This window comes from Podarcis muralis, chromosome 4, assembly GCF_964188315.1.
Source record: "Podarcis muralis chromosome 4, rPodMur119.hap1.1, whole genome shotgun sequence".
Classification (NCBI taxonomy): Eukaryota; Metazoa; Chordata; class Lepidosauria; order Squamata; family Lacertidae; genus Podarcis; species Podarcis muralis.
In genome coordinates, this window is record NC_135658.1 from 56,426,355 (window position 1) to 56,535,569 (window position 109,215).

Here is a 109,215-nt window from a genome sequence, read left to right on the forward strand (position 1 = left end):
AAGGGTTTGCAAAACCCAGATAGCTCAGCTGATTAGAGTAACACATCCTTAATCCACAAGGAGACTGTGACAATTGGCGCATTGCTGACGCCAGGCCAAAGAGCAGGATCAGTGTAGATGAACCAAAGTGATTACACAAGCACTGACAGCACCAAACTCCCTTGCACTAGATGGAGCCTCTTGCTAGAGGTACTTTTAGAAACGCACTGCATTTCTTGTTTAGAGCTGCAAGCGCTGGAGAAGCAGCTGCTGGGAGAAGGGGTGAAAACCCTGATCTTGCTGGCAGGCCAGATCCTACCTCTTGTGGGCCAAATTTGACAGGTGGGCAGGGCTGTCCACCTGTCAATCACCCAACATCACAATGGCACCAAGTGACAATCATTGGGACTTCAAAGTACCAAGCAGGGCTTTGAAGAGTCACTAATGAGCCTATCAGCTGTTGGGTGGTGGCCTGTTTTCTGTAGGGATTGGCTGAGCAATGGTTCAGAGTTATCCACTTCTAAGCTTTACAGTAAAGTTGTTTAAATTCTTGATGCAAGACCTATCTGGGCAGTCTGCAACATCGCCTCTTTTACAAAAAGTAAGAACAACCAATTATGTGCCTGTCTTCACAGCTTTTGTGGACATAAATCATGTTGTTTTCAGCAAGAGCAACTTTCGCTCCATGTCCTCAACCCAGCTTTAGTCACACATAAGGAGGAGTGGCACGTGACTGGCAGCAATGAGGGTGTGTATAGGTACAGGTTCCTCCAACAATTATTTATTTGCTGGATTTTTATACTGCTTTTCCTCCAAGGAACTCAAGGTGGCACAGATGATTCTCTCTTTTTGCATTTTATCCCCACACAACCACCCTGTGAGGTAGCTTAGACGGAGAAATAGCGACAGACCCAAGAGCACCTAGCTAGCTTTACCAATGAGTGGGAATTCGAACCCCATTCCCAGTTCATTTCCAGGGATACTCTACCAACTGCACAGCACATACGTACAAGGGGATTTAATGGTGTTGTGCATCCAAATCTCATCCAGAGGTGTGTACATGTGGATGCATTATCAATGTGTTTCTGCATTTGCATTCAATCTGTGCATGCATGGAAGGTTACATTGTATGCAGATGTCCCTTGCTAAACTGGGGCAAATGTGTTTAAGAACCTACCATCAGTCAAAAAGGGACATCTCTAGAAAGCAAGTGTTGAGGGCAGCTCTATTATGCAGATAGCTTGTGGCAGCACCTACCTTGCGGTTAGCATTGTTCCCCATTGCAGAGAAGAAAACATCAGTTCCTCCCTTAAGGAACACAACAGGGCGATATGGAAAGGTGGAAGGAAAGGGCAACAACTTTTTGCAAGACATCAGCGCTCATCAGCTGTGCGGCATGCCCTGACTTGCCTCACAAAACAAGCCGAGTAACTTTGCTGTACGATGCTCAAATACATCAAAGAGCACAGCACACTCATGAAGAGTCAGGAAACCAATTTTGTGATAAAAAGCTTAGATATACTTTAAGCCTACCACCACCTGCTGTTTCTAGATGTGTGCCTGCATCACACAGATTGGGTTGTATGAAAGGGTTACTGCTGAAGAGACAGCCTAGGAAGCCATTGTTCCCTGGCACATGCACAGGCACAAGCCAAGACTTGCCCTGTGTGCTGGACTGGGAGCGGAGATGGCTGGTCGGGCACTCCCTATGCCAAGGCTTGCCTCAAACACCCAGCACGTGGCATGAACACAGAGCTGCACCCAGCACTGCCTGCAGCTGGTCTTTAGGGACTGGCAGGTGATCTTGTGCCATGGATCCAGTTAGGTGATAAGTACATTATCCAGGCGTTGGGTGTGAATGAATATTAGAAGGTTAGGATGCTCAGTTATTATGATAGGAGTTCACGTGTCTTGAGACTGACAAGGAATAAGGTGTGCATTCCATGCACTTGGGACACCAGTACCTCCAGCAGACCATGCATGGTGCTGTTCATACCCCACTGATCATCTGTCTTCCCCCAACAGACAACATTAGAGATAGGGTGGTGGTAGATACAGGATCATCTGGAAAGACTGATAGCTCTGCAGTCCAAAGGAACTTAGAGACTCTTCAGAGGTTTCCCAGAAGCAGCTTTCAGAATTACCGTATACGCAAAATTGCTCCACTGAGGTCAATGACTGTTGGTCAGAATTTTTCTTCAACCCAAAGCCAATGATTTCTTCAACCCAAAGCCTCTGGCACTTGGGTCAGATTTTACAGAAATCTGAATGGTTACTAATGCATACACGTGTTCATGTGGACAGAGCATTCGTCCAAGTCTGCCAGCATTGCACCACCGTAGGACAATAGGGAAGCAGTCTCAGTGGCGACAGCTTAAGCTGAGGAGTTTCCTTCTCCTTGTGATGCTCCAAAGCATGCTGAGCTGGAATGCCTTCCAGTAATGCTGGGATATATTTTAATATGATATGATCATTTAGATTGGCTTTTGGTAGACACAAATATATTTATGTATGCTACCACAGCCGCGAGGATGCTTTTAGTCCAGAAATGGAAGCAGCAGGAACTTCCAACACTGGAAGAATGGCAAACTAAAATGATGGAATATGCAGAACTGGCAAAGCTGACGGGGAAGATCCGAAACCAGCACAACAAGCTGTTTGAAAAGGACTGGAGTAAATTTATACAATATATGAGAGAACATTGTAAACATTTGAAAACGTTTGCAGGTTTGAGTTAAAATATTTTGTCATGTTAATTCTTGGAACTACTTTACAAACATTAAGGTAAATTTTATAAGTAAAGAAAGAAGGTAAATAGGTTGATATAGAAATGCTAAGTTGTAAGTGAAAATTTATGAAAGCCAGGGAGTGGGAGGGGGGAAGTCAAGACTCAGGTTGGACAAAGCTTTAAGCAGTCACATTGCTTAAAAAATATGGGTCTAGTAGACCCAAATTGAGTTGCACAACTCAAATTGATTTTTTTGTTTGGAGTATATTTTGAGAATCCCAAAGTTTGAGAGCACAGATATTGTGAAAGTAGAGTGTTGTAGTAAGTTGGCTGTTCGGCTGTAGCTAATGCAACACCCACCCCCAGCCCTTTTATCAGAAGTCAAGACCCTAGAGGACTAACAATGAGTTCAAAAATATACTTAAGTGGATACCAAAAACACAAATTCATGGACAAACTGTGCTGGTCTGTCATGGAACAACCCCATTGAAGAAGATGACAGTAGTTACCCAGAACTCGTTGCTGGTTGTGAGGGGGGCCCTATCACAGTTCAAGCTTCAGGGCCCCCAATGTCTCTGGCTCTGGTGATGGGTCCTGCTCTTTTGGCTCCTGTGCCCTGACCTCCATTCCCTTGTCATCCTCCTGCACCCTGTGAGTACTTCATTCCCCACCCCCTGCTTGGCCTAGTATATCCTAGCCTTGGCTACACCCCTTGCCGGGACCCTCTTCCTCCTCTCTGTTGTCCTGCCAGTTCATGACACCAAAAATGTAGGCCCACCATTGACTGTACCCATGTCTAGGTGCTATACTTTAAGAAATATTGTTGTATTATTTATTTAGCATCACATTTAGATCCCACCTTTCCTCAATGAAGCTCAAGGTGGCTCTCCCCAGGTGGGTTAGGCTGAGAGGCAATGACTGTTCCAAACTCATCTAATGAGTTTCATGACTGAGTGGGGATTTTAATCCCAGGTCCTAGCTCAGCACTCTGCCCACTCTACCACACACTGGGCAAATCTGCGCTATATATTTAATCCCAGGGTAGTTTAATAATCAATCCCTTTTCCTACAAAACTCAGGGAATTGTATTTCTGTGAGGGGAAAAGGGAATCTCCTAACAGCTCTCAGCATCCTCAACAAACTACAGTAGCCAGGATTCTTTGGGGAAAGCTGTGATGGTTAAAGTGGTCTCATAGTGCTTTAAATACATAGTATGGATGTGGCCTTAGAAAAATTAGACCAGGTGCAGAGAAAGGCAGCAAAAATGGTCTGAGGTATGGAAGACCCATATTCTGAGGAAATAAATTGGTATTTTTAGTCAGGAGAAAACCAGAGGCACAGTAGCACTCTTCAAATACCCTGGAAGGCTTTCACAAAGTAGAAGGCAGAAGACTTGTTCTTTGCTATCTCTGAGGCAGGACTGGATCTAATGGGCTTCAGTAAAGATGGTAAAATCATAGAATTGTAGAGTTGGAAGGGACCACGAGGGTCATCTAGTCCAATTCTTTTGCCCAATGTGGAGCTCAAACCCACAACCCTAAGATTACCAGTCTCATATTCTACCATCTGAGTTATCCACAGGGCTTAGAGTTTAGACATTTCTTAATGGTGAGAGCAGTTTGACAATGGAACCAGTTACACAGGGGCAAGGGGCCAACTTGTATAAAATATGGGGGGGGCAGGTAAGCCCCTCCCCACATAATTGATCACAAGATGAAGTTCACTCACACCATTTGAATGGCAATGCCCATTAACCTTGGGAATGCCCAGACCCATCAAATATTTTATTGGGAGGGCTGAGGGACCTCAGTCTCTAGGAGTTGGCTAGGGATCCATAGGCAAATAGTAGGCTCTCCCTCACAGAGGTCTTCAGGCAGACTGTTGAGGATATTTTAGCTCTAGATTTCCTGCATCAAGCAGAGGATTGGACTACATAGCCTACAAGACCCCTTAAAACCCTGTGATTCTGTAAAACAAATACAGTGGTACCTCGGGTTACATACGCTTCAGGTTACGTATGCTTCAGATTACAGACTCCACTAACCCAGAAATAGTGCTTCAGGTTAAGAACTCTGCTTCAGGATGAGAACAGAAATCGTGCTCCGGCAGCACGGCGGCAGCAGGAGGGCACATTAGCTAAAGTGGTGCTTCAGGTTAAGAACAGTTTCAGGTTAAGAACAGACCTCCGGAACGAATTAAGTACTTAACCCGAGTTACCACTGTATATGGTTTGACTCCAGCATTGAAGATACATACACAAAACCATTTCCGCACATGGATTCCCTTGCTAGTTGTGTGCCCCCACAGTGTGCATGAGAACGTGCATTTGAACATAAAGCAGCCCGTGCAGCTGTGTTTGCATTACCCAACAAGCATGGTCATCCAAATTTCAACAGAGATGGAGATGTACATCTACAACGACACTCCTGGGCTGAGAAAGCTGTGATGCACATGACTATATCTGGAACAGAGCCATGGTTCCATTCTCTGAACCTTTGGGATAGTGTTGGCTATGCATCCTAAAGAAATGTTAAACCAACACACATCCCTGGCATGAATTGTGTCACCAGGTTATAGCAGGTGGCCTGGGATCATTGTAGCTAAGTGATTATCCTACTTGTGCACATGCAGCCCATTGTTGCACCTACGGATCTGTGGATTGGTGCATGTGTGGTTACACAAAAGTAGATAATAACCAATTAATCAGAGGGCATTCCTGAGAATATATTAATTAAAAATGCAAGATTTCCATACAGGAACCTGTAGTTAGCCACAAGAGTCTAGAGACATCAACAATTACTCACCCACCCTGGATAAACAAGTTAAGGGAAAGCCCAAACAAGATATTCAAGAAATAAGAAAACAGATCAATATTCAAAATCCTACACATCTTTACTCACAAATAAGTCGCAGCCGGTTCACATTACTTACTCTCAAAGCAAATGAGCATAGGTGGGCAAGGCTAACTATTACAAATGACTCCTACAAGGAACATTTGAAAAACTGTGTGTATGAATTAAATAGTTCTATTTATTGATTTATTTATTATTTTACATCTTAAAAAGTTATGGCATCTGTGTTATATATCAAAGCTGGAGAAAGAAAGTCGGTAGATAACTAGTAAAAGACAAGGGTTCTTCCTCGGAGAATGCTATGAGATAATTTGAAAGAGGCTCACGTGGAAGCGAGCAATGGCACACACACGCCAACAGGCAGTTCTGCTGAACAAAGAGGGTGAAGCAAGGATGCTTTCGCAACCAGCTCAAGGAAAGGGTTCCAGGCCAGTAGTGTGTCTGCCCAAGAGATAATGCTTACCCATGCTTAGACTGAAGGTCACAAAACAGTCACAGCAAGGATAAATGGTAGCTAAGCAAATAACTGGCTTATTCCCAATCATGGTGGAGTTTTTTTTTTTTTTGTTAAGAATTAAAATATTTGCACCCCATAAAATATATCCAAGGAGGCTGACGACAACAACAACAACAACAACAACACAAAAATACAACAGCCAAAAGAACTGTAAGAAAAAATAAAAGTCCAACAAAGTCCAACTGCTTTTAACCTATAAAGCCCTTTACAGTTCAGGATCCCAGTATCTTTCAGAGTTCCGCCCTACCTGGGTACTTTGAACTTCCATCGTAGGCCCTTCTCCTGTTGCAACCTCTAAGTGAGGTTCAGAGGTTGGCAAGAAGGGAGAGGGCCTTTTCTGTTGTGGCTCCCTGTCTGTGAAATGTTCCCCCAAGTGAGGGTCTCCTCATGGACATCTTTCCGCTGAGAGACTAAAACTTATCTCCCCCCCCCCCAGTTGTTCTTTTGGTGGGTTTATTTAGGAGTTATTGAAGTGGTTTTAGTAGAATACACTATTTTGCTTTCATGTTGTGCCTTTTTGACTCTTGTAATACACTTAGATGCTTCTCTGAAGTAAGGAAAATAATAAAAGAATGATGCTAATCATACCATCTTACATTATACCCTAAAATGACATTACCAAAAGAGATGACACCCATCGTACCATCTGTGCTATTCCATGCACACTTGCCTAGAATTAAGTTCCACTGAAGACCATGGGGCTTACTTCTAAGTAAACATGCCTAGGACTGTGTTATTAGAACAAATGGAGCTAGAGCGGCTGCCTCTGCTTTCACACAAGGCCCACATTCTGGTATCCTCACCTGAGCAAGGGCAAATCTCTTGCATTGGAAGGCAAATGCATCTCTAGGCACAGATAGAATTCTGAGTGGGTGCCTGATTGGTTTGCAGATGGGCTAGCATGTGATTCTCATGTTTTGTTCTCCATCGTGGGCATAGCTTGTGGAGTCACTCCAACATTGCACGCTGTTCTTTTTCTCCTCCACAAAAGGATGGGTGGCGAGTGACTTGTTCTGGCTTTTCAAGGAGGCAAGCCTCCTTATCTTTCCCACTCCTTTACTGAGAAAACCATCTCATTAAAGGGTCGGCAGATGACTGAACAGCACACAGGTTGTCTGATTAAGCCTGACATCTCTTCTTAGCTAGGGGAGGAAAGAAAGCTAATGGCAGGTGACAGTGGAGACACAGGCAGCAGCAGCGGCATAAACAACCTCCCAATGTCAACTTGAAATGCCACAGGAACGGAAGAAAATCTAAAATGCTGACCCTACTCTTTTGAAAAGGGAGGCTTGTTGCCTCTTACTCAGAATCATGTCAGGACAGGCTGAGTGGATTACCGGCATTAGCTTGCCACCCAAAGTCAAAGAGTTTGCAAGAAGAGAGATGCAAAGTGAGTCACTGCGCTTCATTCATGAAAGGAAGAATGGCTTTGTGGTGAACGCTCAGGATCCATATGGCTCTGAACTTGCCTTGGCTACAGCAGCTTGTTGCCTGTGATCTGTCTTGGGCATGTTGCATCCAGTACAGCCACAGCTTTATTCTGTTGTGGCTCAGAAGCCTGAAAAAGAATGTCTGTGCCTTTACGATGTTGTTGCTTTTAAATCACTTTCTCATTCTCAAGACAGATGGGTCAAAAAAGTATTCTTTTGTTGGGTTCTGCCAGATACAATGCTGAAGTTTGTTGCTTGTTTGTACACACACACACACACACACACACCCCATTTGCACATAAGTTTGAAACACAGCTCCACTGGGAAACTTAACAAATAATTAAAATGAATATGCCCCTGAACCTCAAGGTAAGTTTTGGGCTACCCACCATGACTGGTGAACCAACCACTTTTAAGTTCTGCAATAATTTTTGCCAATCAAAATAGTTGTGTTGCAAATACACGATGGCCTCAGGTGTCAATAACAAAATATGAAGTCTGTATGCTTTAGGCCATTCCAAATCGTACATCAAAACCTTCAGAAGAGTGTCCTCTAGGAGATGGCTTTGAATTGCATCTGGCTCAAAGCTTCCTTGGGGTGCGGGACAATGTCAAAGATGGCGTCCCCATGCCAATATGTAGCAATGAATAAGGATTTGGCAACCAGCAAGCAACGTCAGTATTATCAGCCAAATTCCTTTGGGAAGCTTGCAAGTGCAATAGAGAAAGCAATCCCCTTTGTGTTAATCAAGGCTAAATCTCCACAACCTTAGCTTGCCACCTCCCTGCTTTGCTGCAGAGGTTCTGTTTGACTTTCAGTAAGAGACAAAAGAGTAGGATCCATTATTCTGAATGCTCATTGCAATGCAGGTGCACAGCTGGATGCAGGTACTTCACCTGTAAGCTGGAAGCAGAAGTGGGCAGACTGTTGTGAGGAGGACAGAAAACTAGGAAGAAGGAGCATGGAATGGAGTGACTGGATTCCTGGACAGAAGCACTACATACTGCAATGTTTTGTTGTGGGTCCTACCTGAAATATTAAAAAACTCCAGCAGCCTAAGAAGAGATATTCAGAGTAACATAACAGGTTTCTGCCACCTTGCAAAGCTTCACTCATTTATAAATATATGGACAAGACTGCTTGCCTGCTTGTTTTCCAGAGGATAAGGGCAGAGAATGTTATATTGTAGTCTCAGGGATCAAGTGTGCTCCAGCAGTGCTGCTGGCTACGCCACAAGGTAAACAATATACATGGAGAACACTAGCATATTCCACCATTGTTTGCTTCAACTACAAAATTGCCCTTTCTTTCCTCTGGCAACATTAACAATAGCTTACGGCCAGCTTTGGCTGTGTACACATTACCGGCTTAAAAACACAGCTAGGTCATTCTGTTTCACAATTCAGATGGAAGTTGGTTCAGAGGCAAACACATCAAAATGCAGCATTTCATAAGAAAAGACAGGATGGATATGGACTGTGGCAAACACCAGTTGAACACACTGCTCCACAAACTAGCAGTGGGAGCACACTGGATGCAGAGTAAATGAGAGTGTGTACACAGGCTTTGCCACATCTTTTTAAAAACAAAAAACTAGGGAGTGCTACATTTCTTGACTTTGGGGCCCTTTTTATTTACCACAAAGAAGTAGATACATAGACCTGCCCAAAGTGAGTTTTCTAGACTCTTCTCTTGTGTCCTGATGGATATACAGTGGTACCTCGGTCTAAGAACAGTCCTGTTAATGAATGAATCGGGCAACACACTCCACAAAATCAGAAGTAGGTGTTCCAGCTAGCGAACTTTGCCCCGGAAGACGAACAGTGGAAGGGCACTGGCAGCGGGATTCCTCATTAGGGAAAGTGCGCTTCAGTTTAAGAATGCTTTTGGTGTAAGAACGGACTTCCAGAATGAATTAAGTTCGTAAATGGAGGTACCACTGTATACACCATGCTGGGAAGAAAAGCATAGTATACATTTCTAAACTGAACAAAAAGAATTATAATGCAGTGTTAAGACCGTGACTGTGTAATATAAAGCACAAGACTTCCCTAAAAAAATTATGGGAACTGTAGTTTGCTAAGGGTTCTGGAATGATTGCTCTGAGGGGTAATTTAAATTTCCCAGGCTTCTTTGGGGGAAGTAATCTGCTTTAAATATATGGTGTATACACAACCCATAATAAAAGGATGCCTGCATGAATTGGAGGCTTTGGCTCATGGCTGGGATTTTGCTGAACTTTATGAGCTATTTCTGTTAAAATCTACAATTTAATACAATGAATAGTATCCCTTATTTTTTCAAACGTACAGCCAGTTACGTCATGTGTTTATTGACTAGGTTTCACACAACCAGTGGTTTGGTGTTGTTTTGGGATTGAAATGGTGCGTGCATGGGACTTTAAAAGAGGGATTTATTTAAGGCAAAGGACACAGCATACTAGAAAAGCAGTGTCTCATGTGATCCAGCAACACTTAAGAGCAAGTGGACAGCATTAAAGGGATAAGTAGGAGCTGGCAGAACCGTGCCTCTAATTGACATGAACACCACCCCAGTCCAGCAATGAAATGTCAACGTGTCCCTGCCTTCTAAACAATGCTTCGACGTTTGTCTTCCAAGGTGTGGCTCCTTTGGTGAGGCCTTCTGGGAAGAACACCAAATTAACTCCCTGCCACTGAAGAAGGCTCCTGGGTTGGCGCACTTTGGGTGCTCCTGCATTGTGCCTCTTGCACACTATAATTTGGGTATGACTCGAGTGCAGTACAGCCCAGTGCAAATATGTACAGGAGTTGGTTTGTAGAGTTTCTGCTGCCCATCTGCCTGTTTTTAAAACTGCTGCCCGACTGTAAGCAGGGCATCTGTTCAGGCAGTGTGTTCCCCACAGCCAAAAAAAGAAGAAGAAAAGAAAACTTAAAAAGCAATGCCCAGCCTGCATTACTTCAGCTGACCTTTTGCTTAGGCCAGTGGTTTTGCAAGGTCCTCATAGAACAAAGAAATGGCAGTCTTTGTTACATGGACAAAACCGCATCTACTGAAAAGTGCATTTAAAGCATGCAGTTTCCCCCATGGAATCTTGGGAATTGTAGTTTGTTAAGTGTTGGGGAAAGCCATTACTCTTAAAGTGGTATAAATATGCTTTAAATGCATGATGTGGATGTGGAAGAGTGTGGGTGGAAGTGTTAAAGATAGTAGTAGTAGTAATGATAATTTTATCATTTGTACCTCACCCATCTGACTAGGTTGTAGATAGGAAGTGTAGATACAGGACTTGGGCACAGGCTTCACTGTTAAAGGAATGGAGCTTGGAGAAGTGATCTGGAGGAGGGAGGAGGAGGAGGAGGAGGAGGAGGGCAGCTTGATAAAAAGAGTAGACAGAGCCCTACCTCAGACAGCAGCACCCTCCCGAGCCTCAACTCATAAGTTTGCAACATGCGTGCTGCGTGGATTGCTCTTCACCCTCTAAGCTAGTCCATTGGCCTCACAGAGAAAAATATCTCATCACCTTTGCTGAAGTAAGATTCAGTTGTCTCTCCAGTCAACTTCTGAGCATGGAATGTTGGGTGCCATCTTGTCCTTTTCCTCAGGTAGCAAAACGTATTGGGTCAGCCTACAGAAAGCAGTAGGACGCGAGTGGCGCTGTGGTCTAAACCACAGAGCCTAGGGCTTGCCGATTGGAAGGTTTGAATCCCAGTGATGGGGTGAGCTCCCTTTGTTCGGTCCCAGCTCCTGCCCACCTAGCAGTTCGAAAGCATGTCAAGTGCAAGTAGATAAATAGGTACCGCTCTGGCGGGAAGGTAAACGGCATTTCCGTGCGCTGCTCTGGTTCGCCAGAAGCGGCTTAGTTATGCTGACCACATGACCCGGAAGCTGTCTGTGGACAAATGCCGGCTCCCTCGGCCTATAGAGCAAGATGAGCGCGCAACTCCAGAGTTGTCTGCGATAGGACCTAATGGTCAGGGGTACCTTTACCTTTACTGAAAGCAGAGGAGCTTTTCCTAAACATAGGGAACAGCATGACAGAGAGCACAAGTATGGGTGGAGAGCTAATGGGCAATAAACAGGAGAGGAGAGCTTTTAGAGTCAGGACACATTCTTACACAAACATCCTTACACAAACCAGTGTTATGTAAGGGTCAGAATGTTTGTCATCAATGTGTGAAACCCCATTTCAAAGCCATTCTTGGGCACAGAGCAGTCAATTTATAGCCTGCTTATTCTTAAAACATCTCAGAGAAGATTTTAGTATGGAGTTAAAGGGTATGTTCACATTAGCACTTAACTCTGCATCCTGTGCTCTCCCACTGCTTGTTTAGAAGCTGCATTCATACGACGTTAGCCACACTCCATATCAATCCTGTAGTTTCTGGACAAATATTTCTGTTTGATGTGTTTTTTTCTCAAACCAGCTTCAATCTGACTTGAAAACTGGATGTGGAGTAACAGTAATGTGCACATTTGAGGAGGCTGTTGCCCATACACAGATGACAGCTTTATTAATAGGAGTCCTGGTGTGTGTGTGTGTGGTTTTGCAGTGGGAGAAACCAAAAAAGCCATGAGTCTTGGGTGAAAGCATACCCACCCCCCAGAGCTCGCTCTGCTATTAGGCAAACTGAGGCAGCAGCCTCAGGCACCAGAAGCTCCCATGGTAGCATCTCCCCAGACGACCCTCAGTGCTTCACTGCCTCCACCACTGGCACAGAAGCAGTGCTTGTATCGGGGCTGATTTAGGCCGAAACCATGTCCAGAATCATGCAAGATCTCTTGTGATTTCAGTGAAATCTCACTGGAAATCCCAGAAGCAGCAGGGTGGGCGGAAAAGTAGCAGTGGCAGTTATGGTAGTGGCAGCAGGACAGGGAAAGGTGGCGCTTCCTGTTTCACATGACTTGAAGCACTGCTTGGAGAGGGAGAATGATCTCGCTGTATTTGCAGATGCAAATGTGAACACCCCCAAAACCTCCAGAAACTAAACAAAGTGTCAAGCACTCTATAACATACAGTGGTACCTCGGGTTACATACGCTTCAGGTTACATACGCTTTAGGTTACAGACTCCGCTAACCCAGAAATAGTGCTTTAGGTTAAGAACTTTGCTTCAGGATGAGAACAGAAATCGTGCTCCGGTGGCGCGGCAGCAGCAGGAGGCCCCATTAGCTAAAGTGGTGCTTCAGGTTAAGAACAGTTTCAGGTTAAGAACAGACCTCCGGAATGAATTAAGTACTTAACCTGAGGTACCACTGTATTCTGGAGTGGGGAGCACATGGCCTTCTATGCAACCTTCTGGGGGCCATATGCCAGCAGAGGGCAGGGCCAGAGACAGAAAGGGGCAAAGCAGGTGAACTTTGTACAGTAGGCTAGTTTCTATATACACCCATGTACCTCTGTCTCCTCCATCGAGGCAAGCAGGAGTCATTATCAGAGCTCAAGGACACATTCCAGCCAGACAAAAACACTCAAGGGTGAGCAATGCTGTGAGAGGTGTGCCCTGCTGAGAAATGGTGTGGCCAGGGAGAGTCCCAGTAGCCAACTAGAGAGGACTGAAGAGCTGCGGTTGGTCTTTGGGCCTAGGGATCCCCACTGCATTACCTATGCAAACAATATACAAAGCTAGCAAATTGAACAAAACAAAATGAATACTCAGACTATAAAATATTTAAAAAATAACAGTCTGAAAATGGGTAGATAACCCAAGTTGTACAAGGCCTTGTATGTCAGCAACTAGACCATGTATGTGGCTCGGTAGCTAATAGGCAGCTGGTACATGCTCCTCTCTCTGCGCTTCATGTAAAAAACTATATGAATGTGGCAATCTAGATGCTAGGCACTTTGGATGGGATGGGATCTGCTCAGACTCGAGGGGTGTCAAAGTACCATATCCGTCAAGCCTTTATAGCTGAAGCGTAAGGGAGGGGAACATGGCACTAATCGGAACCAAGTGGAAATATACTTCTCCATAACAAAAGACTTTCCCAACTGCTTAGGGAAGTTGATGGCCAGGTTATATCATCCAGGAAACTTCTTTTTACTTTTAGATTTTAATTTTCCTGCGATTGCGTGCAATGACTTTGCAGATAAGATTGAAATGATGTTGTTTTTTTAAAAAACTGTAGTACAAGGAGATTTCTGGAAGCAGTTTCCTTTGAATGTGTGTCTCAGTCAGATAAGTCCACTAATTTGTCACATTTGACACTTTTAGTGTATGTGTTAAACCAAGGTTTCCCAAACTTTTGAGTTCATTGACCCTTTGACAATCTTATAAAGTTGTCATTGGCCATTCTTAGGAATGTACATGAAATAAAGTCAATAAAAAATGCTGCTTTGCAGAATCATCTTATTAAATCCAGATCTTCCTCATTGGCAAGGTACTCTTCCCCTTTATTTATCAGGCTCAGCGTTCCCAATTATTTTGTGTGTGCTGCACCTTGTTTCCTTCTTTTCCATGCCTAGGCTCTTTCAATCCCCTGGGTCTATATTCACCTGCTACACAGTCCCATCCACCCTAGCGGCGTCAGTATCAACTACTTTGGAAAACTCCGCACTAAACTTTGTGAGTATTACACTGTCCTCCAAAAAAAAAGCCTCCCTAGAAGTTGCCAGGACAACAAATGGTGTACAATCCAATACTTCTGCTTCTGCAATGGAAGCACAGAATAGCAGTGCCCCATTTTTCCTCTGCCTTCCCCAATTCTGCCCAGCAACATGCCAGTTATTTCAAGCTTTAGCTTCACTTAGTCAGAGGCAACAAATTATGCCACATAGTTGAATTGCTGCCATGAAACAGCAAGTCTGGAACTGTTCTGTGTTCCATTATCTGCCCAAGCAGCTTTCTATGTTATTATAGGCTTATTATTATATTAGTGGTGTGTGTCTTTCCCTCAGTTCTGCATAGTTACATTAAAGCTTAAGTCCACAAAGCTAGGACAGTTGATAAACGAATGAGGACACTTCATATACCCAGAGCAATGTAGTAGTTACTACTGGTTGCTTTGTTCTCTGAAAAATGGGGCTACACAGATCACTGCCCTCCATGTATGCGGAGATCCTAATTCAAAACACAAACAGGATTGTAGTATCTGCTTCATAAGATCTCTTTTCTTTGTTTTCTGGGTCAGCCTGAAGTTAACTAATTGGAAATCTAAAACAATGGGCTGTGCGTATTATTTATTTATTACATTGAAAGTCCCACCTTTTTCACACTTGTGGTTTTGGATATAATGGAGATGTAAAAGATTTGGATTATTGTAAAAGATGCAGGAGGAAATGGTTAACAAAAGGACCCACAAAGGGGAGGAGGGAAGTTCAGGAGATTCTTTGGAATCCTGTTTTGATGTTGGTTGTCGGATAATTGATTGTAAAACTTCAAACTGAAAAACTAAATAATTTTTTTGAAAAGAAAAAGAATGTCCCACCTTTTCCCCCCAAAGTGCTCAAGGCTACATACATAGTTCCTGCTTGTGAGAATGTAAAAAGAACTCTGCTGGATGCCTATGTAGTCTGGAGTACAGTGGTACCTCGGGTTACAGATGCTTCAGGTTACAGACTCCGCTAATCCAGAAATAGTACCTCGGGTTAAGAACTTTGCTTCAGGATGAGAACAGAAATCGTGTGACGGCAGCGGGAGGCCCCATTAGCTAACGTGGTACCTCAGGTTAAGAACAGTTTCAGGTTAAGAACGGACCTCCAGAACAAATTAAGTTCTTAACCCGAGGTACCACTGTACTACTTTCCCACAGAGAAGTACAAGCAGGGCATGAGCACAATAGCACCTTCCCAACTCTGATAACCAGAAACTGATACTCATAGGCATAAAACCATTGTGATTAGAAGCAGTGTTTTGTTTCTCGGAGGGTACTCGAGGGTATGTGGTGCTGGCACGTCCTTTTTCTTGTTAAAAAGTGTGGCAATTACTGTAACAACTTCATGATGAGTACCAGCATCTATTTCTCTGGGGGGGGGGGGGAGCACTGATTAGACGCCATTAGATTTGTCCTCCATGAATTTATCTGATCCGCTTTTAAAGCTGTCCAAGTTTTATGTTGTTAGGGCATTTTATTTCAGAATTTTTAACTGCTTTACGTTCAGCTGAGCAGTGATGGCAGCCATCATTATATCTTCCATTAGTGACTATTAACTAAACTCTTAGCAGTAATTTAACTATGAGCTCTTTTCTAAACGCCGCTTTTTATTCTCATGCAACCCACTGGACAGCAGTCCAATAATGGAAGTTAGATCCTTTCAGTACCCAAAATCCCCTCCAAAATTTGTTGGAAATATCAAACTGAAGATTGGTTATAATCAATAGGCAAGAGTGTATAGGGTTTTTGTAAGATTCTAGTGAAATAGAGAGGCAGTATTTTTGTGCCTTAAAACTGACTTAGGGCCAAACTTCTTGTACTATTTTATACTTAAGTGCAAGAGTGGGACTATAGAACTGGGGAGATGTTAACCTCCCCACTCCCATTTCTCCCATTAAAAGTAATCTCCCAAAACTATTTTTGCCCCATGCTTATCTGTAGGTTTTCTTCATGGAGCAAACTGCATGAAAATTGCAAGAAGGTTAACCCCTATCCATGCTGCAATCCTGATCCAATTTCCCTCTCATCTTCTGTAACTTTGCTTCCTCCAAATAAAAACATGGGAGATCCTAAGCTTGCATCATTTCTAGTATATTGCAACAAAAGCAATTAATCCTGTAGCACCTTAAATGCTAGCACATTTATTGAGGCATAGGCTTGAACTCTAGTCCATAGAAATTTATTCCATACTATATTTGTTCAGTTTATAGGACTCTTTGTTGGTTCTCCAACTCCTTTAATAAGCTCAGGCTTGGCATACTAGCTATACGTCTGTCCTAGAGAACAGTTTTTTTAAAAAATTAAGAGCTTGCCAGTTCTTGTTTTTTAAAGAAAGCTTCATTTTTTAGGCTAAAAACATTTTTGGAATGTAAAATCCAGGGATCCGATTAACTTTTTATTTGGGTTTACCAATATGCAACATTCTAGCTTAGCAGGTTGATATTTTAAGAGGCCAGTTTGGACCAAGAAACATGTTCTGGTGGTGAACCATGAACAAGAAACATATCCACAAGTTTTCCCAATTCCTGTTTGAAACTAGGATCCAACTGGGTGTGGCTTCGGTATGGACTCTCGTATAGCTCAGGTTAAGACTAAACTGATGCATATTATAAAAATGCATTGTCCTAAGTTCAGGAAGGCTCCTTCCCCTCTATAATATTATGGGTCTTAATGGATGACTCTTTCCACATTAAGTATGGAGGGCAGGCACAGCCAAATTTAAATTGTCTGGCTTTTGAGATGAATAAAACTGAGTGCTCCTGCACCCCTTTTGGGATATCTTTTATTCAGGGATGGGGGAACCAGCAGCCCCATCCTCAATGTTGTTAGGCTACAGCTCCCATCATCCCTGAACACTGGCTGATAAGAGCTGGGAGTCCAACGTCATCTCAAGGGCCACCCCGGGATAATGGAGCCAAGGAGGAACGTGATGGGGCAGGGGCAGCAAGCACAAGCCTGCCTGCCTTCTCACGTGATGGTAATCATGTGAGTGCCTAGGACATATGAACATTCTGAGAAACCCAGTGTAGACTCAGATCTGTAGCAGGAAGGGTTAACTGCCTGGCCAAGCACAAATTAAGGGGAAAGGGGTCCCAAGCTGATCACCAGCTCCCAGGAAAAGGTGCGTTCCCACGACCCTGCACCTTCTGCAAGAGGACACTTGCCTTAAGGTAACAAGTGGGTCCTTGGTATATTATTAGCCTTCACAACACTCTTCTCAACTGACAGCTTTATTAAAATGCCGTGCTAATGGACGGATCTTAAGCTTTGTCCCTACAGGCCCCACAATGCATGAACAGACCTGCCATTTGAACATGCTCAGGATTCTCTGTGGCAACAGGAAAGAATGCTGTTTTATTGCTAACAACCCTGCAGGCAAGTCTCAGCCCTTTCATTCATAATTCCTCAGTTACACAATCCTGACTTCTTCGTAGGACAGGCTTACCGGAAAAACAAGATACACGCAGGCTTGTTTTAAAAACCAGGATACCCTTATTGTGCTGTCTGTGGTTTCCCCCCACAACAAGAGAGAGCAAAGAGACAACCTGTGCTGAATGGGGGCTGCTTGCTAGGGACCTGGGTGTTTCCAAGACTATCTTCTCCCATCCAGGGAAGGCCAGACGGAAAGCTGTTCTCTTTAAACTGGCCCATCACTTCCGTGAACACCCAACTCCCTAACAAAATTCAGCATTTTCTTCCAAGGTACTTTATGAAGCATATATCCATTCATCCTCCCCTAATTCTCAGTCCTGTATACCTGAAGGAGCGTCTCCACCCCCATCGTTCAGCCCGGACACTGAGATCCAGCTCCAAGGGCCTTCTGGTGGTTCCCTCGCTGAGAGAAGTGAGGTTACAGGGAACCAGACAGAGGGCCTTCTCAGCAGTGGCGCCCGCCCTGTGGAACGCCCTCCCTTCAGATGTGAAGGACATAAGCAGCTATCTTCTTTTTAAAAGACATCTGAAGGCAGCCCTGTTTAGGGAAGTTTTTAATATTTAATGCTGTATTGTTTTTAACACTTGATTGGAAGCCGCCCAGAGTGGCTGGGGAAACTCAGCCAGATGGACGGGGTATGAATAAGAAATTAATTATTATTATTATTATTATTATTATTATTATTATTATTATTATTATTATTATTATTATTATTCCTTGGCACACAGCATGCTTGGAACAATCACAAGTGCTTTTGCTATGGGCAACACTTTTATATTTATCTTTGGTGTACTATTAATCGGTCTAAACCAGAAGTGGGCAGGCATCAAAGCTTGTACAATTGTATTTTTGTTTACTAGACAGCCCAAGGTCCATCATCTAGAGGCAGGAGCAAAACGGGGGCATGGGGAACAAGGCATCTCCAAGTGCATGCATAGCCCAGGAACTCATTTTCAGAACCAGAATTTTCATGTGAAAACCAATTCCTGGTTTTATCCTAGGCCTTCTTCATATCAGTAGCCTGATAAATGTGGAGAGGAGCTTTTCATTGTTTTTGCTAAAGGACTGGGAGTGCAAAAACCTGGCCATTCCTACTCCAAATGGCCCAAATGACCTAACTGTAGACCCTGATCAACCTTCTGCCTGCACCCGCTCTTATTCTTTTGTATTATATCTGCATTTGATATCATCTTTCAATCTGAGCACACGCCAGTCCCACCATCCAACTGATAAGGAGGAACGCTCCACAAGATGGTTCCACACTGGATCTTCCTCTCCCAGTTAGTCATTGGACTTTTAATATCAACGTTTGCCAGTTTATTTCACATGAAGACACGCTGGCACAAATTTAACTAGCAACACCCTCATAGAACCTGTTTAGGCAGCTGGTGACATCGCACCAACCAGATGGACAAGGCAGAGCACTGAGGAATTTCACCTGTCTTAGGAATTAAAGAAGAGACACAAACTAGGTCTGGGTGCCAGTAGTTCTTCTGCGGAGCTTTTCACATTGTTCTGATATATTCCCTAAGGCAGTCGGCAGCAGCACTCAAGGGAGAGCTGGGAAATTAGAAAATGCTTGCTGATGTTACGCGATTATTGTATGGAAATGCTTAGCTATGTGGAGCATGTTCCTGATGTTGTGAAAGACTGCCTAGATATAGATATATATATTAATAGGAAATTAAATACTCCACTATTACCAGTGTGGCACCACTGCTTAAACTCTAATTTACATTTTAAATGAACAGAAAGCTACAGCAGGGAAAAGATAAAGGCAACCTGTAATTTTATTTTTGGAATTACCAAATCCCTTTTCATTTGAGAGAGTGTTTGAATGTCAAAATTCACAATTAGCAGGCTCAGTGTAGTCAGCTGCCGTCTTCAGCCCGGGTTCTTGATTAGTCAGTAAGAAATGCAAACAAATTTATTGCCTGCCAACTGCCTTATTGACGGGAAATAAAATATGTTTTAGCAAAAGTGGCATTTATAGTATTTCTAAGCCGCTATTAAAGAAAACCTAAAGCAAGCAATGAACTGTTTTTAAAAACAAAGCTGAGAGATTGTGGTCCATTGAGGACCAAGGTTCATTGAAAAGCCCTGGCCCACAGCTGTGCTTCCTGCTAAAATGCAGACTGGTTGCAATACAGGTAGTGGTAGTGTGTGTGTGTGTGTGTGTGTGTGTGTGTGTGTGTGTCACACAGAGAGAGGGAGAGGATAAACAAGATCAAGATTGTGAAATGCATTTGCCCTTTGAACACAGTACATCCACAATTCAGTTTATCTCAAACACCATTTTACAGGCAAACCACAGCTTTTTTTAAATGGATGAACCAGACTTTATTTGAACACTTGAAAAAATTATGAACATTACAAAAGGCGTATTAAAACATACCCATGTCTGAAGAGGCGCAACTTTCTGCAGTAGAAAAAGAGGCACAACGAACTGAAATACTATATATACACAGTATATCTTTAAATTAGGCTACCGAACACAGCAAAATTCAGAAGGCAAGGCAGTACTGTACACGTGGTTCATAATCTACACCATTTAAAAACTACAACCATTCAAAATCATTTAAAGAAATTTAAACACACCTTGTGTGTGCCTATACAGTGGGCCTGCCACCTACGCAAGGGTTTGGTTCCAGGGGTCCACATGCAAAGGCAGCATCATGTAAAGTCAGGAACCCCATGAATGTCCTGCCCCCCCCCCCCGCTCTGTGGGGCACAGGGCTGCTAACTGGGTTCTTGGAAGGTTTCAGGAGGGCCCTGGGAACTCTTTCCATGGCAGGAAAACCCACTGGGTGCACAGGTGGGGGTGGAAATAAATAACTGGAGAGTGGGGAATAGCACACTTCCCCCATTTTTCATTTATTTATTTGCCCTCTCCCTTTCCAGCCTGTGTTAAGTTTGCAATCGCTAAGTTGTGGGCCCACTGTGTGTGTGTGTGTGCGCGTGTGTGTATTCTATTGGTGTATTGGTGTATTCTACATCACCAATTTCTATGCAATACTGCCTTCAGTTAACTTTTGGGTGCTAACAGTTCTAATTGCAAAGACTTGCTGCCTAGGGTAAAAGGAAAGCTCAACAATTTGAGAACACAGAAATGTGTGGCTTTGAAATAGGCACTTCTTACATTCTTTTTCAACAAACTCTTGCGCACTGTGAAACAGATTTTGATTGCTAGAGTACTTTTTGTACGCAACAGGGTGGGGGGGTGGGGAAATCAATTTCAAAAACATTCTAGCATGATGTTTGAAGACACTTTCCCCATCATTTGTCTGAATGTAAAAAAAAGAGAAAGATTGAAATATTAAGATACTGACTCTGTCCCGAACGCACCAAGTGTCCGCTTAAAGCAATGCAATGCAAATTGCTCCTCATACCGTCTTCAGGGCAGATCAACTCCCCGCACTGCTGAAGCCCCAGGGAAAGAACAGAGTGTCTTTACATATGGCTTGCTCAACAGCACATCACAGGAAAGTGTCAGGCTCCGTGCTCAGGATTTCACGGCTCCTGCTCCCACGCTCCCTCGGTTCATTAGAACGCATTGCTACATCAACAATGCTGCTTCTGCCAGGATAGAACTCAGACTCACCTGCAAATTTAAGCAGACTCATACACATGACACAGGAGCAGTCAGAGGAAAAACCCTGATCGTCAGGCTCCCAGAGTCTCCATGGAAAGTCAAAAGACATAAACAAGCAGTCTGTTCACTTAGCTCTCACCGAGTAGCATAGTAACAGCACTGTATCCATTTTGTTTAGTCGTCTGCAGAGGGGTCTGAAATGTGAGGGCGCCATGCTTTAACAGAACCTCAAGGGTGCGTGGATGTCCGCCTTTCGCTGCCAGATGTAGAGCCGTGAAGCCTTCCTCATCGGGGTCGTTTACATTCCCTGGGCTGACAAGCTCCTCTACTACTTCCCAATGTCCATTTTCAGCAGCAAAGTGCAGCGCCGTCCTCTTGGAAGGCCCCTTGGCCAGGACATTGGCACCTTCTTCAACCAGCAACTTGGTGGTTGATAAGTGGCCCCTGCAGGCTGCCAGGTGGAGTGCAGTGCAGCCTTCGGCCGTCGTCGCTTCTACGTCTGCGCCCCGGTTGAGGAGCATCCTCGAAGTGCCCGTGTGGCCGGTTTCAGCAGCAACATGGAGAGCGGTGTGGAGTGAGGCATTTCTGATGTTGACATCTGACTTCAGGTCCACAAGTGTACGAGCTACTCTGTAATGCCCTCTCTGGGCTGCCAGGTGCAAAGGGGTTCTCCCATCCACTGTCTGTGCATTCACATTCACCCCGGACTGCTTGGCAAGAAGCTTCACGATGGACAGGTGACCTTGCCAGGCTGCATAATGCAAAGGCACCCAGCCTTCCTTCCCTTTGATATCTGCATTAACCCCTCTTCTCAGGAAGATGCGCACAATGTTCTCTTGGCCATACTGGCAGGCGACATGGATGGGAGCTCTTCCTTCAAAGTCTACTTCGTTCAGCGAGGCGTTCTTCTCCAGAAGAAGCCTGGTGCTCAGCTCATCCCCGTTCAGCGCAGCAAAGTGAAGTGCTGTCCACTGGTCCTCGTCCTTAGCGTTCACGTTGATTTTCCTCGCCAGGAGCAGCTCCACAATGCTTTTATTCTTCTTCTCTATGGCCATGTGGAGGGGTGTGGAGCCTCTCTTGTTGGTCAGGTTGGGGTTGGCATTGTAAAGGAGGAGCCACTTGACACACTCTTCTTGGCCCGACTCAACAGCCAAATGCAGGAGGCTATAGTTCCCATCCAAAACCAGGTCAACGTCCTGCGGCTGGAGGATCTTCATCAGTTTGCCGGTGTCTCCAGATGCAATCGCCTCGGCCAGCTTTCTTTTCTGGATGTCCGTGGAACCAAGATCTGGAGAAGCAAAGAGCAACATTAGACTTCCATGACAACCATACATTAAAGGCACAAGAGAAATAAATAAATAAATAAATAAATAAGCTCCACTCTTCATGCTACCAATGAAGTCAAAGCGTAGGAAGCACCTCCTCTTCCCCCGCTCCCATCTTTCTGCACACTGGGCAGGTGCCAACATGTCCATCTTCCACCTGGATTGTACTACTCATGCTGTGGGTAGGAGGGTTATCAGCTTTTGGGGCACATTACTCATGCAGCTTGCTAGGATCCCATGTACTTGGTGTCGGCTACACATGCACACAAGCAGCTAGGACTATTATGCTTCTGGCAATTTAGTGAAGTTTCTCCAATCCTCCTATGCAGATAAGGCTCCTAATCCTCAGAACAATGAAGGCCAGCTCATGGTCAAGCATTCTTCTCTGTGTTGTGCCTCAACTATCTGACTGCAACGCTGCCTGACTTTCTAAAAAAACTAAAAAAACAACTGACTGCAATATGATTTGATGTGCCACTAATATAAACTCAGCTATCCAGGCAATATTCCTATAGCTGAAAATATTCCTGCCACAATTATGAAAATTATAACCAATGTTCAATGGTAGAAGATCATATGCTCAATTGCTGGCATCTCCAATTAAAGGAGGACCAGGTAATAGGAATGGCCCTACTAAAGACCCTGGAGAGCCAGTGCCAGAGTAGATAATACTGGGCTAGATGGACCACTAACCTGACAGCTGCCTGTGTTCCCTATGCAGATTCATTAGCTCAGGTTGCACAATGCATTCTTCATCCTATCACCTCCCTAGGAACACTCAGGACACATTTCATGGAAAGAAGCCTTTGACCCTCAAATGCCTATGTTTTAAGGCAGAACTGGAGAAACTCTGACCCTCCAGATGTTGCTGGACTATAACTCCCATCATCCCTAAGCAATGGCCATGTTGGCTGGTACTGAAGGAGTCCAACAACACCTGAAGGGCTAAAGGTACCCCAACCCAGTTTTAAGGTCTTGGCAGAATTGTGGTGTGCAATTGGTTTGCTATCAAACAAACAAGATAAAGATCAGGCAACTCTTTTGAGGTGGAGGCTAACTTCACAACAGAAAGCCTAAGTCTATTGATTTCAATGGGCTTACTCTGAATGTGACTTAGTTGGGTATCACCCCAAGAGACGTAATGATCATTGCTCACAACTTCCTTAGAAGCCTATGAAAATGAGGGGGAGCAATGATTGATAAGCAACATCTTAAAACACATAGCCAGCCACTTGCCATGGAAAAATGAGGGAGCGGACTTTGTGCTGGCTGTGCCACATCCTCCCACAAATGATAATCTCATGGCAAAGTTGCCTTCTATATAGGACATGAGAAACCACTAACTCCCACAGCCACCCAGTCCCAACACACACCCAAAATTCGTTTTTCCAAGTTATTGTTTGCTAAAACTATAAAACCCTTACCACTTTCGGAATTCTCTCTCTCAAATGACAGTGATAGGGAACCGCGTGAAGAAAAGGCAGAGTCTACTGAGGACACTCCTGAAAGCCTCTTGTCGCTGGAAGCAAGCCTAGATTCAGAAGCGCTACGGCTGAGTTCTTCAGGCTCTTCTGTTTGTGAAATTCCCGAGTCAAGTTGGGACAACAACTCTGAAAGGCTGTAATCCTTAGATGAGGAGGGTTCAGACCCTTGCTTTAGCTGGGATAGTCCAGGCAGCTCCTGGAACAAAGGGGGGGGTGGAAGAGGGAGGAAATTATAAATTAAAAGTGTTTGTCAAATGTTACCCAGGAGGGGAAGAAGGCACCAATATCAAATTATCTCTATTTTTCATATACAGTACATACCTTGGGGTAAGTCCGAGTATCCTTGGTGTCCTCCTGAACTATCAATTCCTTGTTTTCAGTCTCTGGCTTTTCACAAAGTTCTTCTGTTTCGGAAGTAATTTCTTAAAAACAAAAACAAAGGCCAAAGATTAGATTTATACTAGTAGAAGATGGGTCAAGTAATATGTGCATCATTTACAGCGACTGTGTATATTTCCCATATGCCACAATCTCTTTCTCAACAACTGGCCAGTTTAGATAAGCGAAACTAAACTATCCAGCTGCTAGAGGATACCGCTTCCTACTTAAAAGTTTGGTCAACCACTCTATATAACATTATCATAATTTTTGAATCAAGGTGTTGATCCAAACTCCTACTGCTACAGCAACATATTTCCCCAATGTGTAAGCAATTAACTCTGTGGAGAATTTCTGCCCTGTAAAGACTGTATTATGTCACCACAAAACCTACTGAGATGGAATAGAGTATGCCAGTTGCACAACATAGCAGGTTATGGAGCCATGTTCAAATCCGTCACCAGGAGAGAAGATTAGTTGTTGTGCCAAGTGAAGGATTTGCACCCCAACCCCAGCATGCTTTTGTGCAAACACACACATACACAGCTTCAAGAAAACAGAATGCTGAACCAGATCCAGCAAGGCTCTTCCTATAGCCGAAATTGCAGAAGGCTCTTATCCGCAAAGTTAACTGCAACATAAGGAAGCTGCACAAACTGCAATATGGCAGTAAAACCACATTCAATCATCTGCTGTAACATTTCAGCCTATGCTGATTCTTCAACCTGCTTTTTAAGGCTAATCAAACATGACCTTAACTTACTCTTCATGACACCTCTTCCATGCTACGGAACACACAGTAAGAAAAAAGAGACATCTAACATTTTACCTGGGATTTTAAGGATCAAAGCATTAAACCTAGGCAGCAACTTGGGGAGCTAGCCAGATCATTTGACATCTAAATCAACACTTTCATGATCGGACAAGTTCTTGTATAATCCCTTCCCTGTAGTGAGGAAGTGCCCCATACTGCTGCCTGCGCAAAAGAGTGGGTTGGGTATACTCTGCATTCATCATTTTTACAAGATTTTGGTGGAGCTCTACCAGGGATTAGTATAGTCCCGAACACTGAAATGACTCACTGGGTTTGCCAACTAGTCGGTAAAAAGTTTACCTTGAAATGTTGGCCTTTTGCTAGGATCACCTTGCCAGCACTTTTGCATCAGTTTGATCAAGCTGTTACACGCATGAGGTCTGGATCTGGAGACAGCTGGCAACTCTGGGCGGTGGCCATTCACTACTTTCACCATAATATGTAGAATATTATTCTCTTCTGCAAAGGAAAAGACACAAATTAAGATTACTCTGAGAACTGAAGCAGCCTCTGACCAATAGCACAGATCACCTTAATCAGAGTCCTCTTTCCTGTTAGGGTTCTCTTTCTAGAAGAGAGAGTTATGCATTTCAACTGACTCAAGGTCTCGTAGATTAGGGTCTCTGGATCAGCTGGTAATGGCAGAAGGTATGTTTCCTGGCTCCCTACACACATTGTTTCAGGTTAAAGTAAAGACTGCCTGCTCTTTACTTACATGACGTTGAGGTCTGAGCAGCTTGGCTAACTGTTAAGAGGACACTGGTGGATGCAACATGTCCCCATCTATTCACATGAGGGTAGATGTAATGACCCTTTTGTTCCTTATCAAGCCTGACACTCTATGGTCTCCAGTCTGGCTTTCAGTGCAGAAATAATAGCTGAGGTTTCCTCAAAGCTATGCATGAAAGGTGTGGTTGTTAAGCAGCTGGAACAGATGTTTAATTGGCAGTGATGAAGCTTGGGCATTCTGAAGGTGGGCATACCCTGATGAGACTTTTGTTTGATGTGCTCATCTAAAATATGATCCATTAAACAAGTATTTATTTGCTTACCTGAAAAGGGCTTTTTCTGTGTCAGAACACCCCAGATAACAATGGAAAAGCTGCAAATAGAAACATCAGTTAATGTTAACTTTATAAAAATCATAGGATGCGCTCTCTCTTTCTTGATTACTGTTAGACTTTCTAGTGCTAATCATCCCAGGCCATCAAATACAAATTAGGTATGCTAGAATTGAGACTGGGTCTCAAAAGAACGTAAGAATTGTCTTTGTAGACCAGACCAAGATCTATCCTGGTGTCATTCAGATATTTATTGTACTACAAGTCCTATTAGTCCTAGCCTGCTTGGATGATAGGAGTTGTAGTCCAACAACTTCCGAACAACCCTGTTCTAATTATGCCTTGTGCACAAAAATTACTTTCTATTCCTTGTCCTGAATCTACAGCTGATCAACTTCACTTTTGGAGCACAGAAAGAGATGTTACACACCCATTGTGCTTGAATACTGCGTCTCCACAGCCTGCTGACAATGTCACCTTTGGGCTGGACATTAATGAAACGTGATCACTGAAACAGCACTTGTTACACAGTGCATGAACCTTGCTTTTAATGCCTCTCAAGTGGCTTGGCATATTGAGGTGTAACCCAGATCAGCGTGACCCAGATGGCACCAAAGAAAATTAGGAGGTCTGGGAAATGATCAACTGGGTTCCTAAAGAATCAAGAAATATCTGCAGATGTGACCTTGGTTTTGCCAGTTCAAGAAAGAATTCAAACACAGGTTGATTTATCAAAATTTTGGCTGGCATGAGACAAGTGCATTGCATTAAAGCTACAATGACACCCTTAGGTATCTCCCGAGTTTTGAAGACTTGGCCTTTGTGTCCTGTTTTGTTGATATTCCATTGTAACAAAATGGTTAAACAAAATATCAATTCTAAGGATTTCCCGAGAGTTTAATTCTACCAGAGTTAACTAGCAAATACTGGAAAGAAACAGATGCACTGAGGAAGAAAAATACATACCTGTAGACATCATGTTTAGTATCAAAGTACCGGGTCTTCTCTTTAATGCGTTCTGGGGGCAGGTATGCTATAGTGCCACAAAGCCCATCCATGCTGAGATCGTGAGAATGTGAAAGGCCATTGCACTTGGCTAATCCAAAGTCTGAAATCTGATAAAGTTAAAAAAAAAAAAAAAAGAGTTCCAGTTAGAGTAGTCTGCAAAATCATTTCTGCATGTTTGGTTGCACAAACACAGTGGTTTAGAGAATTGGAGACAGTTGGGCTTAAGTGCTTACTATGAGCCTCACAAATCAGTACTGTTTGTCCCTCCCAAGCAAGAAAACTTGCTGATGTCTGCTAAATGTTATGCGAGGAAATAATTTTATGAAAGAGATACAGTTTGCCTGTAGAAATTGCAGCAACTTTGCATACCCAGGGAGTGACAAAAAAAAGATTCTTCATTCCAAAAAAGAAATGAAAGCGATAACTGCTGCGCACCAGGCAGATGGCTATGGAAGGAATAAGCAAGTAACAGCAAGCACTTCTTAAGAGTTTACACACACCCAATTATGTTTAAGTGTCAAAACAAAATAAATCCATAGATTTTCTTCCAGGATTTTGCTTAGGAGATTCAAAGGGAGGGAGCTGGCAGGAGACACAAAACTCAAGAGCCTCATAAACAGAACTGTTAATATTCCACACATTTGAAGCCTTTCTGCACAAGGCTAAGCAGAGGCCTTATTATTCTACCTCCTCAGACACTTGTTTTTTTCTAGCTATTTAGGGATGTAGTACAAGACATTGCAAACCTAGGGAAATACTTAGAAGGAGTGACTTTATAAGTTAGGTGACTGTTGCACCAATGAGGATCACTTTAAGAGAGATCTTTGTAGTTATGTACTTGGAACAAAATGATGTGCAACAGAGGGAAGAACAGGAGACGAAAGAAAGAGAAAGGAATGGAAGGTTACCGACTGCTTCTGGTTAAAGATTACTTTATTTTCATTTGTAATTTGCCAACCCTGAAGCTCAGGGAAAGTAATGTTTAATAAGCACACACCACTGCAAACCACTTACATTGTTGTTGTTGTTGTTAAGTTAGTTGGCCTGATAGGAGAAATGACAGTATGGGTTGGTGTGGGGGGGGGGATAATCTAATGGGAAACAACAGCAAAGACGTTTCCGAAGCAGTTATATGCACAGGGTAGAGAAGGAAGTGGGGAAAGATTCGACGTATTTGTCCCTGAATGTAAATATCCAGACACACCCTGAGTTCACATATTTTTGAACCAAGAGCTTTTATAGTGATTCCTGAAGTCCCAGCTCAAACTTCAGCCAAGCCAAGGGGAGAGGGGCAAGGTAAACTACCAAAGGCTCATGTTTTAGATACCCCGCTCAATGTCTCCTGCACTGAGTGACAAAAGAGCTTATTGTCTAAACTTTTGTATAACTTGATTTCCACTACAGAGGAAAAATCTACTGACCAGATGCAATGGCACACAAATTTTTGGAGGACCCAGGTGCAAAAGTGACTAATTTTGGCATTATGAATCAACGCAAACTCATCTTACAAGTCTCTGTTTTAAGCAAATTGTTATCATTATAATCAGAACACAACCAGTAGAGCTGCTGCTTTGAGCATATCAGAATGCTCTGACAACTAAATCAAACTGAGTTGTGCCTTCAAGGACTCTCCAAAGCCTTGGCAAGAGAGCTGCATTCTGTAAGGAGTCTTGTGGGTTTAAAATTAGATGCTTTGAAGTAAGTTTCTACCACCGAGCATGACGTTTAGTCATACAACTCCTATTAACATCAGTGGGAACCATGCAGCACACACAAAAATAAAGTCATAAAAGAAGGGCTTTTAATTAGATTCAAGACACCTTCTGACATGCCTATGGGTAGCAGACAGTACAGCCAAATGCAGCAATGTAGTACTTAGAATTTTGTATTCCATCCAGTAATCTTGATACCAGTTTGGATAGGCATGCACAGATTAGCCGAATTTTGAGGGCCTTGCTTTCACCCTTTGTACAACTTAGGGTGCAAACATCAAAGTTCTATGGGAATTCTGCAATAGCCTCCCACACAACCAGGTAATAACATTTGGCAAAGGGAGAAATGAAACCAAGTATCAAATCCCTTTTACAAATAATGTGATCTCAGGCTATTAAAATTATTGCAGAGATATGTGTGAACAGCTACAGGGAGTGACTAACTTGCAACACACATTCTTTGAACCCCATGGAAGAGAGACAAAAGCAACTTTGGTTACAGCAAGCTATGTCTCCTCACTCATATTTCCATGCAAAACACAGCTTGGACACCTATTTTCAGCTAACCTGAACTCCTCATTCAGCTGCTCTTGCCTGTTAAATAGTCTTGGCTGGAGCCCTGTTTTGGAATGTTATAACCCCTTACAAGAACTGCTTTCAGAAAAGCGAATCAGGATTGCTAGGGTGGGCCCAGGTGGTTGCTCTATGGCTCCTTCCACCCCCAAGAACTCCAGCAACTACCAGAAGCTCTGAAGAGTCCTGTGTGTGCCCTGAGTATTTAGACCCCCTAGAGACCCCCTTGAACATTATGGCACCTGCCCCCTCCGTGTCTCCCAATCTCAGTCCTACTGACTGCTTCGTGCTTCCTTTCACCTCCTGCCTCTGTACTTGCCACTCCCTCATCCCCATGGTCGCTATGCCTCAATGTAACTAAATTAAAGGATGCACCATTGGAATAATAAACCATTCTTCCCATGCCTCCATTTCCCCCCTTCCTCAGCTGCTTGCCTGATTCTACATTAGACTGAAAGGCCCTTTTTGGAGCAGGGACTGATGACACCTGTTCTTTATATAGTGCCATGCACATAAAAGGCACTGTAAAAAGAAGCTAAACAAACACACAACTAGAAGTACTCCAACAACTTGGATCGCAATCTAACCATAAGGCTGGAACTAGAGCAGCTTCAAAGGTTATAGAGCACAACTATGGAAGATGCCAAGTGGGGAGTGAACAGAAAAGTCATAGGTAAGGAGTTTTATTGCACTGCACTCTAAGCCAAGGATAGCCCATCGAGTAATAAAGCTGGATTAAAAAGTAAGCCCTGCTGCTACGACTTCTGTGTGTTTAGTTGTCAGATATAAGTATGCGACTGGAGAGCTTTGAACTTGGATTCAAAAGGCACTTCTGCTTGTGAGCGCTTTCTTTTGGAGAAGGGCATTATTTATGTTTCCTTCTAAAAAAAAATCCCCAAATGCTATGGAGTTTCCTCCAAGCCTCCGGAATCAGTTTTTGGGATGAGAACTTCTAAACACAAACCTCACAAATAAAATCAGAAACACGTTTAAATCCATTTCCGGGGGGAGGGGCTAGTCCGGTTGGTTTTTGTTTTGTTTTGTGCAACAGAGCCTTGTGGCACCTTAATCTATTAGTCCTTAAGGTGCTAAGAGATGCTCTGTTGTTTTTATATCCAAGTAAAGAAAGGTATTCTGCTACTTTCATAAAAATGCATAGGACTTAAAACATCTATTGCATGGAACCGGCAATTATAAGTATACAGTTATAATTGAATATTTATATGTAAATATAACTGAATATAATGTTTATATATAATATCTGTAACCAAAGCAATTTCCTGTATTCTGGCAGTGTAGCATACCATTATGTTTTTTTGGGGAGCATCAAAGGTTGAGAAGATGAATTTTTAGAAAATTAAGGAGTTTTGAACTGGGAACAGAAACAAGCTCTAAACTCCTCAGCCCCCAAGGAATCCAGGCATCACTGTAACTTTAATGCTGTGCAACTATCTAAAAATCTAGGGTGCAGTTCAGATATTAATGGGAAACCATGGCTCCCCACTACATGAATGAGCTGTTTCAAGCACTGAACACACCAACTCCCTCCTGAACCATATCAATATGTTCCAAAACCAAACATATGCTATTTTTACAAAGATCTGTCTGTTCTCATTCACACCACAAGTAGCAAGATACTAAGCACATTACACAGGAACAGAATTTTCACAATTAATTAGTTGAAAAAGAAACAGTGAAATCCATTTCCAGCTCTAAGAGTAATCCTTGTTTTAGTAGACTGCAGATGAGCCTCAGCAAGTCTGAGCAACTAATCAGGCTCTTATGGCAAGGAGAAGGGCTTCTGCAGAATTTCCTTTCTATTTCTAAGAACACTGGCTTAGTTTTAAATGTGAACCCAGGCTCCTTGTTTACAGCGATGGTTAGTTAAACAGGGCAGCTCATTTGGCAAATTAACCTCTCTTTGTTATAAGATACAGAATGTTTGTTATATGCCACAATTCAAGATTATTTGTGCACACCTGCATTAAAATATTCCATAAAGTATTTTATATATAGGAAAGATGTTGGTTTGTAATACCACACTGCAACTATCCATCTATGCAGAGAAAAACATGGGTATCAACCCAACATGTTTTCCTGTTTATTTCCCCTCACTATCATACAACCTCTTACCCAAAGAGCTTTCAATTATAAACATAAGATTGCTTACAGGCATGAGTTGGGATTGGTCTGTACGATCACTATTTACTCACTACCACAATAGCATTTTCTGAAAGTTGATTAAAAAATTAAAAAACACCTTTGCAATGTCTTGCTTTTTTCCTTCCCCGGTACTCTTTTTTAAAAAAACAACAACGGAAAGGGGTGGGTAACTTTTGGCCCTGCAGATGTTGGTGAACAACAACTTGCATCACCTCCAGCCATGCTGGCTTGTATGGATGGGAGTTATAGTCCAACAACATCTTGAAAGCCACAGGTTCCCCACTCCTGCTATAAGTTTCACATAATGCACATCAAAGAAGAATTTGCATTGGAAGGCCCGGAGACAAACCTCTCCTTCAGTCTCATCGTGACGATGATGGCAAAAAAAATGTGGGTCAAATAGCAATGGCCTAGGACCTACCTTGACATGATAATGGCCATCAAGCAGTATGTTTGCTGGTTTAAGATCCAGGTGAAGCAGAGGTGGGGACATGCAATGAAGAAAGTTCATGCCCACAGCTGTTTCATGGATGATTCGGAAGCGCAGGTCCCAGGGCAGCGGTTCTGCAGCCAGGAGCTTCTCCAGTGATCCTGTCTCCATGTACTCCATGACCAAGCCCACAGGCTCTTTACAGATGCCATAGACAGGAAGGATGTAGCGAAATTTTGCCATTTCCATCTTCTTGGCTTCTTCCAACAGTTCCATACGCTCCCTATGTAAAAAAAGGGTAAAGTACAGGACTTTAGTTTATATTTATCAATAGCATTTCAACCATTTATTAGCTTCAAATATTGTATGGGAAATTCTTCCATTTTACTGATATTTAGTGCATACATTTTTATGTATCCATTAATGTATTCACAATCTTTGGCACAACATTATGTCTGTACTGGAGATCATGGTTTCTTGTTGTCCAAACAAATCATGAGCTGAAGCCAAGGTTTGTTCTTGCTTACCAGTTGTGATCTATGTTGTGGCTAAGCCAAGGATTGTGGTTTGTTCCTCCCATTGACTAGTGGGGTAGAGCAAAGGAGGAGTGATTCTCCTGTTCACAGCACCCCATTATGCATGGCTTACCATGATATGCAACTCAGCTGCTGTGTTTTATAGAGCTGAAATTTAACTTCTCTGGAATTTCTAAGTTGTGTACATTTTATCAAGTCAAAATCATTTGTAAACGGTTTTCACATGAAAGCTGCAGGCTGGTCTTACAGTTACTAATCTCATTTAGGTAGTTACGGAGAACTAGAATATGCACATAATTTTGGCTCATAAATAATCATCCTTTTGTCCAGGCAGCACAAAAAGGTTAAATAGATAAGAGTATCATAAAACTTCTCTTATTACAACCTTTGTGAAGCACTTAAAATATTCATCATGGTATTGAATTTTATCTGCACTATGATGAAAAAGTTAGAACACAGATCTGAAGTGAACTCTCCTAGGCTTCTACTCCCTAGATTTTAGATTGGCATGTGATTAAGCACAGTGAGAACAGGATGTCTCTTTGGTCTGCTCTAGAAAGATTCTTCTTGGTCTCTCAAGTATCTAAGACTTATTATCCACATTTTCATTCCAACCTTTTCCAAGAAGCACAGGATGGCATACACGGAGGTTATTCTATTTTATTCTCACTGTAAACTATGGGGTAGGGTAGCAGAAGACAGTATGCATAACTTGTCCCAAAGTCATCTAGCAGTTTTCAAGGCTAAACAGAGTTACGCTGAGCAAACTCCCAGATTCAGATGCCTAGCTAACAGCCCCAAAACTTTAGACTAGCAATACAAATCTCCCTATTCTATAGTTTTGAAATTATTTAGAGACCTCGTGACTGCAGAGGAAGGAGCAACAGGGGGAAAACTCAAGCAAAGGTGTAATTTACAGTTTGTAAAGGACTGCAACAACAAAAAATGTGCTGTTTGCAGGCCCTGTTAGACACAAGCTCGTTCTATTGCCTGCTAGTGCTCCCATTTTAAGACATTTTATTCCACTGTTTAGGACCAAGCTTTCTACCAAGGGAGAGAGTAGAATTCAATGTAGCACAAAGTACAAGATGCGTGTATGCAAGGAATGAGGTCCACTCACACAACAGGTCTCTCTCTTCCCACCATGTGCCCCCAGACATGTTCTAGGGCTTTCCCCAACCCTCAATAGCAGGGTTAAGTGGTGGGGCATGCAGAGGAGGGAGGGAAGAGCTCAGTTGTATGAGATGTTGCTTCCCACCCAAACAGCAGCTAAACTGAATCCAGCCCAGGATTAAGAACACTATGATAAACAGAATCCAATCATGGCCTTTGTTGATGGGAAACACAATGAAGCTGATGTAATCTGAACACTGCTACACATAGCAAGATGAGAAGTCTGTTCAAGTCATTGAATTTACCTTACTTGAAAGCAACATAAAAATAGACTCATGTGTGACCTAAATACAAAAGCGTCCATAAGACTCCTAGTATTTTCAAGTTTTCTATATTATTTGCTAAATGTCCCCAAAGATGTCATGAGGCCAAGTCCTCCTAATTCATCAGGTGCCATTGTGTCAGCCAAAACGACTGTATGTGGCAGAAACAATCCAGTATCGTTCAAGAATTCAGTACATCAGACTTCAACAACTGGGTGCCCTCCAGCTGCTTTTGACTACAACTCCCATCAGCTGGAAGGCACCCAATTGGTGAAGGCATCAATACATACAATAACAAGGGAAAAGGGCTGGTCCTACCTAAAATAGGGACAGAAAGGGATACTTATACTGATGCCCTAGAAAAGAGTTTCATTTGAGAACGGTGAAAAATATGTGAAATCAGTGCTAGGTAACCAGTCAAATTAAATATACAGTCATTAACTAGCAAGTCCATATCTAGAAGTAAGAATCTGGTACAGTAATGTTGCCTTTCAGACCAATGAGTCACATCAAGAAGGTTCAAACTAGAGAGTTGCGTTGGAGTCTCCTTTGAGAGGAGACTTGGAGGCCCTTCTTAAGTTCTCCTCCCCACCTCAATGCTACAGACTGGGTGTGGGAACAGATGGTGGGGTCTCTTTCCAGCATCCGGTGTGGCTGCTATTACTGCCCTGAGGCACCTATCTTTTAAGATAATTACTTTTGAAGAGAAACACCAGGGTTCTTTGACATGACAAGGAGGAAGGGAGTGTCAGTGAGTGAACAGCACAGCCAACTCTTGCCCCTAAGCGTACATAACTCACCGAGCTCCAGCTAGCGTGGGATACAAACTGCAGAAGATCTCCGAATACTGAGGTGGAATTTGTGAAAGTGGGTGGGCGGTTGTAGACCAAACAGGCAAAATAAAAGCCACCACCAAGTCAAAGGCAAATTTACACACAATGTTAAATGAAAGTTGGTTCCTGATTTTAGGGAGCCCTTGGGAAAGAAGCTCTCAAGCCCCCACCTGCAGTTCTCCTGCTACTTACTGTTGCCCATCTACTTGACACTCCCCCTATGGGCCCAATCTGGACCACCTCTGAGAGACAGAAGGCATATGGACATTCCTGATCCCTGGTTCTCAAGCTGCTTCTTAACTTGCCATCTCCAAATGAGGAAGCAAACAGGTAGCTACAGCAAAGGGGAATGGCAGCAGGGGCAGAAGATCCCATGGACTGACCCTGGGATTCAATTGTGAGCATGGAAAGGACATGTGGCGAATACTACATACTCATCTCCAGCCACTGACACTTTTTTGGCTGGGGAAAGCCCAGGAACTGAAGTTCTGAGTCCAGTGGTGGGGAAAGAAGCGGAAAAGAACTTGACAGAAACTAAGAAAGGTAAAGTTTACCAATAATTTCCATATAAAATGACATTTGCCTTGACATTTGCATTGCTAAAAATCTCGGAAGCTCTGTATAGGAGAGGAACTTGAAAAGGGAGATTTTTGCTGTGGACAAGAGAAAGCCAGTGGCCTCCAACTTCTGCATGAACAGAGGTTTGTTTCAGAAAGTTCTTCCCTGCTTTATGCCTTGTTTGCCAAGTAAACAGAAAGGGGAATGAACTAGCATTCTAAATTGGATTGGTACAGTAGCCCCATTCAAGAGTTCACCTGAATGTGTGTGGGCAAAAGGGGGGGGAGGCAATGCACCCAAGCCCCCTCCTGAAATATCCTCATTTTGGATTTTACTGCATTGAGGGGGAAAGGTGTGAAGGGAGGTCCTAAGCACATTAAGCTGAACTTGCTTAGAATCATCCTTGTGATCAGGAATCCTGCTTAATAGGGGGTCCCGGTCACAAAGAGGAATCTATGGGGATTCACGAGAACACACTTCTGCTCCACTTTAGATGTTCCATCTCAATGCAGGAAAGTCTGAAAGAGGAACCAGCACGCACAGGGATCTTGGTGGCAGGACCTGTGAGTGCGTGCTTTTCCTCCATTCCAAATTTTATACCACACATATTCACACCGAGTGCATGAAGAGGGCTTCAGAATATTAGCTACCAAATATTCTCAATTTTTTCATCACACTAAGGACTACTAAACTGTCAGAGGACACCACATGTGCATGATTGAACAATGATGAAAGATACCTGCACTCACTTGGTTGACATTGCTCAAGTTCTAAGCACAGGGCACAGCTTGTCAAAAGCTTTTATTGGCAAGGTCCTGTTCCATTATCCCCAGTGATATGTATCTATTCTCCTTGATTAAATATAATAAAGGACAAACATGCTTATCTCACTTTTGTACCTTTTCATCTCAGTCTTAACACAATGAAGGTATCTAACGAAGTGGTAAGAGTAGACACGCTAAAAATCAATGGGCTTAAAATTCCAAAATATATCTAATCCTACTATCATCCAAAATGGACACAGGTGGCACTGTGGGTTAAACCATAGAGCCTAGGGCTTGCCGATCAGAAGGTCAGCGGTTCGAATCCCCACGACGGGGTGAGCTCCCATTGCTCGGTCCCTGCTCCTGCCAAACTAGCAGTTCAAAAGCACATCAAAGTGCAAGTAGATAAATATGTACCGCTCTGGCAGGAAGGTAAACAGCGTTTCCGTGCACTGCTCTGGTTCGCCAGAAGTGGCTTAGTCATGCTGGCCAAATGACCCAGAAGCCGTATGCCAGCTCCCTTGGCCAATAAAGGGAGATGAGCACCGCAACCCCAGATCCATCCGCGACTGGACCTAATGGTCAGAGGTCCCTTTACCTTTAACCTATCACCCACGGAGATAATGTTTAGAGAATCACAGACATCCAGCTCTCTTCAGATGCCCTTATAATGTCCCCCCACCACCTCTGCACATTCAGCAAAACATCTGGAAGGGACCTTTGCACTCATCCAGCTATATATGCAAGATACTGAGCACATGGAAGATCCATGTGCATATAGCTGTCAATGTGCTGAAACCCTTTTCAGATGTCCCACTGAATCTGAGGAGGTCAGCATGCACAATCCCACTCTCTGCACATTGAGTGAAGGTGGTTTTGAAAATGTGAAATGGCTTCTTTCCAATTCCATAATTCTAATTTCCCCTTAGTCTTTCAGACTAACATTAAGCAGTTAACGGAACAGCCCATGCGGCTAAAAGTATTTCTCCTGAATTAACACTTTTCTCACTATCCAGAATGCTGAATGACTAGCAAATTCCATGAGGGCCAATATTCACGGAATGTTATTTATTTTCCAAATTTAAAACTCTTACCATTGATAAAGAAAGAAGTCTTCCATATGGATCTAATTTTCTAATGGATAAGTAGCTGTAAACAGTCACACTCCAAATCAGCCTGTGCATACTTTGAATGGGGGATAGATTATATTTTTGTCACTTGATTTTCCCCAATTGGCAGCAAGACTACAGCTGTGTACACACTTCAGCTTTAAAGCATGTTCAAAACACATTCCCTCCCTCAAAGAATTCTGGGCACTGTAGATTGTTAAGGGTTGTTGGGAACTAACTCTGTGAGGGGTAAACTAGCCCAGAATTATTTGTAGGAAAGGATGTATTTTGAATGTGCTTTAAAGGTGCAGTACGTGCACAGCCTACCTGTTGGACAAAATCCATGGCAGCAGATCAGGTGAGCCATCAAATATGTGTAATAATCAATCAGAAAAGCTTTTAAAGGAACCCCTAAGGTATGCCACCTCACTTCTTCTGCATCCCTCCCGTTCCCTCTTAGAAAGTTTTATTGTTACCTTTGCATTGTCTGAATATGTATCTCCTTTATTATAACACCCAAAGGATTGTACTCTAAAAATTGCAATTATAAAAACTTGCTAGGCAAGCAACACTGCTTTAAAAGTACATGTTTCTAGCATGTACTTCCTGAGAGAAGCCAGTTAAATGCTTCATTATTACTCCAAAGAGAGAAGATAATGATCCCACAGTAGTCAGTAAAATATATACTGCATATATATATGCAAATGATCAGGACATTAAAATACTCAACCTGGAGATCTCTATCAAAAATAATAATTACACTTATTTAATTTTCCAGCAAAAAAAGATTAACTTTCTCTATATACCTGTGCACATTCCAATACAGGACCCAAGCCCAACCTGCAAGAATATGTTATCTGCATTTGGGACAAGCAACTCTGCTTGTCTCCTAGCAATTGCTGCTAGTTTTGAGGGGTTTTTACATGACTCCTGTGCATATCCTGAAGTACTGAGAGGCACAAGTTCTAAAGTACTAAAAACTGCGCAAAGGCTTCCCTAATTTCATTGTTTTGAAAACACATTTTGAACAGGAGGAGACAATATGCTTTACTCGTATTAGGTATAACTGAATGAAAAGTGTCTGTCATTCAGCTGTATGCCCTTCCTTATTTGCCTCTCAAGTAAAATACTTTGGTGTTTGTTCCTCTTCGTGTCTCATTCACTTTTAGGCACATGAAACGCATTTCAGTTTCCTGATTATAGTACTTTTTTCTGTTTGCATTATCCTTCTAACATCAGTGTGTCTCTTTGGAGAAGAGAAGTGTAGCATAAAGATAACTCTCCACCTCTTCTTCATGTGGGCTCCAAGCTGAGCTCCTCGTGGCTTTGCAACTGCAAAGATATGAGTACTGATTCAGCCTTCAGTCTTATCCTTCCAAGGTATACAACCATGATTACGGCTAATCCTCTACTTAAGGATAGCATTTAAATAAAAAATACTTGTGTATTGGTTCAGTATCAGTTCCAGCAGCAAGGCCATAGGTGACAAAACACAATCTTATAAGATCTGGATATTTATATGAAAATCTATTTGGATCTGTTTCTTCAAGTTACAGAAGATGACTTGCAATAAATAGTGATACAACCTGGTTTCCTTTTTAATTAAAAAGAAGAAAAACAAAAGTACCCCATTCAATATTTGAGACTCAGTCATCACAGCAAATGGAAAGTGAAAGACTTTATTTACATACCGCATGACTGCCATAGTGACATCTAAACCATGATTAAGCATAAAAGCAAAAATAGATTTGAGTTTGTGGATTGTACTCTGCCGTGACTATGACTCAAAAGGCAATTGGATCAAAGGGGAAAGGGGGAAAATACTACCATATATACATATATGGGATGAAGAGCTGGGCAGCCATCAGTTGTTGTGGGACAGCAGCTCCCATCATCCCTGACCCCTGGCCATGCTGGCTGGGGCTGATGGGAGTTGGGGAGTCCACAATATCTGCAGGGCCACAGGCTTCCTATACCTGACAGCAAGGGGATTGGTAAAAGGGCTCCAGAGAAGCAATCTTACCAAAGACAGAGAATAGGGATTGGCTTATTGAACAAAGAAGCACAAGGAGAAATGGAAATAATGAGAAATTTTTAAAAAATAACATCTCTGCCAACTTGCATTTAACTGAGGCATTTTGCCACATAATGAAAAGGTGTCAATCTATTTACTGCCATTAAAAAAGAAAACCCACCGTGAAAGCTTTTAGGGCTTAATTTTGCTTTTGCTTTTCTTTTTTCTTTTTACAAGGAGCCAAGTGGCTTCCTGTTACATTGTGAAGGCTTGCAGGGCTAAGTGCTTTGCAATGATGATTGACCATCATCATCAGTCTGTTCCCAAAGAAGAGCTGTTTCCAGAGATCCCCAGCTCCTACCCAAATTTGCAGCAAGCCACATTCCTGATACTAACCAAGTTAAATTTTACAACATGATGTCAAGGGGAAATCCTTGATAAATGTAAGGGATCTTAGCACTCCCTTTCCCAATGCTGCTGCTGCTGCTGCTGCTGCTATTTTACCACTCTCCCCAGTGCAGTGCTCTGAGTGGACCTAGCTGGTGTGACATAATAACGCACAGCAGCTGGTGGAAAGGAGTAGGCAGCAACTTTGCTGTGCAGTGTCCAATTCTCAAAGGTCCCATGCAGAACTGTAATTGCCTAGATATTATCTAGCTTTAAAAAGCAATAAAGTTGTGCCTTAGTTGCCCATGGCAACCCGGCTCATGTGATATTAAAAAAACAACACAGCACACAGATGTTTATATGCTGTGATCTTATTGTCCTGGACTCTGTGGGTGGGAGTCATCCTCTAATGTTAGGAATTCTGAGGAATCTATTTTTAAGAGGGGAAATTCCTTATTTAAAAATAATTGCACCCAGGGAGAATTAAAATGGAAGCCCTTATTTCAAGCATAATAGCTTTAGCTTTCTTTCTGACCCCCCCCCCCCCAAACAGACTGCCCCAAAAGTAGTCTTGCTACCAGTTCCAGCCTACAACTCTCACAGCCTAAATAGTTTGGGGATGGCAACAATATTCCAATAGTGACCTTGGTGAGAAAGTCATGGTAAATGTCAGCATAGGCCAAACACAAATATAGAGATACTTCTGAACACTTAGGAAGTTAGAACGGTAGCCACAACATGCACATACTGTGATCTTACCCACTACTGGGCTACAACTGCTCCCTCCAAGGAAGCTCACTTGGTCGGTCACCATGAGAACAAGATGGTGGACTAGATGAGGCTTTGGTCTGATCTTGTTTTGTTCTGAACTAGCAAGCTGCCTTCTGGGCTCAAAGAGCATTTCAGATACAGCTCCGCTCTACACCCTGTCCGCCTCAACACTCATCTGTCTGAGATGCCATTCATCATTAGTCATGCTGTGTGGCGTTTATGAAAAACTCTCTCTACTATAGAGAAGCAATCTCTAGTTCATAACACACATACACAAACAAGAGTCAACGATTATGTCTCTCTCCTCCATTCTTAGGCAGTGACCTTCGGAGAGAAGAAAAGAAGACCCACACAAAGAAAGGATGAGAACCTGTAGACACTGGCACACAAACAACATCCATGGAAATCAAATCACATTAAGTGGAACCCCCAGTTGTAAATCTATGACAAGTTGCACAAAGAAAAGAACAGAACAGTAGCCAAAGACTCACTTAGAGAATTATCAACCATACAAATTAATCTAGTTGCAACATGGTTATACCTCAATACAAAGGGTTTGATACCATGACACAGATAGGCCATCAGGAAACTATCCCTCCATTATAACCCAGCCTTTCTCCGCTCCCCTCCCCAGGCATAGGCCTTTGTGTTTTTCTAATATCACAATGGGCCTAAAGAGAAGATCCTGCTTGCATGCCATTTCATTTGTTTGCACTTCAAAAGAAAGCACCCAAAGCACTTCCTGCTTTGGTGCCTGCTGCCTACTTTGACCTCTGGAGCTGCAACGGGCAAAGCTTAGCAGCACAAGCCAACACATGCCCTGATTGAGGCAGGGCCTATAATGTGCTGGGAACTGCTCCCAGCCAAGAGTGCATGACGTTTAACTTGGTGAGCATGAAGTTCTTACCAGTAGCCTGCCCAAAGTGGTTAAACCCCATCATTACTATCATCAACACTACAGTAGGCCCACCCAGTACACTGTAGGCAAGAAGCACCGCAGACACCCGGTTGGAGGTGTCCTTCGCTTCTTTCTGCTTGAAATATGGCAAAGGTCATTAGTTATACACAACAGGTTTAGCAACTATATTTAGTCACCATTATTGCATACAGTTATGAAGGCGCAAGGTGATCGTGGCCAGAGCCATCCAAGACCCCACTTCAAAGGAGCCTTTAACAAGCAGCTCTTGAGGCAGTAAGGTAACCAGCTTCTACCGTAATTCTTTTTGCAAAGTCTTGCAGTCCTGCCCAACTAGGCGGGGGGGGGGGGGAGGGGAAGAATCCTCTAATCCTTCACTTGCCTAGATAAAGTTTTTAGCATCATGGTTTATTCATTACTGAATCACACACTGTTCTTTCCAAATCCGAGATCAGCTTACTTCCTACAGCGAGGCATTTTTTAGAAACAAAAATATTCATTGTCCCTCAAAGCTGTACGAGCAAACGGGTACAGGCACTATTGCAACAGGAGTCGTGATTCAAAAGGACAAGTTGGCCAGAACTTTCCTTCACATTACTGTCTTAACGCTTTTTTTTACATAATGAGAGAACATAATGTGATTTTTCACTATAGACTGGAGGGGAAACCTTCTTAGCTTGAGGGCCACAGTCCTTTCTGATGAATTTTCCAGGGGCCACATGCCAGTACTTGGTGTGGCTGGGGCAGAAGTGGCTGAGCTAAAAAATGCAGGACTCACCTTTGTATAGTAGGCTACATTCCAGCCTACCAACAGTATATATACACATACACACACCATCACAATTTCTCCTTCCAGGCAAGCAAAAAACATTATCACAGTTCAAGAACATATTCTTTGAACAGACAGAAACACATAAGAAGGGTGCAGAGCAAGGTCAATGAAGGGTTGGTCCTGACAAGAGGGTGTGGCCTAGGGCTTGACATTTGGTCCCTCGGCCAGAGGTTCCCAATATGGTCCATCTCCAAACAACTAGGAACAGGACTCTCAAATCCTTCAGCTAGCAATCGTCACCACTGGAACACGAACACAAACACACACACAAACAAACACACACACACACACAAACAAACACACACACAGAGGAATTTAGGGGCCAGATGATTTGCTCCACAGAGAAGAACACTGCAAGTCCAGAAATATATACAGAAATATTAAGAAGAGATTCGGGAAGAGGAAAAAATTAAAAATGATGGTGGAGAGCTACGTCCTATTTGAGAGCATGCACATTTCTTGCATCACAAAAAGGTGCCCATTTTATATATCTCTATGCTCACTTAGGGCCTGCACTTTCCCCAGATATTTCAAGAATGGTATTTTTAAACATTCTTGCCTCCATAGAAATAAAAGCAGCCAAGCTAAGTCTTCAACAAAACTAACGCTGGTAGAACACTCCTGGTGTTACCTCCCACTAGAAGTCAATCATAGAGTTGGAAGGGTCCACAAGGGTCATCTAGTTTAAGCCCCTGCAATGCAGGAATCTCAGCGAAAGCATCCATGACAGATGGCCACCCAACCTCTGCTTAAAAACCTCCAAGGAAGGAGAGTCCACCATCTATTGAAGGAGACTATTCCACTCGTACAGCCCCCATCATTAACAGATGCTTATTACATACACCAGTGAATAGCACAGCTCTTCAATGGCTAGAAAGTGCTCACACTTATGGGTCAGATTCCATGAGCTGGTTTTTGCTTACAGACATTTCTCCTTTTAAAGGCATGACTTTTTGCAGTAGTCCAATGGAAGAGTTGTTGGAATCTACTCGATTCCAAGTAGAGATGAATGAGTTGACAAACGGCTTTGTATTCCAGATCCCCAGTTGGGGCACAGAAGGATCAGGAAAGTTTCCCTGTCTGTCTACGCACACACAGCTCTCAAATTATTTTTTGTCCTGGCCTTCCTTTTCCTGTGAACTCATATACCCAGTGTGAGTGACTTACACAGCAGTGTTCAAACTTTCCACATTCATCTACCTGCTGTGGGCCTCTTGCGAAACGGCAGAGAATCAGGGATGTGCTTTCAGGAACACTCCAAGGATAAGCCGGGCAACAGCAAGATCTGTTATGTACAGCCTAGCAACACACTGCAATGAATTATCAATAATAGTGGGCAACTGGATTTTGGGCAATATGTCTTATGGATACCCTCAAGGAACCCCATGATTCTGTGGAGCTACCTGTCTTAAGCCAGGATATGGTTTCTGCCCACAGAGATCATTGCACTTGAAATCAAATTGTTTTTTTCTCCAAATCAGGATGGGAGAATGTGCCCTTCCCTAAAATAAAGGGCTTGGCATTTGAAGCTGTATTTTTTCATCTTGTTGCACACTATTGTATGGGTTCTACAGCTTGACCTGTGGGGACAGGTGAGTAGATGGGCAGACAGAGAACTGGGCTAGATCACCCCAGTGATTCCTTTTTCAATACTTTGCTGTTAGCAGTGTTGTGTCAGAATCAATATTTTTAACCTATGAAAAGCATTTAAATGTACAGTGGCTAGGAGGTCTTATACCAAAAGTGCTTTTCCCTGACCTCCAGTAGTAGTGGGTCAAATACTTTAGTCTAGGTATTGCTCAAAAATCATGACTGAATAGTGAGTACCAAGTGTGTGGAACATTTTGCAATAAGCACTGACAACTTAACAATCATATTCCATTGTAGCAGTTTAAAGTGATGTCTGAGTGATGTAGCTAAATTGACATATTCACATATATAAGACCAAGTTTTCAAAAGCGGTGAGAGATTTTTGAAACCAGCGTTTGCAGACAAGTTGGTCCTGCAATACAATTTCAATGCTGTATGCACTCTAGAGTGTTTAGTATTTCTCTCTGATGTTTGTTTTTCCATGAACTACACAAGTTCTGAAAATTTGGATAAATATAAAAATATGACTACTGTATAACACATTTAGGGCACTCTATACACATCACTCTGATCATTCATCCACCTGTGAGATGTTGCAAACTGCGGGGAGTTTAGAGTTCATGTAGAGCAAAAGTAATATATACATCCATCAACTATATATCAAATGAGGGATGACTTTAACAGGTTTGTTAAAGCTTTGTTCAGCAGACTTTAGTACTGCAAATAAATGTGAAGATAGCGATCGGTTTCATATTTTTGATGCCTACAAAGTTGCCCCAAGAGAACGAGCTATGCTCGGGGGTAGAATCCCAAAATTAAAAAGAAAACTTCACAGGTTCTCAGATCAGAAGCCAAATATTTGTGATCTGTTGCTAAAAACGGCTCAGGGTATTACACTGAAGCCTTATACCAGGTCAGATTATTTGTCCACCTGGCTCTAACTATCATCAGGTCTCCAGGGTTCTTCCCACATCTTGCTACCTGATCCTAAGGTGCCAGGGACTGAAACAACCTGGGACCTTCTCTATGCAAAACAAGTGTGCTGTCCCACAGAACTATGGTTACCACTGAGGAAGTCCACCAAACACAAGTGACAACTTGCTTCTGAGGAGATATGAATAAGGCTATGCTTTTAATTTCCAGAATTGACAATTTCTAAATGGCAGCTCAGGACTTTTGCTGGTGATTTCTGGGATAAAACGATGCAACACAAGGCTATCTGGCAGCCCAACATTACATGGAAGCAAAACAAACCCCAATAGGATTTGTTTTCAAAGACATTTAGGACCAAAGCATGCTGCATTTTGCAACCTAGTCTCATGTGTGAAGCAGCAAGTGACCCCTACAGCAAGAAATTTAGGCTGGATTAAGACTTAATTTGCAAATGGATTGTTTAGATCTTGCAAGCAGTCAACTGATCACAAGATTTTTGTTTAATCCTTTGGGAAGAAGGGCGAGAAATACATTTAATTAATAAATATCCAATTTCCCCAAGAAATGGTAGATCTCTCTTTCTCTCTTTTTTAAAAAGGCAGTTTTTCTGCCAACAATGTCATGTGGTCCATGCAAAAAAACTTGCAAGCATGAGGAGCACTGACCTTGCAGCACCCTAAGTTAGTTCCACTGAAATTAATGGGAAGTTACTAGTCACCATGAGTAACTTTTCACACTCATTTCTGTGGGGTCCAAGTGCAACAAAACTTTTTAGTCTGGATCCAACCAGTTGTTGCTAACCATTCTTTCAAGATCAGCCTTTTCCAAGCCCACCGACACAATGCCAAACCAGCTTCGGCCCAGAAAACCTCTCCCTTCTCCTCCACCGCTTCCGTTGCACGCCAACCTCCTTGCAGAACAGCCAGTCCCTTCCACCGAACTCCGAAGCACACCTTTGCAGGCAGCGACAAGCCGATCGCTCCCAGCGTCCCGTACAGTTGCCAACGCGTTTTGCTTATAAATGCAGCCTCCCTTTCATTAAGCGAGTGCATTACAAAGGGGCCATTACCGCAAATCTGCAGGCAAATTGGCCTCGCGGTGCAAAAGCGCCCTTTGTAAGCAAACGTATTGCATGCGCGGCGGCGTATAATGAAAATAATGGTTTCACGAGCGAGGAGCAAACAACCGGAGGCAGCGAGCGAACCGGAGCTGCAGATGTTGGGACGGGACAGGACCGTGGGAAGCGGACGGTGCCCCTTTCAAAGTGTTTCTGCTTCGCTTTCATGGAGCCGAAGTGTTTCGCCAAAAGGCCCTTCAAGTGGAACGATGGCGTGGCAGCCTGCCAAATCGCCCTCCGAGTAGAACCACTGACTTCAATGGGTCTACTCGGAGTAGGACTTAGTTGGAAAGCACACCTGGGATTTTTAATGCACACCAGCCTTTTCCTTACTCTCTCTTTCCTATCCCTTTCCTTCCTCCAGGCGGCTCAGCAAACTGAAATCAACTCTGCACCTTTCCTAGGCTGTGCAAAGCAAACCAGCCGAAGGAGGGAAATAAAACGGGCGGGGTTTTTTTCGTCCTAGCTTCCTCTCTATGCCATCCAAGCAGCACAAGAGATAGGCGTTTAACTACCAGACTTCCTTAAGAAGTCGATGACACAATCAGGACAAATTCCTTGCATAAGCCTCGCGCAGGAAAGCAGCGCCGTCTTTGAAACTGCAAATTACGAGCATATTCTTACGCGCGCGCACCGCGCTACCCCCGACCCCGAACTATGCAAGAGGAAAGGAAAATGCGAACATCTCAAGCAAAGCGGATTTTCAAAACAAACCACTGTATATTAAGTTTTCAAACCCAGCAGCAGCCCTGTCTAAAACGTGCTTTTGACCAAACGGGGAATCCCTTCCTAGCTAGCAGCAGCCCAGAACTGCAGCTGGGCTCAGCGTGGGAAGTTACCAAGGGGCGGGGTGCGTGTGCAAGCAGGTTTGCCGTCTGCGACTCGCAGCGCCACCCTGAGCGTGCCTCCTCCGAAGTAAGCCCAGCAGATCGGGCTCTCTCGGTCCCTGGTGGCTCGACACCTGCACGACTCCGCGCGGCAGTCTCGAGGGCAACGGGACTGTCCACCTCTGGAAACCAAGGGAACCGCTCCAAAGGTCACAACGCAGCCCGGGCAGCCCTTCGAAGGCTTCGCCGCGGCGCCCGTCGCACGTATTCTGGGCTGCATTTGCAAAACGACGCCAAAAAATAAAACAAAATCACGCCACTTCTAGTTGACAAGACACCCCCACCCACGAGCAGCCTGAACCCAACTCAGGGGTTCCGACTGCTCCGCTGCCAAGCGAGCCTCGGCCGGGGAAGTCCAACCAGGCGCCCGGCGCTCCCTCCTCCTCCCCGGCGCTCCGACGGGCCCTTACTTCTCATCCACATGCGGGCTGGGCGAGCACTTGATGGCGAGCCAGGTCTTCCAGTGGACGTGGCGGACTTTGTAAACCTGCCCGAAGCCTCCCGAGCCGATCTTCTCCCAGCTGCCGAACTCGCTGGCGTCGAAGGTTTTCAGCAGCCCCATGGGCCACGCCGAGCGGCCCTCCTTCTCCATGCGGCCCCCGGATTCTTCCCCCAGTGTGACAGCCGGACGACTCGCCCCCCCGCGCGAGACACACCTGAACTGCACGGCCTCCCTTCGCGGACTGAGCGCCCTCCCATCTGGCGGCGCCGTCTCCTTTCCCCAGGTGACTCAAGGTGTGTTCATTCGCCAGGCCCGGACGTCACTTCCGGCCTTCGGCAAACTGCGATGCCAGAACGCGGGGGCGGCAGCAGCAGCAGCAGCAGGGCAGCCTGGGCGGCTGCAAGAGTTGCGCGCTGGGGGTGGAAGGCAGCTTCCCCGCGGGAAGGAGAGACGGTTCCGCACCGCCTCGGGAGAAATTTGCACGGCTCCCGCTCTTTAGATGGAAAAGGAGAGTGTGCGAAGGGGTGTGGCGCCCAGTCTCTTGAGAGCCAGTGTGGTGTAGTGGTGAAGAGCGGTAGTCTCGTAATCTGGGGAACCGGGTTCGCGTCTCCGCTCCTCCACATGCAGCTGCTGGGTGACCTTGGGCCAGTCACACTTCTCTGAAGTCTCTCAGCCCCACTCACCTCACAGAGTGTTTGTTGTGGGGGAGGAAGGTAAAGGAGATTGTGAGCCGCTTTGAGACTCCTTAAAGGGAGTGAAAGGCGGGATTTCAAATCCAAACTCTTCTTCTCTCTTCTTCTCCTCCTTCTCCTCCAGAAAAGGCTAAGAATGGCCCCACCCAGGAGTGCCAACTTGAATAAAATATGGGGGGGGGGGCAGGTAAGCCCCGCCCCGTAAAATCGATCACAAGACACAGCACGCGCACATCATTTGAATGGCAATGCTCATCAGCTTTTGGGGGGGATCCCAGCCCCCACGAATATTTTAGGGGGCTGGCCGAAGGGACCTCAGCCCTGCTCTGGCCCCACCTGATAGTCCCTCAAGACCGGCGAATTACTGGCAGATCTGTACTGGACCATCCGCACATCCTTCCGATTTATTAGTGGTTCTGCAATGCGTCCCTAATGTTGGTGTGTTATCGGTGCGCTGTATCAAAACAAAAGTGGAGCCGCCGCTGTCACCACCGGAGCATTCGGAGTACCAAAGGTTACTTGGCAGCTATCAGGCACGCACCTATTGCAAAGGAAGTTTGTTTATTTAATGTCCTAGCTTTCTCCCAGTACAGTACCCCGGGTTGCAACATGCATTAAAAACAGGTGTGGGTTAAAAACACACCAATCAGTTGTATTTTTAAAGAAACAAGTAAATTGCTATATTAAAAACAGCACTGAATCCATGCAATTTAAAATCACTTAAAAGCACAAGAAAATATACAACAACACCCACTATTAAAAGACCCTGCTGCAAAACAAAAACCCCTCTTTGCCTGCTGGCAAAAGGAAAGCAGAGACGGAGTCTAGCCTTCTACAGAAGGGAGCTCCACAGTCTGGGAGCAGCTACCTAGAAGGCCCTCTCTTGTGTCCTTACCAAATGTGTCTGCGAGGGTGGCAAAACTGCTGCTATTTAAATAAATGTTTTTACTCTGTGTCCCCCGCCCCATCTCTGCTTTACACAAACTGCTGTTGTTTAAAACCAGCTACTACCCCCCCCTTGTGTACTTCCCCTTTCTCACTCCCATGCCATGGTTATGGCTGTTGTGCAACCTGCCTTCTCTTTTGCTCCACTCTGCAAACCCAGGATTGTGGTGAGGTAGTACAAATCTTCCAATGTGGGATGCATAAGGCAGTGTTTCCCAACCGGTGTTCCGCGGCACACTAGTGTGCCGCCAGGCGTTGCCTGGTGTGCCGTGGGAGGGAGGCGGGCGAGTCGGCGGCGAGAGGCGGGGCGGCGGCGGCGAGGAGAGGCCGCCCAGCGCGGGGCTCTCGCCGTCTGCCTGCCTGGCTGCCTGCCTGACGCGCAAACCCCCGGCGCAGGTGCCCCGCTTGTTGACACGGGAGGGGAGGGGGGAGAGGAAACGCTGCTGGTGCCGCTGCTCCTCGGCGGCGGCTCCTCCTCTCAGCCCGCCCTGCCTATATTTGCACCAATCCCCGTCCACTAAAGCATTCGCGCCTCCCAATGGGAAGCCTTGCCGGGCGGCGGGCGCTGCTGCCTGAGAGTTCTGAAGCCACGCCCACTTTCCCAGAGACTGACGGTTCTGAGGGATCCAGGGCAGGGCCGGCACGCGCGCGCGCTTCTTGCTGCCCGGGCGCTTGCTCTAATCCCGCCTTCCCTGGGAGGGAGGGACGGCGGTGGCCGCGAGCGTCCGGGGTGGGGCGCGCGCTGGCTCTCCCTGGCGGCCCCCGTGCCTGGCGTTCTATCAGTGCGCCTCCTCTCTCTTTCCCCACCCATCCTCCACGTGCTGCGCTCTAACCCGGAGTTAGAAGCGAATTAGAACACGCCCCCCGTGTGTGGTGTGTTTTTTTTGCTGCTCCTCTTTTTTTAGGGCTTTTTGGCGGCTTTTGGGACGGCGTCGAGGGGTGGCGCCCACGCTCCTTGTGCGCCCGCCCCGGAGGCTCGCCCGCGCGGTAGTGCTAGAGGAGGAGAGAGGTGGGCATGGCGGCTGTTTTGGAGCTGTTGCTGCAGGACGAAGTGGCAGCCAGCACTGTCGTGCGGTGGCTGAAGGCGAGCCAGAGCCCCTGCGCCGTGGAGGTAAAACGCGCAGCGCCGCCCTTGCTTCACCCAGCCCTCGGTTCGAGCGGGAAGTATCCGGGAAAACGGAGTTGATGCCGGCCTTCAAAACTCTGCGCTCCAAAAGGGAGGCGGGAGGGGGAAAAAACAGGTCGACCACTTGAGGTTTCCTCCTCTGGCGGGATGCTAAGTGGGAAGCTGCAGCCTTCAGGCCTGCGCTATGTGAACTCCTGAAGGGCTCTTGCGGTAGCTTTTCGGGAGCCCAGGTGTATATATGTGCCCCCCTGAGGGAGCCCTTCACTGAACCTGAGAACCCTGCTGTGGAGTTGGTGGGACTGAGTTGCTGTGCGCCCTTACGAATCCTTCCCAAATGCAGCTTTAATGATTCAGAAACAAGACCTACAGAATTCATTGGAAGTTACTATTTTTTTATTTTTTTTTACATAAGTAAAAAGTGACCTTTCCCCATCTGGCATGGTGGTGTGCCTCGAGAATTTTTTCATGAAACTAGTGTGCCTTTGCCCAAAAAAGGTTGGGAAACACTGGCATAAGGGCAGCCTTCCATTTTTTATGTATATAGGAAGAAAAGGAAAGAATGGATGCACTGTATCACATCACTATTCTTGGCAGCCTTGGTTCATTTCAGTAAATCACAGTTTCTATTTAGTGCAAGTTAGTAAACAGAAGCTATACAGCACCAACATTTGGTGTATTCTTGCCATGCCTTCTGCCCCATTTGCTTACTGGAGCAGATTTTAAGGGTTTGCAGAGGTTGCAGGGAGATCAGTTGCCAATTTGTTGTTGTTGTTGTTTTAAAAAATTATTGATTTTCCAAAATTTTAAACAAACAAACAGATCTTAACTGTACTTAATCCAATCTTAGTAACATTGTTAAATTACTTCCTCAAATCCCCCTGGCTGAGTTTCATTGTATATCATTGTAACAGTTTTCCAAAACCAATTTCCTCATAAAATTAACTTAGTCACTTAATATCTTTCTTCCTTTTCATTTTAACTTTAAACATTTTATTCTCTAATGTCACATATTTAAATCCTAAGCCTATCTGGTATTTGCAAGTTTTTCCAATTAAGTTATCTTAGCATATTTAACTAAATAGTCTTTGAATTTCATCCAATCCGCCTGGTACTCCTCCTCCTTCTGGTCGCAGACTCTTCCAGTCAGGTTGGCTAGCTCTGAAAAATCCATCATCTTCATTTGCCATTCCTCCACTATTGGGACTTCTTGTGTTTTCCAATTCTTAGCAAACAAAATTCTAGCTGCAGTTGTGGCATACAAAAACAATCTTAACATCTTTCTTGGGCAATTCCAAACCTGTTATTCCCAGAAGAAAGTTCTCTGGTTTCTTAATAAATGTATATTTCAACATTTTTTTCAATTCATTATAAATCTTCTCCCAGAAGTCTTTCACCTTGGGGCAGGTCCACCACATATGATAAAAGGTACCCTCTCTTTCTTTACATTTCCAGCATAGATTATCACTATTATGATATATCTTTGCTAAGTTTACAGGGGTTAAGTACCATCTATACATCATTTTCATAATATTTTCCTTTAACACCATACATGCAGTGAACTTGACCCCTTTCCTCCACAACCTTTCCCAGTCTTCAAACATTATGTTGTGTCCCACATCTCTTGCCCAATCTATCATCACAGATTTAACTTGTTCATCCTTTGTATGCCATTCCAACAATAAATTATACATTTTAGACAGATTCTTAACTTTAGAGTCTAACAACTCCATTTCCAACTTAGTTTTTTCCAAAGCAAAACCATTTTTCTTATGATCAGTTGCCAATTTGTTTTCAGATCCAATATAATGCGCTCATGTTGACCTTTAAATCCCTAAAATGTTATGGGATCAAGTTAGTGGCATTTGGCCACAGAGTTGGCATGGGGTTTCTTCAAATGGGAGCAAGCTCTTTGTTTGCATTTCTGTAACCTTTTTATGTGTGAGGTTACGTGCACAGATTTCAAAGCATTTTGTTTACAGCTCCTTGGTTTGAGCTCACACCCACCCACAATGCATGTAATTTTGAGCAAGCCTAGTAAAGCCAAACTCACTCTGTGTTTTATTGATGCCCACCTTGAGCGTCCTCTTCTTGTGCTTGCCTTAGGGAATTGCAAGGTCCAGGAAGTAGAAACACAGTAATCCACCTCACAGAGCTGAACTGTTGTACGTTTCAACATGTTTACGCAGATAACAAGTGCTCTTCAAACCAAAGAACATGGAAAGATGAGACAAATGGCTTTTGTAGTTAAAACAGAAACAACAAACTAAGAAGTACCGACTCGCCCCGCCCTGCCCCCCTCAGGGCTAGTCAGTTTTTCTGATGGTTTGATAATTACAAGACTCTTAGTAGACAGAAACAGAAAATGGTTGGAGAGTAGGGATAGTAGAATATGCCCATTTCGGTACTTTATTCTTACAGAACATCAAGTTTTCAAGGTAGATTACAACATCGAGAGTAATAATATGGCAATATTACAGACACAATGAATGTATAGAACAGTACTTATTACCAAAAAGCTTAATTAATTCATTTTTCCATTCTTGAGTTCTCAACATTTCCATATCAGTTTGCAATTAAATAAAAATTCCTCAGGATTTTTTTGGTGAGAATATCTTATAATATACACATTTCTGTTTGCAGTTCTTCCTACTATTGTATATGTGCTTGTCTAGTTCTGTGGCTCTGGACAACAAACAGGCAAATGACTGTGGCCTTCTGCTCTTTGAATGGAGAGATGTGGGCCATATCAAATGTTGAGACATCATCTTAGCTTGTGTTTATCCATGTACCTTAACCTCTGCTGCACCTGTTGATTGATGAACCTTGTACCCTGACTTATGTACTGAAGTTATCTATGCATCCAAGCCTTTGACAAAAACAGAGACAAGGGTCCAGTACAGTTTCCACCAGTGACAACCAGGACAGTGAGCGCTTTGCTCAGTGGATGTGAGATTAGAGTTTAACTGTCCCTTTCCTTGCAAGCAGCTGCAGACAGATGACTTCAGTCACACTGTGGCAACAGAAAGGAAAATTCCCCTTCTATCCCCACTTCTAGGAACTACAGAGTAAAGGATGTGAACTCTTGAGTTCCTTCAGAGCTTTTTGAACTAATTCGGTGAACGTCATTAAACCAAACTAGTTTATTCAAAGCACTGGTCAAACTGGGGAGGAGGGTTAAGGCAAATATCATGTCTAGTCTGGCCCTCAGGCAGAGGAATCAGACTCTGGCACTGTTATAGCATAGCTGACATAACTTCATTCCAGTTTAAAGTGATGCTGACTTTCCATAAGTCTGTGTAAGTGCACTATTATTTTCACCCAGCAGAAACAGAACAAAGTTATGCACTAAGAAAATAATTCCTGTGTTTGCTGTGTTCTCTCATATGCTGCATATTGTAAGATTTTCTGCAGTAACAGAAAAGGTAAATTTAAAACAGAGGACTGTTTCACAGCAAAACTGAACAGCCAGGTTAACCCACAGGTGAATCTACTGAAATTGCAGAGGAAGTACACCATAGAGAGTTTCTAAGGAATGCTTTCCATGGTCAAAATACATTGACAACAAATGTGTAAGAGAGGTATCACTTTCCCTGCCTTTTGCTCCCTTGCTTGCCCCTCCATTTAATACTTTTTTCTGAACGAGTCTAGCCTGTTGACCAAGTTGAGAATATACTGTTTACCTAATAAAAATCAGAACAGAAGCTGGAACTTGAAAAAACATGCATAGGAAGGTTGAGCAAAGTGCTACAGATAGTAAGGGGGGAGGGAGGGAGAAATCAAAGTTATATGCTAGCTTAAGAAGTGAAGCAAATCCAAACCGTCCCCAAAACCTGATTGTCCATAAAAGTTAATTATAAGTTAACGCACAAAAAATGAAATTGGTACCCTAACAAAACAACTCCCATAGGTGTCATTTTCACATTCTCTACAAAAGGGTGACTTGTATATGCACAGCCAAGACGACTCCTGAGCCTCTATTTAAAAATGTTAAGCTCTCTCATTATGATATTAATGGTTAAAATAAGTCCTTGCGACACATGTATTCTGTTGCAAGGCTTGTCTATAAGGAGAGAAAAGGGTATCTCTTTGCCTTTTCATGTAGACAAGCCCTTAAACCAACTATATGTGAAAGTGTTGCCCAAGGTCTTCTCATCTGGAAATGGTGCAATAACTGGAATGACATTTAAGGAATATGACAAACACTAGAAAATAGCTGTTCTTCTTTAAATCTGGATTTGATTAATGAGATTTGGAAAAGCACACCACACAGAAATGTACTTTTGAGTAGCATAGTGGAAGATACACTTTGATCCAGTTGGGTCATCTATTCAAAGGTTAGAGTGTCTGTAAACTGCCCACCACTTTACAGCTGTTCAGTAATCTGTTGTCTGATCCTTGGAAGCCCTGTGTTTATCTATAGTGGCTGGTCAGGGTCAGTGGAGATAATAGTCAGTGTCTCTCTAAAGGGCATTTTGCAGCAGATGGCCCAGACCCCCAAATTTCCACCACTTTGTAACATTTGGTGTTGCTTAGTGTGGCATCTGAAAGTGTAATAAGTACATCCTTACATCTGCATTTTTCACTGGCTTTATTCAAATGCTCTCTATTTTTATTCATCTGTTTTAATTTTAAAAAGGACCCCTGATAGTTAAGTCCAGTCACAAACGACTCTGGGGTTGTGGCGCTCATCTCGCTTTACTGGCCGAGGGAGCCGACGTTTGTCCGCAGACAGTTTTTCCGGGTCATGTGGCCATCATGACTACACCGCTTCTGGCGAAACTAGAGCAGCGCACGGAAATCCCGTTTACCTTCCCACTGGAGTGGTACCTATTTATCTACTTGCACTTTGATGTGCTTCCAAACTGCTAGGTGGGCAGGAGCTGGGACTGAGCAACGGGAGCTCACCCCATCGCGGGGATTCGAACATTCAACCTTCCGATTGGCAAGCCCTAGGCTCAGTGGTTTAGACCACAGTGCCACCCCTGTTCTGTTTAATTTTATTTACTTTCAAAGCTGCCTTGGGGGCCACTGATTTTACAAACACAGGCAACTCCTTGTTTACATGAGGGTTGCATTCTGGGTCATCATGCCCATCTGCAGAGCACCCATACACCCCCCTGCTCCACCCCCTTCCCCTTCTGTCAGCAGTTGTGTGCCAATTGAATGCGCACAAAATGGTCTATAATAAATAGAAAGATGCAAAACCACAGGAAGCTGGATTATACCAAGTCAAACTATTGGTCCAGCTAGCTCAGTATTGTCTACACTGCTTGGCAGTAGTTTTCCAGGGTTTCAGACAGTGGACATTTCCAGCCCTACTGAGGACTGACTATGGGACCATTTTACATGTGAAGTAGATTCTCTATCACTGAACTGTGGCCCTTTCCCTTTTTATAAGAAGTTATAATAACTGAGTTATGTTTGCAGAACTTCTTGTATCATATTTGTTAGGGAAGTTGGAGTTGTGCATGTTGAAAGTAATAAACTGGGAGGGTCACAGGGGCTGTCTCTACAGAGCCCAATACAAATATGTTGAACAAGTCATTGTTGGCTGTAGTGGCAAAGACCTTCTGCACATGTAGGATATCAAAACATATTTTGTGAATTATTCAACTATTTCCTGTTCTCTCCCCAAGTAGCCATGTAAGGGTTTGGGGGTGGTGTCATGCCTAGCCCTCATCCAGAGAGCAACTCCCCAGAGGAGGAGCCATGCCTCCCACTTACCAAAGTCTTGTGGGGAGCAGGCAGGGTCCCCCACTGCCAACCCGAGAGTCCAGGGGAAGCCGAGCAAGGCTGAGTACAAGGCTGCTCCTTAACTGATGGCAACTTTCATGTGCAAAGGGTGCTCCTTTCCTTATCTTGTCAATCCTTTCTATTACAAGATTCTAATTCCATTTAACAGATAAGGAACAAAGACAGAAAGATAGTGAGTGGCCTTGGACAAGATTAAGTCCTTCAGCTGCCACATTTGAACCAGGCTTCTCTGAGATCCCAGTGTCACAGGGTTTGGTGACCGGAGGGTTGCCACTCCAGTGCTCCTGTGCCTTCTAACAGTCCGTGTGACAGGCAGAAACTGATATGCAGCTCTCCTTAGCACTGTGGCACATTTCTGCCTGCTATGAAGCTGTAAAAACCACAGGCACCTTACTTGAAAGAAAGGAGTTGGTGGAAATAATAATCTTAATTGGAAGTGGTGGGAAGATTAAAATCATAACCTTGCTCTATTGATCAAAATATCACAAGAGGACAGTGTATGGGGGGGGGGTGATATTCTCTCAGAAGTGTTCTTGTCAGTAAACCTCCTTTATACAGTGGTATCTCGGGTTAAGAACTTAATTCGTTCTGGAGGTCTGTTCTTAACCTGAAACTGTTCTTAACCTGAAGCACCACTTTAGCTAATGGGGCCTCCTGCTGCCACTGCGCCTCCGGAACACGATTTCTGTTCTCATCCTGAAGCAAAGTTCTTAACCCGAGGTACTATTTCTGGGTCAGCAGAGTCTGTAACCTGAAGTGTATGTAACCTGAAGCATATGTAACCTGAGGTACCATTGTACATCCCCCTACAAACTTTTCCCTTTCACATGGTAATAACCAATTCAGATGGCTTGAACTTGATTCCAAAGACCATTTCTCTAAAATCCTTAGGAGTATGTAGTAGTTTCACAGATTAATGGTGCAATTACACCTTTTTCTTTGATTAAATATGAGTCCAAGTTCCCGTTCTTTGGAGGATACTGTATCAAATGCCCAATTATATCTAGAAATACGGTACATTAAAATAAGCAAATCATTTTGCAAGCCGCTACCATTATAGAATAATAAGATCACAGAATTGTAGAGTTGGAAGTGACCCTAAGGGTCATCTAGACCAAATCACTAACCACTTGACAAACTACAGTTCCCAGGATCCTTTGGGGGGAGCCATGGTCTTTAAATCTATGGTGGACATGCAGCCACTCTGTAAAAAAAGAGAGCGAAAAGCTGTAAAGTTCCTTGTACTCACCACTGATTAACAATAGGGAAGCCAGGCGGATGGCAGCCGTAGTCCAAAACATCTGGGCAAAGTTGGCAAAGGCTGCTTTGAAAAACTAAGCTCTGGTTGTGTTAATTGTCAAGTCAATATTGTCCTGTTCCCAACAATGAAGTGTGCAAACCTCCTAATTGAATAGAATAGACGTTTTTGGATCTTTCCTCCAGCCTCACTCGAAACACAACAGGAGCACTATTTAAAATTTGACTGGGGGATTATTTTCTTACTTCACTATGCAGCTCAATTAACAATTATAATGATAATAGTTTCTAAATGTTAGGTTTGAACTAACCTCCTCCACACACAGAACCAGGCTGGATTCATGCCTTTCATCTTCGCTAGGCACATAAATTGAGTACATACCATGCTGCAACCTACGTCAGCAGCTGCCTATGCACGCAGGAAACTTTAAAAGGTGACATCCCATTTATTCTGTATTGGCCATGGAAAATGCCACTGCTTGTTTTCTGTAGTTTAGCTGTGGTTTCATGCATAAGCCCATGAAGTGTCTTTGCATTGTTAAGCCAAGATTTGGGGGCAGAAGTCTACTTTACATGCAACATTTTCCCCAATACACACAAACACCCCTGTAAAAACAAAGCAAAATAGTAAAATGAAATAAAATATGTCGAGGATCATATGTGACGATCATGCAAGGGTTTGTTTTGCTGGGTGAACATCCTCTCTGCCAGTCGCAACTTTCAAATGAGCATACAACTTGCACATTGAACATTGCACAATCTTCACACACGTTAGTGTGCATCAGTTTGTTCATGCAACAATGTACACCTGCGTAGAGAAAATACTGTGAAGTGCCACTCAGTTTCCCTCTTTTTGGCAGCTCCCCCCTTTGGCTACATTCCTCTGATGTTTTATGCATATGCTCAAAGATCCTAAAAATGCCCTCGCATCTGAATGACTTTAAACAGCTAAAAAGGTCTTTGGAGATCAAAGGAACCCTTTGCATGCCTAAAATTACTCCTAAGTGTTAAATATTTGCTGTATTTGCGTATTAGGGGCTTTGAGTTTTTCAGAGATGAAAGATTCAAATAATCCTCTTTATCTACATTGGTAGGTTAAGACAGCAAACAGTTGAGCTTCACAGAACTCTTGGAACATTAGGAACATAGACCTGATTTCTTTGTTGTCAAAAGGAGCAGAAGTCCAGCTAATTTGAGCTTATCTTTCCCTCCCCCAATAACATAAAATTGAAAAAGAACCCACAGATGCAACTGAACTACAGCACAAATATTAGCCCTGACTGCAGGATTCTTCATTGAGGCAAGCGACTCTGTCCTCCTTGCTGAACTGAAAAATTCTCATTTCCAAACTGATCATGCTCTTTAATTTTGAGAACATTGCTGGCTTGCAGAGCTTCCAGGCAGGCAGGGCAGGCAGAATCCGGTAGAATCTCTTCTCTCACAGGGAAGTTTAGGGAAGTTTTTAATGACTGGTGTTTTTAACCTTCTGTTGGAAGCCACCCAGAGTGGCTAGGGAAACCCAGCCAGGTGGACGGGGTAGAAATAATAAATTATTATTATTATTATTATTATTATTATTATTATTATTATTATTATTATCATCATCATCATCACTATGTCACAGTTCTTTGTGCTTCTAGTTTCTGCTTCCATTCAAAGATTGCCCATGTGTGTGTGTATGAATACATAGGTAAGGTAAAGCTCAACCCATCGCGAGGATTTGAACCGCTGACCTTCTGATCAGCAAGTCCTAGGCTCTGTGGTTTAACCCACAGCGCCACCCGCGTAAAAACTTAACAGGCTCTTTGTATACTTTTCACTAATAAGTAGAGTATGCTTACTTTATTTGGTTATTTATTTATGACCAAATAATATCACAAGAAGCAAAGAAAAATAATGTTGGTGTCTTCTTTTTTTGTCATTCTCATTGGACGTACAAACATTTAGGGCCGCCTGATTCACGCAATACAATTCTGTGGTCGTATACCAGGATTGGTATCAGTGCGTGGCATTCTTGGGGAGCTGATAGGGCCTCACTGCCCTGGCAGGGCCCACTGTTGACGGCTAGCACTCCAAGCAGCACCAGACAACTTGGTCCAAGAAATTTTTACATTTCCCACAATGTCCCCAACCTGGTGTCATTCTGGAGCATTGTGGGAAATTCAGCAGGGTTACTGGACCCAGCTGCCCAGTGCCAGGGAAGCCCACCAGGGCCAACTGATGGGGGAGAGACCTGGCCTTGTTGTAAATGTTGCCTGCATGTGCCCATATGAACAGTTGTACAGTGGTGCCTCTGGTTACAAACCTTCTGGTTACAAATGCTTCAGATTACGAGCTCCGCTAACCCGGAAGTAGCTGCTCCTGGTTGCGAACTTTGCCTCAGTATGAGAACGGAAGTCGTGTGCCTGCAGCAGCGGGAGTGCACCTCAGAATAAGAACAGTTTCAGCCTAAGAACGGACCTCCAGAACAAATTAAGTTCACACTGTAATGTGTGAAACAAGAAATCAGCATGATGGACTGTCATGGCAACTCTTTTTTCAGACACTGAAATTACAGGAATTGCTGCTATCCATATGGTGATCACCTGGTTCATACATTATATATCTCCATACCAGTGTGTACATACCCAGGGAACACTTAAATAGTTTAGGAGATGAAAAAATCTATTGTGTAAATACATTGTCAGAGTAGCTGGGTTCTGCTTCAATTGCTAGTGATAAACGTTCCTAGATAAGACAAGTTAATAAATGGAATAATACACCTTGTCTACTAAGCTTCTCGGTGTGTGTGGAAAAAACCCATTATTTCTTGCTATTGACTATTTGAGCACTTCTTTGGAAATGTACTACAGCCATCTTTCCCACTGCTACTTCTTCTGGTGATTGGTTGTGAAAACACTCCTAACACCCCTACCAGGTTGGGATTTGAAGACACGTAGTCTGCTTCCCCTTTGATAATAATGCTATGCTAATATTTCAGGGTCCATGCCAGTCCTGTAGCCTGGCTTACATACTAGAAGTACCTGTGTCTTTCTTCTTGTGCAGATCGGGGGGAAGTAATGTGCATGAAATTAGAAGAATTAATGCCATTTTAATATTTATGCATGTGTTATGTATGTATATACCCATCAGTTTATAAAAGGGAGAGTGTTGTTGTATTCAGGTTCTGCTTGTGGGATCCCTACTGGCATCTGGTTCTCCACAGTGAGAACAGGACACTGGACTAAATGGGCCATTGGTCTGATCCTGAAGAGCTCTTCTTATGAGGAGCAGTAAATAGATCCATGCCTTAAAGGATTTACAATTCAGAAGTTATTTCTGGGATAGGCTTCAATAAACTTGACTCTCCTGTACTAGTGGATACTTCACACAGCTGCTGTTGGTGATTTTTTCTCATCCATGAAAACATGACAACATGGATGCAGCCTGCAATGATCTCCATGCTTGAGGCGACCCCGTAATGTATCTCAATGGTCTCAGAAATCACTGCAGACTGTGCCCACATACAGCTAATTCTTGCAGGGCTGTATCCAATGCCAGTCACATTCTGTGAAGATCCACTGAAATCAATGGGCATGATTAACTTAAGTACATTAATTTCAGTGGAGTGCAACTTAGGTTTTTTAATAATAATAATAATAATAATAAAGATTTTCTTGGTTTACAAAAGTACATGCCTTGTCTCTTTTTTCAAGTTGTAAAGTCTTTTCTACAGACCTGTCACATTTGTTATGAGACATTAGTGTTGAGTACAGTATAAGGTCCAGAAGAAGAGGAGGTGGAGGGGAGGGGTGGTAGTGAAATTTATATTTTGTTACAGTGTACGTGTGGGGTTTTGTGTCAGCGTCAACTAGATAGGTTCTCATTCTATTTACTTGTTATATTCCCTTGGTAGTGAGAGGTGTTCGGGGCCCAGGTTGTGGTTGGTTGTCTGTGGTTGTCTGCAATGGGGTTTGTTTGCATTTGTGAGGAGGTGGAGGGCTTGTTGGGTCAAGTAAGCCAGGTTGATTCACATGCTATTGGTGGATTCTTGTTGTCGTCTTGTTGGGCTGTATATGTGATAAAGGGAATCCATACTGGGAGAGTAGAACTTAGTTCAGCACAACTCACATTTCTCCGTATCCTTATATCCCTGGGATATTTTGCAAGGAGAAAGACGTTCCCCAAATCACCATGTCAACTGAACCCCCAAATTAAGGTTCCAATTCTACACACTTACTTAAGATTAAGTCCCATTGATCTCAGTTGGGTTTACTTCTGAGTAGACATGTATATAGACTTGCACTGCAGACCTAGAGATGCTTACCTAATATTACTTTGCAACGGATGTGCATAGGTTGCGCTGGAAAGGGAAACCTGGAGATGACTATCTCTAGGAAGGTTTCTGACCCAAATATGTAGATAGAAATCAGGCATTTCAACATGTGAAAGATAAACTGAAACACACTTGTTTCCTGAAGCACTTTAAGCAAGCCCAGTTGGTGATTCTTTCTCTCCCACACCCCATCCCACAGGCCCCTTTAGCAGCCTGCCACAAAACCAGTCAATGGGTATCTAAATCTCCATTACTCTGGTGGACAGGCAACACTGCACTGGAGGGAACGCCCTATGCTAAGAAGAAGGTGACAGGACCTTTCTCATGTCATTATTATGCAGGATACAGCACAGTTTTCCAAATCTGTGTTGCAATAAAATCCTAAGCATCTTTACCTAGAAATGATTCCATTAAGTTCAACAGGGCTTATTCCCAAGTAAATGTCCACAGGGAGTTGCAGCATTAGGATTTTTCCACGCAAGTCATTTGAAAATTGCATTTTTGTTTGCTTGCAGATCTTTGCCCATTGCTCCTAATGACTGCATTATATTTGGACAGGAGGAAGGCTGCTCTTGCTTAGGTTCATTCTTCTTTCACCCTAGCCAAATCGGCTAGTGCTGAAGAGTCCCCATTTCTCAACTGCCTGGGCTCTATTGTGGGGCACAATGATTAGCATAACAATGATGGGTGGAGGGTGATCTGTTGATGCAGGAAGCATCTGTCCCCAGGAAACACAAGAAGTACATGAAGGATGTCTGTCTGTTTAAAAGTCAGGTCCCTGAGCATTCGAAACGGCAATAGAGTTATAGTCTTTTGCACATGTGTACCACAAGGCACAAAAGGGACTAAGACGGGACAGGGTGAAACTAAGCTTTCTTTCACCTGGATCAAAGACTCATTTTGGGACCAGCTCTGGACTTTGGATGGTTCTTGGGCATCACATCCTCACTGAGGACGGGAGCATTCTCTGAATAGGGCCCCCTTCTCCTCACTTCTAACACAATGAGCCCAATCCAAATAGCTCCCCCAAGGGAGGAGTGCAAGGCCAGATGAAGTGGATGCTCATGTTCCATCTTCTCTTTGCTTGGAGCAGGCAGGTGAACAGGCAGTGACAGCATGGGGGACAGCAGGGCCAGAATGCTCCAGGGGTGAGCCTGGGGCCCTCCATCTTTGTAGGCACCCCACAATGCTGACCAGGGCAAGGTGTGGTAGGGGACATTATTCTGTTGTCACGCTGAGCTAAGATTCAACTTCCAAGTAAGACTCCATGAAATGGCTTTCCTAATGCACAGGAACAGCTTGGAGTGGCCCTGATGCTAACCTCTGATGCTAGTAGCACTGGCCTAAAAGACTCTCTTAATTGTCACTTGTTAAAGGGCCCTTGGATTCTGCAGTACTCCTGTTTCTCACCAAGTGTGTAGTAAAACAACCTACTATAACTCCTTTATAAAAAAAAAATATGTGGGTGGGCGGGTTCAATGAATCACTTATAAATTCATCTATGTATTCATACAAGGGACACAGGTGGCGCTGTGGGTTAAACCACAGAGCCTAGGACTTGCCGATCAGAAGGTTGGCGGTTTGAATCCCCGTGACAGGGTGAGCTCCCATTGCTCGGTCCCTGCTCCTGCCAACCTAGCAGTTCGAAAGCACGTCAAAGTGCAAATAGATACCGGTACAGTGGTACCTCGCAAGACGAACGCCTCGCAAGACAAAAAACTCGCTAGACAAAAGGTTTTTCCATTTTCGATTTGCCTCGCAAGACGAATTTCCCCTATGGGCTTGCTTCGCAAGACGAAAACGTCTCGCGACTTTGTTTTCTTTGTCTAAAAACAAAGACATGTTTTGTTTATAAAGTTAATTTATTTTCCCTTCAATTTTTGAACTGCTCTTTACAGTATGTGTGACTTTAAAGAGCAGTTAATAAACTGTTGTTGTACCAAATTTGGCTTTGTTTGGACTTTTTTTGACCATAGGAACGCATTAATTGATTTTCAATGCATTCCTATGGGATTTCGTGCTTCGCAAGACGAAAAATTCGCTAGACGACAAAAATTGCGGAACGAATTAATTTCGTCTTGCGGGGCACCACTGTAAATAGGTACCGCTCCGGCGGGAAGGTAAACGGTGTTTCCGTGTGCTGCTCTGGTTCACCAGAAGCGGCTTAGTCATGCTGGCCACATGACTCGGAAGCTGTACACCGGCTCCCTTGGCCAATAAAGCGAGATGAGCGCCACAACCCCAGAGTTGGCCACGAATGGACCTAATGGTCAGGGGTACCTTTACCTTTATACAAAGAGCCTGTTAAGTTTTTAAGCTGCCACAAGAGTATTTGTTGTTGTTTTGAGCTAACATGGCTGCTTCTCTGACACCTTTTCGTGGCATGGGCAGAACAATGCTAGCAGGACTGAGAGTATCTGTGATTTTCCTTTGGCTTACACACATTCACCTCCCTTTAGTTACAATGGCAGAAAGAATAAGAATGCCAGGCTGGCACATTGGCCTCTCCCCCCCGCCGCCAATTCTGGGGACACGTCAGGTGGAAATGAGGTACCTGTATTTGGATCTGCTGGACCCAAAGCCCCCCTCCATCTCTTTCTGGCACACCAGCTATTTGCAGGCAGAGCAGGGAGATCCACACTATCCTATGGCCCCATGAACACTCTCAGCAGTCATAGGATTGCACTTTTCTGAGTATGCTGAAATGTCTCAGGAAGTCATTTGCTGGTTTCTTGGCTGCCTATCTGCTGCCCAGAAATATTTCTTTATTACATGCCAGAGAGTAAGAGATTCTACCACAGAGAGATTCTCATAGCAGGAACCCACTCATTACACATCTTTTTCTTTTTTTCTTTTTTCTGTTTTGCTTCTGGAAATTTTCAGTCTCTTTAAGCCCGTTTTTCTCATTCAAATAACCACGAAAGTAAGCTTATGCCCGCAGGAAAAATGTGAGCATGTTGAGATCTGCGTGCATAGCATGGGAAAATAGCAGAAGTGGGAGGAGAGGGAGTGAAGATAAGATATATTTGCCCCCGGGAGCAAGTTTCCCATTCTTTCTTCTGGTTCTGTAAGTAGTTTTAACTTGCATTAGTACACATGGACACAAGTTTGTCATCATCGCTCATTGGGCTAGATTCCACCTCCTTCGTGCAGACAGGACCTTCTTTAAAACTTGCAGGGTTAGGGCTAAAATTAGCAGATCTTGACTTCATACGCCATAAAACAACAAAGCGGCGTGTTTCTTGCATGACTCATGCTCTCCTGCATATAGCTATTTTCTTCATTAGTTCCACATAAGCAGCTGGCTCTGAGCTCACAAGCAGGCTTTTTTCATTGTTAGCCTTGATACCTACACATGGGGTGATACTTGCTGTGCAAATGGGGAGTAAAATGTTAATATTTTGTTTTGGTGATTTGTAAGCCACTTAGAGGCTTTCTTAAAATCGAGTGGTATGGTGGACATTTTGTTAAAATGGAAGAAAACAATGACATCACATTTAGTTCAGATATGCTTGGATGTGTGTGGGCAATACCAGTGGAAATTCTAAAAGCTTGAAGCTGGGAGGGAGCTCAACTAGGGTAGCTAGATGAAAAAGAGGACAGAACTCCTATATATTTTAATAGCTACACAGAAGGGGAACACTGTCTTCTTTACCAATATTAAAAGTTGCAGCAGCTGCTCACTCTACACAATGTACAGCCCAGACATAGGTTTATCTTCCAAGTTGAAACTGTTGGAAGTGCAACAGCAGGAATCAGGGCCGAATTAAGACCTTTAGAGGTCCTAAGCCCTTACAAGTTTTTGGTGACCCCATATATATCTTATTCAAAGAGGAAGAGCTTGAAATGAAAGTGTAGTGTATATGCAGACTTGGCAGATAATAAGTCGTAGCGCTGCATATTTTAAAATAAAAATAAATTTAACATGCAGATTAAAGCTGACATTTAGCTGTATGGATATCTAATTGTGTGGGCCACTATCCCAATGATACTTGGAAGGTTGGAATAATGAGCCTCCATAATTAAGTGTTTACAAGGCTCCTTTTGTGAAGTAACATTAAGGACATGTTGACTTGTGGGCTCCCTAGGAGCAAGCAGATCAAAAGAGAGGAAAGAATGTTAGTTCAGTTCACAGTATGCATTAGGGTGCCTCAGAAAAAGGCCTTGAGGGGGAACGAGAAAGCTTAAGGAGTACAGTGGAAAGTGAAGTGATTTGTGACTGCATTACCTCCTGATGCAATCATGAGGTCTGTTGCCAGAGGTCATGGAAGGACCTGCACCTCTCTGATGACCCATCTTGAACCTGTGCTTATCGAGACAACTAACAACAGAACACAATACGTAGATATCATTGTTTGGCAGCGAAACTTTAGCCCCTCTTGGTATTATCTTCTATATGTTTTTTTGCAGAAGCTGGAACAGATACTATTTTATTAGTCATGTTATGCATATATCTAACTCATTGTTCCTTGTTCATAGACTTCTATCTGCTGATAACCATTTCCGAAAACAAAACAAACCTCTATGTCACGTCTATGTACATGAAAGCTGGGAAAGGCATCTGTCAGGGGAAACATATTGAGTATTTTCTTGCACCTAAGGGGCAGTATCCAATGAAGTAGTTCTGTTGCCATAAAGGCATCTGGCTGTGCAACACAACCTCCTTTCCTACTCCTTGTGTACCACTTAAATCTGTTCTGTGGGCTCCTTCAACCCTCCAAAGCAGATTTGGGGAGGGCACAGGGTTGGGGGTTGCAGGGGGGGGAGGTCCTGTTGTGCAGCCATTGTGTTAATGGAACTATTTCATTGGATACCAGCCCAGGAGTTTCTCTCTCATGGGTAGGCAAACTAAGGTCTGGGGGCCAGATCTGGCCCAAGTGCCTTCTAAATCTGGCCCATGGACGGTCCAGGAATCAGCGTGTTTTTACATGAGTAGAATATGTCCTTTTATTTAAAATGCATCTCTGGGTTATTTGTGGGGCATAGGAATTCGTTCATCCCCCACTCCCACCCCCGTTCAAAATATAGTCCGGCCCCCCCACAAGGTCTGAGGGACAGTGGACCAGCCCCTGCTGAAAAAGTTTGCTGACCCCTGTATCTCTCTGACGACTCTTTAAAGCAGTTGTTCCCAACTGGTGGTCCACGGACCCCCGGGAGTCTGCGTAACCCACCCAGGTGGGTCGGGGCACTATTCACATAACAAACAAAAACTACCATAGAGATACGAAAATTTTCAAAAGTAGGCGGTCCATGGCTTGGTTTTCAGGGGGGGGAGGGGGTCTGCAGTATTTAGCTAACTGGGAGTACTTACTGGAGGCAACTGTTCTGGTCCACTGGGGGGATCTCAAAGTCCTTGAGTCCTTGTAAACACCATAATTTGCTTGGCATTTTGTCCTAATCAAGATATTACCTGTGGCTTTGGAGCTCTTAAAATACTTGATCATATACCAGTTTGTAACTTTCCACAGTGCGCACGCAACTATTTGAATAAGCACATTATCTGGTTCATACCACCAGGTGATTAGGAGTAAATCATTATCAAGTGGCTATAAGCAATGTTGTCTGTACTAATACAGAAAGAAGACACTGCTTTCCTTAGTTTCCCATTCCTAAGAATTTGTTTATTATTTCTTTATTACATTCACATCCCAAATTTCTTCCAAGGAGCTCATGACAGCATACATCATTCTCCTCCTCCCCATTATATCCTCATGAGAACCCTGTGAAGCAGGTAAGGCTGAGAGGCAAGTGACTGGCCCAAGGTCATCCAGTGAGCTTCATGGCTGAGCAGGGATTTGAACCCTAGTCTCCCAGGTCCTAGCCCAACATTCTAACCACTACACCACAGCTTGCATGATGCTTTGGTTCCAAGTACAGATGGTAGTTAAGAATCTGTTACCCAATTCAAATCCCTAATCAGGCATGAATTTCCAAAATGGCCTTAGGCACATCTGTGTATGATAAATGATGCCAGTTTAGCATATAGGATTGTTGTAACCATTACTGAGATCTTATTAATGGTACTATGTGCTAAATAAATACTAAGTGTTGCAATTGTGTCATGTGGCTGTTGATTTGTAGGTTGCTATTTGAAGCAATAGCTTTCTGATTTAATGTACACCATACAGCATATGACCTAATAAGATAGCAAGAATATGAGATGGTCAGCAGGCCAACAGGCAAGGGAAGACAGAAAAGGCACAATCACCTGGAAGGCATGCTGTGCCTATATTCCTGAGAGACAGTGGTGATAAGGGAACAGCCAGGATCCCAACAGATGAAACAAATCTGGAGGCCTGTGATGAGCAACACCCACCCTCCCAAATTTCTGAAGGCAGAGTGGCAGATGCCCAAGCAAAACGAGACTGTTGTGTATCATGCTGTGTCTATGAAGCTTTCAACTTTGCACACTAGCCAAGAATGGAGGAAATGAAGATGGAAGGCAGGGGGTTGGCCAACCATCTGAACTGCAATATTGACTAGAAATCTTGTAGACCAGCAGTGCCCCTCCAGATGCTACTGCAGTTTAACTCCTATCACCCCCCAGCCAGCCAGGGCAGTTGTCAGGGCAGATAGGTGTTGTAGTACAACAACATCTGGAAGACCACAGGTTCCCCAGTACTGCTACAAACTAAAGCACAGGAGACAGGCAGCTGCCTTTAACTGAGTCACGCCATTGATCCTCCTAGCTCGATAATGTCTAAAATGAATGGGATCTCTCCAGGGTCTCAGACAGGGGAAATTCCCATCCTCATCTGCTGGAGACTGAACCCAGGACTGATCCATGCATCAGCAGGCTTTGGGGAACCCCAAGATTCCCAAAAGTACAACATAAAAAGCGGGTCTGAAAAACAGCCTGGTGAGGACTGAGCATGCGCAGAGGGCACAGAATGCTGTCGGCAGGCAGTGGGATGGAAAACTTAAGGGTATGCAGTGAAGTCTCCTGGGAAAGAATATCACTGGCTGGCACCCAAGGGCACACAACCTTAACATGCAACTTGTTCCTATGATGTGTACTGGAAGGTTAGAAAAGTTTCTGTAAATAACGGCACACAGTTGAGAGCAAATGGAACTGTGAGGAAATCATCAGTCAGTTGTCAAATCTTATTTTTCCTTTATCGTTTAGCTAGAACAGTTGTTCACAAAGGCAAAGGAAATGCTTATTCATTCTTTTCTTTGTCTACTGCTGGGATTCTCCTCCTTTATTTTCTGATGGTACGCTCTTCAAGTCATTCCATAAAAGATGAAGATTGAATTTGTATTTAAACACATGATATGGCAGATACATTGTATACGGATGCAAAACAAAACACGCCCTCTTCTGCCTGAACAGATGATACAACAGCTCTATAACTACCTAACTTTATCAAAGCAAGTGATTTTCATTAATTTTAGTCTAGGCTGCCTCCTTGTGGTCAACATAACCTACAAACGGTATTATATTATGACTTGCACCCAGGCAATTTGTTGCTGTGCATTTCAGATTTCCCCCAAGCAAAATCATGTATCAGTTATTACGAAGAAAATAATGAAAAGATACATGAGATCACTTTAAAAAGTGCCCCTTAATTTGTAAATATCCACCAAGAATACAGTGCGAAGTGCAAAGGGTAATATCGAACAATGACTCCCGAATATTTATGACATGATAGAAGACTAATTGGCAAAGTCAGTTTCAATGGGAAGAACTGCTCTTTCAGATCTATTAGCTAAATGTAATATTTAATCAACAAGCAGTTCTGTAAACGATTCTGTTATCACATTAAGTGTTTAGTCCACAACAAGCTTGATTCAAGTTTTAATTTTACTAAACAGAAGACCATAAATGTTGCTCTAACATCAGACTGGCTATTTCCCCCCCCAGGTTACAACCCAAGCTGTCTTATTGGTAAAGTGAGTTCTCCATCACCAACATGGAAATGATTCATGAAATGAGGCACATGTCACATCACGGACTATCCCCACCCACTTATTTTTCCCAAACGTTCCATTAGATACAGGAATGGTCTAAGGAAAACAGAAACATTTCTTATTTGCTCAATTGCATCCTTACATCCTGCTGTCAAGTTGGTCGCAACCTAACTCAGTGTGACTTAAACGCTCTTGCTGTACAGTTTTAGAAGATACTGCTGTTGTATTTACTATTTCTTGTTTCCCTGTCTCCTTGCCAAATGTATCACAACCCCCAAGACCTCGCTATTCCCAGCAGCTGATTTCACCCCATATTTTGAGTAGGGCTGGCGCTGGTAGCGACTCTCAAGGCCTCTGCCTTTCAAGCTGTTGGGCCGATATCAGCATGCCCTCATTGCACGCGCTCTTTCCTCCACCTCTGTTTGGTTTCCAGCAATCGATTCTGCGGTGTATGTGTCCCATGGGCTCCTACAAGCCCCTTCACAGTCTGGTGTCTCCTTACAAGTATAAGTTAGTAGCTGTACATCTGCTGCTGCTGCTGTTCTGTTTGAACCTGTTGCTGCCCCGCCTGCTGCTGCTGGGTGGGCTGGGCCTGTGTTTGAAGGGCATCCGTCTGAGGCACCGCCCTCCAGGTTAAGGGATGCTGTTCAGATATCTGGCTCCCTAACGGAGCGATGGAGTTCACCAGAGTAGTCAGGTTTATAAAATGGGCGACCGACTGGGGGTTTGCCGGCTCAGGCTGCGACTGTATTTGGATATCATTTTGGCGGTTGCCGTGCAACATGGCGGAACCGGTGACTGTATCGAACGTCACGGTGAGGATGGAATTGTCTAGCTGCAACTGGCGCTCGGGAGTGGCCAGGTGGCCCACAGCCACAGGCTGCAAGTTTGTAAACTGGGTTCCAGCTGGTGTAGTGATGGGGGTAACACTAATATTGGTCAGGCCAACAGAGCTAGAAGGGGCTGTGACATTTGGGTCTCCGAGAGTCACCACCACCTGAAAAAAGAGAAATTCAGAGTTATCTGTAGTGATTGTTTTTACTAGAAATGCATGCTGTGAGGAACAGTCAACTTTGCTGCCTCTCTTTTTTGCCTGTCGATGGCATGATGGGAACACATGTATCATATAAAGCAGGCATGTCCAATAGGTTGATCACGACCTACTGGTCGATCATGGTGGTCTTGGTCGATTGTGGTATCAAATTTTTTTTAGATTCCCCCCAAAAAGTTCAATAACTTTGGCCACCCATCCCCCCCAAAAGCTCAACAACTTTGATCAATCTTCCCCTAAAAAAAGCTCGACAACTCTTTTTCTACTGTGAGTAGTAGATCTCAGTCTCTTGGGAGTTGGATGTGCCTGATATAAACCAACCCAGACTCAGTGATCAGCACCTGAGGACTTCTTCATGTGTCTTCTCCATGGGAGGTCTGGAGGTTGGCAACACAAGAACAGGCCTTTTCTAGCTCCAGGAGACTTAGTTTGGGCAGAATCGAGTATACCCTTCCAGAATTAATGCTAAATACATTAATTCTGGTAAATGAGCCACCATAGCAGCTAGACGGCTGTGGAAAATTGTGTCCTGGGTTTTTTGGACTACCCATGTAGTATCTGATACCAATAGTTGCAAGATGTGAAATATATTGTCATTATTTTCAGTTCTCCTACCCCACTATAATAAGAATAGCTTTCCCCTGCAAGCTGGTGGCCTCCAGATACTTTGGACTGCAGCTCTCATCTGCCCAGCCTGCATGGCCAGTGGCCGCGTCTGATGGGTGCTGTGGTCCAAAACATATGAAGGGCACAATGTTGGGGAAGGCTGTAGCAGGGTCCTTCCAACCCTCATACTTTATCTGTTGTTATATTACAGAGTTGAAAGCAAACAGTGATAAACTTCATGGATTTAGATCATACATAGTGGCGCCCGCCCTGTGGAACACCCTCCCATCAGATGTCAAGGAAATAAAAAGCTATTTGACTTTTAGAAGACATCTGATGGCAGCCCTGTTTAAAGAAGTTCTTAATGTTTGACATTTATTATTATTATTATTATTATTATTATTATTATTATTATTATTATTATTATATTGAATTTTTAATATCCTGTTGGAAGCCGCCCAGAGTGGCTGGGGAAACCCAGCCAGATGGGTGGGGTATAAATAATATATTATTATTAAATTAATTTCCATCAAAGATGATCACCACTACTGGAGATTCAGGCAATACTTTCAGTTGAGTTCCCCAAATTGAGGGCAAAATTCTCACAGATTAGAAAAATCTGGATTTCTTTAACTCTGGTATGTGGTAATGGTATTTCTGATCCCCCTCCCATTGCAATAGTTCATCTTTAGTATCTTTTGAAATTGAAATTACTTTTCAGAACAAAATACTTCACTTTTATCTCACCATCAAGCTAAGTTGGTCATAGTTACTTGGCCAAGAGATGAGCAAGGCTATGCTGACTGCAGGGCAAAACAATACAGTTGCCATAAGTTCTGGGGCTTTGGGGGATTTTTAAATGATTTTTTTAAAAAAAACAAAATGACCCCCCTTGCCATACACCTGGGTTTCCTCAGACATTTTTCCGATTTCGCGAAAATCCCCCCAAACACCAAAATGCTGTCCGATTCCCGGACGTATCGCAACCCTACAAAACAAAGAAGAGAGGCCTGGATTTCCCAGGCTACTGGTTGTATTCATTCCTACTGAAGAAAGAAAGTGGTTGCATTGAAAGGTCTAGTGTGGTTGGGGCAAAGTCTATTCTCCCAAAACAATGAGGTAATCAGTGTTTGCACCATGAGAGATGTTTGATCTAATTGGTGCCTTAGCAGACATCCCCAGAATGCAACCGAATATTTGCTCACATAGAAATGAATTTAGCAACTGACACTGACTCTGCATACAGAGGCATAATGAATTTTCAGGGGATTTCAGCCACCAGGGACCTCTTCCTTCCTCTCCCCTGCATATTATACTGGTGAGCTTTCCAAAAATTCACCTACTGAAAAAATCCATCCATACATTAAAATACCTTAAATAATATTCCTAGGATATAAAGCCACTTTTTGTTGTAATTACCACCTTCTCCCGATTCCTTGGTAAAGGGCACTCACCTGCTGAATGCTTTGCACAGCTGAATTGGTCTCATCTCCCACATTCCCTGTGAATTCCACTTCTTTCTCTGTGTATTCACTGAAGGCAGAATCCTCAGGCACTTGGGTTTCTTCCTCTTCATCGGGCTTATGCTTTCGTTTATGACCACGTTTATGAGCCTTCATATGCTTGCCTTCCGGTAACTCTCCTGGTTCCAGGGCTAGGTCTGACTGTAAGGGGAGTTTTCAATGAAAGCACAATGTCACTGAATTCAACACTTCAACATCAGGAGAAATTCCTGTTCAAAACTGCTGAATTAAAAAAAATATCAGTAAGTTTGATTTGATTTGTCGAGGACTCAACAGAGACTCTGGTTTCCTTTCATGCTACACATGTTTATTAGGGCAGCAAAGGCAGGAAGATTTGTGCTATTCCTGATGTTGTGAATGGTCAGTGTACTTATTTTGTATAGATTTGAGCTTTATACAGAAATGTCAGGCTGTACCTCTTGCATTTCATAGCCTTCCAGCACCCTTTTTCTTTTCCCCTTCTGTACTGATGTGTATCTGGCAACTGAGGACAACATTTTATGCACCTGATAAAGTGGGCTTAAGTCCAAGGGTGGGGAACCTTTTCCTGTAGGCTTCTGAGTGCATTCAGCTGAATGTGCTTGGAATCTCCATTCAGACCTTTCCCAGTAAATGCAGGAAGGTCAGGGCTGAAGCTGGCACATGTGGGGATACTGGGGGGTGGAGCTGGCACATGGGTACTTTGAATGTCCAAATAAGGACTGAAGGTAACAAGAGAGTTAATATTAGGCTACACTTGCATTTTACCTGTACAATTCCTATAGATGAAGCATCAACAGTTGTGGTTTCTGAGAGCTGCTCCAAGTCATCAATTCTAACTGAAAGCACCTGGAAAACAATATTTATATTAAGGAATAACATATTTATAGTAGTAAAAAAAGGTAAAGGTACCCCTGCCCGTACGGGCCAGTCTTGACAGACTCTGGGGTTGTGCGCCCATCTCACTCAAGAGGCCGGGGGCCAGCGCTGTCCGGAGACACTTCCGGGTCATGTGGCCAGCGTGACAAAGCTGCATCTGGCGAGCCAGCGCAGCACACGGAACGCCATTTACCTTCCCGCTAGTAAGTATTACCCTGCAATTGCGTATAAGAACAGTTACGCTTATATGTAACAGGCAGATTGGTTTGTTTTATATTATGTTTTATATCATATATGTATGCATATTTTATTTTACATTTTATACACCCATTCAAATCTGGCTAGTCACTCTATCAGCTCAACTAAGGTTAGCTACCTTTTGGGTCCTTCTGAATGTTTTCCATTCAAACTGGTCATTGTATGAACTACATAAGGAACCCTGAACTTGTGTTCCTCATCCTTCCCCAACCCTTTTTCTACTTACGTTAAGTCTTCTAAATGTCAGCCTCCGGATTGGGACTGGACTGTCTTATTTTTAATCTGTATGCAGTTATTAGCATTTTAAAGGAACATACCAGTGTTAGGGCTACAAGTTCTGTTTTCTGCCCAAAATAATAAGTGGCGTGTGCTGTATTAAGAATTCGCATTCCTAAGATGTGAAAAGCAAGTGTTGGCAGCCGTCACAACAAAGCTGCACAAAAATTAAAAATTCAGAGCAAGGTAACATGCAAAGGATGCGTCTCCCCAGGAAGTCAGCAAAAATCACGAACTCTTCATCTGTCATCAAACTCACCTCTGGGTGTTTCCGCCTCATGTGACGACTCATTGAAGCTCTGGTGGAAACCTTCGTCCCACAGAGCTGACAACTCTGCGCTTCTACCTTATCGTGAGTTAGCTGAATGTGCTTCTGAAGCATGTACTCTGTGACGTACTTTTTATCACACACTGAGCAAGTCCATTGCTTTCCCACTAGTAGTAGCAAGTAAAACAAGAAGTTGAGCATTAATTTTCAGGTAGGGCATCTTAATATTACAACATTTCAACTACAGGTGTTCCATTTTTTAAAGAGCTACATGGTATGGAACCTGGAGGAAGTATTTTATATTTGTATAATTGGGAGACACTTACATACTAATTAGGATGGACTGGAATTTAAAGCAGAGTGATGAATTCCATGGAAATGTGACACCTGGGCGACTGGGGACAACTATCAGGCTGCATTTGCCTTCTGAGATCAGGGGCTGACAGGATCTGATATTACTAACCTTAGCAAACCTGACAGCACTGAACCAATGTGGTTTACTGCAGATGAGGGAACGTGGCTCAGCTCTCCCTCAAAGTCTGAATGCTGTCAAATAGCTGACATGAGAGTTTTTTTAGATTTGCTGTCATACGGATGAAACAAAAAGAAGTCTTGTGGCACCTTCAAGACTAACAGGTCTATTATGGCATAAACTCTCATGGACTAGAGACCACCCCATCAGATGTATCAAGGCTTGTCCCAAGTTGGCAGATCTATGCACACATGGGTTTTGGGGGGCAGGGCAGGGCGGAATAGTAAGCAATGAGATCAGAGGGAACTGAAATGCACCAAACACAGGCTGTTACAATTATGTTCAAAGGAAGCTTCACAGAGAAGCTCCAGTGTGAAGCCACTGAATTACGAGGTATCAGAAAGTTCAATTCTTATAAGGTGAGGCCCGAATCAAGATAACAGGTTTTTAAAAATTCTGCTACAGGTGTAAGTCAAATTACAAATGCCTGAATGTTTTGCATTGCATCATCCACACTGCTTTGTGAATGGTCATTGGAATGATTTTGCACACATTTGTTTAATGGGACAGCTTAGTGTGTTCTTTTTCACTGCACTTCCCTCTGACCTCAGCACCAAACATCTGCTGCACATGTGTATTCATAACTGCCAAGTTAGGATAGTGCTCAATGCACCTGATGAAGTCAACTTTAGTGCACAATAATTAGATAATAGATTTGTGAAAGGAACTAAGCGACTCCAGTGTTTTTGCTGCAACAGACTAATATGGATATGAGACTAATGGATATGTCAGGCAGCTGTTAGTGCTTTAAGGGAAATATATAATTGTAGGTACGTTTTTTATAGTATACTAACCAAACTACCTTAAAATTTTTATTTTTCATTTTTCAGCCTTCTAAAAAAGAGGTTAGATTCAGAGCCATGTATTCTGCATGTCACTGGGGGCACGTTGTAAGTGCAAAATCTAGAGCAGGGTTTCCCAAACTTGGGTCTTCTGCTGTTTCTGGACTACAGCTCCCATCATCCCTAGCTAGCAGGACCAGTGGTGAGGGATGATAGAAACTGTAGTCCCAACACAGCTGGGGACCCAAGTTTGGGAAACGCTGACCTAGAGTCTTAGCATTTATCTTTGCAAAGGTACTTTTAGAACCAGTGGCATAGAGTTCCAGCCAAACATTACCTGTGTGAATGAGCTTATGAGTCTCCATTGTATTCCTCTCGCTAAACGTCTTCCCACAGAGCTCACACATGAAATCTTTGATTCCTGCTAATTAGAAACTAGGTTAAGTACCAAAATGATAACTACCCACAGTTCCTTATGGCAAATGTGAAATTGTGTGCTACAAAAGGAATGGCCAATTAATTGTTCCTTTAGGCCCAAAGTCATGCTGGTGTTTGCTAAGCTAAGCAGTGTAGTAAATGCTAAATGGAGAGCAGATTCCAGGCAGTGCTGGGGGAGGGGGTCAGGACTTATTAACCCTCTGGCATTTATGCAGGGCTCCATCTGGTTCCCCAAACTTCTTAACATTTGCACAGAGGTGAGAACCAAGGCACGGCTGTAGTCATGAAATCAAGGAGCCCTTAAAAGTAGAAATAAGCAAAATGGAATTTATTGACAAAAGACTACATAGTCGCACTATGAGTTTCCCCCCTCTTCATATGTTTCAAAAATGCAGGCATCTTCCTCTAGCTTCCTAGCTATATTAACCATAAATAGCTATGGACAAAATTACCTGGGTATATTTTGTATTGTTGTTTTTTAAAAAGGTCTAATGGTATTAACCTCAGTCAACATCTATATGTGTGCCTGTAATACACGTTTGCACACCCTCCACAGAGACCTGGAAATTTGATAAAGGGTCTAGGGCAAGTAAAACTGCAACCTGACACACTCTTCTTTAGCAGCAAGCAACATCCTTCAAATGCAGCTGTAGCTACTTAGTCCTGGGGACACATGCATAAGACTGATGCTGTAAGAAGTAACTGACATCACTGTACTGTATTACAGAGCAGCAGGTCTGTAGGCCCCATTGACTCTCAGGCAATTTATCTTGCCCTGTGCAAGGGCTGTGGAGTTCCTCCTCTCCGTGGTGCTCACCTGTGTGCCTTTTGTAGTGCTTCAGCATGTTGACTTTCTGTGCAAACTTCCGATGACACTCCATACATTCGTACTCCTTTATCCCTTTGTGAAGCTTCATGTGGTGCCGCAAGGCGTGTTTTGTTTTCATGCCTGTAATGGATAAAGTCAAGGTTTAAACATGGTGGGGAAGCCCTTTCAACACCCTCTGCGTGAGAGGCATGCAAAGGAAAAAACTCTGCATGAGAATGTTCCAAGCCAATGGCCACCTCTAAGGAAACTTGAAGAGACTGTACCAGTTGGCTGAACCATGGTCTATTTCAGAAAACAATTCACCCAAAAGCTTCAAGAGACCCATGAAAAAGGGCAATGAAAGATCTCTGAAAGGCTCTTTATTGGGAATGGTGAGGCTCAGCATGCACGTGCGTGCCAGTTTATTTATTTAAAGAATCCTGTTCATTCAGCTGCTGTCTTTGAAAAGCCTAAGAGGTAATTCACAACGTTTAAGGCAGCTCTTGGAATTCAAGTGAAGCGGAAAGCCACCACAGAATGGCAAGAGGGCAAAAGGCTGTCCTGTTTAATCCCACTGCTGCAAGGCAGGAACGTTTACACACTGAATCGTGCCAACCAGACAACATGTGTTATAGCAGAAAGGGGCTTGCAGAGCAAGCAGCTGTAGAAAACACAAGCATGCAAATACTGGGAAGTTACAGGTGTTTTAAATAAGACGGCATCGATACAGGTGTTTGTTTTAAGTGGGGATTTAAAACCATCCTGCATGTAGGATGGGGTGGGATGCAAATATTTTAAATTATTCACTGATTAATTGAAACACTTAGAAACAAGATCCAACAAAATCAACGGGACTTCCTCTGCAATAAGTCTTAAAAGACACTTAAGCCTCTTATTCACAGCCAATTCTGTCATTACTTTTAAGAACTACATTTGTATCCTACGTTTCCTCTACAAAATTCAGGACAGCTCCCTTCAGTCCACACAGCCACCCTGTAGGGTAGCGTAGGTTAAGAGACAGTGACTTGCCCAGTACGTTTCATAGCTGGGTGGGGATTTGAACTCACACCCAGTACTCCTATAAGGAGTAAATTTCCTGCTGCATCTTAGGTGCAGTTATAACATCCCTGATTTGTGAGTGTCAGGTTTGTATGGAAAAGATCCCAGGTTCTATTCTTTGGCCTTTCCACATACAGCTGGCAATGTCCTCTACCTGAAACACTGGAGAATTGCTGCAAGGCAGTGATTGTAGAAAATACTGGGCTAGTCAGAGCAATGGTCTGGCTCAGTATAGCGTTCACATCCTTAATGAAGCATGTTCACAACCAATGAAGAAAAAGCCAGTACAGTACCCACAGTCCTGCAGCGCCACATCAGCCGGGCACGCATATGGAAGACTCAGTAATGAGATGTGCTTTGCGACAGAGCAACTTCTCATGAAGAATTAAACAAACATTAAGCACCCCAGATTCCTGATCAGTACAGTATAAACGTAAAAAGAATGATTCCAGTCATTTGTAAGGAATCACTCTGATTATCAAGGGAGATTCATATTCTGAAATAACCATTTTTTTAAACACATACCGTTTACTTAGGGATATAAAAGGGACATTTCATACCTTTGCCACATTCTGCGCACAGATATTCTCGAATATTATCATGGACTCTCATGTGCTCTTTCAGCATGTCCTTCCTTGCAAATGACTTACCGCACTGTTCACAGGCATGATTTTTCACACCTTAAAAATAAAACAAAACAAATTGTTATTTGAAGGGGACTGGGGTGGGGTGGGGAACGTTAGGTTTTGCGTGCAGGTAAAAATGAAGTCAACCCTTTCGGCAGTCGTCCCTCCCACTCTCAAAATAAAAGGGTTTTACGAACTGATGTGGAACGAGATAGAAACAGAGAAAAGATACATGGAAAGCTGTATAGGAACCTCTAAAAAGAGTTGTGAATGCAAATCAAAGAGGCAACAAGGAAGCAGAAGGAGAGGGGGCAAGAGACAGATGTGGGGGGGAGCTATGATCAGAATGACTGAGGCAAATTACAAAATTAGAGATGCACTGAATTGCACTGAGTCTTGAGGCTACAGAACTGAATGAGAAATATGTCCTCTCCTAACCAGAAAGAACATCCCATTTGACTTGTCTACCCACAAGGCAGAGCTGTGTGTTTCAATGATAAGCACTTGCAGGCTCATCACTCCTCCTTGCCAGGTGGACAGCAAGTGCACAGAGTCAAAACAGAGAAGCCAGGGGAATATGAGAAGAGGCACCCAAAGCACAATGGACTGTACAATGCTCAGCAAATTGCATTGGTTCTATAGACTTCATGACCTGCAGCTAATATAATGACGGACACTTTCTGTATGCTGATGAATCATCCCCCCCCCCCATCTCCCCACCCTCAAAAGAAAAAAGCTATTTTGGGGGCAATTTTTAGTGCAGAGTTTTCTCAGCACATAATTAACCCATCACAATCTATGTTCCCGACAAATAGGATTCAATTATGAAATTTAAAAAACAGCACAAGAAAATATTTGTTATTAAAAGAACAGTAATAAAATGAGTCTACCTGTATGAATAAGTTTATGCCGTTCTAAATTCCCTATGCTGTTAAAAATCCTTCCACAGATTTCACATGGATGGATATATCTAAAATAGGAAATAAAAATCAGCTAGAGACATCCTTTTTTCTAATTAATTGAAAATCTATGATCTCAAAGGTGTACTTTTATTTGAAGAACAAAATTATTTGAAACAGTTCATTAATAGAGTAACACTACACTTTTGAGGGATGTAGAAAACCAAGCTATATTTGTCTCTCTAGCTAGACAATAGTCCCTGCATTAGCTCATAGGTTCAGGAATACTGATTTTAAAATTTCTGTGCATTACAAGTGAACACTTGTAATGTGTTACAAGTGCTTAGGATTTTTAATGTTATGCATGGCTTTACAGTTTTTAAAAAATCTTTTCTTGTAAGTATATAAAAATACTGTATTGACTTATCCATCTAGAAATATTTAAACAGCATTATACCTTCTTTTCTTTTTTAAACTACCGTGGCTTGATTTGGACATCATGCTATGGTTTCGTGTTAGAAAGGCAGTCAGCCTTGGGCTTGCATGCTCTCTCACTACTGTGAATCAGCAAGAAGGAGATCAGCAGCTTCCATTTAAGACTAACCACACTATAGCATTATATCCCAACACTAAATTGTATTAAGAAGTCAGCTTCTTAAATTGTGACTTGAAGTTGGCTTGTTACAGCAAACCATAGTTAAGAATAGCAACAGTTGATCTGGGTTTGGCCAGTTTGCTATGTCATCCAATCCAAAACATAAATGAAAGCTTTTACATTATTCCTTTCTATGTCTCATCTTAATGCTAAACTTTGATTTAGTGCTAAGTCCATGCAATGCCCACTGTCTTAGCAGTTTCTTGAGCTGGGCATTTTCTTTGCAGCTTCTCGCTGTATAGGATATAAACCGGGGCAAATCCAAAGTATGGTCAAGTTGACATATGTGCCCTGGAAACACTATCTCTCATCTCCCACCCCTTGCCACACACACAGACCTTGTCTGAAGCAGAACATTGTGCTTCCACACTCGTAATATTCTTTCACTAATTACATTCAAGTACCTCCCATCTTCTTTTGCTGCCATGGTCATTATTAACCTGGGACTGCATCACACTTCAAAACTGCACCCTCTCCACAGGGTAGAGAAGGGGAAACAGGAGCACATGTGCAAAACTATTCAGTTACTTTTGCAAGGTAAACACACTTTAAGTAGGCCACTGTCACAGCCCATCATTTCCCTCGGGCCTGTCTCTGACTGATCTTCCTTGCTAAGGCTCCACAACCATTGCTAAGAAATCATTCTCTGCTTGTGGTCCTGCCTCTAATTCATGTGTAGGTTCCACTGAAGTCAATGTATTTTTCCCATGCCCATCTGGCAAGACTGAATCCTTGATTTAGTTTTGTCAGACTTATCTCCTTACTTCTGCACATTGGGGTCTGGCAGGTTCTCCCGATGAATGACCATGTGCGCATGGTAAGTTGCCTTCAAGGCAAAGCGTCTGTTGCAGATGCTACAGCCATAGCCTTTCTCCTTGTGAACTTCCATAATGTGTTTCAGGTACTCTTTTCCTCGGCCAAACGTCAACTGAAGAATGAAAGAACAGTGAATGCACCACACTGGGGAGAGGTGGACAGTCTTTGGAAATAGTAACCACAAGCTAATGCAGCATTGAAATAAACGACAAGGCTGGCTAATAATCAGACACAGTATCTGTGTTGATTTCTGCATGTGGCACTGAAGACTATACCACTGTTTGGTGCGGTTTATATGATGGCTCAGGATCTTTGGTTTCTAAGGAAGCAAAAGCTGTTTTCAGTCCAATTTCTGTAAGGGAAGGCACTATTGCTAGTTTGGATGGGATTAATAGGTCATGCAGGAGATAGCTAAAGTCTGCACCTGGGAGGTAGGGAAGCTATAAAGGGGCAAAGATTGCAAATCCAAAGACACTGAAGAAAAGGTGTGGAGTAGGCAATGGAATAAGATTTTATTTAGCCAGCCAATTTGTTAGCTATGGACTTCTCGAATTATCAACAAAGGGTATGTAAAGGAAATTGGATGCTTGTTTCAGCAAAATTTCACACAAACCTCTGTGGAAGAGGTGAGCTGGAAACCAGACTAATATTATTAACAATTTCACCTTTCTTCCACCATTAACCAGACAGCTCCTGTTTATACAAGACAGGCATGAAGTGGCTGTGGCCTATCTCACATTTTACATGTAAACAGACAGGACTCCTTAACATAGGAATGAAGAAAGATGGAGCGGTGTGTGTGTGTGTTGTTGTTTTTTTTTTTTAAGGAAATCATGATATCCTTACAGTGATGAAAACCTACTTACTTTTTTCTTTTTAAAGTAAAGTGCTTAACTAACATTGCCTGAAATTAAATGTATTTGAATAACAGATACTGTGTGAATCTGAGAATAATGTCTCTCTTCTGCCAATACTTGTGGGTTAAAGCTATTGATTAGCTGTCTCTCAATCGGCCTCCACACACAGCTGCTCCTGTGATTTCTTACAGGAAGGCTGTTAATACCCAAATGGAGCTTTCCAGTTTGCAACATCTACCTTGATTATTTCAGCAGAGGCAGCACATGTTCAAGTGTATGTTCAGCTCTCCTGCTGCTGCTGAAATGAATGCTACTGACTGCATGTACAAGAGCTCCATATACACAAACACACCAGAAGAGACACAGATTTCTGGGTCAGGGAACGTACCTGAACACCTTTTCACTATTTTCGACATTTCTTTTAGCAACCCAACTCTCCCACCCCATTCCCACCGCAAAATGTTTGAAAGGAGTAAAACTACCTGGCACCTTTTGCAGCTATACTTGTGAGGCTCGGAATCCACACTTCCGTCTGAGTTTTCATCGTTCTCCTCAGAAGATATTCCGATTTTGCCAATGAACTCTTCTCTCTGGTGGTCATCCATGATTGCTATGTCCTATACAGAGTGGAAGTGCAAACTCAAAATGTTGTCTGACCAAAAAAACTAAGCAGACACAGCCATTGTGTCTCTATTAAGTCCTCCAAAACAAGGAAAAACAATAGCCTCACTTGCTTCTCAGCTGAATTTACATTAATAACAACCAGAACTATCCGAATTACGGCTTGTTGTTCTGTTGCCTGTTTTCAGATGACTGAGCTTTGTTCAAAATCACGAAATAGTGAAATATATCACCACCTTGCTTACACCTTACTGCCTGTTAAGTGTCAAAAACCAAACCTTTAAAAAACCAAATCTGCTAAGGTATGACATTCGCTGAATCTTCTGCACGCTTTCCCCTCAATGATGCTCCCTCTTTCAAGAACAGATACTAATTATTCTTCATGCCTTAGTCGTATTGAATTGACAGAGGATAGAAAAAAATGGCCCCTTCTCCCCGGTCTGCTACTGAGCTCCTTTCCGATTCTAAACGTTATTGCATACTTGTAGCAATATCTTTAAATGGGAATATTACTGCTTAATATATTATATGGCTCATAATTCAGTCTTAAGGAAAGCTGAAGCAACCAACGCCACATGGCTGGTCTCATGATTTCCAAATTCAGCCTTTATCGCTTGCTAAACCACTTTTCCTCCGGTTTCCAGTGGTTTCCCAGTTCTCCTTGGTAGCTTCTTCGTAACCCTACTCAGCTCCAGTTCTGAATCAAATCATACTGAGCGCTGTCAAGGTTGTTAAACATTGTACCTTAAAATGAACATGAATATGATCTCTGAGCACATCTACTCTGAAGAATTTGCGGCCACAAATCTCACAGGTGTATTTCTTATCTCCATGGGTCAGGAGGTGCTTGTTCATATTGCTCCTACATGAAAATATCTAAAGGGGAAGAAAGATGTTAGCAGGTGAATTCTGTTTTCCTGTCACGTGTGAAAGATCTAAAATACCCTTGGCTCATACTTTGAACTAAAGTTAGGTGACATTACTCAAGATTAGAACTTATTTCCCTGACTAAACCAGCTCAAGAACTGCCCAACAATTAAACTTTGAATTCTAATACAGTACTACCCACCAAGTTTTCCAGTTGATCTCTATAACTTCATTTTCCAAATCCTCATATTCAAAGTTTAAGATTTTATTAAATCTGTTTTCCTATTTTTTGTCATTTTCACACCACTTTTAATGTGCATTGCACTGTACAGCATTTTATTATGATTGTTTTCATAACAACCTTACGATGACCATTAATTTCCCTTTTAATATTATGAAGCAATGCAAAACAGGGTTGGGGCGAGGACATGGCAGTCTTACACTAAGACAATTCTAGCAGAGTAATCCTATGAATATTTATGTGAGAATAAGCCACATAGAATTAATTAGGACTTACACCCAAATAAACGTGTACAGGATTGCACTGCACATATCTCAACTCTGGGTCCAACACTTTTTTCACTGGCATAGGAAGGAGGGTCACTTCTGTCCCATAGTAATGACATCCAACTTAACAACAAAGCTCTTAATAGCCAGCAGTTGACCAAATAAGGTCATAATACCAATGAATGGATGGCTGAACAAGCCACAGGTTAGAACCCAAAGCACTGCATATCTAGTTCTGCATGCCCAAGGGGACTATGGGCTGGAGCTTCTTAAATAGCAACACACCATCATTCCACATGCTGGGGGGCGGGGAGCTCAACCTGTGGGACTTAAAGAGACAGTATCTCATGATACTTTGACCATGGCTGTCAGAAGACCACTGGGACCATGCTCATGTGGAAGCTTCTCCTGCTTTGCTTCTCTCTCAACTATCACCCATCAAAAAGCATCCAAGAAAAAGGAAAGAAGGTCACCAAGTTGCTTGTGCAACATTACAGTGGTACCTCGGGTTACGAACTTAATTTGTTCCGGAAGTCCGTTCTTAACCTGAAGCGTTCTTAACCCAAGGCACGCATTCCCTACATAGGCCTCCTGCAGCCCCGGTAGCAGATTACGTTTGTATCCTGGGGCAAAGTTCGCAACCCGGGACACTTGTGGAGTTCGCAACCCGAAGCATGCGTAAGCAGGGCTGTTCGTAACCCAAGGTACCACTGTAATCTGTGTGGCCTTTGCCGTCTCTGCTAACCTCATGTCAGTTACACAGACTGGAAAAGTTTGCCATAGTTGTATGGACTTTGGGAACTCATCCGGAACACGTTCTGAATTGTTGTGTGTTAAAAGCACGACAAAATAAATAAATAAATGTATGTGAGCATGCCTGTGGTTTGAAACAAAAGTTCCACGAATGTAAGTCAATGGAAAATCCTACCTTTCCACAAACAGGGCACCCAGAAGGTTCTTTCTTGTAGCGAACCATGTTCTCTGTGCTGTGCTCAAAGTCCTCTCTTTTCACACGCCTCACTCCTTAAGATAACAGTTCCCACCAAAAAAAGAACAAACAAAGAATAAACCATGCTTCCTACTTCTATGAATAATGCACACCATAATCAATACAGCGATGCATGGAAATGACATCCTGTCCGTAAGAAGTGCAGCTTAATTTTAGGTTTGCACATAAACATGGATATTGGGCTGATTTGTGTCTCATGCATGCCATCTGTTTTATTTATTTGTTGCATCTGTATCCCATTTTTTTCCTTCAAGGAGATCAAAGAGGCGAAAACAATCCTACCTTCTTCTATGTTTTTTAGCAGTTCCTGGCTTTTTTTAAATCTGCAAGCTCCCTTGAGTCCATTCAGGGAAAGAGGCAGAGTATAAATAAATAAGCAAATAAGACCTCTGCTGTTTTATTCTCACAACAATCCTGATAGGCAGGTTAGGCTAAGAAAGGGACTGGCCCAAGGTTAAGTAGTGAGTATATTGGTTGACTGGGAATCTGAACCTGGGTTTCCTGGTCGTAGTCCAACACTATAACCCCGTATTTCCACTGCAAGCACAATGGTTCAGCTATTGTGGTTCAGATATCTAGATGCAACTAAAGGACATACCAGAGTTTTTCATGTAAAAAGGGGGCCATCGTAAATAGCCCTTAAATCACATCCTGAATAATGAACAATTTAGATCACACCTGTCAGACAACTAGCTACACTTGGATGGTTCAAAGCCTTCTCACCCTCAATTCCAGTGATGCATAATCACGAATGAAGAAAAGAACCAGCCTTAGTGTGCCATCCATCAAATTTTTAAATGATTACCATAGGCGAAAGGGGAAAATTATTAAAGGTCCAGGAAGAAGATCCATCACAAATGTACTTACCTTCCAGGTGCCTCCTCTGGTGATCTAACATGACATCCTTCCGGTAGAACAACTTGTTGCAGATCTCACAAGCAAATTTCTTGTCCCCGTGTTTCTTTTTGTGTTTTGAGAGGTTGCTGTTTGTGGAAAAGAACCTGAAGCACATCTCACACTGAAAGGTCTTGTCGTCTGCATGAAAAAGGGGAAGAAGGGCAGATTTCATAAAAGCGGTTTTTAAAAACCATTTCGTTGTTTCTAAGAATAAGCCGTGGAATCCAGCTGCACAGCTCAAGCAGGGGCCATCTCTGAAAACCAACAAGCAGCTTCCTCTCGTCTAATCCTGCACTGCCCATTTTAAATGCCCTTGTCTCCAAAAGTAGGGCATTGCTGTGAGAGTGTCTGCTGTGGCTTGTGTCGATGCCACCAGCAATAGCTTTCTGAGTGAAGTGAGTGTGGGAGATGGTATCTGGCATGCCAGTTGCGACACCACTTGGATATTACCAAATAATTGATGCTTATCAATGTAGATGGTTTTGTGCTGAGCCACCTTGGTGGGCCAGTGTGGTGGATCAGCATAGTGATTCCCTACAATAATTTGGATACTGTACTGATACAGCACTCCATCCTGCACACGCATTTGATGGTGATTATGGGAAGCGCTGCAGTTCAGTGGTAGAACATCTGTCTTATACGCAGAAGAATCCAGTCCTCAACTTCTCTCGTTATGCTGATTTTATCTGCATGTTATTGATAGTTTTTAAATGTTATTTTATGCATACCAGGTATTTTAAAAGCAGTTTATAGTTTTGTCTGCATAAGCAATAGAAACGGAATGTCCAGATGACTTCTACTGCTCCCTCCTTACTAGATAAATACAATTCCAGACCATTTCATGTGACTTAGGTAATGTGGTTTGATTATCATACCTGTTCTGCAGTTGTGGAATTCTAACGCACTCTCTATCCGAAAAGCTTTTTCACATGTAGCACACTTGTACCTGTATTCATTGTCAACCTGGGGATTAAAAAGTGGAAAACGGAAAAGGAATCACAATAAATATGTCCAAACATATGAAGTTCATACTTTTCAAAAAACTTTTTCTTTGATTTGTTTCCCCAATGGAGCTGTCACCCCTCCCACAAAAAACCCCCCAGAAAATTTAAACACTGATAAATTATAGGAGAGGTTTCTATGGTAATTTCTGAGGCTCTTAAGCTTTTGCACAAGTAAAGGCACCAGATTTTTCTACAAACAAAATAACTAGAGGTAGGAGAAGGCCCATTCTGAGATCTGCAGACCTTGCCTGCCTACCATGGTGTGTAACCCACTTTCATCCCACAATGGCTTGCTGATGGAGACCCATACAAACCTCATTCCTACTGTGCTTGTATGAAACATGTTGCTTCAAACTCTCTTTTCGACTGAAAAGCTTGGCACATTCTTCACACTTAAACAATTTGTCACCTAAGGGATTAATCACAACAAGACGGAGTTCAGTCACCTGCTTATCCAACTAGAAAAATTCAGGAATAACTAGCAGTACTAAAATAAAATGTATCAAATATTCAGTTAACTTGGGACCAAATAGCTATCACGCAGTCCCAAATTTGCATCTGGGCTGCTCCCAGTAGGAAAAATGATAGTGTTTAGTACTATTTCATGCTTAATAGAGAAGAAAAGTGCTAGATCACTTATATCACTGAAGTGTAAAAAGAACAACCACACCTGGAAAAGACAAATGGAACATTTAGCACAATATTCTATGCAGTTAGGGCTCCAGGGACAATTAATATGCTATAGGAACCAATGATTGAATACAAAATGCATGCACATCATACTGTATATGGTTTTTAAAAGCCTAATGTATTCCTGAAAATATACATATGGGCCTGTTCTTTCTCTGGGCACTACTCATGGGCATTCTGCCTATGAATTGGTTCCCTCATACAAATGTAACTTATGAAGCAACTTCAGACATTATGGAAAGATTTGGCAGCAAAGGGGCTTAGCAAAGAACTTGCTACAGGAGCAGAGAGAGGACGTGATACCATACGTTCCAAAACTTTTAGGTGGCGGTCAACTAAGTTCTACTCAGACGAGACCCATGGAAATTAGTGAACACAACTAAATTAGGTCCTGATGTGATAATTCTAATAATTCTGATGTGTCTACTCTGAGTAAACCTTCATCAAATACCACCTGTTCATATGCACATTTAATTTAATAAATGATACTTTAAATATAACTACATTTTGGGTCAGGCAACTCTTTTTCAAAGGAACTGGGAAAAATATAGACTACTTCAGAATTATGCATTTTAAAGAAAAATGTATTGCCCCAAAAAGAAAAAGACAGGAATTTCACGAATACAGAGGCTGCAATCATTAAAATACTCAGTGTGCTCACTGGGGCTTACTTCTGAGCAGACATGTACAGGATTGTAGGCTGGATGTTAAAAATGTAATATAAGGCACTTCTATTTATGTGTTCATTATTACATTTATGTCCCATTTTTCTCTCCAAGGAGCTCAAAATGTTGTACATGGTTTTCCTCCCTATTTTATCCTCACAACCCTGTAGGATAAGCTAAGCTGAAAGTTAATGACTGGCCCAATATCACCCAGTGAGCTTCACAGCTGAGTGGGAATTTGAATACCGATCTCCCACATCCTAGAGTCCAACACTATAACCACATTATACTGGTTCATTTTTACATGTCCCCTTATGGGGGGGGGGGGACCAAACATTTATATATATCAAGGATGTGGAATGCATTGCATCAGTTGTTATCACAGCTGCTTGGTCAAGCATCACTTCATACTAACTGAAGTTATTTGTCAATTTCCACCCATGTTTCTAATTTGACACAGTAGCCCATGGATGGGGAGCAGCCCTGCTGGCTTAAAACTAGCCGTGGGTGAATGGCACAGCATTATAATGGCACATCTGGAGGATGAACCACCACCAAAATTGCAACATGGGTGAAGCAGCTGAGTCATCAGTTATGTTTAGTGCACTACTGAACATGACTTGCACCTATCTTCTGTTGCAGTATCTCAAATCACTCCATCAATGCTAAACTGAAGTTTAAACACTGGATCGCTGAAAAAGAAGTGTTTCCTTGAAGAAAGACACATCAAACGAATACCATTACACTTTTTGTGTAATATTAACTGCCCTTAGTCATCTTTTCTGATCCATCCTTTCTGGCTTACATGTTTCAAGGGACGGGAGATTCCCCTTGACTTTGGAAAACTATCTCACTAAACTGCTACCCTAATGGGTGAAAATATGCAGCCCTTCTTCTTTGGTACTGCTTCAACGTCCCATCATATAAAACTTCTTTTAATTTTGTTTTTCTGCTAGTTTGAAGAGCTCTCTTCCAATGAGTTGTGGGAGCTCTGAAAACAAAACCAGGTGATCCCACCTGAACCCACCGTGAGAGCGGATGTGCCTGCTGAGATTGCTGCTGTTCTGGAACATCTTGCTGCAGATGTTACACTGATAGACGCGCTTGTGTTCCCCAAGTTGCTTGATCATCTTGCGCCGCATCCCATGTCGGCTGGACAGGAGCAAGCTCCTCTTGAGGGACATGGAGCTTTGATGGTGAGAAAACCTGCCCGATTGGAAAGAAAGAGGCAGGTAACAACGAAGCAGTTCACTGTGCTGCACAAACACCATCTCAGGGTCCTGTTACTATTTATCGTATCTCTTCTCGTACAGTCAGCATACTGTAGGATTTGTTTATTAGCAACCCTTTGGAACAGGACAGGGTGCTGGCATAGTCCTCTCACTGGCCAGCACTTCAATTATGTTGGTTGGACGCATCCTATAGCAGGAGCTCCCTACACGTGAAGCTCCTCTCTGCTGTGTTAGCTTTCCATGGGGGCTCTTTCAAAGAGATGATCTGCCATACACACCCTAGAAGCAATATTGTCTCAGGACTGAAATACCTCAAGGTCCACCTCTCCCTCATATGAACTACCACTATGTACACTTGCTCAAGGGAATTATCTAAAATAAAACCAATTACCGTATTTTTCCGTGTATAAGACGTCCCCTATTTGGGGGGACTCAAAATTAAGAAAATGGGGGGAGATTGCCCCATGTATAAGACTACCCCCCCCCCCCGAATTGTATTTTTATCTTTTCCTTCAATTAAGCAGAGTTTCGGTTTGCTTATGTTATTGCAAATGATCACTTTTTAAAATATGAAACACTTAATGTTTCATTATGTCCAAGATAATAAAGCTTTTCCGGTGGGATCAGAATTGCTGAGAGTGGAAGGTCATGTATGGTTAGGATTCCTATTTTGTTCTGTAACTCCATATACCTTCTCAAAATCTACTCCAAAAGGTTGTGGAACCCTTAGAACAGTATGGGAGGGAAGGGATGGCTAGAGAGAAGATAGAGAAAATCACCAAACCCTCTTCTAGCTGGAATTCCTGCTGAATTTGAGTCACATCTACAAATAGAAGGAGCCTTTCCATTCATGGAAGAGCAAGATTAGATTCAAATGGAAAAGTAAAACTAGATTCAACACTGCATTGTTTCCCCCCTCAACCTCCGAATCTTTCATACCTCTTTCATATTAAAATAATGAACATGCACTGGTCCTTTATAATGAGGAAACAGAATATTTTAGCATTTGCCTTTTCTGGAGGGACTTACTTCGCTATAGAATTCCTACTGTTTGCAGTACTGGGTATCTTCGCTAACACCACCTCCATAAACCTTGCTTCTTCTGTAGGAGGAAGAGCTCCGTCATCAGGTGGAATCTCTGTTATAATTTCAGCAACATGTTCCTCTGTCAAATGAATTCATTGTTATCAAGAAAGGCCACTCAGTTATGAACCCTAAATATACAGCCATACAAGATACTGAGCTTAATGCCAAAGACAATGACTATGTTAAGCCAAAGACAATGACTAGGGCAACAGTTCGGCCACATCTGGAAAGCCAAAAGTTTCCCACACCTGCCTCAGTGAGGCAGAGTTAGACAGAGAAGGTAATACCAGACTAGATGGCTCAGTACAAGGCACTTCAATATGCTCACGTGCTGTGATACACCACTTCTTAATAAATTTAGTTCCCCAATGCAAATATGTCATAAAATGGAAAATTCAGCTTCTTCATGCCCTCTGCCCGTAAAACAAAGCAGTTGGTCATGCAAAGTAATTCACTTAGGGCAGTGTTGGCCAAACTTGGCCCTCCAGCTGCTTTTGGACTACAACTCCCATCATCCCTAGCTAACAGGACCAGTGGCCAGGGATGATGGGAACTGTAGTCCCCAAACAGCTGGAGGGCAAAGTTTGGCCATCAGTGGCTTAGGGTATCAGTGGCCCATTGGCCTAATTAGACCCACCTGTAAGGCTATTTTGGCCACATCATGCCCACACATATCATAGATGATGTCAGGTGTAGGACAGGTAAAAACTTGCCTCAGCTGCAAGGGTATTTGCAGATGCCACCAATCAGCCTATAAAGCCCCATATGAATTGCTTGGGGGGGGGGGTGTAGCACTTTGAAGGGCGTCCTGCAGGCAAAAAGCTCACCAGATGCTACTGTGACTGGATTCACATGGCAGGTGGGCAGCTAGGTCTACCTGTCAAGCTTGGCCTGAGGGAGGGGGGGCGAACATGACCATCTGGCCCACTGGGTGAAAAGTTTTCCCCACCCCTGATTTAGGGTATGAAATGAAGTATCAATGATAGCTACTTCTAGTAGTTTCTGGGCTCACCAGAAGACTCTTTATTGTCCACAATCACAATGGGAGTTTCTGGTCTTGCCACTTTGGGCTTCCTGCCCCTTCGTGGTTTTCTTTTCCCTTCCACTGCGGTGTTGGCACTTTCACGGGCTACAGGCGGGTCTGCAGTGGGCGCCTCCATAACCTTTTCAGCAACTGCATCTTTTTGGTTGCTCTGTGGAGCTCCTTTGGCTTGCTCCAAGTGACTCCGGCGATGCTCTGCAAGGGAAGAGCGACGAGACAACAATATTCCAAACACAACCTCTGTACAAAGTTGTAACAAAACTGGTGACTTTTGACCCTTTTTGAGGAGAGCAGACCCTCATGCCATAGTACAAACCTTCATTTCGATAGTGCTTTCAACTGGGAGGATTATCACCATTCAAGGTCAAATTCCTGCCAGTCAAAGCACATGATGAGGGGCTGGAGCAGGTCTGCTAAAGGTGTGACCTGAGGAGAGCCCCAGGGGCCAGGCAGAGAGCTCTGGAGGGCCACATGTGGTCCCTGGGCCTGAGGTTCCCCACCCCTGTCTAAAGAGGCAAAGAAATGAACTTATCAAATGCTCTCTTTAGAAAACACAAGCCAAACCACTGTAGCTGTAAGCACATTCAACCTTTAAAAATTACACCTGTGGAGTTGTGGATCTTAACAGTGCCTCCCTTTTGCTCATCAGCAGCTGGGATTCTTGGAAAGCTTTCAAAAACACTGGCACATGGATGGGGAAATGGAGCCAGACAACATATAGAGGACCACGGGTTTCCCACCTCTGCTCTAAAATGGCAACTGGCTGGACTCTGCTTCAGCGGCTCACTACTTTCTAGCGAGCTCACTATATCACAACAAACAAAAATTAGGGGCTTGGTATCTTAAACAAACTGAGCGGCAAACTGTAGACTAGGGATGGGAAGCCTGTGGTCCTCTGGATGTTGTTAGTAACCCTATCTTCCATGAGCCCCAAGCAGCATGGCCAGTCATCAGGGGTGATGGGAAATGTGATGCAGTAACATTGGGAAGGCCACAGCCCCCATCTCACCCAACCCCAGTCTAGACATTCAAAATATCAGGTTTAAACCTTTCCTTCAATACCCATCAGAGATCAGTTCCACCTCAAACCCTATCATACGCCATCAGATTTTTCTCTAATACTGAGCTTTCCCAACTGTGTGTCACGACACATTAGTGTGTTGGCTTCAGTGTGTACGTGTGTTGTGTGAATTCTCCCCACACTCCTCCCGGGGCTGGAAAGGGGTTAGTTTAACATTCAGTTTGCTAGCAAAACTGAATTACTGTGTCACAAAATGATGCATGTCTAAAAAGCGTGTCAGCAACATGAAAAGTTTGGAAAGCTCAGCTCTAACAGGTGATTTGGCTCTATAGTGTTCGCACAACAAGAACCGAAGAGTTTCCATACCTGAAAGTTTAGAACGGGGGAATTTTAATTTTTTGAGAGAATAAGTGCCACTGGAACAGGGAGGCTTCGAAGTAATTTTGTTTTCTTCTTGGTCACATTCCATCACTACTAAACAAACATCTGTCAGAGAAATAATGTTTGCATTAGTTTATTTTCCTACTAACCACATTGCTGTTACAATGCCTGGTGTGCCTCTGCTGAAACTTAGATCCTTGGAAGCTGTTTTATATTTAAAAGTAGAACATATCAATAGGAGGAAGCATTCCATTACGTGTAACAAATAATACGAATCAGGACATAGATTCTATCAATTTCTTTTCATGTGAGGGAGATGTTTGAATGAAATAAGCCCCACAGAGAAAGTGGGAACATTTTTTTGAGATAGTTAAAAAAACTACCCTCCACCCATCCACGAAGCAACCCAACGTACCATTGGCAATGCTAGAAACTTGCTTTAGAACGGGCTTTTCCATTTTTTTGGCGTAGAAAGCGGCGTACCACACTCGTAACTCCGTGCCTGGTGGGATGTCCCGGGATGTAGTGAAGTAAATGTCATTATCATGCTGGAAGGCAGACAGGTTCTGGTGTTCGTATTGGTTGGCTGGCCTCACCATCATCATCCAGTTGCAATCATCTTCATTAGATGTATCAAAATACACTAGAGGTCCATCCTTCTGAAAAACCTAATAGACACCCGTGCAAAGAGGGAATGCAAACTTTGCAGTGATGATCAACTAATAAATAAATAGCCGTAGACAAGGGTGCATTTTTGTTACCATAGTATGACCTGCCCATGTGGTCCCTGCATCTAGACATTACTGTAATGGCATGAGAGGAAGAATCTGGCTTCCATGCTACTGTGGTAAGTGGTAATGTAATAATATGAACTGGTCTGACTTTTATTTCATACCCCTGACTTCACAGATACAGGCAAGGTGAACGCAAACCTTCCCCATCAATGTGTGGGGCGCATAAAGTCGCGGCTGCAAAGGAACAATCAGGAGTCTTACAGTGCACTCCCAAGTGTTCCTATGCCACCTGGGCTAGTATTTTGAGCCTTTCAAATGTGGTACAAAAAGCAAGCCCTGCTAGGATCAGGTCCGCTCCATATTTCTTACTCCTTCTTCCCCCATATGAGGACTGCCAACACCAGCACATCTTGCTTGCCTGACTGCACATGTTGAAAGTTAACAGACGGAACTAAAACCAGAAGATTTCTGCAGGCCATACAAACAAAAACACTATAGCATTAGCTATTGGTACTGAAAAGGCTACTCTGTGTGTGTGAGAGAGAGAGAGGGAGGGGGGCAGGGAATGATTAATGAATGAATTGGCTAACTAAAAAAAGAACCAAATGAAGCAAATACACGTTCAGAGAATGGTAGAGCCTGCTTGCTCCATTTCTTAGGACCTTCACATTATCACCAACCCAAACAGTGTCATTGTACCTTTAATGGAAATGCTGGCTCCTTTTCCAGTTTGGTAACTCTCTTTGATTCAAAGGGGCCAAACTGGGTACGCTTCACCAGCTGTGTCACTGCAAAAATGCCTTCAATCCCATCTTCAACTTGCCTGATCTCCAGGTTGGAAGGAAGGGATGATCTAAGAAATGAATATTTTGACACATAAATGAGATGACTCTACAAAAGATCTTCCAGCATCCACAGAAGAAAAAATTCAGCCCTGGAATCCACAGGGAAGAGCTGAGGCCTCATCCAGACTTCCATCTGTGCCATTTTTTTAGGCACAGACCTGGGCTTTAACCCTCTGTGTTCAAGTGGTCTTTTTGTTGTTGTTATGACACTTTCTGTGGGGAAACCCACATTTTACCATTAAATTGGAACAAATGGCAATTTACATAGATTGCCATTTGCTCCAATTCAGCAGTAAAATGCAGTTTCCCCACAGAAAGCACCAGGAGGGAGGGGAAAACCCCACTCAGACATGGAGCTTTAAAGCACGGATCTTTGCCTGGAAATTGTGGTGTGAAAGAAAATCTGGATGGGCCCCGAGTCCTCTCTCCTCAGTGACAAAATTATCAATTGCAAGGGATAAATTTTCTATATAAACCTTCTACATTGACAGAGTAATTGAAATAAAGAAAAATGACACAACCTTCCACAACGTTATATAGTATGAGGATCAGTAATTGCCTATGAATGGGTTCAACAGCTCTCTAATAAGTGGTAATCAGCAATTCCTCAGGACCATTTCAAAAATTATTTTTTCTATAAAAACATAGGTAGCGACCTTATGAACATTTGTCCATTATGACAAATGTTGCCTTCTCTGATCGGCAGGCTATTCAGGCAGAGGCCTATCCCATCAACTGCTACTTGTTCCTTTTAATGGAAAATGCCAGGAACTGAACCTGGGACCTTCTGCATTCAATGCATGTGCTTGATCACAGAGTCCCTCCTCAGCAAGCACTTCCATATGGGAAAGGATACGAAAACCCTGTGCAGATCTACACCCACTTTCACCTACACTGAAGTTATTTCCATGTAGGAAATCTAAACTTGAAGTGACCCTGGGTCTCAGGTTTTATGGTATAAAATGCATACCATGCTACACTGAGGCATGCTATAAACAGCATTAGTAATACTAATAATTAAGAGAAGTGCAACTGAAGATGCTTAGGCTACCTAAGAAGATCTTCACCTCAAGTTGCTGTTTTTATTGACAGTTTATTAACATCACCAATGACTGAGGAGAAAACTGATCTGGTATCCAGGTATTGCGTCCTTTGCCTACGAAAGGCATTTTCTCTGTTTCTCATGCTTCCAAACAAGATTAGTCCACTTAGAAGAAAGGGTTGTATCCAACTGAACTCTCTGCACTCAGGCGATGACTTCAATGGAATTTCCCTTCCCTCTCTCCTTCCCCAGCACCCTCCCCCGAGCACCCCCAAATCTGCTCTGGAGGGTTGAAGGAATCCCCAGAGCAGATTTGCAGGGTAGTCGTTCTGCTTGCACAATGACTTAGGTACAACTAAACTGAGTCGTCTGTAAATTCCATTTTTGTGTCGTTCACATTGTACAATCCACATGCTCCACCGACACAGATGTGATTAGCCTTGCTTTTCTCCCTCACTACGATAAATGCCAGGAAGCTGTCATCTACATATAAGAAAAGGCAAAGGTTAAAAAGGATTATCTAGCCATAATACTCTGCCCTGGCTGGCAGGACCAATTGGCTCCCCATCTTCTCATGCTGCTGAAAACACTCCAGAATGAGATCTTGCAGCTTAGAATTGTTTGGGAGACATTTAAAGTTACATGCATGTGAGTTCTCCAAGACTGGGAGCATTCCTAGCTCAAAATGTGACACTAGAAGCAAAATAAGTGAGAAGAGAAGACTCCCTTTTGCATTGGCAATCTGGCTTCATTTACTTTAAAATTAAGCAAGCCAACAAGGCAAGAGTTGGCTTACCTTGCCCGACTTAGCACAAAAGAGTCTTTGACCATCACCACTGGGCCCAGTTCTGGACATTCGGAATCATGATGCTGATTGCAATCTTCACACCCTGAAAGCAGACAAAAGAAAAAGCAGGTAGCCATGGAGAAAGCCAAGCAGCTTCACAGTGTACTCCAACAACTGTGATATTCAATTACCCGGTGGCTAGGTACTTGTTTGAATCAATAGTATAGTTCAACTCATCCCAGGGATAAATAAGGAATAAAATGGCACTTGTGTTATCAGACTATAACAGCACCTGCAAAAATTCCCAAAGAAAATAGGCTTTGAATAAATGTCTAACAATTATGGTTTTGTCAGTTGAGGAAAGATACTTAGAGGAAGGGGAAGCAATACTTGGTATAACCGATTCTGACTGGAAAATAATATTCATATTCTCTGAATCAATGCGTCCAAAGCCGCTTTCTTCTGGATGTTACACAAACACCTTTCACCAGACTGTTTTGTAACCATTCCAGCTCAATTTACCTCAAGTTACGTCTCTTCAGTGTTCAGAGCAAAGTCTATTCCAGCAACCAAGAGGCATCACCATTTTCCAGGCTCCACAGAAGGAGCAAACATCTCTAGGAGTGAGCTTTGTTTACAGCCAAAGCTGCTTCTCCCTTTTTTGTAATAGTAGATCCATTCCATTATCCAGGCCATGCTTTTCAGAATGCCCTGTTCTATGCACAGGCCCAGGACTTGAACAGACTGGCAGGGCGAATTTGGGGATAAAGAACGCTAGCCTGGCTGTGGTTGTACGCAGGGAAAGAACTTCAGAATAAAAAAGCTCCATCTACTGAGCTTCAGATGAACCCAGATCCTTATTTTGAAGAGCCCCATGCCTGTAAACAACCGTGGGCAGGACACCACATGAGTGTGCAGGCTTCCCTCCTCACAGCTGCTTTATTCCTCCGCTCCTAGTTGGGGAGGGAGCAGCGCACATGTTTTATATGCAAAAGTTCAAGCCCTGGCATCTCCAGTTAGGTCTTAGATCCTAGGGAACTGCTGAAGTCACCAAGTTTACGGAACAATGGTCTTGCGCAGTACAAGGCAGTTTCCTCATTGTCCTATGAGAGCTTATGCATGCCCGAATAACATGCTAAGCCAAATATAATGTAATAAAAAGAGCCCTGTTGGATCAAGCCCCTCTAGTCCAGCATCCTTTTTCTCACAGTGGCCAACGAGATGCCCGCGGAAAGTCTGCAAGCAGGAGTTAGGTGCAGCCTCATTCTCCAAACTTCTGGGTTCCAGCAACTGTTCTCCACAGTGGATGTAGAACAAAGGCATTGCGAAGAGTAGTCTCCGATAGCCTTGCCCTCCATGCACCCGCCTAATCCTCTTTTAAAGCTGTGGCTCAGCTTCCATGTCTTTTCTTTGGATCTTAGTCGGAAAGCAAGTCCAACATCACCTCTAATTGTCTTTTGCGCCAAGTAAGGTTGCTTCCAACCTTAGGTAAAGGTAAAGGTACCCCTGCCCGTACGGGCCAGTCGTGCCCGACCCTAGGGTTGTGCGCCCATCTCACTTAAGAGGCCGGGGGCCAGCGCCGTCCGGAGAAGAAGAAGAAGAAGAAGAAGAAGAGTTTGGATTTGATATCCCGCTTTATCACTACCCTAAGGAGTCTCAAAGCGGCTAACATTCTCCTTTCCCTTCCTCCCCCACAACAAACACTCTGTGAGGTGAGTGAGGCTGAGAGACTTCAGAGAAGTGTGACTGGCCCAAGGTCACCCAGCAGCTGCATGTGGAGGAGCAGGGAATCGAACCCGGTACACCAGATTACGAGTCCACTGCTCTTAACCACTCCACCACACTGGAGACACTTCCGGGTCACGTGGCCAGCGTGACGAAGCTGCTCTGGCGAGCCAGCACCAGCGCAGCACACGGAAACGCCGTTTACCTTCCCGCTATAAAGCGGTACCTATTTATCTACTTGCACTTAGGGGTGCTTTCGAACTGCTAGGTGGGCAGGGGTGGGCTGGGACTGGGGTGGGCTGGGACTGAAAGACGGGAGCTCACCCCGCTGCGGGGATTCGAACCGCCAACCATGCGATCAGCAAGCCCTAGGCACTGAGGTTTTACCCACAGCGCCACCCGCGTCCCTGCTTCCAACCTTACCTTTCACTTATTCAAATCAAAAAAATTCCTTCCAGTAGCACCTTAAAGACCAACTAAGTTAGTTCTTGGTATGAGCTTTCGTGTGCATGCACACTTCTTCAGATTTCTTCAAATGTTAGACCTGCACCAACACAGCCTACAGAGAGCTTATTTATTAATTATCCTCCAAGCACAGGTCTTGAGCCAATGCACAAGATACAGTCTTTAAAAGATCAGATTTATTTCGGGGGGCGGGGAGCAAAACAGGCACCCATGGCAGAGATCCATTCATCCAGCTGGAAAAATGCATTGAAAGCCCTGCTCTGAGTTACAGTAGTGCAGGCTTCTGGGATCCTTGGAACTTGTAAGAGAGGTCTCCCACCAACCACAGTGTCCCACTGGGTATATAACCTGGCCCTGCATGATATATGCCAACACCTTGAACTTGGCAGTCAGTGCAAACCCCACAGGCAAGGCATTATTTGCTGGCAGTAGCATGCTCCCAAGCTGCTACATTCTGCACCAGCTGCAGCCTCCTGACCAACCTCAAACAGAGCATGGTTTCCAATCCCTGGTCTTCTGCTTTCAAACCAACACTACTGCAAGTCATCCTGTATTTTTTGGTAGTATCTCAGACACATCGGCTTAGCTTGCTGGTAAAAAAGCAAAAAAAAGCACCACAGCTGTCAGCACTGCAGAGTCATCACAACTAAACAGCACTCTTGCATGCTCTTTTATGCCTTGGGGGCATCTGCAAAGCTATTAGTGCTGTTCTAACCCTTCAGTATTTATTTATTGTGATGGTGCATGAAGAAAAAAACACAGAACAGCAAAATAATGAAACGAAACAAATTGTTTGGTTTGTAAAACGAGACTGCTTGAAGCTACAAATGTCTGTGATGTCAGTTGCTATAAATTAGGTACCACCACTTAAATTCTAGCCATGAGAGGAAGAATCCCACAGCGAACAAGAAATCCTACTAAGGATTATTCAGAAGCTTCTCACAGCAATGCAAAAAAATGTGCATTTTCCAAGCACATGCACCTCAAACTTCTCCATACTCCTCTCTGGTGCACCTTCAATCCCTTATAATAACTTTACCTAGTAGTAGGGAACAAAACAGACCTTTTACCCCATGCCAAACAAGTGCACTTATCCCACCTTTGATATCACAGGACACCAATGCCCTGGCGTACTGTTTGAAAGGGTGTTCACATGTAAAATTCAGTGTGTGTATGCCCAGATTCAACAGCTGATATCTCAGATAAAATCTGCAAATCCACAGTGCAATCTGTGGGCCCATGCATTTATGGCAGCAGTTCTGAAAGGTTGTGGTGCCCCAAACTGGTGTGGCAGGAAAGGATGGCTAGTGTAGCGAAAAGATTCAAGGACAATCAAAGAAACATTTAAACATTTCACTATAGCAGTGTTTCCCAACCACTGTTCCGCGGCACACTAGTGTGCCGTGAGATGTTGCCTGGTGTGCCGCGGGAAAAATTAAAAAATTGAAAGATTTTTTTTTAAAAAAAAAGTCAAATTTTCGATTGGGGCGCCGTCACTAGATGACCCCTGGGGTTCCCTCCCTCCCTCCCGCTCTGCGCCTTCCTCCTCCTCCTCCTCCTCCAGGGAGGCCCTTCCTGGCTCTCGGCCAAGGCTTGGCGGCTGCCACTCACTCACTTGCTCGCCCACCCGTCCCTCCATCCCTGCACCCGGCCTCTCCCCCTCCGTCCCCGGCGCGGGGGCTGCCGGGATCCGTAGTCCCCTCGCCCTTGGGCTCCGCGCCCGTGCGGGGTGCGCGAACTACGTTTCCCAGCGTGGCCTGGCGGGCCGGGCGTTTTGTTTGAAGCGCTCTTCTCCCGGCCATGGAATGAGCGCAGCGGCGGCGGCCGGGCGGGCAGGGGCTCTTCCGCGCAGACCCCGCGCAGCCTGCCTGCGCCCCCCGGAGATTGGGCGGCAGGATGGAGCCCGGGGATCCCCACGGAGGCGGAGCGGCGGAGGCTGCCCCCCAGGTAGGGCTGCGTCGGGGTTTTTTTATTTTTGCAATGCTGCATCCGCGCCGGAGGGGACGCATCGGACCGCGGGGAGACCCCTTGGCGGGCGTGCAAGGCAATGCATGCGTGCAGGCGTTGCATGGAGTGCAGTGCAATGCAATGGCAACGCGGCGCCCTGCATGCATGAATGCATGCAACTTCCACCGGCGCTCCGGACTTGGCAGGTGAGGGGGGTCCCCAGTGGGCGGCAGAGAGAGCCGGGAGGGCGAAGGGGAGCCGGGGGGGAGCAGCGCTGCTCCCCGAGCCAAGCCCGGGGGGAAACTTCGGCGTCGTTGCGCCGGGTGTTGGAAGCGGAGGCTGGCGGGGGCCCCTCACCTGCAAAACCTGGTCGCCTCTCATATATTTCGTGCATTGCATTCATCGCCCGCTTTCTCCTCCAAGGAGCTCCCGGGGGCGCGCGTGGTTCTCCCCGTGTTATCCTCGCAACAACAGCCCTGCGAGGTGGGTCAGGCGAGTGGCCCAAGGGAGCACCCAGGGATTGTCCTGGCCAGGTGGGGTGATTTGAACCCTGCTCTCTGCCCGGTCTTCGTCCTCATTTAGCCCCCACATGTGCATGACTGTGCATGACTGAGGTTTTCCCCCCTCGTCTTGGCTATGGTGTGAGTCTGTGCTGTTAATTAATGGGGTTCTGCCTTCGGAGAAGATGAGCCAGCCCTCAAGGAGGTGATTATGTAATTTGCTAGCAATTCATGTCCCTCCCGGCGTGACGCTGCGCGCTGACGTCACGGGGCTGTAATGGTGGTGTGCCTCGAGATTTTTTTCATGAAACAAGTGTGCCTTTGCCCAAAAAAGGTTGGGAAACACTGCACTATAGTATAGTATCAAAATATTTTTTATTATTTGCAGAATACGGATAGATATCTTTTCAAAATGACAGCAAGAACATCAAATGATACGGAGAACAATTCTAGTTGTGAGTTAGAATCACTGTTCAAACACAGTGCTAGAGAAGACGCGTTTATCATTAGTTTGGGAATGATTCAAGTTCTTATGTAGCTGCATTGTTTCCTACTTTCTGGTTTCCCATGATCATATTATAAAGTAGTTGTGTTCTATGTTATAAATCAAGTGCTGCAAGTTGTTGCCCCCCCCCCCCGCCGCTCAATGTATTTCTAATCACTACAAAATTCAGTGTGGCACAATCAAATTTTTATTCTGTGAATATGGCTCAGAGAAAAAAGTTTTGAGAACCAGTCATTTGTAGTTTTGAACACCATGCTTCTGTCCCCCTCTCCAATCCCCCCATCTTTTCTGTAAATCCTATTTTAACCTCTCCGGTCTCATCCCCAGACAAGAGGAAGACTAAGTATATGTGCTTGCATTTGTTCACCTTTACAGCTTGCCAATGTGCCCACTAATACCTCCTACAGCAGTAGCAAAAGGTCTTAGTAAACATCCCCAGAAAATCTACAATGCATGGCAGACTGTTTGCTATGCCTGCTCAGTTCCTGACTACACTGGTTCACATAGCTGTCAACGTTTCCACTTTTTTAAGGGAAATTCCCTTATTCCGAATAGGATTCCTCGCAAGAAAAGGGAAAAGTTGACAGCTATGGGCTCAGCCTCTCCTAAATGGAAAACAACCACCTAAATTGTCTGACATTCATTGTCTTTTCTATTTAGAACACAGGAGAGGTGGCAGCCCTCATTTGGCTCTCATTGACAATTAATATTCAGAGGCATATTTAATGCAGAAGTATTCTTGGATACTTACAGATAAGCACGGCCTCCTTGCTGCCATCCTCTGCCATTTTGAAGACCTTTGAAAACAAAAGGGACAGATTCCAATGAGACTGTTAGGCACTTCATAGCAAAAAGCTCACCTGCCCGGGTTATGTGGATTCCAACATACTAACAAAAGCGTTTTTTATGCCTAGAAGAGGCTGGATGAAAACAGGCCCCAGGTTACATTTGGCTGGAGGTTTGCTATTGATTTCTAAAGGGTTAAATTACTCCATACAGTTAAACACAGAACATAACTCACAAAATTAAAGGAACTGCATTCTATTGAGTCAGACCATCCGACAGATATTGTCTACATTGATTGGCAGTTCTCCAGGGTTTAAAATGGGATATTCCTAGCCTTACCTAGAGATGGTAGGTGCTCTATCGCCTTCCCATCACCCACTAATGTTATTGTTTTAAGAACGCTGTGCACAATAACTTGAAAATTTAACACTCAACCTTGTGTGTGAATTGCAGAACATGACAAGTTTCCTAAACAAACATAACTTCCATACAGGAAAAAGCATATATAGACCTATGTATGGCACATGTCCATTCCATGTGATCTTATACATATGGTGGAAAGCCCTAGCCAATCCCATCTGCAAACGGACTTCACTTGAAAAATAAAAATAAAAGTGAGGTACCTAGCTTTGAGGTTGCAAAGAAAAACATGAGACCAACATATGTTGAAAGACGAAAACCAGTTAAGACCAATTAAAAGTATCAAAATCATTGATGACCGCTTCTAAGCTTTCATTCTGGTACTTTCATTTTTAAAAAAAATAATATTTTATTAGAGTTTCAAATAATACCAAAAAAAAAGAAGAAAAAAGAAGAAAAAAGAATTCATCCTTTACAATCCCATTTTCAATAACTTCTTTCCGCAACTTCCCCTCACCTCCCCTTCTTGTATTCCATGTCCAAATATTTATCCAACAAGTTCTTATCCCTAAATTCTTAACCTTACTTTGTTATTATATTTATTATATTATATTTTTAACCTTAATTTGTTATTATATTTAATTCAATTTATATATCAACTTTTAACTTATATACCTCAATCATTTACATTTGAAAGCTTTTTCTAAGGTCGACCCAGTTTCCCTTCCACGAATTCCCCATTCTTATATTAATAACAACACAAAATTAAAAACAGAGTAGAAAAAATCAAACACCCTTTGGATTTCCAAACCCCACCCTCCCTTCCCCGGTTTCGATCCCGAAACCATTGTCCATTAGTCCATCTACTATCAGCCTGGCAACCTCACGTCCGAGGCCCTTAAGTCTCTCATTCTGGTACTTTCAGAAACAGCAGCTTCTGTTCTGAAATGTTCTGCAGGTAACTGCGATAGCTGACAACGGAGAGGGGCCAAAACTGGTATTTATTTGGGAGTCTTCTAGAAATAAAACTCCCAAATGCAGAAAAGACAAGCAAGGACATAGACATGGCACTTCTTAAGAGGGCCCTTTAGCTTTTGCTTATGGAGAGGCAATCTATAAAACAGAAAGAGCTTGTTTCAATTATTTCCATTAATCGTTTTTTATTTCTGTACATTTACCTGAAGGCATAAAGGACCCTGTCAGTTCACTTCGGCTTAATTACCTAGAATGCACATGTGGTTAAGCATGACATTCACCAACTACCTCTGAACTTGTGGGGCACAGGATGTTTCCTCTAATAGATATAGGGACTAAGTGAATTAGGGATGCTTCACGATTTTATGTAGCAGCAAACGTGCTTTCCATAACATGGATGCCCATTACAACTAATCCTAGCTCTCTGAAACACTATTTTGACTCTCATGTTATTTTTATTTGTGAGCAAATCATTTCAAGTGTGTATTTTATGTAACAAGTACCCCATACGTCTGTTAGCCTGGATGGCTCAAAAAGTGATTAAATTCAAATGATATTCTCTCCATAGCTAATATATGATAGCTAAATGGCACCTCCATACCCAGGAGTACTCTTCTGAATATCACATGCTGGGGACAGAAGGCTAACTTTACACCCTGCTTGTAAACATCCCAGAAGCACCAGGATCCTGGAAGATAAACAAGGCATGTCCAGGAAAAGGAACACTGACTTTAATTGTGTTTTGACCCTTCCTCTAGGGCAGTTTCCCAAACTTGGGTCTCCAGCTGTTTTTGGACTACAACTTCCATCATCCCTAGCTAGCAGGACCAGTAGTCAGAGATAATGGGAATTGTACAGTGGTGCCCCACAAGACGAATGCCTCGCAAGACGGAAAACCCGCTAGACGAAAGGGTTTTCCGTTTCTGAGCTGCTTCGCAATACGATTTTCCCTATGGGCTTGCTTCGCAAGACGAAACATCTTGCTAGTCTTGCGATTTTTTCCCCGCTCCCCCCCCCTTTTTCAAAGCCGCTAATAGCCTTTTAGCAGCTTAGCCGCTAATCCTTTAATAGCCGCTAAGCCGCTAAACCGCTAATAGCGCTAATCCGCTTAGCCGCTAATAGGGTTGCTTCGCAAGACGAAAAAACTGCTAGACGAAGAGAATTGCGGAACGGATTCTTTTCGTCTTGCGAGGCACCACTGTAGTCCCAAAACAGGTGGAGACCCACATTTGAGAAACGCTGGTCTAGCGCTACTGTCCCAAACATTAACTTTGGCTGACAAGTGGTACAACAAGAATGAACCCTGGATAGTCCAAAATTAGAATCATAGTTGGAAGAGTTCAAAGGATCTAGTCCAACCCTGTGCAATGAATGTGAAGCATTCCCACATGCGGATCGAACCTGCAACCTTGGTATTATCAGTACCACACACTAACCAGCAGAGCCATGTAGATGACAGATGGGAAGGGGGTGTGAAACACTGCACTATACAAGTCTTTAAGTTGCAAATCAACATGTTGACGAAAGCAGAGTCAATACATTTTATACTTGGTTGCGGTATTTATACATTTGTGGCAATTTTCAGTGCTTATAACCGCTGTTAGCACTATGGTTTTTCTTTTCGGTATTTTTAATGCCTTAGTTTCCCATTGACACGCAAGGCAAAATTCAGATGCACCATACTAATTAATTTTATTGCAATGCTTTCATTTTGCAAAAATATAAATGAATAATCATACTGATATCAAGGCTACATGACTACAGAAATAGCATCTGTGAAATAAACACAGATAATAACTTGCAGTAAACTGCTAATTGGTACATTTTTCTTTGGGCAAGATAGGTGAGGAAGCAGAACTAATTAAAAAAGCAGCATCAAAAGAGTGAGATCATATCTGAGTATAGCTGAGAAAACACAGACACCTGATACTTAGTAAACATTCCAATGCCAATCCTACAACTAGAGGAGATTTTAAGATAAACATGCAAGTATTTGCATGATTAAAGGCATGAGAGAAAATGTATTTACATCAATAATAGGAGCAGGAAAGAGACTGCAAGTGGATTAATGGATTAACTAATATCTGAATTTGTGCAAGGAAACAAGAAAAATGCTTTCCAATATTTTATTTTGCTCACTTATTGAATATTATAGTACTGGTTTTAATTTTATGAGGGATTATTTTGAAGCATCTTTGCCACCTTAAATGGGCCTCTAATAGCAAACTTCATGGGTTCCAAAGGTGTTTTAGGACCATACAATGGCACCCATGCATCTTGCAGTTGAATGTATCAATCGTCAAGTAGGCTGTGGATACCATTAAACAATAAAATTTATTGAACAAACATACCTCCCCCTTTATATCTACTATCAACAGTGGTTGGAACATGTAGCCTTAATTAACTTCCCCAGCAGGACTTGGCCATGTGTGAAGAGGAAAAAATAAATGCACCATGAAAATCGGCAGTTTCCCTTGAAAACACTCCATGACATTATGCTAAGTGTGTCAACACAAGCCAGAGTGCAAAGAAGTATTAATGATGGAGAATCCAAAAATTGGAAAAGCCTCCACCCCCATATCAGATTAGTACATGAACAATAATCCTACTCTAAATTCCATTTTGGGGATTTTACAAGCCACCTATGACGGGTCACTTCACACATTCCTTTCTGACATGTTAATATTTTTGACACAGTGTAGTATGTGGCCCTCGATACAGGTAAACAGATCAAGAAACAATGCATCTGCATTCAATGTCTTTTTATTAAAACCAGTTAAAACTTGCAGTTTTCACATTTATTTTCATACATGGACATGACCCGCATGATTAAACTAGTTTTTTGAAAAATGTAATAAAAAGAGAGCAATTTATGCCACTGGATGAATCTGCCTGGCTAACAAATCTTTGCCAGTCCATTCACATCAGAGGATGGAATACAGTTACAACAGTAACTCCTTATAGCCAAATGGATGATTGGAGAATAGGGAAAATACCTGACTCAAGCATACATTTAATATTTTAAATATGAGAATTAATTTATCAGAATATAATATCATAATCAGCAAGCTATTCTACCAGATCTACTTCTCAACCGAGGCGAGTGGAGAATTTTTTAAAAAGAGCATTTTAAATGTTTATTTTAAAGAAACCCACATTGTTTCAATGCAAAGAGAAAACGCGACTGCAAAGACAGGACGTGCCAGATATGCCGAATTTCCCCAAGGTCCGCGCGCGTGTGTGTGTGTGACCTTGTGCATGTGGCACAAAAGGACCAAGCGGACGCCGGAGAGGGGGCACAATCTGCGGATTTTAAGGAGAGAGTCCCGCACCTCTCCGAGTCGCTGCAGTCTATGGAGCAGGCCACCTCTACACGCCCCCTTCGCAAGAGCGGCGCCTGCCCTGCCCTTCTCCAACCGCGCACCACGGCGGGGGAGGGAGGGCGCTTTGTCCTGCCCCCGGGCAAGCCGAAGCCCTCCGCTTCCCAGCCCCAGGGCGAGCCCGAGCCTTGACTCTTGGGGTGCACCGCCCGCGCTCCCTCCCCGAGCACAGGGGCTGCCCCACCCAGGTCCGGTGAGGGTTGGAGGGGAAAGGAGGAAAGGGCGCGGGGCGGGAGAGAAGCGCAGCCCAGGGCGGCGGCGGAGGCACCAGGCCAGCCTTGCCCGGGCGGGCGGGCGGCTGCCTGGGTTGGGCTGGGGATCCGGGAGCGGCTCCGCCGGGTTTTGCTTCGGACCCGCCTCGCCCCCTCCACGCCGCGCGGCCGCAGGCGGCTCCTGCCTGTAACAAAGAACAGGCGGCGTGGAGGAGGAGAGCGGGACGGAGGGGAGGGAGCAGCAGGCGGCGCCGCGGCCGCTGCCGGGGCCCCGCCGCGCCTCCCCGAGAAGCGCCCCGCGCGCGCCAGAGGGGGCCCGCCGGCCCAGAGTCCCCGCGCGAGGGGCGAGGGCGGCGCGCGGCGAGGCGGGAGGGTGGGGGAGGGGGGCTGCCTTACCTGCTTTTGGAATGTTCACACCCGGATCGAATCCGGGCTCCAGGTTCCGATCCGAGCCGGAAACCACGCGCCACCGGAAGCTGGAGCTTGGTTGTTCGCGAGGCACCATGGGAATCGTAGTTCAGGGAGTAGGGGGGTGGAGTGGAGAATGGCTCGGCGGCCGTGAAACTAGGGCGGGCGGGCGAGGTGGATGGAGAGAGGGGCAGCCGAGCATATGCTGAGCCGCTTTGTGCTAAGAAGAGGAGAGGGCAGAAGTTCTATGGCAACAGCAGCAGCCAAGGGAGAGATGGGCAGCTCTGTGTGACACGCGCACATGCACGCCACCGCCTGGCACAGCTGAAATCCTGGCAGCTGCCCAGGATTACAGTTTCGGTTAAGCGGTGTTAGTTGCCACCCTCTCGATTTGCAGCGGGTGGACAGAGTGGCCTCCCCTGGAACTGACGAGGGATTTACTTTTGAAAAAAACATGCCGTGCAGTTTTCGTTTTTTTTGTTTTAAAAGGCAACGAAGTGCTGCATGACATTCAGGAAGGAGACGTAGCGCAACCTTTTGCAGGGCTGCATAACGGAATTAATGCATATGGAAGGTTGCGCGTCCGACTGGTTCAATGTGCCAGAGACAGATGTTTAGGGGAGGATGAGACGTTGGGTTCCACTTATTAGGGGTACCAGCTTATTCTGAGAGCAATCAACAGTGCTGGTGTTGACCTTCATTAATGCCAAAGGCTTGGGTTTAGGTTAGTTGAGGGACCGACCGCCTTTGTCCATTTCATCCTGCCCAAGAACCTCCCACACCCCCACCATCCCTTTTCTCCGTCCTTAGATAATATCCTTTTGGGGAGGATGCCCTCCCCTGAAAGTTTTGTCTGGCTTCCTTCACTGCTTGCGTTTTACCAGAACAGTTAAATTTCTCTCTTAAAACAGGCCTTTAAATTCCATCCAGAGTAGCTGGAATCAGCAGAACATTCACTGCCAGTGGCTCTACCACTCAAATTGTGCCCACCCCCGTTAGGATTTCTCTCCGCATCCTTAAGACGACTGGGAAAACTATACCACACCAGACAAAGCAATATAGTGTGTGGGGGGGGGAGCAGTTTATAATACAGAAGCTTCATCCATTTTGATGTGAGGTGCCCTGTGTGTTATTAAAATGATATTTTGACAAAATCTTCCGGAGTTTTTCCAGAGAGTCTTCTAGACCCCTTTACCATTTTGTTGTTGTTGTTTAGTCCGACTTTTCGTGACCCCATGGACCAGAGCACACCAGGCACTCCTGTCTTCCACTGCCTCCTGCAGTTTGGTCAAACTCATGCTGGTAACTTCGAGAACACTGTCCAACCATCTCGTCCTCGGTCGTCCCCTTCTCCTTGTGCCCTCCATCTTTCCCAACATCAGGGTCTTTTCCAGGGAGTCTTCTCTTCTCGTGAGGTGGCCAAAGTATCAGAGTCCCAGCTTCAGGATCTGTCCTTCCAGTGAGCACTCAGAGATGATTTCCTTCAGAATGGATAGGTTTGATCTTCTTGCAGTCCATGGGAATCTCAAGAGTCTCCTCCAGCACCATAATTCAAAAGCATCAATTCTTTGGCGATCAGCCTTCTTTATGGTCCAACTCTCACTTCCATACATCACTACTGGGAAAACCATAGCTTTAACTATACGGACCTTTGTTGGCAAGGTGATGTCTCTGCTTTTTAAGATGCTGTCTAGGTTTGTCATTGCATTGCTTTTTTAAAAAAAAACTTGCAATGCAAGCTGAGCAGAAAAGGTTGATAACTTGCTTCTTTCAGCTAAGCTGGGTCCACACTTAGTGCGTTAATACATTCCTAGGTCAGTTCCCATGTGAGCATTCATGGACCTTTGTCTACTCATGAGCACAAACCAGAGTGCAAACCAGTATTGAGGTGGGATAATCCAACAAGTGAGGTGGTTGTATCCACACTGCCCAGGCTTGCACTCCGGGGAGGTCACTTTGGTGCTGCTAACACATTGATTTGACTTCACCCCATGAGACACACTCCATTGTCTCGTGAAACAGATGCCAACAAC

General features: G+C 43.7%; 2 protein-coding genes across 6 annotated transcripts; both read right to left on the reverse strand.

The window, feature by feature from the left end:
• Window positions 1–19,809: 19,809 nt before the first annotated feature.
• On the reverse strand, window positions 19,810–47,619 carry RIPK4 (receptor interacting serine/threonine kinase 4). Of its 2 annotated transcripts, none has more exons than XM_028727246.2 (8): window positions 47,392–47,619; window positions 32,044–32,335; window positions 27,133–27,281; window positions 26,158–26,207; window positions 25,406–25,564; window positions 24,235–24,335; window positions 23,854–24,109; window positions 19,810–22,392 (listed from the first exon to the last, which is right to left on the reverse strand). In XM_028727246.2, the coding sequence occupies exons 2-8, from the start codon at window positions 32,326–32,328 to the stop codon at window positions 21,233–21,235; spliced, it is 2,160 nt and encodes a 719-aa protein (XP_028583079.2). In that variant the 5' UTR covers window positions 32,329–32,335; window positions 47,392–47,619; the 3' UTR covers window positions 19,810–21,232. The 2 variants fall into 2 exon arrangements, with proteins under 2 accessions (XP_028583079.2, XP_028583078.2); XM_028727245.2 differs by having other exon boundaries at window positions 19,811–22,392; window positions 47,146–47,611.
• A 20,891-nt stretch (window positions 47,620–68,510) lies between these two features.
• On the reverse strand, window positions 68,511–107,343 carry PRDM15 (PR/SET domain 15). 4 transcript variants are annotated; one of them, XM_028727248.2, is made up of 24 exons: window positions 107,171–107,343; window positions 101,813–101,858; window positions 95,929–96,022; window positions 93,945–94,098; window positions 92,927–93,179; window positions 92,497–92,616; window positions 91,080–91,304; window positions 90,011–90,146; window positions 88,777–88,955; window positions 86,709–86,803; window positions 86,266–86,353; window positions 85,361–85,528; window positions 84,413–84,507; window positions 82,855–82,986; window positions 81,972–82,106; window positions 80,581–80,744; window positions 79,153–79,232; window positions 78,197–78,316; window positions 76,587–76,718; window positions 75,669–75,755; window positions 74,009–74,184; window positions 73,105–73,185; window positions 72,289–72,498; window positions 68,511–70,174 (listed from the first exon to the last, which is right to left on the reverse strand). In XM_028727248.2, exons 2-24 carry the CDS (start codon window positions 101,847–101,849, stop codon window positions 69,689–69,691), a joined length of 3,447 nt encoding a protein of 1,148 aa, XP_028583081.2. In that variant the 5' UTR covers window positions 101,850–101,858; window positions 107,171–107,343; the 3' UTR covers window positions 68,511–69,688. The 4 variants fall into 4 exon arrangements, with proteins under 4 accessions (XP_028583081.2, XP_028583080.2, XP_077783487.1 ...); XM_028727247.2 differs by having other exon boundaries at window positions 75,669–75,752; window positions 107,171–107,339; XM_077927361.1 differs by lacking the exon at window positions 107,171–107,343 and adding an exon at window positions 106,515–106,809.
• Between the last annotated feature and the right edge of the window lie 1,872 nt (window positions 107,344–109,215).

What these genes read in the sequence shown, in the direction of transcription:
- PRDM15 (XM_028727248.2), bottom strand. Translation starts at nt 101,849, where the DNA reads ATGGCAGAGGATGGCAGCAAGGAGGCCGTGCTTATCT. An exon ending in CCCCCGTTCTAAACTTTCAG is followed by an intron (nt 91,305 to 92,496) that starts GTATGGAAACTC and finishes CTTCCCTTGCAG; the next exon opens with AGCATCGCCGGAGTCACTTG. An exon ending in ATTCCACAACTGCAGAACAG is followed by an intron (nt 85,529 to 86,265) that starts GTATGATAATCA and finishes TTTTTCATGCAG; the next exon opens with ACGACAAGACCTTTCAGTGT.
- RIPK4 (XM_028727245.2), bottom strand. Translation starts at nt 47,327, where the DNA reads ATGGAGAAGGAGGGCCGCTCGGCGTGGCCCATGGGGCTGCTGAAAACC. An exon ending in ACTAAACATGATGTCTACAG is followed by an intron (nt 26,208 to 27,132) that starts GTATGTATTTTT and finishes TTCTATTTGCAG; the next exon opens with CTTTTCCATTGTTATCTGGG. An exon ending in ATACTCGGACTTACCCCAAG is followed by an intron (nt 24,110 to 24,234) that starts GTATGTACTGTA and finishes CCTTTGTTCCAG; the next exon opens with GAGCTGCCTGGACTATCCCA.